Source organism: Drosophila busckii, chromosome X, assembly GCF_011750605.1.
Source record: "Drosophila busckii strain San Diego stock center, stock number 13000-0081.31 chromosome X, ASM1175060v1, whole genome shotgun sequence".
Classification (NCBI taxonomy): Eukaryota; Metazoa; Arthropoda; class Insecta; order Diptera; family Drosophilidae; genus Drosophila; species Drosophila busckii.
Window position 1 is genome coordinate 2746546 of NC_046608.1, and position 144179 is coordinate 2890724.

At 39.4% G+C, this 144179-nt stretch overlaps 4 protein-coding genes across 8 annotated transcripts; 2 read left to right on the plus strand and 2 right to left on the minus strand.

Moving 5' to 3' along the window:
* The first annotated feature begins 580 nt into the window (after window positions 1-580).
* LOC108605158 (septin-5) lies at window positions 581-8569 on the plus strand. Of its 3 annotated transcripts, XM_017994739.1 has the most exons (5): window positions 581-640; window positions 1259-1532; window positions 6661-7120; window positions 7191-7593; window positions 7655-8569. In XM_017994739.1, exons 2-5 carry the CDS (start codon window positions 1331-1333, stop codon window positions 7913-7915), a joined length of 1326 nt encoding a protein of 441 aa, XP_017850228.1. In that variant the 5' UTR covers window positions 581-640; window positions 1259-1330; the 3' UTR covers window positions 7916-8569. The 3 variants fall into 3 exon arrangements, with proteins under 3 accessions (XP_017850228.1, XP_017850226.1, XP_017850229.1); XM_017994737.1 differs by lacking the exon at window positions 581-640 and having other exon boundaries at window positions 758-1532; XM_017994740.1 differs by lacking the exons at window positions 581-640; window positions 1259-1532 and adding an exon at window positions 6387-6490 and having other exon boundaries at window positions 7655-8568.
* A 3807-nt stretch (window positions 8570-12376) lies between these two features.
* Window positions 12377-22377, minus strand: LOC108605179 (integral membrane protein DGCR2/IDD). Of its 3 annotated transcripts, none has more exons than XM_017994766.1 (6): window positions 22323-22377; window positions 21880-21928; window positions 20420-20886; window positions 13147-13295; window positions 13002-13082; window positions 12377-12942 (listed from the first exon to the last, which is right to left on the minus strand). In XM_017994766.1, exons 3-6 carry the CDS (start codon window positions 20751-20753, stop codon window positions 12817-12819), a joined length of 690 nt encoding a protein of 229 aa, XP_017850255.1. In that variant the 5' UTR covers window positions 20754-20886; window positions 21880-21928; window positions 22323-22377; the 3' UTR covers window positions 12377-12816. The 3 variants fall into 3 exon arrangements, with proteins under 3 accessions (XP_017850255.1, XP_017850256.1, XP_017850257.1); XM_017994767.1 differs by having other exon boundaries at window positions 22309-22372; XM_017994768.1 differs by lacking the exons at window positions 20420-20886; window positions 21880-21928; window positions 22323-22377 and adding an exon at window positions 13365-13394.
* Window positions 22378-26653: 4276 nt separating this feature from the next.
* LOC108605132 (Pde9) lies at window positions 26654-71979 on the minus strand. The gene is made up of 8 exons (XM_017994698.2): window positions 69342-71979; window positions 44688-45013; window positions 39466-39617; window positions 39296-39403; window positions 30688-30814; window positions 30327-30622; window positions 29885-30272; window positions 26654-29824 (listed from the first exon to the last, which is right to left on the minus strand). The coding sequence occupies exons 1-8, from the start codon at window positions 71428-71430 to the stop codon at window positions 28538-28540; spliced, it is 4773 nt and encodes a 1590-aa protein (XP_017850187.1). The 5' UTR covers window positions 71431-71979; the 3' UTR covers window positions 26654-28537.
* A 49176-nt stretch (window positions 71980-121155) lies between these two features.
* On the plus strand, window positions 121156-122634 carry LOC108605113 (protein krasavietz-like). Its single transcript, XM_017994676.1, has one exon. It carries the CDS (start codon window positions 121156-121158, stop codon window positions 122632-122634), a length of 1479 nt encoding a protein of 492 aa, XP_017850165.1.
* Window positions 122635-144179: the final 21545 nt, after the last annotated feature.

A 144179-nucleotide genomic window follows, 5' to 3' on the forward strand; every position in this document is an offset into this window, starting at 1 on the left:
ATATAAATTAACCTAAATAACCGCATACATAATGAAAATATAAACTCCAAAATTACTTTTTTAAAACAACTGAGTTTTTTAGCAAAATCAACATAAACTTAAGTACGTAATAAATTCATAAACTTGTAAAACAATTATAAAAAAATCAAATATATTGCAGCTGTGTGTAAATTGATAATTATTAAATCAATTAAGGGCGAATAATATTTAGTTTTTTGAGCAAAAAAGAAATTGTAAGCTGTATAACTTGATGGAACTGCAAATAAAATAATGAATATAAACTTGCTATCAGTTTAAATTTGAATTTGAATTCAAAATACAGAGAGAGCGCAACATTTAGACGTACGTTAACGCAAAAAAGAGATTCAGATGCATGATTGTACTAAACATTATAATGGATGACAGTTGCTTATTTGAATGTGTTGAGAGTCCAATTAGATTGATAAATGGAAAACAATCGATAGTGGGCACCTTTGCCAAGCTATCGATGGCATATACGATATGGCATGCGATAGTGCCATCGATAGCTTTTCACTTCTAGTTAGAATGCATTCATGAATTTCACGTTAGAAACATAAGACGAACGCGGGAACATTTGCAAATCGAACGAATCAAAATTGCAAGCGGATAAACGTAATAAGTGCGCTTGCTCAATTTATTTATTTAGATAACAAAGTGTGCGCGTACGTTTTTGTGTGCTGGTTCTAATTTAATCTAATCAGATTTATTTATTTATTTTGTGTTGTTTTGGATCTTTTTTTTATTGTGTGTGAGTGTATTAGTGTGTTTTGGTGCTCAAGCCTGTGCTCATTTACTATAGTATTCGTGTAGGTCAAGGTGAAGCCGAAACAGCTGCCGAGATGCACCGTTAGTTTGTTTTGTGCGCTCACTTTAAATTCACACAAACATGCATATGTATTTTTGAATGTGCATGCAAGCGTATGTATGTGTGTGTGTGCGTGCTTGCATATTTGAAACCTTAAAAGTCAATACAGATGCAATATTCATTCTTTCTGTCTCTCCTATTGTTATTACTAATCCCAGCTATTAAACGGTAAAACACACACGCACATGTAAGTACATACATAAATATATGTATGTATACATATGTATGTATGGGAGCTTGCATTTATCTTGTCGTTGATAAGCAGCTAAATCAACAATATACGCTTAATTATCTCAAGTAATAAAAGCGCAAGCGATTTGCGTGAAACAAAATAGCAAATACAAAGTTCATTAACTATATTGTTTGCAACAGTTAGACAAAACGGCGTTTCTACAGCAACGTCGCCTCTTCAGCGGCGGCGGCGGCGGCGTCGGCGTCGGCTCCATGAAACAACAGCCGCCGCCGTTACCGCAGACGCAGCCGCCAACGCTGACGCAGGCAACCAGCGCAGGAGCAACCGCTGAGAGCAGCAGCAGCAGCAATATGGTAGCCCATGCCATATGCAGTCTAAACAGCAACAACAACAACAGCAGCAGCAGCAGCAGTGTGGAGACACCGAAATGTCGTCCACCGTTATATCCGAAACGTAAGTAGAAACGCATGCGTAGATAAAGATTTAGAATAGTAATAAGACGAGTGGCCATATGATCGCTCTGTGTATTAGTAAGCTGTTATTTTTGGAAATTACACACATACACACACATGTACATGCATTGGCTTGCGCTTGGAATCAGCTGGGGGAATGCCAAAACCACCATAGGACGTACTCGAGGGAATATTGATTGATAATATATATACATATATATATGTATATATAAATAAATGTGTGTATTTTCAAGCTGACTAATACCAATCGAAATCGGTTTGCTGATGTTAATACTGAGCTAAGTTATTGCTAACTGAGATTTAATTGGGACGTTACTTATGACATTTGTACTAATCGTTGATCATATGTATAAATATTGAGGAGTTTGATTGATGAATCAGTAAACTACCTAATATAGTGAATAACAGTTATTTGGCAAATGTGAGAAAAGTAAACAATTATTTGACTCTATGAAAAATATTAAAGATTGCAATAATATATAAATCGCATAGAAAGGTAGAATAGTTATAATGCTAACATATTTGAAAATTTTTGCAACTCTGAAGCTGAAAATTAATTGCTTAAACTAAATGGCATATAATTAAATTAAGCGCTAAGCTAAGTACGCGCTTTTCGAAGTTTCAAAGTACTAGGGTTAGGGTACGCCTTGTTGAGAGACGAAGTTAACTGTTTGTTTTGTTATTTGCTGCTTTCTTTTGCTTTTGCAGCATGTTCTCGTTTTGGCGCAAACAGCAACAGCCACAGCACAACAGCCAAGAGAGCCAAAGCAATGTTTGCGGTCTAAGGCGCTGCGCTTTCGCTTTGGGCCCGTCTTTTGCTTTTGCTTGCGGTCTAACCATTTTAGGCGCCCCCTTTGGCCATTTCCAGTTTGTTAACTACAGATTCGAACATAGGCTATAGTTAGAGCCAAAGCAGCAGCGAGTGAGCGAGAGAGAAAGAGAGAGCCGGAGCATAGGGTTTGGTCAACGTGACCACAGCCTAACAGTAGTTGACATGTTTGCTGCCCTGCCCTGCCACAATGCATGGACAAGGGGCAGGGGGCAGTTGGAGTGGCAAGTAGGTCGCGTCGTTAGTTAGCTGAAGGTAAAGCCAACTTAAACTTATGTCAGTTGCTCAGTTGCTGTTGATAAGATAAATAACAATGTTTGCTATATAGAATATTATTCCGCGAATACTTATTTCAAGTAAATATTTATAAGCGATCAATTGTTAGTCTACAGCGTGTGCTGACGTCACAGCAAGCAGCAATAACAAAATAGTCATATTTATTAATGACTGCGCGTAGTTTTTAAGTTAAATGCTGCGCCCCTCCCCCGCTGTTGCCCAAACTACAATTTGTATGACATTAGTTCGTTCTGTTTGCATTGTTGCATAAATTGCGAATTATTGCTGCTTTTGTTGTTGTTGTTGTTGTTGCAGCAGCTGGCAAATGATTACACATGTTACACGTATTGTTTGCTATTGTTTTGCATTTGCATTGGCAAGAAACAGGGGCGCATTAAATGCCGTAGGGGGCGTATAAGTAACGAGAGAGAGAGAGAGAGAGAGAGCGAGAGAAAAAGCAATTAGAGCGTAAATCAGCGCCTAACGAATTTGCCAAGCAAGTCAAGTGACAAATGCTGAATGAAAACGAAATACTAAGAACCGAGCGAGAAGTATAAAACAATTGAAAATTAAGAAACACATTTTAATTTGTTAAGCTCTGAAATTTTGCGCAGTAAGACTACAGTGAACTCTCGCAGCTTAGAATTGCTTATTTTTTATAAACAATGTTGTACGCAATTTTATTATAAAAATGACTATTAGATTATATATATGTGATTTATATTTATATTTTGTGATTTCTGTTTGAAAATGTTAGTCAAAACTATTGATGTGCTTTTTAGAAATTTCGACACTCTTTCTACTTGGGCTCGGTTCTGTTTCGAAATGTCAATGTAAAGTTTTCGAAAATGTTTCAAGTGCGCACTTGAAAGGGCAAAACACACGCCAGACAATTTGAAAATTCAAAGACAATCGAATGTTGAAATGTTGAATAGGAATCAAATGGAACTTTAAGTAGTGTGTGTGTGTGAGGCAAGAATGCGTGGCAAGCATGAATTCCGCACGAATTTCTTCACAGGCGCGCATTGCACAAGGAGCTGTCGCTGTCTAAGGAACACACAGTGGCATGTTGCATGCCGCATGTGGCATGAGAGGTACTCTGTAGGTTACTTCAAACGTGCATCAATTGTTTTTTTTTTTTTTCTTTTCAACCAAGTGCCATTGGAATTTCAACGTGCCCAGCTCTCGTGCTTTCTTTCTCTCTCACATAATGTTGAGGCTCTCTATTTATGGAACAGTCGAGTGGCAGCCCTCTGCTGCTGCTGCTGCTGCTGTTGCATGCCACCAGCCCAGCCTCGTTGCCTGTGTCAGCCTTTTGTTTGTTTACTCAACGCCTTTGAGTCTCTGCGCTGTCCGCTGTGTGGCAAGTAAGCCGAAGCCGTTGCCGTTGCCGTTGCCGTTGCACGTTCAATGCGCTGAGCACTTTATGCCCATTGAGTGCAGACTCTGCTACTGTGACAAGAGCTCTGCCGACTCAGACGGCTGGAGCTGGAGCTGGAGCGGGAGAGCAGCTCGAATTGAACTTAATTGCATGAAATCGAGCCACGAGACATGAGAATTGAGCACTAAGCATTTGAACTGCTCGCGCGCTGAGATTTCATTTAAACTGAACTAACCCCCGACCCCGCTCTCTCTCTCTCTTTGTCGTTAATATTTTTGTTGTTTTCAATTTCGTAGCTCTGTGCTAAGTGTAGCGTCAAATGTTGTGGCTGTCATTTCATAATTCCAGATGAACGTTTCGACGTTGAGTTTGGTCAGACAGTCGCTTAGATTCGATTTAGTTAGCAAGCATTTTATTATTAAGCAGCTTTCAACTAATTTGAAATTTGTATACATATGTAGATTTTAATTTAATTAATTTTAGTTGCAAGTTTTATACATTTTTAAGCAAAGCTGCTGCTTATGCCGCTGCCAACTCCGAACTCCAAAGCTAAATACTTGTCATAGTGCAAGCTAAAGTTATGTCTGCCCCACATTTGATAGCACATCGAAGTTAGGCGCATGGGGCAAGGCGGCGGGGGGAGCAGCGTTAATGCTCAAGTGGTTGACACTCGTGAACTCTCGGCTCTAACAGCAAATGTAACGCAGCTATTAAGCGTTGAGAATGTGTGCCCCACACTTGCCCCTTTAGCCACCACTCGCCCTTGCCACAACACTCGCCTGCACGTCTGCTGCATGTCAATGTCTAGGCAATGAACTCTGCCACACATAATCGTGCTGACTTCACACTTCAACTGCATATACATAAATATATATATATATATATATATACATATATGTAGGGAGTACGCCCCCACATAAAGCGACAGATCGAAGCGAACACTGAAGCTTATAATGCCGAATTAGTGCAGCAAAGATTTGAAGCACTTGAAGTGTGTTGAATGAATCAATGAATGAATGAATGTTTACATTGCTGGGCACTTGTTTATTTGTTTACTTTTACGAGCGAGCGAGCGAGCACGAGCATGAGAGTGAAAGAGAAGCAGAGTTTTATGTTTAAGTTGCAGTTTCAAATGTAAACATTTTGCATTTGGCAGAATGCAACATTGAGAAATGTTGAGTAATTGAATTTTTATACAGTCGATAATTATCGATAAGCACATTTTGGCAGCTTTTAAGGGCTGTCAATTTCAGCTGCTCTCTCTCCACTCTTCGCTCTCAACACGCACGCGTGCCAGAGTTTATTTTATATTTGGCTAAAGTGCAGTAGAGTATTTTGAAAGGGGGTGGGCAATTTACGTACTGGGCGTGTGTCTAAACTCGATTAAATGCTTTAGTACGTAACATTGCACATTGCCTAGCGGGATACTGTTATGAATGCACATGGGCGTAGTCACACATGTAATTTAAAGGGGTTAGAACTTGTAATTGTTAATAAATTAATAAGTGTGCAACTTTTTGTTGTTACAAATTTTGATTTTTTTAACACCCCCGCACTAGCTACGCCCATGTGCATGCCAAACAACCCCCCTTATGAACCATATTGGTGCACAAGAGCCCACAAGGGTGGGTGTGGGCAAGCTTTGAGCGTTGCCGGTAATTTGAAACTTCCGCAGGTGGCAAAAACAAAATCAAAATGCAACTGCAAGAAATAAACAAAGTTTCGGCAATAATATGAGAAATTAACAATTGAGTGAATTTAAGATAATATAAAGTATATTGAAAGTCTGCTTTAGGAGCAGAGATTTAAGCAACTAGGATAAGTAACAAGCAAACTCAAGCTCAAGCGCAAATCCCAAAGGAATAGTTAAGATTGTCTGGCAACGCCTTTTGTTGCTTTTTTGCTTGCAACCCCCTATGCCAAGTTGGATTTATAAGCAGATATGCCAACCCCTCATTACCACCCACGCCTCTGTTTTGGCTTTGACGCAGGCGCAAAGAGACAAAGAGAGTGCGAGAGAGCGAGGGAGTGTTAGCGGATGTGTTGTGTTTATCCTGCCAAGAGAGCGAGAGAGCGACTCTGTGCGTTGCCCATAAATGTTGCATGGACTGCCGTCTGTCTGTCTGTCTGTCGCTGTGTGTGTGTCTGTGTGTGTGTGTTTAGTTTTACAGTTTTTGTTGACCGTTCCGGACCGGGCCTGGAGTCGAGTCGCGCGCTGGTGCTTGCAACGAAACCTAAAGTGTTCAATTAACTCGGGGATACACTCATTCTTTTTATATAAACAAATCGATATAAACAAATGCCAGTCAGTGCGTAGCTGCAACACAAAGCGACAGAAATTTGAATAACTTTGGCCTACATAAAACACAGTTGGCAGTTGGCAGTTGGCAGTTGCCAGTCTCGACGGCTTTGTCTGTATACACACGAGAAAGCAAAGAAATCTCAGCCATGTGTAAGTTAAGAGGCTGAGGCTGAGGCTGGGGCTGGGGCTGGGCTCAGCTCCAAGTGGCTTGTTTGTTGCCACTTGAGCTTAAGCATAATATTGTTTGACGCTAACGATGAGATGATAAATGTGCGCATATGTGTCACATGGCTAATTGTTTTTTTACTTTTGCATTGCAGCAAAGACGCCCTCGTTCGACAAGGATCGTGACTATATTGGGTTTGCCACGCTGCCGGAGCAAGTGCATCGGAAGTCGGTGAAGCGTGGCTTTGAGTTCACGCTGATGGTGGTGGGTGAATCGGGACTGGGCAAGTCGACGCTCATCAATAGCTTGTTTCTGGGCGATCTCTACAAGAATCGCCAGATGCCCAATGTGGAGGAGCGCATCGAGAAGACGACGCGCGTCGAAAAGAAGACGATGGACATTGAGGAGCGTGGCGTGCGTCTGCGCTTAACTGTTGTGGACACGCCGGGCTTCGGTGATGCCATCAACTGTGAGGACAGCTGGCGTGTCTGCACTCAATACATTGATGAGCAGTTTCGTCAATACTTCACCGACGAGAGCGGACTGAATCGACGCAATATACAGGACAATCGAGTGCATTGCTGCTTGTACTTTGTGCCGCCTTGGGGACACAGGTGAGCGCCAGCTAACCAAAATATTAAGATTCCAAATTCATTACTCTGTTTTCATTTCATTTGTTTGCAGTCTGCGTCAGATGGACTTGGATTTGATTCGACGCTTGCACCGCAAGGTGAACATTGTGCTGGTTATTGGCAAGGCGGATTGTTTGAACAAAACGGAGGTGCGCAAACTGAAGGAGCGCATTCTGCAGGATCTGGAGGACAATCATATACAGCTGTATCAGTTTCCCGAATGCGATTCCGACGAGGACGACGACTTCAAGCAGCAGGATCGCGAACTCAAAGCCTCCATACCCTTTGCGGTTGTTGGCAGCAATACCATACTCGAGGTGGCCGGCAAGAAGGTGCGTGGCCGTCAATATCCTTGGGGTGTTGTCAACGTTGAGGATGCCGAGCACAGTGATTTCATTAAGTTGCGCACATTCTTGATATCCACGCACATGCAGGATCTGAAGGACACCACGCAGGTATGAATTACACACCCACATCCGTTGCACTTTACTCATTGCGTTTCTCTCTTTCACACAGGATGTGCACTACGAGAACTTTCGGGCGCAGTGCATCTCACAGATTTCGCAGCATGCGCTGCGTGAGCGCGGCAAGTTGAAGCGGGACTCGATTAGCTCGACGAACGGATTCGATGCGGCCATATCGGAAACGGATCGATTGCTATTGCAAAAGGATGAGGAAATTCGACGCATGCAGGACATGCTCACACAAATGCAGGAGAAGCTCAAGCAGACGCATCTTATGGAAATGAAGAAGAACGACAGCGTCATCGATGTCTGAAGCTGCTCTCGCTTTCTCTCTCTCTCTCTCTCTCTCTCTGTCTATCTCTATCTCTGTCTGTGGAGCGCTGTTCGCCTCTGTCGCGTGTTCAATTTTCCAAACATACAAAATTTAGAGACACACACACACCAGTAACCAAAAACATAAAAGTTCTTATGTTCTTAAGCTAGCACAGTTAGCAGTTAAATTCAAATTTGTTATTTGAACAAAGTAAATTGAAAATTTAACGTGTAATCGAACAACGAGCGTTAGCGCGTTAGCAATTTAGCGAATAATTCAATATACAATACATAAGTATAAGCACAATTCCGTTGTTGGAACTATTTGAAAAAATACCAAAGTCAACTTGAAGTTTTAAAAACGCATTTCATACATTGCAAGGACAAGCTTAACTTTAATTAATACAGCCAACAAAATACTAAATGAATAGAGGCAAACTGACAATTCAATTAAAACAATAGTGTAATTAAATATTTATGCACATTTAATCTATATTTTGTAACTATTTCCCTTTTTTTTCTATATATATAAACATATAACCAGCAGCTAGAGCACAAATTGTTTGTGTAGTCCCAATTTGTTGAAAGCATTGTTAATGAATTTATTTTAAATTATTAGTTAAACGATCTTTAAATCCGCATATTACTTAAATTTAAATACAAAACAAAACAACTTTACAAATTATAGTGGAAAAATTATACACACGAAAATGATATTGATAAACAAAAAACCCAACTATTTAAATAAACTTAATTATGAAAATTTACCAATAAAATTTCAAAATTGTCAGTTCTTTGTTTGAGACTTGAGCATTGTGCAGGACTTTTCATACACGATATCAAGCTGGATTCTGGAGCCATCTGGACTAAGGACTAGAACTACAGCTATCAGCGGCAATATCAATAATAAATAGTTCGGCTTGAAGCAATGCTAAAGCAATTGTTTTTATTTAATTATATGTATGTGCTTTTGATAATTTATAATGGCTTAACTTAAAAGTCCTTTGATCGAGCAACACATCCTTTGTTGTTGTATATAATAAATGTTTATTTCGAGTCTCATGACTCTATCTTTTCCAAATTGGTCTTAAGCTCAACACAAATCAACAGCTTTGGTCATATCTTTACCAAAAATTATCCGATTCTTAAACGATTTACGGTTTCATGCTCGTATTGATGCTGAAAACAAAGTTGCAGCATTAGATTTTGGGTATTGCCACTTTTAGAGCAAGCTTAAGGATTTAATGAAAGCTTGTTTCAAATTAAAATTTTTTAACGACTAAATCAAAGTATAAAGCTCTTACATCTCGATGTCATTTCGATGTTTTAGAGCTTTTAAAAGCTTACACTTTAATTCATAACTGCGCTAAATAATTTTTAATGCATTTTTGTTGTTACACTTATTTGAATTGTGGTTGCTAGAGCTTCATCAAATGTTTTAAAACAGTTAAATCAAATGTTTTTAGCTCAGTTATAGCTATAGTTTAGCTTCTTTAAACTTAAAATTAAACAAACAAAGCGCCGTTTGTCTTGATGCAATCACCAAAGTTTATCTCACGCAAATGTGGCAAGGACTGCGGTAATTGCAGTTGCCCTTTCCCAATTTGAATCTCATTGGAATCCGTACAGCATTTGGCCTTCTCTTAAGGTTTGTTGAAAAATAATGCATTTCAGCAATTAGATATTGCTTTTTTATTAATATAATCATTCAAAAAATCTATGCAGCTAATGGGTATTTCTCTATATATTCAATCTGTTCTGTTTTTTCGACACTGGTTGATTGTGTTATCATTTAAGTTTAGCACACAGAGCTGCGGAGTAAGTTAGAGGGGGTCGGCCAGCGCTCAACTCTTTTGTGATATATTAAAGTGTGTTTCATGAAAATTTCCTACAGCATCTGGAATACTTCTGATATAGCCATAGCAGCCACATTCGCTAGGCGATTGGTGTGTCCACCGCTTTGGCATTGGCATGCAGATCCAGCATGGCCTTAGATCCTGCAGCGAATAGCAAACGGCATAACAAATGAAGACTTCGATTTTCCAAATTTGTATGCAGTTTAATTAAAATGCTTCTCTGAAATCGAACACCATTTGGCTGTGTTGTTTCATATATTCATATCATTTAAATCTCACAAGCATTAAATATATTATAAAATAGTATAAAACATTATATTCGTCATACTTACCATCGGCATCGCCAGCAGTTCTACCCAATTCATATTGCTTACATTTAAAATGAATTTAGTTTTTGTTAATTGTAATTATTTGAGTTTTATTATTATTTTGCTGAGTTATATAGAGCTCAACAATGTTTGAAATAAAACATTGATAACATCAGTTTGAATTTGGTTTGCAACACAAAAAATGAAAACATGACTGGTTTTAAGCTATTGTGAAAATATTTTTTATTTTGTTAAAATTCTCAGTTACTTTGAATATTTTTGAAATATGCATTACATGATCTTGAAATCCTCTCGTTAAATAATTAATAACTATATAATAGTTTCAATGCGGGAGATCTGTGAATTTATTAGTAGGGAATTGTTTGAATAATATTTAAAATTGGTTTTGGTTTCTTTATCATTGTGTTAATCTCGTCATTGGAGTTGGAGTTATAGCCTAAAACAAAAAGTATATAGTTAATACAACGTTAGACATTGCACATTGTTGCTTCAGAGCTTCTTTAATATTGAGAGCAAGTAGTACTTGATGATCATGCCGCAGCTTTGAGTTGCCCATGGCATCAATTTGAATACATTTCAATATATTTAATTTACATTTGTTATACCAGAGAGCTAACGTATGTGGCTTATATAAAAGGTTATAGAGGTTCTTAGTGGCAAAGCGTAAGTAGAGGGGCTTTAGATTGATTTAGATTTATACGTACATATGTCTAAATTATGGCGCTATCTAATTGTAAGATCGAAACATTAATAAATAACTCTTACGCTTAACACTGTGTAAATGAGCGTTGGCATGAGTTTTGTTTTCTTGATTGGTTGGTTGGGGGTTGGGGGGTTTTTGGTTTTGTAAACTCATTCTTAAAGCCAATTTGCTGTTAGGTAGGTATGTGTGAGTCTCTATTGAAATTTTATTTAGTTTTGCTATTAAAATTTGTTGTCTCAGATCAGAGCTTAAAAATACATTTTGTAGATGAGTTGAGGTTGCTAGTATGTATGTAAATATGAATACATCTATGTATATATATAAAGGTTTTGCATATTGGTCAGATATATTTTGTGGCATTTGAATTGTACAACATTCAGTTAATGTCATTTGTTTATTGCCTCTTGCAGCAAGTGTTATATACTTTAAGTACTTAAACCCTCTCTTATTGGTTATGCATTGAATGAGTGAAGGATATCTCAAGTCTTCAGAAATTTATCATTCATGCATTTCAAACATTCGCTTGATTCAATTGTTGCTAAACAAAGCTTCTACTCTTTGTTATCTGTTTTTTCATTTCTTTTTTTTTGTTATTTACAGTATTTTGTATTTAAGCAAACAAAAAATTTCACAGCCGTACTCTTTTGTATAATATAATCTTTGATGCTTTTCATTGAATTAAATTTAAGTATTATTTTAATTATTATTATTAGCTTGCTTTAGTTGCTGCTGCTGCTGCTGCTGCTGTTGCTAGTAGACTTGATTAGGCTTGTATATTAATATATTTAGATTTATTTATTATTGACGTTGCTGGTCCTGCAATATGCTTAAGTGGAAAAAGAGAGACGGATAGCGCTGTTACAGTTCCTTAGACTAATTTATATATGTTGTTCTTTGTTTCTCAAGGTTTATGCGGATTATTATAATAAAAATAAAATTCAAATACAATAAGTTTGTTGCTTAAATACATATTTGTCACTAGTTTGCTGAATTTTAATAAAATTGATTTTCGAACTTGTTATTGCTATTGGATTTAGTCTAGAGAGACGAGAACTGATGCGGCCTACTACGAAACATTCAGCTTAGAGTTTTGATTATGTACTTGACAGGCAAATAAAACAAAAACAAACTTACTTAAGACTACCGTTATGTATATACATAACATATCATAAATTATGCAAGTACATGATATGGGCTTTGATTTAAAATCGAGTGATAGCCATGTGTGTGTGTGTGTTTGTTTGTTTGTGTTTGTGTCTGTGTGTTGCCTACAATAAAATTAGCACCAATGCATAATAAATACATATACACATGTATCTAGTAAGTATAACTGTACTGCATGTGTGTGTGTGTGTGTGTGTGTGTTTATGATATGTGTACTTTACAGTTTTTTGTTGTTGCAATTTAAAGTTTTTGACATAAATTATTTTAATGTGTGGCAAATAGACTAAACACTAATTAACAAATTCTTGCTTAATTTTCATAAAACGAAGAGCTTAACAGGCTAAACTCCTAGTATGCATGCACGCTATATATATATATATATATATATATATAGTACATATATATCTAGTACTTAGTCTAGTTTGTGAGAATTGTTTGTTTTTTTTTTTTGGTGTTTGTCGATCCGCTTGATGAGCGTGATTTGGTTTTTAGTTGTTATGATCACATTTAATTAATCTTAAGTTCGGCTGCTATTATAGTATATATTGTTTCAATCATTATTGTACCTACATAAGACTAGGGACATGGGACATACACATCATACACATATATAAGTTTGAAAACCTACGTTTTTCATAAAAATCTCTTTTATATCTTTTGCATACATCTCTAGGTGTAGTATATATATAAATTGTTCTTAGTTGTTATTACATTGCAATAAGTATGCACTAGGTTGGATTTGGGACTTGGGGCAGGTAACAAAAACGAAACATTCCCATTAAATAATCAAGTTTTGCCTCTAGTTTAAACCTAGACTGACATAATGTCGCGCTAGCTATTTAGCTTCAAGTTATAAGTTGAGAAAACTATTGCCCAGGTAGCTCAGCATTATGGTGGAGACGGCCAACGGTGTCAGCTGGACATGTGAGGCGGTGCTGTTGCCAGCCAAGATCTCGGCTCGTTTGCGCATCCGTTCCTGCAAGCAAAAGCAAAATCGATTAAAGCCACATGCCGAGCAGCGCTCGATGCACTTACCTGGTAGAGCTTATCTTCGCCGGGCGGATCCAGGCACTCGAACTCGCAGCAACGTTCGCCCACTCGGAAGTTTTTGCAAAACTGAAAATCGAATATCGAAATCAATCTGTTCTGTATGAGTTCTATATATGCTGCTATAGCTTACATAGGGCGGATCACAGTAGATGGCCTTGCACCAAAGCGGCTCGGAGTGATAGCAAACGCACAGACTACAGACGCCGGGTCCGGGCACATAGAGCATGCCGTGGTTCACCTTGTTGCCCTGAAAGTCCACGCAGTCTTCCTCCAAGGCAGCTACGATTCAATTAAGAGTTAGAGTTAGTAAATAAATAATAATAACTAATAGTTCTGACTTAAGCATACGCATGTGTTAATAAGAATACTTCAAGTTAAACTGTTTTTGTATTATTTGCTGCTTATAAGCTAAACTTTTAGTTTTGTTTTGACACCTGTAAATAATAAACATAAGACTACTATCCGTACATAGCTCAACTAATTTAATATAAAACTACTGTTAAACATTATGCCCCGTAGCTATAGCTGAAATAATTTGGCTCCGATTACAATTTTATATTGTCTTCGCAGCAATTATAAATAAATAAATAAAAATAAAGTTTTGTTTGATTATCGATTATCAGTTGATATTTAAATCAATAAATTTCTATAAATACCAAAAAGGAAGAGTATTTCTCAACTTTTTTATGCTTAGAAGATTTCTTTTGGAAATTCCCTTAGAACTTTATCAATATGCTTCAACGTTTTGTTGAACCAGCTCAACCATCAAAGACTTGATTGCTTTTTTTTTTATTAAATTCAACTAATGGATAATTTTAAATGCTTTATCTTTTAAATGAACACTTTTATTTGGTTAATTCATAATTAATTTACAATTGTCAACGCAAGTAGTTAGTTAGTTAGTTAGCTTAGTTAAATATGCAGTCACTCTGAACTAATTGTAAGCTTACTAAATTCATATTTTGTATTTTATTGATAACAAGGCAAGTGAATTGCTAGACACTTAACATTTAATACATTAATAGTTTTTCCTATTTAAGTGCAGCCTGCTCCAAGTAACTGCAGCTACTCTCATATATTTATCTGTGCTGAAGTTGGATCGACTGCTGCCAGTGCTCAGCAGCTCTGCCATGCTCTACAGACTTATGGCTAAATATTTATGACACTTTATTTATTATTCTACTGTTTTTGTCTTTAGAGCAGCTGCGCTAACTCTTAGTGCAGACGTGTTGGGCTGGCTGCCGTCCAAGCACGTGGACGCCTTTTATTGCCAAGGTCAAGTGGCTTCAACTATGTTATGCAGTCCCGTCGAGCTTCCAAATGAGGCAGCTGGGCGGCTCAATCGCGATAGCTGCAGCAGCTGGAGGCTTAACTTGCAGCTTAACAACTTTAACTAAATGTGAATGCAATTAAAATGCACTTGGCAAACTTTTTATTTATATGACAGCTTTTGCATTTATATATTTGCTTGGGCGCTCGATAATATAAATCGATGCAGAGAATTTAAGCAAGTTTAAGCATTACTAATTTGCTATAGACAAAATATGTGCAAATCAGAGAAATGAATTAACGGGAATAATTAATTCATAATACGCAGCCAAAACGTTTTAGAATCAATCTATGAAGTATAAAAAATTATTTGCCCATAATAAAAATGTCTAGCGTTAAAAATAAGTTTAAGCAGTTGAGACTAAATAAAAACGAGTGCTTAACAAATAAAAAACAAAACAAATATAAAAACAGCATTTTTGGTCAGTGTGTTGGCGTTTACACAATACGCCGCTAGAGCGCGCTTTTGCTGGCAATAGCTATGAAAACTGATGTACAAAATATAAAATTGACTCAGCAGCTGAGCATTTTATTTGGGCAGAGACAAAGAGAACAAGAGGTGAAATTATATTTTAATTAAATACGAATCGTAGAAAGTTTCGAAAAGTTGAATTTTCGACTTACAAGGTATGTTTAAAGTCGAATTCGAGATTCGAAGTTCGAATGCGAATATAAATGCGCCATGCTTTTAATATTGTGTGTGCTGTGGGGCCTGGGCTTGGGCTTGGAGCTTGACTGCAACATGACTTTATTTGACAGTTAGATGTGTATGCAGCTTGTTGGGATGACATGTTGCATGCCACTGGCAGTGGCAGGTTCGTTGCGAAAAGCTTTGCAGCGAGCTTTTGGCTTGGTGTGCGCCTGACGTTGTGACGTAGGCAAGTGTCGAGTGTCGAGCCTCAAGGCAGCGTAAAGCGTAAAGTGCAATTTTTATAGTGTTTTATTTTTGATTTTGTTTTGTATTCGCAGCTGCGGTGTGTGTCTGTGTGTGTGTGTGGCAGCAACATGGCTCAAAGTTGTAAGCAACTTCCGGACGACTGAACGCGTCTGGGGCGACGAAAAATTGCCGCAAACTATTTGATTTTTCGCCTTTTATTGTTGCCGTCTCGCTCGCACAGTGGCGCCCTTTGTGCAGCGGACTGAAAGGCAAACACAATTGGCACACAGGCCGACCATTTTCCAAAAGGGGCTGGAGGGGGGTTGAAGGGGACTGGCTGAGGCTGAAGTCGATGGCAATGGCGACATTTGGTCGGCTGCTGCATTCACATTGCAGTTGTTTGTGCGTTCGCTATTTGTGCCCTCCGCTTGCCCCTCTCTGACTCTCTCTCTCTCTCTCTTTCTCTATGTGTGTGTCTGTTGGCTGCTTGTTTGCCTGCCTTCGTTTGCTGCTGTCGCCTTTCGCTTTTGAGATCGCTGAATAATTAAAAACCAACTTTTTGCGCCAGCTGTCGACCAAACAATTTAGCTGGGCCCTGGGTCAAAGTTGGGCCAACGTGGCGTATACGTCACGCTTTCACTTTCACTCGCCCGCTCGCTCGCCAGTCCAGCCACATTCACATTGCTGCCGCTTCTGTTGCTGCATTTCATGGCCCTTTCTTTCATTCTTTCTATGCTTTTATAGCTGCCACAGCGGCATTTTACAATTATGCTTATTACTTTTTAATGCCGCCACCTGCACTTGGCCCGAGCTCGGATTCAGCTACAGTCGCAGCTCAGATTCAGATTCAGTTTCAGATACTGCGAGTGCGGTCGTTTCTATGTGTGGGCTCACTTATAAATAGCTTTTGTTGTGACATTTAGCTGGTGACCTCTGCCAAGCTGCCGCACCTACTACACCCAAGATAAATTCATATACGTATGTGTATCTATGATGGTCAGCATATGAAAATCCCATGTGCTATTTTCAGCAGAAAATCAATTCCGAAGCGCAGCTGCTGCCTCACACACACACACACACACACACTTAAAATAAGTCAACTAAATTCGCCAGCGCCAAAACTAAAAATACACAACTCTCGAGTGAGTGGGAATTGCATTTAAATTTGCAGCATTTTCAACTCAAACGAAAACTTTTATCTCGCAGTCTCATTTACACTTCACAAACTGTAGCATACATTTTGGGGCGCAACTTTGGCCAACAGTCCTCTCCATATGTTGTTCAATCAAAACTTGTCTGCAATATGCTAAACTTGTCTTTAATTTTATTGCGAAAACTTATTCCAAAGCGCCAGCAAGCAACTTGAACTGCCATGCAGCTCACTTCAAACTCTTTAGTCTTGAATTCTGTATGAATTTGAATTCTCAATGCACTTTGAATATTTTAAGCATACGATACAGTAAGCATTGCAGATGAGCGACCTCGAGTGAAGCAAGCAATGCGTAGTGCTATTGTAGCAACTTTTTGTTGCTGCCTCAAGAAATTAACAAATTGACAGACAGCGTGACAATTGGAAACAAAATTGGGCCTAGAAAGTTGCAAAAACTTGTGACCTAATTAATACTTTTAGATTTGAAAAAAAATCAAAAATTTAGACTACTTCTTTATATTTACTATATTTATTATATCGTTTTAAAGTTACATCAAATTCATTTTCATCAAATTAATGAATTTTTATGGCTGGGAACACATTCAAAAATTCTCAATTCTGTTGGGAGCACAAACTGAATGAATACGAAATTGAATATGTGGGGCTAAGGGTGTTAATTTGTTGAACGGGGCAACGTTATGTGCGTCAAGTGGGTTTCACTTCAGGTCTCGATATCAGTTGCAACTTTAATTTGAGCAGCAATCAAAATGATTGCTGGCCAACTGAAATATGCCAGGGCAGGGTTCATAAGTGGTAACAATTGTGGTGCACACGCGCGCCCCAGTGGGTGGGGTCGGTTCGCAGTCATCAACTTTTTCCCACTAAGTATTCGCTATATATACATGCGTGTGCATCTGTGTTTCTTGGTAATCATCGAGCGTCACTAATGAGATTTTGCTTGTGGTGCGGTGCGTGGTGCGCGTGCATTGTATTTGCAAAAGAAAATGCTGTCAATGGCCAAAGGCGATGGCAACGGCAAAGGCAACGGCAACGGCAACGACATAAGGAAATGTACTTGTTGTCTTTGTCGCCATTGAATTGTTAACGGAAGCAAAGATTATAAAACCATTTTGAATGTTTGTGTGCAATGCAATTAGTGGCATGTGAACGCCCACACACACACACACACACGCGCATACATAAATGTAACGCAAATAGCAAAGCACTTGAGTTTTTCCACTTGGCCAGACGCCTGCTTCGCCTTGGGGTGGGTGGTTGGTCCGTAGTGTAAGCGTGGCAAGTGTTGTGATTATAATTTGAGGCACAAGTGCTTGATGTTGACAATTATGCGCTATCGATAGCAGAGTTATCGATCAAGTGTTCGAGTGCCACAATTAGGCAGCGCTTTAAATTCTAGTTCAGTAATTGTTGCCAAATATCAAGATTATTATGTGAAATGCAGACTTACTTACCTACAGTTATCGTTTATAAATTGAGTACATATTTCTCTATTAGATTCGTGCTGTTTGTCTATCAGCTAAAGCTATAGCTTAGCAATTAGCATTGTAATCTGAATTATCGTTCATATTTCATCAGTCTTTTAGAATTATCATGCATTTATTATCGTTGAAATTATATGAGCAATCGTTTATCATAAATCGCTAACTAGCATATTTTTTACAATTCTAGTGTCAGCAACAAGAGTCTCGATGTCGATAACTGCCGCCGCTGACTATCGATATAGTTATCTCAATCGCTTGTGCAACTTATCGCTTGTGATTTGCGTATTTGCCGACCTTGACTGCTTGACTACTACTCAAGCTATTATTTAATTTCAATAACTAACTGCCCGCTGGCCTATTGTGTTTAAAGGAGCAGCCTTGGCCAGTCCTTAGGCCATATCCTGCCCTATGTCTTGGCCATTGTGTATGCACACGCACACACACACTCGACAACACTTTTATAGCATTGACACATGCACTCGCCTGCATTTTGCATTTTGCATGCCTTGCTCTGCTCATGATGTGAAAAGTATTTGATTGCCCGTCTGTCAGCGCAATTATCGCAATTTAGAACATGTATACTATATAGCTAAAGCGTATGTGTGTGTGTGGCCACTTGCCTGTGTAATTAGCAGGCCCTATTTATCGATCCGAAATGATTCGACGTTGTCGTTATCGTATCAGCCCAGTTAGGGCTAAGACGGGGACTGTTTATGTAAGCCGCAGCTAAGCGTTGGGTTGGCCAACTAATTAGTAAGTCATCAGTAAGTAACTTGGCAAGAGGCGACAGACAACATGTTGACGGTGATCTGTTGACTATAACTCAATTTCATAGCCGTGTGTGCGTAACTGGGCAATTAAACTTCGTGGGCTACAAAGCAAACTTCACTCACACCCAGCACTTTGCCCAGTTATGAAAGAAGGACCTGAACCTGAGCTGAGCATCGTGCCGCAAATAGTTTTGCACAAACTTTTGTGCGTTGCAACGAATTTCGCATACGCTGCTAAAACTTTATGCAAATATGCTGAGCACTTAGCTCGAGTGCCCCAAAATGAAAGTTTGCCCATCAACTTGGTTGACGTTGGCGATGGCGGCGACATGGCAACCGAACTAGGCACGAAAAAAAAACAAAAAGCAATAATAATAATAATAACCAAGCAGCGCAGCACACAGCCCCAAGTTGAGACTTTGCATGTGCAAAGTCAAGGCTAGTCTATTATTGTGCCTTGCGCCTTGCCCTGACCCTACACATCACACACCACGCCCCCCCAGCCGCCTCTTGCACACTTCTCTGTGTCTGTGTGTGTGTGTGTGTGTGCAGCCTTGTGCATAATTCCTGCCCAATTGTTTTTCGGGCATTATTTATTGTTTGAAATCGACAGTGAAGCAGCAGCCAGAGAGGCCAAGTGCCCAAGTTGCATTGAGTACAAAATGCGCTTAGACTGCTTTATTGAAAGTTTCGATTACAAAGCCTCAAAGGCAAACCTCTGGAGTGTTTTCTCACATTATATACACTTTGAATACAATACATAATGCTAAGCTATGCTAAGCAGAGTTTAATGCTGATGAAAGAAGACCCAGCCAGCATTAAAGGACCAACTTTAGATACGCTTTAATAATTCGTTCATAGGAATTCTGCAGAAAAAAGCATTTTTTATCAATAGATTGACTTATACTGATTCTCTTAATGTTAAAACAAAGCATTGCTAGCTTGAGCTTTTAAGCATTCCACCTTAATGACCAACTTTCTATACACTTTTAAGCTAAGCAAACTCAGTTTTCATTAATTTAGACTTACGAATATATTATTTATTTACTAAAAGTAAATCTTAAGTATTGCTTATTTAAGCTCTTAAGCGTTTTATCTGAATGACCAACTTTCTATACGCTTTAATGCTTTTATGCTAAGCGAACTCAGTTCTGCTGAAAATTTCATTAATTTAGACGTACGCATATTGACTTTGATTTATTTACTAAACGTAAATTGAATTAAATAACAAAGTATTGCTATTTTAAGCGTTTCATGTCAATGACCAACTTTCTATACGTTTTAATGCTTCAATAGTTTAATTGTGGTGAAAATTCTTTTGCGTACTAATAATTCAATAACAAAGCATAAGCTCTTAAGCTGCTTTTTATGTGTGCCCTACTTTAGATATGCTTTAATGCTTTTCAATGAGATACAATGAGATAATTAAATGCACATGGAAATTGCTTTCAAGCCTCTTAGCCAAGCTAGTGTCAATTACAAAGCATTGCCTGTCCTAAGCTCGTTATCGCAATGTCCGCAACTTCATATTCATAGCCAATGCAAATATAATTTAATACCAAGGCAAATTTCATTTAAAATGTTGACTAAGATTTATCTCTTGTAGTATTAAATTCAATGGAATAACGTAATTCAGTTACGTAAGCACACAGCTTAAGCTGCTGCATGTGTGTGTGTGTGAATCTAGTATAAGTTGCTTATGCAGGGGCAAGACGCAGGCTTTAACTAGGCTCTATGCTAATCAAGTGTCAAGCAACTGTCGTGCTACTAATTACCTGTGTAGCAGCAGAGGCAGCTGAGCAGGCAGAGTCCGAGCAGCAGCCAGGACATGCCACATGCCACTGCTGGCAACGAGGCGTGCAGTGGCGCGCGACTCCGACTCATCCGCATTGTTGTCCACTGTCGCCATAACATGCAGTTTTCATTGATTGTTGCTGTTGCTATTGCAGTTGTTGTTGTTGCTGCTGCTGCTGCTGCTGCTGTCGCTGGCAATGTTGTTGTTGTTGCTGCTGTTTTGATTGCTGTTGCTGCTGCTGCTGTTGAGGGGCGCCACGTTGCTGCTCCTTCTGCTCCGACTGCAGTTGGCCGCCCAGCTAAGCGCTTTGTCATTGTCAGGCGTTGATTTTGAACTTGGCAAATGCACTACGCGCGCCTTCACTTGCTCCTCCTCCTCTCTAGCAGCTGTTGGTGTGTGTGTGTGTGTGTCTATTGCATTCGCTGCCTGGGCTGCTGGTTGCTGGCTCTGCAAAGATAAACATAAAATTGTAGCCAAAGCTGAAGCTGATTGGCATGAGGGCAGCATGTCAGCTGGCAAGCGAACTCAGCATACACTGAGCGAAAAGCAAGTAAATCAAATGCTTAGTTGCAACTCATCAGCATGCAGTTCATTTCTCAGCAAAAATCATTCACGCTTTACTATTCTATCTTTGTTTTGAACTAAAATTAGCTGCGCTCTTTCAACATTAAACAATTTTTATTGTAATTCGATCGAGACCACAGTCGCTCAATTTCACTTTAAATTGCTGTTTTCGTTTTCGTTTTCGTTTGCAATTTGGCTGCAGTGTGTCGACAGTTAGTTATTGTCAAACGTTTGGCAGCCTCTCTTCATTCGCTTTACGCTTCATCTCGCTTCGCTCGCTCTCGCTAACTCGCACTCTTCTTTTTACTATTGCTTTTGCACTGCGTGCCAATGTGGCTCGAAAGGAAGCAGATCAGCTGTTTTCGTTTGTTTGTCTGGCAGCGGCAGCGACAGCGGCGTCGACGTCGACCTCGCATGTTTACAACATTTTCTGCAGTGGCCCAGTGCCCAGTTAGAAAGAGATAGCGCGCAACCTAAAGAGAAAGCAGCGAAAAGCGGGCACGGGCACTGCAATTGCTAGTCGAGGGTGTTGCTAAGAAATTATTTTGTCGCCGCTGCTCTTTGAGGTTTTCGCTTTTGTTATTCTTTTGGCGCTTGCGGATGCTGTACATAGTATAAACAAGCATACATTTAAATGTGAATTTGATGTCTTCAATTTGAATGTTATAAATAATTCGTTTGGCTTGATTGCGACGAAGTTTTACAGCGCGCTTTATGGATTTTCTTTGCTACTCAAACTCACACTCACACATACGCACACTCACACTCGCACACTCAGGCACGCTTTACGCGCATTGATTTTCTCTTATTTGTGTTTCACTTTTTTCTTGAGTTTTTTTTTTTGTTTCAGGACATTTCAAGGCCCTTTTTACTTACATCTCACGTAAATGTTTAACTTTGACACCGAATATTTTGCACGCGAACACTATAAATAACAAAAACACAAAAAAAAAACTATGAAAAAACAACAACAACCACTACTACTACGACTGTCTGTTTGTATGTATGTGTGTGTGTGTGTGTGTGCAAAAGCAAAACAAAACGCACAAAATACAAATTTCGGCTTCACTTTCTTTCAACACACACACACACATACATATGTACGTTGAGAGCACGTTGCCGACAAGGTGACGAGAGTAGTAGTGCGAGTTGTCAAAATATTAAACCACACAGCCAGAAGCAAACACACAAGAAAAGAAAAGTAATACGCTTAGTTTATGCACAAGACAACAATGCTAAGAAATTGTAATAAATAATTGAATTGCGCTGCTGCTTTTAACCGTTAGCTTTGCGCCCACAACAAACCGTATTATGCTCACAGTGCACTGCTGTTTCAAATCGTTCACGTTCAGCGTCGGCCAGCGACTGCGACTCGACTGCTGCGTAGCGTTTGAAAAAGTTAACTGAATTGTCGGCCTGTGCTGCTAGCGTCGACGCCAGCGCCAGTCGCCGCAGCAATAGCACGAACCGAACCAGTGCTGAGCGCGTGCGAATGAACGAACACGAGAAAAGCGAGCAGGAGTAATATATTCGCTCAATTGATGCACAGCACAGCATTTGTTTGTTATTTGTTTTGGAATGCAAATGTTTGTCATGAATGTTTGTGAGTTAATCGCTTTCAAGCTTTATATTTGTTTAAGCTTGAATGTTAATACAAATGATTGCTTACTTATAGTTTTGAGCGTGTCACGTGCGCATCTTCGAGCACGACATGTTCGAAGGCAGACAAAAGGAACATGCTGCAGTCGTTAAACGTAAACAGACTGCGAAAGCTTGGCAGGCGAAATGTGTAAAAGCTTTTGGCTTGCCCAAGCAAAAGCTTTTGTTTGATGAATGAGCTATAAGGAAACCGCATTGCAGTGGCAAAGAGCTTAAAAGAATAAAGCTAAAATTGAAATTGTTAGCAATTTGGTTTGAAGCGTAAATTAGTAAGCTTTTAGCTTTAGCCAAGATTATTTAGTCAATGCACCGCAAATTCAAATTCAAATGTCCGCCCGTTAATAAAACTACAAAATGCACGATGCATTTTAGTTTGGAAATTATTTTATTCAATATATTTCATAGTTCAATATTTCTGCTCAGCATGTTTTTAAACAGTTTACACAAAAGTACATGTGAGTATGTGTATGTGTGTATGTATGTATGTGAGTAACGGTATTTAGTAGAGTGTAGAGCATTTTACTTTGCCACACGTTGCACAATACGCGTTACTCACACGCATGTCCGCCGTTTTGGTATTTGGACATGGCTTAATGTTAAATACAATTGTTTTTAGTTTTTCATTTGAATAGGTATCCATTTAAATGCATTTCAGAAAAGAGTTGTATTTGTATTTGTAGTAATTTTGTTTTGTTTTTTTGCTTGGTTGGGGGAGTTCTTTGAAGTTAATACATACATATGTATATAATGGTAATTCATTTGGTATACAGCTTGTTAACAAATAGCAGCTCTAACTGTATGAAGTTTTTTGTTTAATTTATTGTAGATTAACATGAATATTTTGAAGTTTTCTTTTGTTTTTTTTTTTTTTTTGTGTTTTTATTAACTTTATTCACACTTAGAATGTTCGCGTTGCTTTTGGTTTTGTTTTAACATATTTAGTTAAGAGTTGTCCACTTCAAAGCGTGTCAAGCTAGTTGGACTTGCTCTTGTGAGGGAGTAAGCCTGGACGTCTAAACGCCTGGGAGGGGGTGAGGAATTGCTGTAAATAGTTTCAACTCTTCTGGCTGCACTTCTGCGCTTCTACGAATTTGCTTAAACTGGAAAATAGTTGATTACATGCATTTTTTGCTGCTAATGAAGATTATGTATTCACCACATGGGCCACACACGCATGTGCTTTAGTTATTTGTTTTCAAATATTTTGTTTTTCTTTTGTATATTATATCCAGCATGTGCTTTAACGGTTCATTTAGTTACCAGTCTCGCTAGTATCTGCCATTTTGATTTCACATAATTGATGCCTTTTCTAACATTTCCATATACATACATTTAAATATATATTCATAGAATTGTATTATTTGTGTGTGTGGTGTTTTTTTTAAATTTTTGTTTGTTGTTTGCCAACAATTTGCTTATGTTCTTAACAATGATAACTAGGCGCATTTGCATACATTTATTTATAAATATACACATTATATATATATATATATTTATATATATCTGGTATCTGTAGAAATTTATTACATTGACATAAAAATTGAAAATATGTATACATGTAGAGCTCCTAAGCCTATGCCCTTTCAGAAAAAGCATAATCATAGATATATGTATGTATATCTATAGTTGTCTATATATAGTATGTATATATATATAGTTGTAACTTGTATTTTTTCTTAGTGGTGCTTCTGAAATTCGTAATCCATTGAAGTTAGCGATTTATTTCAAAGCGCATCTCTGTGTCTGTCGTCGGGTTAGTTAGTGTGAGTGTGTCCTTGTCTTCTAACTTTGTTGAGAAGGAGCATTCGAGCTTCGGCCTGCCGAAGATGCTGTCGCTGTTTCGCTATACATAACGTATATTTAAAAATTTTCACTTCCACATTGTATATAGGTATTGGTATATTATAATATTGTAGTCTTTGTTTTGGTTTTTGAATTAAAGGCGTTTGTTTGTTGTTTCGCTTTTTAACAGGAGGGTCTCTAGTTCAGTAGAATATATATAGAGTAGTGTACCTACATATGCATGATAAATAAGCCCCAATCGCGCCTAAGGGTATGCAACATTTGCCCACTTGCCACTTGCCACGCAATGAAAAGCTTTATGCTATAGCTGCGCTACTTGCTGATGGAATAAAGCGACCCACCTGCACTACTACTGTGGTCCATTGTCGGTGGTTGTATCGAGAGACGCCCATGAAGTTTAGCTACATATGTATTTGTTTGTTCGTATGTGAGATGGTCTTGGAAACCTTTAAATAGTCGTCTGTGTGTGTGTGTGTGTAGTAAAGCTGCCTTTAAGCCAAAAACACCCAACTATCTATACAATTGTTCGCATCTATGTAGTGTAGTGTAATGTAGTGTCGAGTAGTCTAGTGTAGTGTAGTGTGCGGTGCTTTAGTTTGTCGACAGGTAGTTGTGGTTGGAGTTACATTTATAAACTATTATTTGCCTCAATTATGTTTGCTGTTCAAGGAGTTTAGTTTTTGTTTAGTTTGTTTGGTCCAAATTGCATAGGTATGTGTGTTTTTTTTTCTTTTCTTTTCTTTTTTTGTTTGCTTGTTGCCAACAATAAACAATTTTCATTAGTCAGCTCAGCAGTTCCTAAAAAATTGTCTTTGTGTGTAGGTTAGGGGGGGGCTTGGGGGTTGAGGGTAGAGAAGCGTGTTGCATTTTAATTGACTGGCAAAAAACTTTCACTAATTCACTTTAGTTGTACATCGATAAGCTTTAAATTTGTTGTAAGTCTTGCTTACGTTTTGTCATTTAGTAGTGGACACTAAGCTAATTTAATTAAAATTATTATGTATATAGATATATGTATATTTGTTTAAACATTCTTTGAATCTTATACACATGTAAAACATCTAGATCTTTTGTTCTTGTTAATAATTGGTTTAGTTTACATTAAGTTAACATAGTTTTCATTTTTAATTTGTTTTGTTTTTTTTTGTTTTGTTAAATTTGTATTTGGAAAGGTTTTTGTAAATTCAAGTATTTAGTCTTTATGTTTTTCATCAAACAAGGGAAGGTTGTTTTAAACAATCGAAATATGTGTGTGTGTGTGTGTGTGTGTGGGTTTGTGTACGTGTGTGTGTGTATGAGCGCTTTCACCAATACAGGCTTAGCATGTCGCAAGTAAGGCAACAACTGAAATATTTATATTTGTATCTTGTATCCTATAATTAGCTAATGAGAACGTTGGATTCAAATACATTTAATGTTAATGTTAATGTTAATGTTAATGTTAATGTTAATGTTAATGTTAATGTTAATGTTAATGCTTGTGTGTCTTGCTTTAAGTTGCATACATACATACATCTAATACGCTTGACATGCTATAGCCATGTACTAAATAGTTTATAATATGCAATTAGCACACACTTGTTGTTTTAGAGCTTTAGAGTCTAACTACAACGAAAAATGAACAAAGAAAAATCTGCAACTCGGCAGGGTTTAAATTGTTATTGTTTGCATTGTTTGTGTGAACGTTGAAAATGTCAACAGGGCTATATGAAGGATATTCAAAAAAAAAAAAAAAAAAAAGTATGGGTATACGCATAGAGTTTTGTTTTTTTTTTGTTTTTTAGCAATTATGTTTATCAATTACATTTATCAATTACATCAATTTTACATTTAGGCATATTTATGTGTGTAGATTTTATATTTGAGTTTAGACACTGAATTAACATTCAAAACTTGTTTCACATACAGTTGAATAAATTGCTGATAAATCTTAGCTTTGCTAGCAAAAATATTTCTAAAAATTTGTAGCACACAGACGCACACACACGCACGCACGCACACCAACACACAAGTGTTTGCAACTTAAACGTTTAGCTGACTGCGCCTTAACGTATGCTAGCCCCCAACTCTTCAACTTTCGCTGTGTGTGTGTGCGTGCGCGCGTGTGTGTGTGTGTGTTAGTGCAGTGTTCATATAGTATATACACATATAGCATAATTACATTGAGTCATTTACATATTTAATTCACGTGGTAAATGTGTTTGAGCTTTGCTTTGCCCATTTCAATTAACATTTGCATTTAGAAATATAACGCATACGCCCCCTTGACCTCTTGGCCAGCGCCCAGCTGCAGCAGTTGCTTAAGTCATGTGCAGTTTGCAAACAACAACAACAGCAATATACACAGGTTGCTGTTGTCATTGTGGGCGTGGTGTGGGCGTACTTTGGGAGCGTTGCTACCAATTGCGCCAAAAAGTATGCACTGCTTTTTTAGTAAAGCTGCAATTTCACAATAAAAAAAAAACAATTTTGAGCTGAGTTTTGGTTTTCGTTTTGGTTTTTGTTTTTTTTTTTTTTTTTTTTTTTTTTTGTATATTTCATCTGTCATTGTGCAACAGCCGCAGCGACGGCCACGGCCACGGCCACAGCCAGAACAGCAGCAGCTGCTGCTGCTTGCAGTTCGATTAATGCGTGCGCCACACTCGCGGCCATTTAATTGTGTGCCACAAGCATTCAGCCACACACACACACACACACACACACACACACACACACACACACACACACACAATGGCTTTCAATAACGTGCATCAGGCGAATGCCTGCAATAAACCAATATGCCCATGTGGCAAGTCCCTCGCCAACCAACACACACCGAAAAAAATGGAAAATGAAAAAAAGCAATAGCTTTGCTACAAGCAAATGGAATTAGGTGGACATGGCTGCACACGTGTGTGTGTGTGTGTGTGTGCGTCTGTGTCTGTGTCTGTGTGTGTGGCACGCAACAGCAATTGGCTGCGCTGTGATTGCAATAGCAATTGCAATTGCAATTTGAAATGGTGACTGCGCGCTGTGGATGCTTCGATTGCCGACGGAGCAGAGCGAACGAGCGATGCGCGTATGCAAAATGCAAAAATTTGTTTTGCGTAATTAAACGCAAGAGCGTAGACCATGCCACATACGCATCACTTGCCACGGCTACGGCCACGGCCACGATGAGTGCGGCATGTTGCCATTGCCAACGGGCGTGGATTCGATGGATGAGCGCGTTGGGTGGGGTGGAGTGGGGGGGTGTTTCGCGGGTTTGCATGCTTGACTTGGGCTAATGCCATAATGAGCGTGCCATGTTCATGTTCATGTCCAGGTTGGCTGCTGTTGCTGCTGCTGCTGTTGCTGCTGTTGCCTTGTGGTCGTCGGTTGAGAGCTGGGAGCGATGCCAAGCATGAGATGATGCATGGCGACATTCATTTCTGGCTAATCAGTGTCGCTAATTAGTAATTGCAGTTGTTGCTGCTGCCACATGCCACATGTGGCATAAACACGCAACGCAGCAGCAGCCGCAAACTGTGCTATCAAAAAATGCAACAACTGCAATTATTTATGCAACATGTACGTCTGTCCGTCAGTCCGTCCGTTCGTCGGTTCGGTCGTAATTTAATTTAATAGACAACAAAAAAAAAAAAGTATTAGATTATTAGCTTAAGTGAATATCCAAAAAAAAAAAAGAGTAAAGAACTTAATTGAAATTGTAACAGAAACTGAAATTGGCGTCGTCCGCTTAGACATTCTCCGGCTCGGGCAACTTGCGCTCGCAGCAGTTGCAGACGAGCGCATTGAGCCTATGGCCGATGGCCGACCAGACCGTCATCGATATGGAGGAGACCTCGCAGCTGCTGCTGTCCTGCTGCAGCGCGTCCGTCTCGCTGGCTCCGTCCAAGTCGCAGCCATCGTCGGCGGCGCACTCGCCAACGCCAACGCCGCGAACGCCAGCAGCAGCACCATGATGATGATGATGATGATGATGATGTTGATGATCATCAACGATTAGCTCGCTGGCCAAAAAGGCCGACACCTGATTGCAGAGCGAGTTGTTGGTGTTGGTGTTGTTGCTGGTATCGCTGCTCCCCTGTTGTCAAATCTTTGGCACCGCCTCCGACGACGAGACACTGGCCAGGCCCAGTTCGCAGCTGACGCTCGGCGCCAGACGGGCGCGCTCCTCCTGCAGCATGGCGGTAGTCACACCGCTCATGCCAATGCCGGCGGCCTCGGCCACGCGTATGCGTATCCCGCTGAGATCTGCGACGCCGCCGCCGCCGCCGCCGACGCTGGCGCCGTTGCCACCGCCAGTGCTGCTGTTGCTGTAGCTATCGTGGTTGCTGTGCTGGGTGTGGCTGCGGCTGCTCGAGTCGCCGCTGGAGTAGCGCGTGGCGGCATGGCGAGCGCATGGCACATCCAAGCTGTAGGCGCGATGACGCGACACCGACTGGCCGCCGCCCGATGCGGATCCGGACTGCATGTTATTCGATATGGTGCAGCAAGGAGCCGTCGCCGCCGACGCCCCCACTGGCTGCGCCTGCGCCAAAGCCTGAGCGCTGGTCTCAGCTTGGCCAGCCTGGCCGCCATTGTTGTTGCCACCGCGTTGACTGCACGGGCTGCTGCGTGTGCTGCCGAAGCGTTTGTTGTTCTTGTCAAAGCTGAAGCTGAAGTAGTCGGAGAATTGACGCAAGCGCGACTTCCAGCCGCCGCCACCGCTGCCGCTGGCAACATTTGCTGCTGCTGCTGCCGCCGCTGCGACGCTTACTGTGCCTGCGCTGCTGCGAGCGCTGCCATTGCTTGCGGGCTGCGACATTTGTGACTGCAGCTGGGTGAGCGTCAGCGTGGGCGACACATTGCCATTGGTGGTGGCAGCAACGACAACTTGCGGCTGCTGCTGCTGCTGCTGCTGAAGCATCAGTTGCGCCACTGGATGAGCAGCCAGCTGCATTGGCTGCTGCTGTATAACGGTAAAGCTGGCGCTGTTCGAATTCGAGTTCGAGTTGCTGTTGCTTGTGTTCATATTGTGATCCTCGTGCTGACGCGAGCCGCCGGCGCCGGCGCCATGTCCATGGCCACGCCCATAGAAGACATTCGAGTCGGAGATGACCTGGGGCAGGCCGTCGGACAGGCGGCGATTGTTGCTGCTGTACTGATCGAGACTGACGGCGCGATTGCTGCCAAAGTGACAGCGATTGGGATGACCATGTCCATGGATGTTGCCATACGAGTTGCGTATGCGCTGACCGCCGCCGCTGCTGCACAGCTCGCCAATCATTGAGGGGCGCTTCTCGCGCGACGATTTGCGCGAGTTCGAGTGCGAGGACTTGCTGCGATTGCTGCAGCCCTCGGTGTCCACCTTGAACTTGGATGTCTTCTCGGCCACCTGCAAGGCAAACAGAGCAAAGTAACGATGCAGCTATGTGAGGCGTGTGAGTCCACTTACGTCCACTTCGGTGGCGGTTTCGGAGTCACCGCTCTCGCTGCCCTCGGGCAGATCATGCAGCTCCGCGGCCATGCCACTCGGCTCGTCCATGGAGGTGCGCGAGGCGCTCTTCTGCGTTGGTGCGCTGCGTCGCGACTTGACGCTAATGCCGGAGCCGGAGCGCGGCATTTGCGGCGAGCCACCACCAGCAGCACCAGCGCCGCCAGAGCCACCAGAGCCACCAGCCGAGCAACTGGCGCCACCGCCACCCGCAGCAGCAGCAGCCGAAGTCGATTGCATCGATGTGCCAATGAGCGCAGCATTGGAGTCCATGTTGCCGCTGTTGCTATCCGATGTAGCCGAGTCCGCTACGGATTTGCGTGTCTTGGTTTGCGCATCATTCAGCCGCCTGTAAGCCCAAGCAGAGTCATCAGTGTTCTGTTCCTCTTCTTGCTATGCTTACCTGTAGTACTCGAGTGCTATGCGCACTGGAATGATGATCAGCTCGGTCAGCTCGGGCACCAGCTCGCCGAGCGCCTCGAAGAGCGGCAAGAGCACCAGACCTATGAAACGCACCTGCGATCCCGGCTTGCTGACCTTGTCCGGATCCATGAACGGAGTCACCGGCAATCCCTCGGACTTCTCGGCGGCGCTCTGCGCAAAAAACTCTTGCAATAGACGATCCAGCCACGGCTCGGCCACATCCATGGGTCGTGCCTCGTTCGATATGTCCGCCACCTTGATGAGTATCATGCAGAGCTGTAAGAGAGTAAGAGAGTCAGCAGTTGCCCCACCTCCACACTTGAGTGAGTCCCCCCACTTACCAAATTGATGTGGGCTCGATTGTTGTAATCGAACACGGGCGTGATCTCAATAAATTGGGTAAGTATCTCATTGTGACGCGCCATGTCGGTGGCCAGGATGCAGCGTATGATTCCCTCGCGTATGGTGCTGCAATTGGCGAGAGAGCGAGAGCGACTCGTTAGTTGGTTACTTAAGTAAGCTCTGAACTGTTATGTAGTTTTCTTTTACAACTAGTCGCTCCTTATTCGTGCACTAGACGTTGCTACTCGCTACTTGTGGCGTAGTCACTCGCTACTTTTATTCTCTATCTATAATCGTTACACATTATTTGAATTAAAAGTTGTGGTTCACTTTACTTTGTTCGCTATTTGTTAGTCGTTAATTTTCTATTCATCCTTGTTGGTTACTTAAGTAAGCTCTGAACTGTTATGTAGTTTTCTTTTACAACTAGTCGCTCCTTATTCGTGCACTAGACGTTGCTACTCGCTACTTGTGGCGTAGTCACTCGCTACTTTTATTCTCTATCTATAATCGTTACACATTATTTGAATTAAAAGTTGTGGTTCACTTTACTTTGTTCGCTATTTGTTAGTCGTTAATTTTCTATTCATCCTTGTTGGTTACTTAAGTAAGCTCTGAACTGTTATGTAGTTTTCTTTTACAACTAGTCGCTCCTTATTCGTGCACTAGACGTTGCTACTCGCTACTTGTGGCGTAGTCACTCGCTACTTTTATTCTCTATCTATAATCGTTACACATTATTTGAATTAAAAGTTGTGGTTCACTTTACTTTGTTCGCTATTTGTTAGTCGTTAATTTTCTATTCATCCTTGTTACATTTCGATTTGAAGTAAGCTTCTCGTTGCTCTCGAGATAATTGGAGCACACTTTTTGCCATTTTTTACTCGTTACTCTCAGCTACATATTCAATTGTTTAGTACTTGTCACTTGCTATTCATTAAACGCTTGTATTAGTTACTTTGCCTTGCAGCTGAGTTGCCACTCGTTACTGTACATATATTGCTTAAGTTACTCGCTAGTCGGCCATGTATTGATCGCTATTCGGTTACTTATTGCTTTTATTTTTAGCATTTACTCAATATTTGAATTAAATAATAATTTTTTCTCGTCACTCGCTACTCTCGTAGCTACTCGTTACTCTCACTCAGTTCCATATATTATTGTTTTCTAGCACATTGGGCTCCACACTTTTTAAAGAAGTTTAGTTTAAGTAGACAGCTTAAGCTGCCGCAGCAGCATGCGGAACTTTCGATGTTCAATAGTTTTGAGCACATGGCGTATACGTCACGTTTAGTGTTTTATTTACCGTTGGTTGTCTGACTAGAGACGCTCGCAAACTGCAAACTGCAAACAGCAAAAAGTGCAAATATTTTGTTTGACATGCACGAAAAGCGCAAGACACGAAAAAAAGAAGAAGAACGGCGAGCGCAGTAAAACTAAAAATAATAGAGAGCCAGCGAAATAGAAGAAGCAGCAGCGGGCGGAGGGGGTGGTGGGGGCGTGGCAGCAGCTCGCACTAAGCGTTATGCACTTGGCAAATGGTGGCGCGTAAATATCAAATTGCATTTTCAGCTTATTTATTTTTTGTTTTTGCAAAAGGTTGAGGAAAATTGTGAAAAGTCGCGCCATATACGCGCGAGAAAATTGAATTTTTCGTGTCAAATAGCATTGACGACGTGGCAGACAACAAGTCAAAGTCTGGCAAGCGATACACAGACAGCCAGCCACGCAGCCAGGCAGCCATCCAGCCAGGATATATAGAAGGATAGAAACACTAGTGCGTGGTGGGTGGTCTTGGGGGTGAGTCTTGAGGCATTGCATTGGAAATTCAACACCTGCCTCGTTTACACTGCAAATAGAGCGCAGAACGTTTTATGCACTCAACTTGGCGGCGCCGTCAGCCTCAGCGCCAATCCCTTTAGTACAAATCACTGGGGAGCAGCTAGTCACTTAACTGGTTACCGCTCAACAGTCATAAATTCTAATCAGTAATCAAATTCAGCAACAGCTGCTACTTAATTAAAATAATAATCTGCAGCTTGACGAGATTAGCAAAAGAAAAACACCAAATCGATTTTTTAATGCTTCAGTTGAACTAATGCCCCAACTTTCGTTCTCTTATATATCAGCGCTTAAGTTTCTTGTTTCATAAAAGTCTTGCAAATATTTCAAGCTTTGATTTATATAAATAAATGCATTGGCTAAACAGTTAAAGTTAAAACTTGTTGCTAACTTGGTACGAAGAAAGAAAATTGCAAACTCTTAAGGCTTCAGTAATTTGAAGAAAATCGTTAACACTTTTTAAATACATATAAGCGGATGAATTAATATAAAATAATAAACAATTTATGCTGCCAATCAATGCCGCAGGTTTAAGCTATAAATCTGCAATATCTGGAATTTTGCATTGATATCAACTCAGCAATTGCTATGCGACGTGCTGCAGGGATGCGCTTTGCTTTTGTGTTATCCTGTCAGACACACAAAGACATGTTTGTTGTGATTTTGCAGTGATTTTGTTGCGATAATTACGCACAATATGAGACAAGACTGAAGACTGAAGGTTAACAACAGCGTAGCAATGCAATTTGCTGGCAAAACGCTGCCAAATATCATGTTGCGCTTATTGTAATCAAATCCTTTGCCTGTTCCAGCTGCAGCTGCAGCTTCATCCTTAGCGTCTTGGCTGCATTTCAGTGAAATTCTGCTTTGTTTGGCTGAGCTAAATCAGCTTAATTGAAATGCTTCTGCTTTTGCTTTTGTGAGGCGACGCACAAAGGCTCTAGCAAAAATAATTGCACACAAATTCTTGTTCGGCCTTAACTTAAGTTGAGAGGCTGTTGCCATTGTAAACTATTTGCTTAAATCATTTTACGAATTAACTGCAAATAGATGCTACGGATTACAAACTACAACTTACTTTGTGCTGTGGATTGCAACTTAATTAATGCCCAAATGGCCGTAGAGAGACAAAAGGTAGGCACATTGCCTTAGGCACAGATTTGCATGAATTGAAACACAGCTACATATGCTACACACACATATATATATATATATATATATGTGTGTGTGTGTGTGTGTAAAAATCATTTTCCAATTAGCCAGCTGCGAGCTGAAAAGAAATTTCATTTGGCCACGCATGAGAAACCCAAGCAAATACCAGTGACTGCTTTGATGATTTGATGACCAAACCAGTACCAAGGACCAGTAGCCAGTGGACAATGGTAAACAATTTGGTTGACACACTCAATTCTCAAAAATGTCAATTTTTTTAATGGGCGTCATTTGAATGCGAATTCGACTTCAACTTTATGCTGCACCACTGAACATTTTTAACAGCAGTGAGCAATGTTAAGTTAGCAGCAATAACAGCTGCGAAATTAAGAACATCAATATATTGATAAGAAATTGCTGCTATGCATTTAACTCGAAGCATAAAGTTGGAATTTGTGTTTTACATACATATATATAAATAGTTCTGAATCTGTAAGATCTATGAAAACTTCTTTAAAGTAGTTTATATATTTGTTATTAAATATTAATTTCTGCTTAAATAATCTGATTTCTGATTAAAATAATAATAAAGACAAGCTTTATGTGCCTCAAATTATATTTATATTTTCCAACATATTATTTGAATAAATCTACAAATTGTTTGTTTACAAATTTTTTGTTACTGTTTTTAGTTTTCTCTGCCCACTGTTAGGGCATTGGGCATTAACGAGATTCGAACAAGTTGATTGAGCATTGATACCCGAAATAATAATTACAACTCTCTGTAATCTTTCAAAGCTTCAAAGGCTCAAAGCTGCAGGCAACTCTTGTTCATTGTTCATATTTCACTGCAATTGGCTCAAAAGTGAAGCAAGCAAATGCCAACTGTTGCAATGAGTTTTGTGTGGCATTGAGGCACGTGCGGCACGCGCGCGGCACCGACGTTGCCATGCCAGTGATAAATCACTTGGCAGAGGCTGCTGCTGCTGCTGCTGCTGCCAAACTATTATGGTAACTAATTATGGCCCAAAAAATAATTATATCAGATTTTGTTGCTAATCTCTGCCCACGCCTCCGCTGCTTGATGTGGGCATGGCCAGCAGCTGATGTAGCGCGCCGCGTCGTTTTCTAATTAGACAGCTGGCTTTAAAATTTCAGTCGCACATCTCGCCTCACATTTCGCTACCTTGTTTATATTTCATTAGTTTTGTTTCTTTTTGGGTGCTGCTTAATTTGTTTACTTTGATTGAAAGTTTGGGCGTTGCTAAGCTGTAGCTGATGCGAGTTGTTTGGCATTAACTAAAATAAATACTAAGACTGATTAACTGTTCAACAAGTCGTCGTCGGAAATTAAATTGCCAAACAGTTAAAGGCTCTGAGGCTCTCAGGCTCTGTAATATAGTTGAATGCTTGTGGCAATTTGATATGCTCGCTTGTTGCGTGTAGCTAATTTTGGTTTAACATGGCGTATGCGTGATGATTAATTGATTACACTTGGACTCACACTCTCGCTCGCTCGTTCGCTCACTCGATCTGGCTCTAATGACAAATTGCTGCTGTTGTTGTTGTTGTTGTTGTTGCCTAATGCCTCATTAAAGTTGAAGCTGCCCTCGCTGCCGTCGTCGTCGGTTCGCTTCACTATCAGCAGCATGCAAAGCTAATCAGCAGTTTGGCATTGCGTAAACATCAATGCCAGCTGCTTTGCTTGATAAGCCAAGCACAGATTCGAGTACAGACAATTTCCAGTGAATCTAGTCGCACTTTTTTTGCTCAGCATGTCACACATTGCGTACTGGCTGCTGCTGTTGCTGCCGCCGCTGCTGCTGTTGCAGGCAGTTGGCTGCAACGACGACGCCTTGGATGCCAGCAAAGCGCCTTGCGACAATTTCCACGAGCACGCCTGCGGCAATTGGCATGCGGCTCACAGTTTGCGCGCCTTGGGCGCTCACGATATGCGCAGCAAGTTGAGCGCGCTGAGCAGGCAGCAGTTGGTGCAACATTTCGAGGCAGGCGGCAACGAGCCGGCGACGCAGCTTTCGAGCTTCTATAGCAGCTGCCTGGGCGGTCGCCAGTCGCTGCCCAGCTACATGCGCGCGCTACAGCAGCGCCACGCCCACTGGCCGCTGTTGAGCGCGAATGCAACGACAACGAGCGGCGCGAACTTCGATTGGGCTGCGGCGCAGGCAGCGCTGCGTCAATTCGGCGCCAACGGACTCTGGCGACTGCTGGTGCAGCCCAATTGGCAGGCGGCAGAGCAGCGCATCTTCTATCTGCTGGCGCCCAGCTTCGAGCAGCTGGGACTGGGCGAGATGAGCGAGTTTCTGCACGAGCGTTACTTGAAGTATTTGCTGCTGGAGCTGAAGCTGCGCGTGCGACGCGCTGCTGCGCTGGCCGCGCAGCTGGTGCAATTCGAGCAGCGGCTGCGTGCGCTGCAGTCGCAGTCGCAGTCGCTGGTGCTGCATGCACCGCAGCAGCTGCAGCAGTTGGCCGCACAGCTGCCGCAGCTGCAGCTGCTGCGCTACTTTGAGCTGCTGCTGGGCGCGCGCTACACGCCGCAGCTGCTGGTGGTGGCCGACATCAAGTACTTGGAACAGCTGCAGCAACTTTTCGCCGCACAGCAAGTGGACGAGCTGATTGGCTCCAGCTGGCTGCTGCTGCAGCTGCCGACGCACTTTGAGCTGCTGCGGCATGAGGAGAGCACGTTGGCGGAGCAGCGCGTGCAGTGCCTGCGTCTGCTGCAGCAGCTGCTGCCACAGCCGCTGGCCGCGTTGCATCTGCGTCTGCTGCACGGCAGCGCTGCAGCTGGCGCGCAGTTCATGCAACGCACGCAGCAGCGTCTCCAGACGCTCTTCGACTCACTCAAGCTGCAGTTCGAGCGGCTGTTGAATGCCACGCAGATATTCAAACAAGATGCGGACACGCAGCTGCTGGCGCTGGAGAAGCTGCGCGCAATGCGTTTGCTGCTGCCGCCAGCGCTGCCAACTGAGCTGCCCACAGTAAAAGCTGCTGCTGCTGCTGGGCTTGGATATGATGAGCAGTTGCTGCAGCTGTCGCAGTCGCAGGCGCAGCAGCAGTTCGGCCTGGCCTTGGACTGTCTGCAGCTGCCGTGCGAGGCGCCGCCGGATCATGCGCTCGGACCGCTGGACGTCAATGTCTACTACAGGCTGAAGCAGAACGCGATTGAGCTGCCGCTGGGTCTGCTGCGCGCGCCGCTGCTGGACGCGGAGTCGCAAAATCAGACACTGCGCCTGCTCGCTGGACTGGGCTACATGCTCGCCCATGAGCTGCTGCATGGCTTCGACTACGATGGCATCAACTACGATGCCAAGGGGCGCATCATGGACGCGTCGTGGCCTCCGCGCGCCATCATACGCTTTGGCCTGCGTGCCAATTGCTATTTGGGCGAGCGCTACAGCAACGCAACGCTGACGATCAATGAGAATATTGCGGACAGCGAGGGTTTGCGTTTGGCCTTTGACACTTATCAGCAGCAGCAGCAGCTGCTGGGGAGCGGCAGCGGCGCAGCTTTGGCCACGCGTGAGTTCTTTGTGGCATTTGCGCAAAATTGGTGCGGACAGCAGCCGGCTGGAGCTTCTGGCCAGCACGCCTCGCATAAGGAGCGCGTCAACAATGTGCTGGGCAACTTTCCGGAGTTTGCCGAAGCGTTCGAATGCAAACCGGGCAGTCTGATGCATCCGTCGCAGCAGTGCCGCATTTGGTGAAGCTCTCGAGCTGAAGGCTCAAGCTTAATCGCAATCGTAATCAAAAGTGTGTAGCAATAGCAATAAATTAAATTAAAGCATTCAATTAAATTCGCATTTAACATACGAAAGCTATGCCCTAGCGCTTTAACATGTGTTATGTTAATTTTTCTGTTATCGCTAACATGTTACGTGCTATGTTAAGTCTGTTGAAATGTTAGGCTGTTATTGATAATGAAAAATAATTATAATACATATGTTTTTACAATTTGCTTAGCTAAAGTGTTATCGATTGCAACTTTAGTAGTAATTAAGCAAATGAATTGAAGCAGCATGTTAGGCTCTTAAAGCTGTTATCGATAGTTATCCAACATAAAAACAAATTAATAAAACTTGCTATTTGCTTGCTCTAGCGTAACCGATCACTTCATCTATAACTGCTATAATATTAATTGCGAGCACAATATAAATAAAATTTACAAACTGCTAGATCACTTTTTGTTTTTGCTGGCTGCAAGTTATAACTTGGCTAACTACTAAGTACTATGCAAATTGTTGTTGTTAGAAGAGTAAAACAATTCAAAAGTAAAAACTTGCAAAGGAAAAGGAAAGCGCGTCATGATGCTCTCAGTTAAATATAATAATAGTACCACTGACAATGACTGCGACCACACACACACACACACACACACACACACAAGCAAACAAACACACACACACACACACTTGCATATGCGCATATTTACAAACGAACTGAGAATATTGTGGAAAAGTTGCTAGCTGCAAATATTGTTGGCTGGCTGGCTGGTTGGCCTGGCTGGAGCTGCATTGCATTTATGAGCATATTGTGCATATGGCATGTTCTGCTAAGTTTTGCCATTAAAAACTCCCAAAAGTATGCAGCAAACTTGGCAGCAAAACGACGTGAAGGCGCCCAACGTAGCAACGTAGGTCCAAAGGCGGCAGCGCTGTGCTGTCTGCTGCTGCTCTAAAGATGATGAGCATCAGCATAATGATAATGTCAGCTATTATACTATATAGCATAGTATATATGTATGTATGTACGTATGCATGCTAGCTGAGCTCTTGGCTCTTGGCCTTGGGGGCTGCAGGCAACTTTAGTTCAGTTCAGTTCAGGGTAGAAAATCAAGCACTTCGCACACTAAATTAATATTTTCATAAATAGCATTGTAATGATTGCTAAGCAACTTTATTAGTTTTGAATTGCGTACTGCGCGCTCTGTATTCTGAATAGGACTTTAGCTTGGAAATTGCGCACAATTATTATGATGCCATTTCATATTTCTTTGTCTGTTTGCTGTGTAAGACGCTCACATACATTTCCAATTGCAATTGCAATTGCAAGCAGCAAAATTGGCAACGAGGCAAGCCAAGGCAAAGGCAAGGCAAACATACGGACCTCAATTTGTTGGAATTAAATCTGTTTTGGTCGTTTGTTCTTTTTGTTTGTCCAACTGCCGCCCCCTTTTATACGCTCATGACTTTGGCCCGTTAACTGAACTCAACTGAACTGACACTGAAACTGAACAACTTTAGTAGCAGCAAGCAAAGAGTCCTCGACTAAATTGCATGCTGCTGCTGCTGCTGCTGCTGCAACAAGGACGCAGGACAACGACGACAACGTTTGTTAGGGTTGCAGTTCTTTTTTTTTTTGTTTTTCTTGGTTTTAATACTGCAATCGATATATTCAAGGGTTTCTAGCTGTGTGTGTGCAGCTATCTGAAGCTGTTAGCTGCTAATTAGCACTGCAATGGGGCAGCGTTTAATGCAACATCATTTCGTACGTGCCGCGCATAAAATAGAGCCAGCAAACTTGCCACATACACGAGCAGCACACGTGACCCAAATAGAAGCAACAACAACAACCAGAACAACAACAATGACTACTCACTTGAATGTTTCGCGGCCAAAGTTCTTAAATATATTGCACTCCGGATGCTCCAATAGGCGGAATGCAATCGAGCAATGATGATTCTCCAACGGCGAGATGTCATTGTAACTGAAATATATAAGCAAAAACAAATAAGTTAGCTGAAAATCTGTCTTTGTTTATATACTTACCGCAGGGCTAGCTCGGTGCGTGCGTTAATCTGATAGATATTATTGTAGCCAGGATGATCAAGATCATGACAGATGCAGGACACCAAGAGGATCAGACACTCTAGATCACCCAGACGGTGTAGTAAATTCGCTTGACGTGTAATTGCGTACATCTGGAAATGGAAAGGATCAGATACGAATCGAGTTAGTGCGTTTATCGACAGGCTGGCGTCTTAGCATAAACTGTTAAACATATCGCTAGCTGCGACTTTACATAAACTGTAAGGCTAACATGAACATCAGTTTACATAAGCTACGTCTTTACATAAACTGCTGGCATAACATAACATGAGCTTATTGCTCCTAGTGTGTTAACATAAACTATTTATCTAACATAAGCTGTCAAGCTAACATATGCATAACATGCACAAATCGCTGCTTGTGTGCTAACATAAACTGTTAAGATAGCAGCAACTGAAGGGACAACATACGCTGTTAAGATAACAAGCAAATCGATCAAAGCGTATGTATATCGCATTTCGCTGCTAGCGTCTTAACATAAACTGTTAACTTAACAGACATGCTATTGAGCATACATTTGCATTACATTTGATATTGAAGTATCTCTCTACATTATAAAGGATATAAAATTTCAAGTACAGCTTGCATTTGTTATCTTCAGATCTTTCTTTAAGAAAAATGAGCGAACTCTTTGCTGCAACTCAAAGTTGATTGCAATCAGTGTTCAGAGCTTAGCTCTCTCTCTCTCTCTCTCTCTCACTTTCTCTATCTATTTCTTTTGCTCAGCTGTGCTTTGGCCTCACCCTTGGTTTGACTAAGATAGTCTCTCAATTTGGCTAATTAAATAAAGTGTCTAACGCTCTGTGTGTGGTGGCGGGTGTGGTGGACTGCTAAATATCTTAAAGAATGCCATTGGCAATGTGGCAGCCAAGCACTTTTAATGTTGCAAGCTATTAAGCCAAATCACATTTGATGCCAGCAACGCTTAACCTAAGTAGCAAGCACCAGCAGCAGCAGCAGCTGTTGGTTGCTTCGCTTGGTTGCAAGCTTAAGCTGGAAGGTAAAGTTGAAGACAACTTAATTTGTCTGCTGCAAACGAACGAACGGGCTGCAAACTGAAACCTTTGCAATTACCAGGCAACCCAAGTAGTATCCAGGAACGTTGACTGACTCCCGTTGTCGCGCAGCAGCAAATGAAAATGACTTGGCCGCGGCGGCGGAGACTCTTGAGGAATTTCAACATCGCGCGCGGCGTTCAATTTAAGCTTTTTGAAATACAAAAGCAGCGTAAAGTTTGCTTTGCGCTTTGCTGCGCGCACCAAAGTTGCACAAAAGCGCGGACATTACGGCAGCAGGGGGCATGCCACAGTGCTACTATGGGTGTGAAACTTGAGGGGGGGGCGAGGGAAGCTTGTTAAAGTTGCAGCTGCACAACTTTGGCTGTTTGAGTTTACTTTGGCATTAAGCTAGTGCTAGCGTTGGCCAAAGAGGCGGCGCAGTATGTGGCATGTGGTCTGTGGCATGGTGCATGTGGCATGCTGTTGTTGCTTGTATGTATGTATGTGGGCCGTGAAAGTGGCAGTGCGCTATAAATTTATGCAAATGCAAATGTTGTTTGCATTTCGAAATTCGCAAGTTTATCTAAATTCATTGTCAACAAACAGACGACGACGACGACAACGACGAACGCAATTCCCCAAACCCACACACTCATAGACAGACACACACACACACACACACACACACACACAGACACTGTGGGTGGCAAAACTTTTTGCAGTGTCAACACTCTAAGGAAATCAACTGCAACTGGCAAAGCTGCTGGCAAAACTGCACTTTGGTAATGAAAACGCTGAAACGAGTTGCCGTCGCTCATTTTCAACGCTAAACATTTTGTCAAAACTATCAGTGAGCCTACACTGAGAGGCAGGCTAAGGCTTAGGCTGCAATCAGTTGCGTTGGGCTGTCAGTTCAATAATTCACAATCAATTTTTTCGTCAGTCAGTTGCTTTTTTTTTAGCTTTTACGTTGTTTTGTTTTGGAGGTTGAAAGGCAATAGCGAAAGCCGCTTAGTGCCTGTTGGACTACTGCATACTGTAATGTTGTATACACACACACACACACACACATACGCATAGAGTGTGATTGCGCTAGAGGAAATTACTTGGGCTATACATACATGAATACATCGACTGCCAATGCAAATGGTCGCCCATTGAATTTTAAAATACACACACACACACGTGCATATGTGTGTGTGTGTGTGTGTGTGTGTATTTAGCCATTTTGCCGCTTAGAGCGAGACAGCATTGCTGCCAGCTGCTGCTTGCCCCAGCGTCAAATATGAATCCCAAGTTTATGTTGCTGGCTCTGGCTCTCAACTCGGCTCACGGCTCTGCCAGCCTCTATTTTAATACAATTAAAATAAGTTAATTATGGCTCATCGTGTCAGAGACTGAAGCGTTACATATACTTGCTTGCCTCGCTGTGTGGCATAACTGAACTGTATGTAAATGCATTTTACCCCAAGCGTTCTACTTAACATATTTGCCCCCCTCCCATCTCCGCAGGCCTCGTCGTCGTCGTCGTCGTTGCATATGCAACAAAATTTCCTTTGCCTTTCACACGCACCAATTGCTTTTGCTTTCCTTATTATAACGCTTTAGTCTCTCCCTCTCTCTCTCTCTCTTTCTCTCTCTCTGCTCAACTATCACGCCCAGTAACGAGGCCAGCTGCTTCACGCCCACAGTAAGTTCTCGCTTTTGTTGCCAAGTTTAAATGATTTTGAAAAGTACTTCTCTACTTGTTTGCCACCCCCTACCACCCACCCACTGTTCAGACAAAAGACAAAAGACATGCCCATGAAGATTGCTTGATAGTGTGACGCACTTTTGAAACTTAAGTGAGTGTGTGTGTGTGTGTGTTGACTTGAAAAACTCTTTAAATGTCACTTATGTTTTGCATATAGTCGAGCGCGCTAGGCCGATGAAATTCTCTCGATAGCATGAAGCAGAACGATAATTTTTAATAATTAATATTTGCTATGCAGGGAATACGATTTATGCAAAATTATTCATTTAACGAAACATAAAAAATGAATGCGGCTTTTAAATTCGCATATGACGTTAAGGTATTTAACTTTAATTTGCAACATGATTAACGATTCGTTAACAATCGAGAAATCAATTTAGTGCTTTTTATCTATTTCAGATGAGCTTTGCACATTTAAGGAAAATAAGATAGAAACATCAAATTATAAATTATATATTTAAGCAACAGTCAGTAATTTTTGAGTGCATAACAAATTTCAAATTATGAATTTCAAATTCATTGCATATCGATAACATATCTGCATAGATTTCATTGCTGTTCGAATCCTAATTACTAATTGGCTACTAATTGGCAGGGGACTCAAATTCTTGGAATTTATCGACTGAAAACAGTTTCAACGAATTCAATTGAGAAGGCAGGTACTAATGGTGCTAATGAGCTAATCGATTTCGATTCAACTGCATTCTTGGCGCAAATTTATAGAGTTACGTTGACATTTCAACTGCTACAAAATTCAGTTGGTAAAATGTTCATTTAAATTTGCAATAGACTCGCTGTCGGCAATGACCAAACAAGAGACAATATGCCAACTAGCAAAGAATTAATATTTCATATAAATACAAAGGCACAATAGAGAGGCAAGCAAGAGCAGCAAACAAGTAACAGATAGAGCAAAAATATATATACAAGAGACATAGTAAAGCATCAACAACAACAACAACAAGTTTCATTTGCCAAAAATGTAGGTTAAAAACTGGGCTTGGGCTTGCTACATTTGCCACTTGAGCATCTTAAGTGGGTCGATGCGGCTGTTGCTGGTTTAAGTTGCGACGCTTTTGGTCTTGGCACGCTCTCTTTGCCCACTGTACTCATTCATACATACATACGAGCATGTTTGTGTGTGTGTGTGTGCATAGAGTATAAATTTTCTTGGTGCAATTTGCAGTCTCACGCTGCATGAAGGAGGCTTTTTGACTGTTACTCTTACTTGTTGTACTTTATTTTTATGCTTTTGTGTACAAGGGGATGTTATAGCTTAGTCATTGTAGCTGTTCATGCATTAGGCATGAAGTATTTATGGCATAGAGCTGGAGCTAGGGGCCTTCGGTTATGGAGTTTCTTTAAAATTAACCAAGTTAATCGGTTTTTCGGTAAAGCTTTAATACTCAACAAAGTGATAATGTCTAAATCATTCAAATAATTGTTTCCTGTTCAGGCTTGAAGCATGAGATTGTGAAATTCCGTTTAGCTCGTCAATTGAAATGCTAACAAACTTTCGGGTAATTATTTAGCTTATGCCGCGGCTAAAAGCGCTTAAAGTAACTATTGAAAAGAAATGAATGAACATAATAGAATTTTATAAGTAATAAAGATACAAGCGATTACTAATGCTACTATCGATATAAGTGATGCCTTTTAGATATGTTTGATTATGCTGGCATTATAAAGCGATATTATCGATAAATGTAATTGATAGTATCGAATTTAAAGTTACAATTGAATCGAAATGAATGAATGGAATCTAATAACTTATATGGATTCTGACGATTAATACTGCTAATAATTAATAAATTGCGAATTGATGCCTATTAGAGTCTGCTTCGATTATTCTAGCAGCATTAATATCGATACCATCGATAAAAGCACAATCAGCAATAACATCGAATAGCGCATTTTCAATTCGTTATGCCTTCGTTTTTTCGCCTGCTTTGTTTTCCTATGTTAGTGGCACAGGACAGACCGTTGCTATTTTTTGTTGTCGTTATTGCTGCTTTGCTATATAAGAAAAAAAGGAAAAAGCAAAGTGAACAAAAAGTGTTGTGCGCTTTCTTCGGGCCACGCTGTGTGTGTGCGTGTCGTCTTGGTAGTTAAAAATAGGCACACACACACACACTTAGACACACGCATAGGTGAGAGGCCTGCGCTTATATATATTTTTTTATATGTTGCATACAACTGGACACAGCCTATGGTGCAACAGAATATCGATTGCAGCACCCAGACAGCGACAGCGACAGCAACAGCGACAACAGACGTGCTTTATTTCTGGCTGCCACAGATCTAAATATACATATAAGCCAACTATAAGTTTTAATATGTTGCAATTAAGGCTAAAGAGCCAGAGTTTGAGCCATTGCTGTTTGTTTGTTTGTTTGTTTGTTTGCACTCACCATTTGGGCCACACAGAAGCAGTGGCGAAAATTGTGAAATGGCACCTCATTGTAGTGTTTGTAGACCTCATAGAGCCACTCGCGGAGCGTTTCGACGGGAATGCTAAACTTCTCAATGAATCCGAGCTCGAGGAACATGGTCTGCATTAGGTGGATGACATCGGCGTCGCCCCACTCGTACGAATCGAAGGCGGGCAGACGCAGCGCCGACTTGACCTCATCTGAAAAGTTGGTATCACAAATTTCCAGGAAACGACGCTTCACCTCCTGATGCTTTGGTAAACTGCTTTTGCGATGTGGCGGCCCCAAAGGTCGATTGGAGAGGCCTGCAACAGAAACAAACAAATAAAGTAAATCAAACAATGAATCTTTCTGAGAGAGAGATACAATCAAAATGCAAATGCCGTTACAGTTATGTTTAGTGCGACGGCAACGCCATTATTATGACACAAAAAAAAAAAAAAAAAGAGAAAGAAGAGAAGCAAGTGGCGGTGACGGTGGCGCTGGCGGTGGCAATAAATAAATCAGCAAATTGAAACAGGAAATACAGCTGGGAAGTCGTATGGTAGCCATGGCAATTTGGATTATTGCAAATGAAGAGCCATAAACAAGCAGCAGAGGACATGACAGACAGGACAGACAGACAGCTAGACAGAGATATCAATAGCAATAGCGAGTGGCATACACCTTTGACTGACTAGCGAATGAGAGAGCAAGCGAGCTACTGTGTAAGTCCAAATCAAAGTCCGAGTGCAAAATGAAACAGGGAACGAGACTGAAGCTGGCGGAAATACACTGGCCGGGCCAAGCTGGGCAGCCGTCTCGATTTGGATGCCATGGGCGGGAAATTAAATTTTCAATCGGCCACACGCTTCACTGCTCCCAAAATAAAACTACAGCAGCAGCGAAAGGTGAAAAAACAGCACGTTGCAGCAACAAATTGGGCACAGGTGTGTGTAAGAGAGAGAGAGAGAGAGAGAGAGAGTTGGAGAGAGAGAGAGAGCGCAAATGACTGACGATCTGTAGCCGCGAGCTATGAATTGACTGCGTATTCCAAATTGCCAGCCAGGGCCAGCATAGATTTTCCAAAAAAAAAACCCACCAAAAACCGAAGATGAAGCCTTGCCCCAAAATAACAAACACACACACATTTGCTATGTGTGTGTGTGTGTAGACGTAACTTTGTTGCAAGCTTTTGAGAATTTCATAAATTGTTAGCTGAAATTTTGTTAGCGGTCTTTCATTATTCGATTTTCATGCCAGTAGCCTGCACTTTTATCATTGCAGAGGAAAAGTTCTCTGCTGTGATTAGCCAGTTGGGCATAGATTTCTGCGAATTCTAGTAAAGTTTGCAGCTCAGAAAATTCCACAGAATGAGCTGCTGTTACCCAAGCCCCTAACCCTCAAGGTGCTGCCCAGGCACTAATGGAATCCAATGCTAGCTATGGACATGAGCGCGTGGGCAGCATAAACCGATTAATTGCTGTCACAGTTGCAACACAGCAGCTGCAGCTGCAACTTGTGCTATGCAAGTTTCCACTTTCGTCTTTTTTCCACCCACACACCTTGCAGTTAAGACAAATTGATTCTGCTAATGTCAAAGCCACAGCTTTGAGGCAAACATTTTTCCAGCTAATTTTTGTGCAATCTGCAGTTACCCAACAAGTGAAACAAGCTTAATTAATAACTAGCGTAACACAAAAGTTGATTCAATGTTATGCTCGCCACATAATCAAAATATTAAATTACTCTCTGCTGCGCACATAAATTCAATTAGCTGCATAACTTATTATCATTTTTAATTATATTTTTTTGTAAATTGAGACAACAGTGGCACAGCGGGACGACGAGTCGGGCAGACATTTGATTTAGTCAGTCACGTTGAAATTATTGCGCTCATTTAGCAAAGCGAGTGACCCTTGAATTAGCGGTGAGGTACCTTTTTGATATTCAAATGGAAAGTTACTCATAGCGCGCTTTATTTCCTAATTACGGTTTTGGTAGTAGTTTGGACTAAGTACTAAACTTCAATGTGGCTGCAATTTATGCCAAATGGAATATTTTTTTGAAAAGTATTTATATATTTATACAATATATTTATATTTATATTTATATTTATACAATATTTTAAGCATAAATGTGTCGCGCTCACTATTGAGTTAACTTAATAAGCCCAACAGCGAACTACACGCACTTCAATTAGCTTTTCATTACTGACAGCTCCCAAGTCTCCTCTGAACAGTGTGAACTTCTCTTCACTTTTATGCTCACACATTCACTCACTTGACTTGCTACTCATTTGATTACAAACTATATAAGCTCATCTATTTAGACCAATCAGTTCGACTATATGCACTCTGCTGGTTAAGCGGCTTTATTTTGTATTAATCTGTTTCAAAAGTTTGGCTGGCAAGCGTTATGCATAGTAATCCTCTTGACTTTTGTTTAAGCCTTAGCCACAACAAGCGCACTTGACGTTCTGACATTTTTCACACACACACACACACACATACATGACATCAGCAGTGTGTGTTGCGGCTTAATTTGTTTTTTCTAAACCAAAGTGTGTGTGCAAATCAGAAATCAAAATATTATATAGATGTTATTTGGATAAAAAAAGCTTAGTGAGCATTCGAAATGAATTTAATGTCACATGCATGTGCTTGGGGCTGCATTGTTGCTGGCCAGTTGCAGAGTCAAGCTGTGAGCTGTGAGCTGTGAGCTGTGAGCTGTTTGTTGGTAAATTACACCTCCAAGCATTGGTGAGCAATAAAGATTCATTAAATGAATTGAGCTGAGCTTGCTGCTTGCATCAAAGCCAAACAGCAATTAGTTTGCATGTCATTTGCACAATTTACCAAACATCTCAAACATGCCAGAGAGAGAGATAGAGAGAGAGAGTTCTGAGGTTTTGAATATTGTGGCATTTCGTATGTCATAAAGCTTTGACAATGGAGAAGCAGCAGCAGCAGCTCACCGAACAATGGCAAATGGCAATAGCAATAGCTGAATAACTGAATCAACCATCGACCATGGCCATGGCCACAACTATGCATAGAGAGCTTATATACAATATATACATAATAGATGTACACATGTGTGTGTGTGTGTCATTAATGGAAATTTGATTAAAACTGCTGTCGTTGAAGCACAAAGAAATTAAAATGCTGACAGCCGTTAAAGCAGCTGCCTGTGTCATATATCGCGACTCACACACACGTACACACACACACACATGATGCCTCATGGTCACGCCTCTTAGCCACATCTGTGAGTGTGTGTGTGTGTGTGTGCGCCATTTCTGCTGCAAGCCAAACACTTTGCGGTACCGTAGCGGTTATAATTAATTTACTGCCACTTACGATTTTTAATTAAGCGCAGTTACTTTTACCAGTTGCAGCTCTGCTGTGCTGCGCATTCTTTTGCCACACGACCAACCAAGCAACCAACCAAGCAACCAACCACTCAACCAGTTTTAGTTACTTCTTTTTTCTTGCTATGCTGCGCTTTGGTTTGATATACGAGCATTTCTATTTAAACCGCATGTGTGTGTGTGTGTGTGTGTGTGTGTGTGTGTGTTAAGTCATTTGAAGGTCAGTTCTGATTTGCAAACAAAAGCAACTGCACACAGCTGCATGACAGCGACTTAAGCTGTTATCGCTGCGCTTATCGATTTATCGTCTATCACTGCTAGCGCTGACACGAAGCAGCGTCAACTTGCTTTTAAGCACATTGTTTGCCTTAATGTATGTAAAATTGCATTACACCCCCCCACTCCCCACTCCCCACTCCCCACTCCCTTTTCACGACTCTTATGCTGTCAGCTCACGGCATTGATGCGTGACAATTTGATCGATGAATTTCGCAATCATGTTTGCTGCTTTTTCTTTTTGCCTCTGCTTATTGCAGCAGCATCAGCAGCAGCTGCAAAATATTAACTGTCAATTATGTGGCGCTTTGGCAATGCCATTTGTTGCATGCTGCGCTGCGCTCTCTGTGTGTGTGTGCGTGTGCGTGTGTGTGTGTGTGGCATGAAATATTGCATATGCCACACGCATTGACAGCCAACCAATTGCCTTCTGTGCTAGCGACGAGGCGCAAGCTGCTTTATTTGCACAGCCACAATTTGACAGCAATTAGTTGAAATGCCGAGCTCACTTGAGGCCACTTTTACAAAAGCCACAAAGCACACACACACACACACACAGAGCGAGAGAGAGCGACAGAGATACAAAAACACCTACGCATAAAATTGTTGCCAATTGATTAGCAGGCAAACTAATTGCGGCAACCAAAGCAAAGTTTGCAAGGGCCATGCAGATACGGACAGACGGACACACGGACAGACAGACAGACAGACAGACAGACAGACAGACAGTTGGGTTGACAGTTTGCTGCTGCGGCTGCCAAAAATTGCATGCGTTCCAGCAAAAAAGCAAAATGAGAAGCGAAAGCTCCAGCTCGTACCAAAATTGGTTGCCATGCATTGCGTATACGCCATGTCGACTTGTCGGCCTTGCATGCAACACTGCGTTGGTAATTTTGCTGCTGCTCCTGCTACACTGTGCGGCACCTGCCGTTTGGCATATCGCATAACGTGGCATTAAATAGAAGAGCGTGCGTTTTATATGCTAAACACTTGTGTTTCAAATTCAATTGACAAATTGTTGTCTAAATTTCAGACTCGTGTGTGTGTGTGTCTATCAAATTGGCAAGTAAGTTAACAAACGATAATAAGCGCAATAGAGCAACTAAGTTAGTAAAGGCCTAAGTGAGGTTAAAGGCCTAACTAAATAAAATAACTTTAACCTTAGCAGTGCTAATAACGATTTACTTTAAAATATTGCAGACTAGCGACTCTCTAGAGACTTTTCTGTTTATGCGCGTCTGGGACTGGCTGTTTTCTCTCAGTGTATAAGCAGTGCATTCGATCATTAATCAGCTCTGACTACTCAAACGACCACAAGTTGCAGCCTCTGTGTGTTGTCAACTCAAAACTCAAAACCCCAAAAAGCAACAACAAAAGGCGCACTCACATTGACATATTGCCAACCCACCAGCAGTGGGTGGTGGGTGGTGTTAGAGATTTTGAAATAGTGTCTGCCATTGGGCACATTGGGACATTCCAGTTGATTGCTGTGCTGCTGCTGCTGCTGCTTTAGCTTTAACTGCTGAGGCGCAAAAAGTCAAAGTCAAAGGCGAGCGGGGCGCCTCTCAAGCTTGTACGACATGCATATTAAATATGTATGTGTGTCATGTTAGATGACAAAAATGGCAACAATAATGCGTTAAATAATTAATTACAATCAATTAATTAATTAGACACCAAAGCAACGGGGGTCATTAAGTCAAACAGCCGCCAGCAACAGGCCTAAAGGGAGAACAACAACAACAACAACAACAAGTTGAACAAGCAGCTTGTTGTATACTTGTATGTAATGTGGGCTATAATCAACAACAGTTTAGTTGGCTGGCTGGCCCTTTTTTTGCTGCTTCCTCTTGTTTGTGGTTTTGCTTTTTAACGTCCCTTTTGGACACTCATATTTTATTTTATTGCATATTGTTAGGCGCTAAACTTTCTACAACTTCTCTGCTGTTGCTGCTGCTGCTCCTTCTGCTTCTTCATTTTCTTCTTCTTCTTCAACACACACTTGCATAATTAATGACGTTGACAGCGTCAACCCCCGCAACTGCTTGGCCTTTGGCTTTTGCACTTGCATTGATTTATGAACCTATCGCAATACTTAACCAAACCAACCTCCTTTCGAGCCACGACGCTTCAGCCATTCATTCAAATTTCATGGCTGTTATGCTTGTTGTTTTTCTTTTTATTGTTGTTGTTGCTGTTGCTGTTGCTGCTGGTTTTTGTGGTTTAATTTGTTTTTGTTTGTGCGCGCTCTGCCCTGACCACAAGCTAATTGTATTATTTATGAGCCGAAGCCTTTGAATCTAAAGAATCTGCGTTGAGCGCCCATTTTGGGGCAAAAATAAACGCTTCAAATTCAATCGACTACTTTATTGATTTGTTGCAATTTCATCTTGAAGCCATTACTCAACAGTTTATGCCAAAAGCATTACACAAATTTCAGCAAAGTTATTAATAAGCTTGTGAATATGCAAGCAGCTTGAATGCAGCAATAATAGCAACTAAATTACTTTCTCCCATGTAAACAATATTGTTGAATTGTTTCATAACCTAAGTGAGTGGGCAGGCTAAGCTTAAAGTCAATATTTTTAAGCTAGCTGTGCAACAAACTGATTGAACAAACTTAAATTGGGTTAAAACTGCAACTGGTAATTATTATATATTACTGTAGTTTGTACGATAATATTAATTTTTTATCAAACGTGTCATTTCAAATTAAAAGTAATTAAATGATTATCTTTATGCTTAACAAAATTGTCACTGTCACTGCAAATGGCGTCCATTGGCCGTTGCAATTAATCAAATGTTTGTGCGAGTGCCAAAAAGTGTAGCGCACTTTTTTGCGCTGCTGTTAAATTTAACATTCGACTGTTGCTGTTAAGCAGATTTTGTGGGTTGGGGGGCAGGCAAATGCCTTTGATGTTGCTGCTGAAGATAAATCTGACACACTTTTTAAGCTGGAAAAAGTAATAAAATATGCAATGCAAACTGAATGAGTTAATACCGAGAAATTATTTTAATGCGGCAGCTTTACGCTCTTTTTGTTCTTAATCGCATCAATGGAGCAAACAGCAATGCAAAAGCATTTATTATATTTATTTTATGCGTTCTTTAGAAATGGCAATGCACAATCAGCTTACAACGCTTATTGCAAGCTAAGCTTATTATTTGTTTTAAGCGCTGCTAAAGTTCACATGAATTTTTAGCTTATTACTTTGAAGTTTTTTGACAGCTTTGCGCTGCAGTTTCAATTTCAAATTCAATTGCATGTGTGGCTGAAATTTCTTATTTGTTTTGCCATATAACGAACATCAACTTTGACAGCAATTATGGGGCCATTATGTTATTGCTTTATCGAAGGCTGTCTTAAAGCGCAGCCAATCAAGTTGGGTAATTACAAATAAACAAGGCGGGCGGCGGCATTAGCTTTGCACGATATACATTTCAGCTAAATATCAAATTCAACAACTTGACGGCTGTTTGTATTTGTATGTGTGTGTGTGTGTGTGTGTGTGTGTGTGTAGCATGTGGCGCTGACAACTCTTTGTTAGGACTTGGCTTGTTTATCAATTAACCTGCCGCAAGCGTTTAATTGACAGCTATTGACTTCTAATTAATATTTTTTGTTATTTATGTTGCTGTTGCTTTAACTCGTTTGTTCTGTTGTTGTTGTGGTCTGATCCCTTTTGTCAGCTTAATAAATGCGAATTTATTTATTTACGCGCACTTATTTGGTTTGTGTGATTAATAAAAGGCTAATAACGCAATTCGCAGCAATTGCAATTCCGCATTGCGCATACGCCATGTGCGCTTGCATATTGAGCTGACTCTGGCTGGCTGTAAATTAATTACTGCATTCCTCACTTGTTATGCATTCATTTGTTTGCTATAACTGTAATTGTTACAGCCATTGTTATTATTATTATTATTGCTGCCGTTACATCGCTCGAGCCCCACAAACTCATTTCAGCTGCGGTCGGTCTCTGCGCCGTGCTGCGTCCTACGGGTTGAGCTGGTTGCTTGTTTGGCTGGCAGAGCCACAAAAACGCTTGTGGTCAATGCAAATAAAGTAAAAGTAAAAACACAGCTATCCCTCAGGTGCTCACACACACACACACACGCAACACAACCAACACACCCACACACGTGCAGCTAAAAAATTTGCATATTGATGGCCAGCAGCAAACACAACAACAATTGTTGGGTAGTAGCTTTGAAGGTAAATAAAATCACAAGCTCGCTACACTTAATTGAAAACTGTCTTAGCAAAGCTCTGCGCACAGTGTTGAGTTAAAAATAGCTAAAATTATTAATCCTGTAAGAAAACAAAAAATCATTAAGGGCTGCAAGTTATTAATTAATAAATTAAATTAGTTAGCAGCTCATATATTCTATAACTTTTTTAGTACTTAAAAATTTATTTATCGTCTTTTTCTGTGTTCAGCGGTATTATTATTATTATGCTGGCACTGCTTGTTCACTCACCTACGTGGGGTCTCACTTCTTAGCTTACCTGCCTGCCAGCCAGCCACCCGCGCATTGATCAGAGCGCAAGAATTGAAGCTGAGAGCGCAAGCGCTTCTCAAAGAGCGTGAGCGACAGCCATGGTCACGGCCATGAGTGTTTCGGGTACTTAGCTTCAGTCGCTCGCTAGCGACCAGCACAAACTAAGTAACCCAAGAGCGCAGTCCGCTCTTATATACCTTGTATTATTGTATCATGGCCACGGCCACGACTTTGCTAGCGAGAGCAGCGCTGCTTTCGTTTGGCTGCGCTCGATCGCTCTGCGCTGCGGCTGAACGAGAGCGTCTCTATTTTTGTTGCTGAGCGAGCGCTCGCACGTTGGGGGCTGAGCGCTGTCTTGACTGCGGCTAGACACTGAGCATGGGAGGAAGACTGCCATGCAGCTGATTTAAACGTAAATATGTTCTTAGCATTGAAGCTACATGTCATGCTTGTATTGAATATTGTTTTTAAATTGAAATTATATCTTTATTGGGCGCAACCAACTTTTATATACACTTTGACTAGAACATCGCAGCAAACACACGCATCAGTCAAGCATTTTTATCATTTTTTTTTCCAGATTTATAGATAATATCGTGTTTTTTTCGATTTGCGGGAGAAGTGGGGAGGAAATAAAAAAAAATAAAATAAAAGCGTTCCGGTTCGGATATAGGAGCACCTATATACCAAATGCGGTTGCTCTAGCTCTTATAGTTGCTGAGAAACAGTTGCTCAAACATTTAGACGGGCATGGCTATATCGACTCAGTTTGTCTTGCTGATCAAAAATATATATACTTTGTGGGGTCTGCCATGCCTCCTTCTCCCAGTTCATGATACCCTTTTCCATTTTTTAAAAAAATGTCAAGTGTATAAAAAATACAATATGATTAATATGGCATTTATGCATTTAACTGAATGATTCAAGACAATTTCGAGTGAGCGTATTTGAATGGCAAATAATGCGCTGACTTTCTTGCATTGGATTATGAATTATTTTCTCTTTATAGCAGCTCTGCTCTCAATTCAGAGTAGAATTAATACGCTTAGCACTATCAAATGAATAAAGGTTATGTAAAAAAAACGCTTTTAAAATATTTATTTCATTACTAAAAATATGCTAGATTTCATTCTGGCTTTGTCGCGTTGTAGTTTTAGCCTTAAACAAGCTAAGCTGACAACACTGTTCTTGGGGCTTAGCTTAGAGCAATGCACAATAGGCGCAGTGGACCTTTTCTGCCTATCCCTGCCCCTTCTCCTCCGCCCCTTGTCACAGTTCAACTTATACGCTTGTGCTTTTATTTTCGTTCTTAAGTAATTAAAACAACTTGATTCTCTTTTTTAAATTCATGCTCGCACACACTTCAATAATTAATTTAAATGCAACAAAGTTAAAAAATTTGTTTACTTGATATATGTGGCGCATCAACAGCGCAATTCACATCGTAAATTAAATTAAAAACCGTTAAGTTTGCTTTTTATTTCGCTTCGTTTTATTTCTTTTTTTTTTTTTCAATCTTTATCTTTGATTTGATTTTGCTCTCTGGAATATTTTTTAGCCAATGACTTTCAAGATACGCGTATGAGTGTATGTATGTGTGTGTGTGTGCTTATTTTTTATTTAGCCTAATACATTGCAAATGCCAGTCATTATTCACACACACACACACGCACACACGCACACACGCAGCCTGAACTAAAAGCTGCTCTCGGCCTGGAGACGCCGACGGTCAGGTTCATGATAAAGTGTATTATAACTGATTAAATTTGCACGGTAGCACCACGTAGCATACATACACACATATGTGTGTATCTGTGTTTGTTTCTGTGTGTGTGTGCTTTATTCATTTTGCCAGATTAAACGCTTTGTGTTGATTAAATGAGTTTAGAGAGTTTTTGCAGTCAGCCAACTTCGGTTTAGTTTGCCACTTTAACACTCACACACACACACATACACACATACACACATGCATAAGCATACGCAATGTGTGCCACGACAGTGTTGCCCACTGCTCATCACAATAAATAGTAGCAACTAACAAAAAGTAGCAGATCATTTGTAATTAAATAGCAATTAAACTAATAAGTTAAAAAAAGTTTACAGCTCAAATCAAACTCAAGTAATAAGCTTTAATTTATGAAAAAATTAAGTATAGCAATAATGAGTAATTACTTAGCAGACAAACGTATTTTTGAAAACAAATAAGTAGCAGCAAAAATGAAACAATTAAAAATTAATTAAGTTTATGAAGAAAAAAAACCAAAGCTTTTGCTTAAAATTAAAATTAAATGCTATATTTTGAAGAAGAATTAATTTTTAAATTAAATGCAATATTAATGTAAGCAAACATTTTTTATTTACTATATTTGAAATAAAAATTGAATTGCAATCTTTTGCACTTATCTATTTTTTTTTTTTTTGATAAATTTCAAATTAGTTGCACCAAATGGATTTACAAATCAAAGATCGCGCTTGTCTTGTTGCAATTGCAATTAATCTAATGAAAACGTGGAGTTTAACTTATAAACAAAATGTCAATGTCAGCGTTTCATTTGATTTTCCACTCAATTCAATACAAAGCCCAAAATGTGTGAATTAACAGCAGAGTTGGATTGGTTGACATATTCCAAATTAAATTAAACAGCTGCAGACAAATGAAGTTTGCAGTGCACACACACACACACACACACACACACACACACACATGGGTAATTGGGTTTGTTGCTGCAACTCAATTTGCGTCAAGACCTAACGAGAACTTTAATTTTATTTATTTGATTTTCGAGTGCAACTTAATTTGAAAATTTTGCGCTTGAGCTGCCCAAAGTCACTAGAAATCCCATTAAAATGCAAATTATTCATATTAACGCGCCAGATATAAATACAAAAAAAGAAAATATGGCACACATTTTGCTTTTTATTTTGCAGTAAACAAGTTCAGCATATTAAAGACAAATTGTGAACGTGAAATGCGATTAAGAAATGAAGAAAAAAAGGCGAAGGTAATGCAGATAAACATTTTTTATGCATGTGCGTGGCCCTGAAAAACGAGCGGCCCAGTGGGCGTGAGCGTGAGCGTGAGCGTGGGTGTGGGCGTGGGTGTGGGCGTGGCATGGGCTTGGTTAAAGGTACGCACTTTAATTGATTCAACTGTCAATAAATGAATTATGCGCAGGGACTCTGTGCTGAGGGCTGGATGTCAAAAATTTTGACAGCTGTCAAAAATGTGTTGCACGAGCGAAAGAGAAAGAGCAGCGAGAGAGAGAGAGAGAGAGAGCAAGAGTGGGAAACAATTGTTGCGGCATCTCAAGAGATGAGTGTGTATGAAAATTGCGCAACATGCGGAAAATGTAAAAAGCAAAAGAAAAAAAATTAACACTTGCGCATAAATTTTGTAGGCGAGTGTTAATGGAAGAGGTTAAAGCAAGCGCGCGCTCTCTCTCTCGCTCTCTCTCTCTCTCTCTCTCTCTCTCTCTCTCACTCTTTGCTCTGTCTCATCAAAGTCAATTTCCTTGTTGATTTTTGCTTATTTGCGCATCTAAATGGATTTTTATCGCAATGTTTTGCAATGTCCTTCCGGCAGCGATCAATACAACAACAGGCATATGCCACAAATTGTGGCAGACACACACACATGCATATATGTATATATATTTATATCTTGGGCTTGGGCATAGGAATTTCTTGCAACAAATTTGCAAAAAAAATTTGCGGTAATTTGTGTGCTTATGTGTGTGTGTGTGTGTCCTGACAGGACAAAAGCGGCTGCGGCGGCGGCGGCTACGCATACCCAACTGATTGGTAAATCCTGCGTGTCAGCAGTTAACTGAAAGCCAAAACAGTTAATGAAAACAAGCCAAAGCCGTCGGAGCGGACGCCGATGCCGATGCCGTTGCCGTTGCCGTTGCCAAAGGCTGTCCTGCCACGCATTAACATGACAGCCTAACAGGATATATCCTGCTACAAGGATAGCTGCATAAACCGCCATAAACAGCCAGCCAGCCAGCGAGCCCAACCAAATGCAATTAGAGTCGCTCGCCAGTGCGTCAGGCAGAGCAAAATAAATTAAAGAACTGTGCGCAAATTTTTAAGTAGATTTATGTGCTGCAAGAAGAAGCAGCGAAAGCGAGAGTGAGAGAGAGAGAGAAAACAAGTTGCTTATATTTTATACAATTTTTTTAAAGCAGTTTTTCAAATAAAGTTAAGCTACAAGCAATAAAATTTATGCCAGTCAACACTTTCAACAGAGGCCTAGCTAAAGCCCCTTTATATGCATGTGTGTGTGTGTGTGTCTGCTGCTGGCATATTCCTCAGCCTGGTTGGCAGCATTGTCAATTTAATGGGTTTAAATTATTTGCCTATGCAAACATTTCTTTTGAAGGGAGAACTCTATGCTAAGTGAGCTGGAGCTGAAGCTGGAGCTGGGGGAGCGACTGACTGAATTGGCAACGTATTGGCATTGGCTTTGGGCTTTGGGCTTTGGAGTGTGTCAAGTGGTTAAAGTGTTCACCCCCAAAAAAGGTGCACACCTATATAAGGCGCAAGGGGCGTGGCAAGCACACTAAATTAAAATGCTCCAAAATGGCAGCAAGCAAAACGCCCACAACACTGACACTGACTGACTGACAGGCAGCTAAATAAAGTGCACAAGCTCCAACACACACACACACACACATTACGTATACGTAACATTTTTTTTGCTCTCTTCTTTTTGCTGCCGCTGCTGCCTTGTCACGCCTGCTTACTAGTTGAGCTAAAAACTGTGCTGCTGCACAAGTTTATATTAAATTAAACACGCTCAAAAGTAAGCAACACTTTGCACGTGGCGATGTCGATGTCCATGTCGATGTCATTGTCATTGAAAGTGAAACTCATGCCAGCGAGTTTTGAATTCCGAAGCAGCGAAATATGAATTCAAAATGAAATACACAACTGCACGAGAGCAACAAAAGTTTCTTAATGCTTTTGACAAACAATTTTGTCATGGATGATAAACCCTTTTTGACAGAAGCGACAGCGAGCGAGTATGTCCAACTAGAAAGCACACTTTGCAGACCTTAAGTCTCAATTGCATTTATGATTGGATTTTGATAAGATAAAGATGGAAACTAATCGGAGGCATGTAAGTTGTATTCTAAGCAAGGCACTGCAATCCGAAAATCCCAATTGAGTTTAGCTCAAAATAAGAATAATAAGATATTGAAGTTAAAAAGAATTCATAATTTAATAAATTCAAATAAAGCAATTGACGTCAATTGAACTTTCAAGTTTAAAAAGCTAGACAACAAATTTCAAGATTACTTCAAATTCTCTTTTGAGAATCTCTTTGATATATACTATATGGCATATATAGCTTTGGTTGATCTCAGCTCTCTAATCAAAGTGTTGATTAACTTGAACCAGCATTAGCCAACACTGAGCGATCTAGTACAGCTAAACTGCATTCAATTCATTTAAAACAATAGAATTGTATTAAAATAATGCAAAGTGTATGCATAAGTTGGTTACAAAAAAATGTCACATAATTTACAAAAATTTATTAGTAAAAGTAAAAGTTTGATGCCTAAAGCGATAAAAAATTGTAGAGATTTTATTGTTAATCGATAAAAAATTGTAGAGATTTTATTGTTAACTGGCTGGTTTTAAATATTGGCGTGTGCTTGTTCGCTTGTGTGCAAGGCAATTAATGAAAGAGGTGAGCAGAGCTCAGCAGACAGCGCATCGCCTCTGCCTGATGCTGGGTGTCGAGATCTTGAAAGCACACGCTTGGGGAATTGGCTATTGAACTTTATACCTTGATAATTTGCTGGTAAACATGCTGATGGCCAGAAGCGCTGAGCGCTGAGCGGTTTAGCAGCAAAAGACAGAGAGAGAGAGAGAGGGAGAGAGTGAGAGCAAAAGCAATTTGCAGCAACCTTTTTATATATTGGTTGGTTGGTTGGTTGGCTGAGCTGAGCTGAGCTGAGCTGAGCTGCGTTTGCTTTTGGGGCATTTGGACAGCTGTGCGCATTTGGGACATAACCTCACGTTCTTTATGTGCATGGGGCGTATTTGGCGAGCGCTTTTAATTAATATACTCAAGTGATTTCATTGGCTGCCAAGCACACAGCCAGACAGACAGTCGGACAGTTGGACAGTTGGACAGTTGGACAGTTGGACAGTTGGACAGTTGGACAGACTGGGTGTCAACTTGTCGCTGGGACCGACAAATTCGAAATTTTAAAATGAGTAGAATAAGCCGCTAACAACAACAATCTGCAATGATGCGGGATGGGCCCAGAGACAGTTGGCGCTGGCTTTAGTTTGGAACATAATACACATACTAATATATATGTTTATATGTTGTATGTGTGTGGCAACGAATAAAAATGTTGGCATGAATTTTTCATTTTTAATTATTTGCAACCAACCAGCAGCAGCAGCAGCAGCAGCAGATGGGCACAACAAAAGCTATTGCTGCATTTTAAAGCGTTCATCGGAACGAATCCGGCCCCCTGCCAGTCCACACGAGTCTTCTCTTTTTTCATTTTGGCAGTTCACTGGAATTTTAACAAATATTTTTCAGGATATGCCGTCCAACGTTGAATGCTGATTCATTACAGTCGTCAGTGCTGCCAAATTTGCTGAATCACAAATATATATTTTTATAGCTTAAAAATCTAAAAATAGCTATTCGATTTACTCATATTTTTCAATCAATAATTTGCATCTGCGTCATGCTACATTTTTTTTATTAAGCTAAGTAAGTAATAATGTTAAGCTTCAATTCATAACTTGCCATTTGGTGTAGATAGCGACGAAAATTTACACAGAGCTACGAATCGAGCTCTGTGTACAGAGTTCCAACTAACTAACCAACCCGCAATTCCCAACGAGAATAAAAATCTCGTTGGGCAGCACTATATGTTGCAAAAGTGTAAAATATTTCTGGCAAATAAATCGGTTAGAGCGGATAACCGTTTGAAATGCAATGCTGCACATTTTTTATTTTTGCAATCAGTTAAGTATAAAATTACATAAATGCGAAAATTGCGTGCGTTTGAATAAAACGAAATAAATTTTAATGATACGCTGGGTGGCCAGACAGTGGTTCGAAACCATATTGTTTCGCAGCCAAATAAAACAAACAAATGTTTTCAAAGCAAAAGTATTAGCGAGCATGCAAATAAATTTGCTACTTTTATAAAAGTTATCGAAAGCATTTGCAGCATTTGTATATTTGCTTTTTTTCAAACATTTAATGTTAGCTTTAACCACTGTGCATTGCAAATTTTGATACTTGTTTATACATAATAAAATAATACAAATTCCAAACTGCAGTGCTTCAGTTAAGTTCGGTTAATGTTAAGTTAACAGTTTTTTTAGCCGCAGCTGAAGACGCCATTTGTCTTAACATCAGTTCTTAATGTTAAGCAGCATTATTAAAATGTAAAGCGCACAGCTTGAATTAAACTGAATATTTTAAGTGCTTAATGAAATGTTAAAAGTCAAATAATAAAATATTTGAGGGCTTAAGCAAATAATTGTGGTCGGCATTTAATTAAATAAATAAAAAGGAAATAGCTACGCTTAATAAATTTGCCTAACCTACGACTCTACATCGAATCGACATTAAATAAATGAATAACAGTATCAATGTTTAATACGTGCATCTAATGCTTGTCTGATTGACTTAAGCTCTTATAATAGCTTGGCATAGATTCTGATTCAGATTCAGCAGTTGATATTGATATTGCAATAGACACACGACTAAAGTTGTGCATTAGCTTTGCGTAATTAACTGCTGTCAAAATAGTAGTTAAATGACACACACACATACACACATACACACGCGACAATTGTCACTCAAAGCGTTGGCTTTAATGTTAGCGCATTACATTGGCGTAAAGTAAACAACACGTATAAATTACAATAGCAATAGCAATAATAATAATATTAACAAATTGCTGTCTGGCGTAGCAACATATGGGATATAAATATATATTTCCATGTGTGAGTGCGTGTGTGACACGTGCCCCAGCGACGCACTTTGGCCATGACAGACAACAACACACAGAGTGAAGTAAAAATAGCAAAAGCACATAAAAATATTTACAGAGAATTCGTAACTAGCTTAAAGCCCACAAGCTGAATCTAGCACGAGAACGAAGCAAGCGAGCAAGCGAGCGAGCGAGCGAGTGTGGCTAACTTTATGAATTTCCATTAGTTAGTGCCAATTATTTCATTTTGCCCAGTAACTAACTGCCGGGTAACCAAATATGCTTTTGCTTGCTGTTCAAACTTGATTATGGCGAATCACTAATTGCAGTACACAGAACACAGAGAACAAAACACAGCACACAGCACACAGCATATAGCGTAGGCTTATAGTAGTGGTATTGAAGCAATATTAAGTATACGCAGTGGGGGCGGCTAATGGGCTGAGCGGCAGGCAGGCAGCTCTGAGCTCTGAGTTTTGTAGGCGGGGGCATATTGTGTTTCAAAGTTATAAAAATATGCTCATAGAGCGGCTGTTTCAAATAAAAATCACAACAGCGCACTCACTCACACTTGACGTTTCAATGTTGTGGCTCTTCTTGCTCTCGCTCTTGACGTTGTTGCTCCCACTCTGCATTCAAATTGTGGCAGCAGCCACACAGCCTGGCAGGTGTAGACTTTCACTGTTACACACACACATACACACATATATATGCTTTGCATGTAGGTATTTATTTATGAATAGCACTACAGACAGGCGCCTTAATTGAGTGGAATGTCTGCTGCACACACAAGAATTATTATAATTATTTTTCTTTCTATATTTGCTTTTCTCTCTCTCTCTCTCTCTCTCTCTCTCTGCTGCGCTGCTGTTTTTTCTTTTTTGCAGCATATGCCACACTGCACTGTGAATAGCGCACATTTCAATTTGCAAGGCAAGCAACACACACACACAGACACACTCAGTTTGCCACAGTTACTTATCAGCACATATATGTGTGCGTGCGTGTGTGTGTGTGTGTGTGTGGAATGCTCTTTCTTTCTTTTTTGTTGTCTTTGCTTTCATTACGGGCACTCAATGGCTGTAAAACTTTTTGATCGGGCGACAGCGGCAGTTGCGGCAGCTTGTCTATTGATTTAGTGAAGCGGCCAAAAAAATTTCAACTTTTGCTAAAATATAATGTGCTGCGCTTCAGTAGGCTCTAAGGCCTGCTAACGGTGCATAATTTAAAGCCAAGGCCGCCGCACAGTGACGCGCTCTAAATGCAAATCAAATATTTACATAAAAATACAAATTTGTCAACTCGGCCTAAAAACAAAACTAAATTCATTTCAAATTTTTCGAACAAGTATTTAGCATTATTGTTAAATTTATTTACTTAAAGTAACTCTCAATATGCTAACTCTGTAGATCTCAAAAGATATAAAACTTCACTTGCTAGAGTTTTGCATAGAGTTTTTAAGTTGCTTGATTAATCGCACTTTGATATATTAAAACTCAGTTAGCAAAAATTTGAGCACGCTATCTCGATATATTCATATTTATGTTCGTTCAGTCTATCGATTCAAGCTTTTAACATAAAATGTAAAGAGCGTTAACATAGTCCGTTAAAATAACATATGTTAGCTTGACTTCGAAAATAGCAGAACGTATAAGTGTGAGCTGCTGCTATTTATATCAAACTTATACTTAAATTTAAACTTTATATTTTAAAACTTTTGTTTACTAATAAACTCAACTCTTTCGATTAACTTTACAACTATAAAATTATGAAAATAAAGCAACTAAACTCTAAACTCTCATTTAGAGTAAATAAACAAGTAAGACAGACTTAGAACGAGGCGTATGCACTTAACATTTCAGACAATTTTTGATTAGAAATGAAAAGAATTTGCAAATTCTGTGTTGACTTTTTTGCATTTTTCATAGCCCATTGTGGGCGGCCTGTGAGATACATTTGCAAATAGCTTTAACTTTTATTGCAGGCAGTCGAAGTTTTGCTCAAATAATTCATATTAAATGACTGTTTATCAACAGCAAAGGTTACACATACACAGAGACAGAGAAAGAGTGAGAGAGAGAGAGAGACAGTTGCTTGTTAACTTTGTAGCTGTTGGGCCTGGCAACGCTTTCATTTTTTATTTTTTGTAGCTGTTGCAAATGGCAAAAGTGCGAGTGTAAAACGTAAATGTGTCAAATGTTGTTTGGCAACACGCACACACACATACACACAGTGCTGTGTGCTCTCTCTCTCTCATAATTTACAGTTGCTTTTATGCTTTGCCTCTGTGCCTTGTTTGATTGTTGTTGCAACATTTTATGGCTCATTAAAAATTGTTGCAGCCGCTTGTGGTTTATGCGGCATTTAAAAACATTTGTGTTTCAGCAAATTCTGAGCAGCGAAACTCCTTGACATCCTTTCGCTGCCTTCAGCCTTCAGAGAAGCTTCAAACTATGCCGGCCACTATAAGCTATTTATAGCTGATTTTATCTAGTCGGTCGGTGGTCGGTCATGCGGCTTTAAGCCAAAATAAAAAAAAAACATTTGCCAGCTGCCCCAAAGTTGGTGCGTTTTGTTGCACGGACATTGTCAAGTCAATAAAGCGCGTCAACAGCCAAACAGTTTGCAACCAAATGCCGCATAACTTGCATTTCGACTGCCCCTACCCCCCAACCAAAAACCGCATATCACTGCCAACAATGGCAGCAGCAGCAGCAGCAATACCATCAACAATAACAACATTAACAATGCAACAGACTCAACTCAACTGGCAGTGGCTGTCAATGCAGAATTTGCTTTTCACGATTCTCATTTGGCCACACACTCACACACAAACAGAATTGGCAGGACATGCAAATAATTAATTGAATAATTGGCTGAGTCACTAAAATTGAGTTTGACAGCACTTATTCTTTTCTATTTTTATATTATTAACAAAAACAAAAAGTGCAAGCTGATAAAAAATAGAAACTAAAATAAAATTCAATCAAAAATTGTTTCCACTTAGGGCAAGCGAATTAAGAACTTCGTCAGCAGTCAAACGTTTTGTTAAATTTCAAGCTTAGGCAGCAAGTTGGGAAAAACTAATAATTGTTGCTGCTTGTTTTTTAAAAGTTAAAGTTATACTATGGAAACAAAACATATGCTGAGCTTGAATGCTGTGCCTGCTGTAGTTTCATTAATTGTGCGGGCAAAGTTTAAGTGAAACTGACCTAGCTGAGCAAGTTTAGTGTCTTAAGCTCGTAAAGCTGCTGAAATCTTGGTGCTCAAACAGACGCGCTCTAAATAGAAATCGGTAGTGTGGTCAGCTGTTATTCAAGCGAGTGTCATCCAGCATGTGCCATGTTATCTGATTGCTGATTGATCTGAATTTCCTGCGAATTTATTAATAAATTCACTTTTGTTATAACAAAAGCGTACAGTGTAAATTAACAATTGTTGACTGACACACTCTCAGCATTGGACTTCGAGCTAGAGCTAGTTAGAAATCTAGTTTCTAGTGAAAGGAAATGCTCTTTGTTAATTGAATTCATTTTGCTGGAATTTCTCACTCAGCTTTGCTCTGCTGCTGTCTCTGATAGGCAAATTGCAGTAGAAAAATTTTCATTAAACTGCAAAAATGTTTTGTGTAATAGTAGAAAAAGTTACTTTCGGAATTGGTAACTTGCTTTTTGTTTTGCCTGTGTGTGTGGCATTAAAAGTCATTTAGCATACATGCAACACATACAAAGCGCTTTTGGCAACAAGTTGCAGCATATTTTTTGCATTCACACACCTACACACACACACACATGTGTAGTGTGACTCTTGTGTGTGATATTGTTTGTAACTTGTTGGCTGTCTGAGCATAAAATTGGTTTTGCATTTTAATTTGCGCATAAGTGGCCTGTGTCAGCCGCAAAAATTTGACAAGCGCTTTACTCTAATTAATGTGCAAATGGCCAGGCCGAGGAGCCTTCAGAGCTCGAGTGAAAGAGAGTGAGAGCGAACTGCAACAATTTCAATTAGATTGCCAGCCAGCCAGCCAGACCGACCCCAAGCCCAAGCCTCAGTCCGAGCAACGAGGGCTCAAGTGGCTTTAGCTGTAGCTTTTTGCTGCATGGTTTAGTCTTGCAGCTTAAGTCGAGAGCCCATTGTTTGCACACCACAGCCAGGAGCGGAGGCAGCGTTGCGTGCTCTTCATGTTATTTGTTGTCAAAGTAAATATTTATTTTACAGTGGCATATTAAAAGCGCAGTGGGCAGCAATACTCAACTTAATTTTATATTGCACACTTTTGTGCGCAGGTGATATGAAATATGCGTAAGTGCATTTGCATGTGAGGGCAGCGGCAGACCCATGCCTTAAAAGCTATAAATAGTTGCATGTGTAGCTGGACTCGCCGCACGCTTGTTGATGCGCCTTTTGCAGCTGCCGCTGACAGAAAACACCCACACATATATATCAAAAACGCTGCATTGATAGTGCAACGTGTACGCAGAGCTCACGGCTATTTATAAAACGCTCATAGCCATAGCAACGGGCAACGGGCAACGCGCAGCGCATTTACGCAAAAAGTCAGCGATAAATGTATTTATATTATTTGAATAGTCGTACGTACGGCCGCAGGTATGTACACAAGTGTAAGTGTACACAAGTAACAAGAAGGACGCAACTGCGATAAGAGCAGATTAATTCAGTTACGCTGTGAAAAGTTGTATTTAAAATTAAATTGCGTGCTGCAAGTCCCGGATTATTACAAAAGAGCAAATTATAACTTTTCTTCACAGCTCTGCTGAATGTTATTGTTAAGCTCTAGTAGTAACAAAGTTAACAACAAGTGTTAAGCTCACTCACATCGCTAGATCTGCAGTTAAGCGTTGAGTTGCAAAGCTCACTTATGTTAATAGCAGACAGTAATTGTTTATGTTAAGCGCATTAACAGCGATAGGCAGTCGCTATGCGCAGCTCGCTACGCAAAGCAACAGCGATAGATCTACAGTCTGTCATAGCAGTCAGCAATTGTCTATGTTAAGCACTGCCTGCTAAGCTAACACTAACAGCCATAGGCAGTCGCTATGCTTAGCTAACAGCGCTAGATCAGCACTGGATAATGTTAAGCACTGGCTGTTAAGCTAACATTTCTGTATCGCCACACTGATCTGTTATGTTTCGCATATAACAGCTGCTGTTAAATGCACTGCAAGCTGTTAAGTTTTGAACTCAACTTTGTTTGCCTACCTAAGCATAAGTGTATACTAAATGCAATACAAATACAAACACACACAAAGTTTACTTTTTGTTGTCTCCCATTTTGTTTATCTTGCAGTCGATGAGAGTCGTTCGTTTTGATTTGCCCAACACTTTATCACTTAATGTTATTTTGTGTGTGTGTGTGTGCAATTCTGTTTTATATTTCTCTCTCTCTGTCTCTGTCTGTCTCGCTTGAGTGTACAACGTCTTGTTAAGTGAAACAATTGAATTGTTAACTGAACAATAAAGTATTTTATTATTATTAGATTTTTTTGCTGCTCGCTGCTCCGCTAAAAGCGCAAGCAGCGAGAACCCAAGCAAGCGATCCCTTCGCTCCGCTCTGCTGCGAGTAACCGCTTTAGCTGTCTGTTGGACTTAAGTGCCTTGCGGTGTGCCAATATGACTTGACTGCTGGTTATGCCTGGAAGTTGCAGGCTTGCGGCTGTCTCGAGTAGATTCCAAACATATTTCTTGCCTCTTGTTATTTGTCATTCGTATTATGTGTGTGGGGTTCTTATTTTTCTCTCCTCTTTTTTTTTTTGTTTTTTTGTTGTTGTGTCCGCTTTTACTTTTTGCCAGCGTGTTGAAATTTTTGTTATACTTTCTCATTTTTTATTTTCTTTTGATTGTTGTTGTGGCGGGCTGGCTGCTGTTGCAAGTATTGTCAAGCCATTTAGGCTCTTGAGTTTATGGCCATTTTGAGTTTCGTGGCTAAGACTTGGCTGCTGTTGTTAGTCGCATTGTTCTTGTTTGTAGTTGTTGCTGCTGCTGCTGTTGTTGTTGTGCAGGCAATTTATGTTTTGTGGCCTTTGCCACAGGCGTGCGCGCGGTTTCTGATTTACGAGCTTAGACGCCACACGCCACGCCACGCCAGACACACAATCTAGGATCAAAAACTGGAAGTAAGCTGGCAATTAACTTTTAACTTTTAACAATGCCGATTGACGAGCTGAGCTCGTATCAAACTCAAAACGCATATCTCTAACTAGATTTTCTAATTACCAGCAACTTTGTTTGTATTTGATTGAAACTGACGCGTAATCAACTGAAGAGATAAAAAGCGACAATAAAAATTATCAGAGAGAGAGAGAGAGAAAAATTGCAGTTGAGTGGCACATGTCAGTGAGAAAATTGTTGAGCAGCGTCTAGCGGCGTGTGCGCTCAATTGAACGGAAGGCAATCAACAGGCGTTGAAAAGTAGGCAACACTTTTTTCATTCTTGCTCTCTCTGTCTCTGTCTCTAGACAAATCAATGTGGCATCGAATGGCCGCACAAGCGACGCATCGAATGCCAATTTAATTGAAATGTTAAAAATGCGACAATGTGTAAAAATGCCAGGACACACACACACAGAGGCGTGGGGCGTTGGCGCATAGTCAAGGACAAGGGCAAAACGAGTAGAGCAAGCAGCAAAGAAGAAGAAAAAGCTAACAAAAAGGTGGCAAACGTCGCGCCAATACAAAGGCAACTTTTTAATGCCATTCAACAAAGTTGTTATCATTGTTGTTGTTGTCCTCGGCACACACACACACACATAGAGAGAGAAAGAGAGAGAGAGAGAGAGAACACATAAAAGGCGTAAGCCGTTAAAGCAGCAAACGCCCAGCCCTAACTGGACTTTGGGGCAGTCACGTTTAAGCAGCGTAGTCATGGCTTTAGCTAGATAGTCTTCCAAAGAGCCAGAGAGGGAGAGATAGAGTGAGAGTGGGTGGTTCGCCCAGCTTTTGATTAGCTGCCTCTGCTTGTTGCTTGCCCCACACACACACACAAAATATTTGTAGCAAGTGTTGCGGCTGGTCTGCCTTCAACTCAAAAGTTTCAGTTGACAAACATTTTCTATTCTATTTATTTGCTGCATATTTTGTGTAGTTTTGTTGGCTAAGCAAACAAAGCTCAACAAAATCAAATAAAATCTAAATAAATTTTACAACTGTGCACAAAGTGCACAAACTATTTCCGAAATTTAAACTTATCTTTAAACCAACCCAAGCAAGTGGTGGGCCAAGCAATTGTCCTGTCCTGTCCTGTCCTGTCCTGTCCTGTTCGGCTTGCTCCTGTGGACGAGGTCAGCTGATGCAGCGAACCGAACAAAAAGCGTTTATAGTATATGCAAGCCAGTGAAGCTGCCGAGCAATTGTGAAAATGATTTCACACATTTTACATAAAATGTTTGCATTTGTTGCCGCGCGTTGGCTTCGCCTCTGCTTACGGATCATTTGAGGCATTAACGCCACGTGCACTTAGCCTGCGCTGTTGCCTTTAGCATTTACACACTCGTAGGCATAAGTATTTAGACGAGCAAGTGAGCATTATAGGCAAATTGCACAGCAAAAATGTTTTATATAAAAATAAAAATATGGGAATTTTTAATGATGCTATCATACACATTTTCATAAAGGCCACCCTAATATATTTTATATATACATAATGTATGATTTTTAATGAAATATTTTGAGTGAGTTCAAACTATAGATTATTATTCAAGAGCTTATTATTCATTTTATTCATAAGAAATTTGCTATAATTAGAAAAAAAAAACTGTACTCGGCTAGCATTTGTACGATTATTTTTACCTTATTTATCGATTTATCGAAATTACTAAAATAAACTTTAGACTGAATGAAAAATTTAGCATTGAAAAATTATTCTAAAGCTTTAACAATAAAAATTAAGTAGCTAACCAAAGTGTGGTTTGAAATTAATATCAAATTAACATTAATTAATCATTTGTTTATTAACAAGCTAAGCTATTATTGAAACTAACTCGAAAATATTGTTAGAGAAATGTCGCGGCTTACCCAAGCAGTTAGTTATGACTAGAGCTGTAAAAATATCGATGGTACTATCGATAATATCGATGGTGGCACCCTGGTCAGTACCATCGATTGTTTTCAGACTATATCGAGTAGCTGAATATCAAAATTGAATGGAATCCCTTAGGAATATTGGAAGGTAATATAAAAAAATCGTAAGCTATCGATGGCGCCACTATCGATGGTTTTACAGCTTTAGTTATGACTATTTGAATCAGGTAAGCGACCATATATAAGACTTCCCAAAATGATAGACAGGCTCAAGGCATTTCCGCTATGATAAAAATGTTTCGGGCTGAACAAACTTAGGCGCATAGTTGGGTATATTTTAATACCCTTTAGAATTTAAATTTCGATAAAAAGTGACATACGATAGTTTGGTTGTCGATACGTCGATATATTGTTGCTTGTCGATTTACTTTTAGCAATTAGTGTGAATATTTTAAATAGTTAAATTGAAATGTATGCTCTACTTACATAGCCAATTCATACGCTCTGTGTACTCAACCTTGCGCTTGAGATCCTTGACGAGGGCTCGGAAATCATCGTCGTTGAAGTGACACTGAATGATCGTGTTGTTGAGCTGTAAGATGCTGTACTCGTTGTTGCCATTGCCATTGGAGGCCGCAGCAGCAATTGAAGTGATTGCCTCGCGTGCTCCATTGAGTGCTGCTGCTGCTGCTCCGCCGCCGCCGCCGCCGTTGGAGTTGCTTTCAAGATCAGTGGCGCTGGCGCGCAGCTGCAGATTGAGCCCAGCCACGCCGCCAGCATCGGAGCTGAGGCTTAGATTGAGACTGGCGGTGGCATCGCCGTCGACATTGCTGCATGACTTGCTTAAAATGATGGTGGCGCGATTGGCAATCGAATTGGCGGCAAGCAGATGCTCGCCGGCGCCGCCGCAGCTGCCGCGATGCAACTTGTTGGCGCAGTTGTTGTTCTTGAGCGTGATGTGCAGCTGCTGATTGGCTGCCTGAACGGCTGAGCAATCGCTGGCGCGACGACGTCGCGGAGTGTCCGGATCTTGAGCTGGCTGCAGCAGAAAGGCGCGGCTGCTGCTGCTGCTGGGCGCATCGACAGCAATGGTTGCTGTTGCTGTCGTTGTGGTTGTGGCAACAGTTGTTGTCTCCACCATGTTGTTCGAATGGGATGCCGACATAGTTAGGCTGTGGGTACTTGCGCTGCGGCTGCTGCCGTTTTCTTCTTCTTGTATGTTGTTGTTGTTATTGTTGTTGCTGCCACTGCCCCTGCCGTTGTTGTTGTTGTTCAAATTATCGCTGCGTGCTGCCAGCTGTTGGCGTATGACTGTGAGCTTACTGCTATTTTGCTCCTGATCCTGATCCTCGTAGAACTGTATCAGCAGCTCCTCCAATAGCGCAATGGGCGTGGCAGCTATAGCCAATGAATCGCTGCTTGAGCTTAAGCCGGAGCCAGAGCCGGAGCCAGATGCTTCGGCCGATGCAATTGCTGAAACGCTTGCCGAGCTATTCGACGACTTGTTGCGTCGCACAATGGTTGCTGCTGTGTTAGTAGTGGTTGCTGTTGTTGTTGCTGCTGTTGCTGTTGTGATGGCAATTAGCAATTCCAATTCCTCCTCCTGCACCTGCTGCTGCTCCTCGTCGTCGGAGTCAACGTTGAGCAATAAAACTTGCCGATGCTGCTGCTGCTGATCGATGGGCTGCTCCACACAACTGGCAATGCCAAGATTGCTGCCGCAGCTCTGACTGCGTGTGACTGTTGTTGTTAGTGTTGTCGTCGTTAGTGTTGCTGCCGCGCCCACAGCAACCGCCGCTGCGGCCAGCAGCAAAGCACGCTCGCGCTCACGGCCCGGATCGAAGATCGAATGCTTTAGCAATATCTCTTGCAGCTGCCGTCGCTGCCGTCGCGCACTGTACGGATTGTGTAAATGAAAGTCGCCGTAGTATTTGGCCAGGCAGCGCACTCTCGATGCAATGTAGCCAATGGTGCGAAGCAGACGCACATCGGCGTTTAAAGCGCTAAGCCGCTGAGCCTGTTGCTGCTGCTGCTCGTTTGGTTGCTGGTGGAACGCTGCTGCATTTCCGCAGCTGTTGCTGCGACTGATACTAGTTGGGTGGACGTTGGCGCTGCCGCTGGCAATGCAATCAATATCAAAGTTGGCGTCGGTGTAGATGTCGTCGTCGCTGCTGTTGCTGCTGTTGCGTGTGCTGCTGTTGCTAAAGGTGTTGGCGTGAGCACTGGGTAGTGCTTTGGGTGTGACTTGTGTGGCTGTTGCTGCTGCTGTTGGTGTTGTTACTGTGTTGCTGCTGCCAGCGGCTGCTGCTGTTATAACTGTTGTCGTTGTTGTTGTTGTCTCGGCGACGCCAATATCCGCCGTCGCAGCTGCTGCTGATGCTGTCGTCGTTATCGTTGTTGTTGTAATTATTGTCAACGCCTGCAGCAATTCCTCGTCGCTCGGTGTTGCTGCCGCCAACAACTTTTCCGCAGCTGCCTCCACTGCTGCCGCCTCTGCTGCTGTCAATGCTGCTGCTGCTGCGGCTGCTGCACTGCCTCGTCGAGTACTGCTGTTGCAGCCGCTGTCCTGGTACATTTATAGGCAACCGATAGCGATCCTTGCTGGTGGGTGTTGTTATTGTAGCGTTTCGTTCGCTGGCGTTCGATAGAAGCTGCCGCTGCTGCTGCCGCTAAATTAGTTTTGCTATTGCGAGCTGCGCATTGCTCTGCCTCAGTTATTTTATTTGATATTTATTTTTGCTGTTATTATTGTTGTTGTTGTTGTTGTTGCCGGCGCCTTTTTATGGTCACTGCTTTTTCGCTGCTGCAATTTGTTGTTAATGTCAATGGCTGACAGGAGAGGACACGGACACCGACACGGACAAGGGACAGGACAGTCACACGACAGCTGAAAATTATGCAAATTGATGCTGCTGCTGCTGCTGCTATCTACACCGTATCCTGTGACCTCGTCGCGACTGTAGACGCAATGCCGCGTTACACTCTCTGCTGACACGCCACGTTGCCTTTTAAATCAATTCAGTGGAAAAGTTGCCGCCACTTGCGAGACTCTCATGCTCTCACTCTCACTTTCACTGCTTGCTCTCTCTCTCTCTCTCTCTCTCTCGCTTGCTTGCTTCTCCACCTGCTACTGTTGTTGTTGTTTTTATTGCTGTTGTCTTCAGTGACTTGTTTTACATTTTATTTTATTTGAATTTGCATTTTTCCAACTGTGTGTGCGTGTGTGTGTGTGTGAGTGGGCGGCACGTCACTTCCGTTTCCGTTCTCAAACAATCGTTCGTCGTCACCGTCGCCGCTGCTGCAGTCGCAGTCGCGGTTGCTCCAACAACTGCCTGTTGCTTAGCTGCAATGATAGAAAATTTGCAATTGCAATTGATTAGAAACTATTTCTACAACTCGTATTTCCGTTTAATTAATTTGCCAATTGTGTCAACAGCAAGAGAAAAATCAAAGCCAGCTGCGATTGAATTTCAGCTAAATGGACGATTAAATTAATGAATCGACGCAATCGAAACAATGCAAAACCTTCCGAACCGCTCCGCCCACATATATTTATGTAATAATTTTCGCAACACTTATGCTTGCAGCTCTTAATGCAGTTTACTCTGCTGCTGTTGTTGCTGCTGCTGCTGCTGTTATTGTTGCTCTTGAAAGGAAATCGAGGACATGTTACAATTCCATGTGAGGGTCCAGATAACAGAAACAAAAGGCGCTGCCGCTGACTGGCCAAAGAGGCAAAGACCCAAAGAGGCAGAGAGAGGCAAAAGCAACGACACAACAATTGCACAAAAGCGACGCGAACGGTCGCAGCAACAACAGCAACAACAGCAGCAGCAGCACACAATAACAACAACTGTTGTCGACGTTGACAATGACAGCAAATGTCAAACAGTTACTTTCCCGTGGTTCGTGGCTTTAGTCTGTTAAGTGCATTGTATATATGTGAGTGTGTGTGTGTCTGTATGTGTATTGCTTGAGTGTTTTGTATACATGTGTGTGGGTGTGTGTTTGCGTGTGTGGTCAGCTGCTGTCGGTCCAACTGTCATTCAGTCTGTCATCTTTGCCAAGCAGCTCGTGTGTGTGCAACAAGACAAAGCGGCCCCAATGAATGCAACGAGCAGCTGCTGCTGCTGCTGTTGCTTGCTGCCCTCATCTGCCAAAGAATGCACAGCACGCTACACGAGATGAGATTATGGTTCGAGTCATAGTAAACTTAACACATAGATGCAACGAATTTTCGACGTCAAAGTCGGCTATTAAATACCCTCATCTTGTTGACAAAATCTGCAATCAGCTGTCAACCGATAATGGCTGTGATCGCTGTGATACCGACCTGCCGCCACAAAAAACCAGTAGCTTAACATTCTGTTAACCAAACAGAATCTGCTCGATGGCCTGTCACTCGACTGCTGCGATCTGCGCTTATTAGCCTGCCGCCACAATTAAACGTTTCAGCAGCAGCATAACATGCTGTTAGCAATATTAACATAAACTGTTAAAGCTGCTATACGATCTACAAATACATATTTGCTTCGCTTTTAACTGCAGCGTAACATGCTGTTGACTATTTCTGTTTTTTAGAGCATCTCCTCTGCTCGATTGTTGCTATTAAGCCTGACATTTGATCTGCGTCGTCGGTGCCATTTCTTTGGCACTTTGTTAGTCTGGGCTGGGCATGCTTGAGGGAATCTGTAAGAAATCAAAATGTTGCACATTCTCTACGCATTGCGTGCAGTTAACAGAGAACGACACTTGGACACTTTCCAAGGCATTGGCATTGGCATGCGAGGCATTCTGGCACCCAACCCAGACAGGATAAGCAGCAAATGGGTGCTAAATACAGGACTTAAGCTATCAATTGCTGTGGCAAAACGAGCGTGTGTGGGTCGTTATAAACGTATTGATGATGGTTTTGCTTGTGGTGCCGGTGGCGGTGGCAACTTGTTTCATTTAATTATGGGCTATTTGATAAAAGCCGAGCACAGCAAATGTGATCAAACGCAAACAGAGGGATAGCTATCTACCTATCGTTGTTGCCGTTGCCTTCAATATGAAGCCGCAGGTGTCGCAGTTACCGTTGCTGTCATATCGGGGCTCACAAAACACAAACGCAAACAAAAAAACAAAATAACCGCCGAGGACGCAACTGTGGCTACGATGTTGCCTGAAACAGCGCAACAAAACGAAATAAAAAAAATGTCAAAGTGTATAAAAAAAATAAATAAGTACATACGACCAACGCTCAGCCGCTGCCAAAGCTAAAACTGGCCTCTTAAAGCTTCGGCTGGCACCAAAAACGAATGTGGCCAACTGTTGAATAGCAACAACAACAACAACAAAAACCATTTTTGGCTGCTTGCCAAGTTCGCTCGCTTGCGCTCTCTTTTTTATTTCTTTTTGGTTTTTTTGCCTTTTGCATTTGTAATTTTTGTAATTTTTTTTTGTTGCTCTTTGTGTATTTACAGCACAACGTGTAACACACAGAAGCAACCGAAGCAGCAGCAAATGAAATAAAATGTTTTTAATAAGCTTCCGTTTTGGCACTTTTTCTTACTTTTGGCTTACTTTGCCGCTTGCTGCTTTACGCGCGCGCCAGATTTAAGGCCGTCAAGTGTAAGTTTCCGACAAAAATTTAAGCTGCCAATCAATAAACTTGGCCTGTGTATATAATGGCACATATTAATAAAAGCTTAACTTATATAGCATTTGCCCACGTTGATTGAGTCTGAAGAATCGCAAGTTAATTGAATTGCTGCAGCCAAAGCAGCCAAAGCAGCTGAAGCAGCCAAAGCAGTTTAAAGCTGCTGAAAGTATTAAATTTAAATTTGTATACGCGCTGCTGCTGGATTAGCAACAAATGCTAGTTATGCATATTTTATGCAACTGAATGCGTGAACTCAATCAGTTAATGCGATTATGACGAACAGACGAACACATGGCGTATGCTTAATTGCCAATGGGCGTGACATGCAGGTGCTTAAATTGCGGCCTTCGCTTAAACCGTAAGCCATATAAATAACACAGAGACTGGGAAGCGAAAGTAAACAAAACAAAAATAAAGTACTACAATCTTAATTAATTATTGAGTTTGAGATTTTCACAACTTTTGAAGACGCATAATTATGCACTAATTGCTAACAGTGTATATAAGGAATAAAAACAAAAACCAAATGCAATAACAAGAACAATAATAATAACAATAGCATACATTGCGGCGACGGCGGCAGTGGCAGCGACGTCGACACACATTTTGTGGTTGATATGAATATCGATTCGAGGCGCTTAACTGTGCCAGCCAAACACACACACACACACATACACACACACACACAGATGCAGGCATAGATCTCGATGTGTGTGTGTGTGTGTAAACTAGAACTTTGTATAAATTTATGTGCACAACAATGTTTATGTTGTTGAATAAACGAACAGTTTTGCATATGCGGCGAGTAACTCTCAAATGTTTGAGTGTGTGTGTGTAATAGCAGGATGCAACATGAAAATGGCGTGCGGTTGCCAACGTTTTATTTGCGCTGGCAAATGTGTGTGTATGTCGTTGTTGTTGTTGTTGTTCTGCTTGAGTATGCGCCGCATTGTGCATTTGGCTCAAAATAGAAAATATACCAGACACTCACGCACTCACTTGCATATGCATTAGATTGCAAAATATGCGAAATTGTGTGAGGCAGCCAGCCAAGTTGGTCAGGTCAACACACTCTTAAGTCCCAATCTGTTGGCAATTAAACACACATTCCAAGTCAATTGCCTACCAAACATTACTTAAAGCTTCAAGAGCGTGAGCAGCTCTGTCTCTGTCTCTGAAATTTGTACATAACCAACTGCTGATATGAGTTCAGTTATAATTCAAGCCATAGGCAGCATCGATGAAAGAGTCAAACGCTGAGAAGCGCCCTGACGCTCCAAACGAGGCTCTCGCTCTCATGTTTGTGCGCTCATCTCATTGTGCAATGACCACAAAAGCAGCAACCAGTGGGGGGTTCCATTTGACATGTGTGTGTGCTGCTCCTGGCTATAAAAAGAGCAGCGAACACCACCAGCAGCGACTGTCACTGGTGCCGCTTTGATGCCTGCAACGAGTCTGTTTAAGACTCGCTTATCAATGAATTTCAGTTGAGCAGCAGCAGCAGCAAAGGGCTGCCAAAGTAGTTTACGGCTCTCGATTGCGTGCCAAAGTTCAAGCGCGTATGTTGTGTATTTGTAGCTATAACAGAGTCAGCCAATGTTAAGTGTTAACAGCTGTGTGACAGTCACAAATATCAGCATTGAATCAGTCAATGTTAACTTAACAGCTGTTAAATTCAGCTAGCAGCCTAAAAGAAATATCAAGTATACGCCAAGTGATTTCAAATTACATAAGCTTAATGTCTCTGTCGTCAGTATTATTAATGTATATTTAGTTCTAACGTTATTCTAAGCTATTGAAGCAAAAGCAGTAGAGCGAGCTCAATAAGCAATAACTTTTGCAATATGATATAAAAAATTCATGAATATAACAATTCAAATTGAACTTAGCAAGTTTGGTAATCAAAAAAGCAAGCTCTATAAAAGCAAAATATGGTTTTCTAAATTACTGCAAGTTTTCGAGTTATAAGCGAAAAATAAAAATATATTGTAGTCAGCCTCTTTTAGACTTTATACAAATAAAAATACAGCAAAATTTTATTTATGTTAAGCTTAACGCTCTGTTAACTGCTGTTGCTATCGATATTGTGCATGGACTATCGATCACATTAATTAAATTACTGTCAGTTATTTTTGAATGAATTACTGTGTAAACTTTGTTTAAGTATTAATTTAAGTAGGCACAACAACTGTAAACAAATATATATATATATAACTATGCATATAGATATATATATACATATATATAACTATATTTAGTTAGTACATCACACCGGACGAGCGGAGCAAGAGTTTTCTTTGTTTAATTTGATAGCGAGAGCACAGGATGATCTTTGAATTGCTGCAAGTTGATGGCATTGACTTTCTAGCCACACTTGGCCTGGCCTATGTGCTGCACTTTGGCGGCATTGTCTGGCATCCGTTAGGCAGCCATCAGCCGGATTTAAGCTCCGGCCTGTTCATATGCGGCGCACTGCTGTTGATTGTGCAGCCCTCGGCATTGGGCATTGATTGCAAGCTGTGCAATCATCAATGGCAATGGCAATGGCAATGGCAATGGCAATGGCAATGGCGTTGGCGCTGGCCATGGCAATGGCAATGGTGTTGGCAATGGCGTCAGGCGCTGCTCGATTCGGTGAAGATGACTGTGCTGCTGCTGTTGGTGCAACATGTGGCGCTCTGCCTGCTGTGGGACAACTGCGGATGGCTATTCAATTCGCTCTTCTTTAGCTGGGCGTGCAATGTGCGTGTCTTGCTGGCGCTCGCGTTGCTCTGCTATGCGCTCGACCAGTGGCTGTTGCACCTCAAGCTGCCACCACATACGCCAATCTGCCCCATGCGCTATAAGCAGCAGCAGCGGCAGCAGGGACTCAAGCTGGCAACACTCGAGTTGCAAGCAGAGCTAAGCTAATGCCTGATCCGATTTGAGACAGAATAAAATGATCAAACTTTAATAAATCAATTGCTTGGCTGTTGTCCTTATCGGATGCTGGCACGATAAAGTTGTTAACCCGACAAGCTGATGTGCAATTGTGTTGCTGCCACAAACACGTGCAACACACACACACACACACACACACACACAAACACACACACACATGTATGTGCTGGGGTGTTCAATCAAACTAAGCGCAAACAATTCGAGGAGCGGAGCGGGAGTAAAAAAGGCAAAGCCAACGAACCGCACAAAAATAAACACAAACGAGCGGACAGGACACACAGGATGTGAGCACACAGGACACAGGAGATGGCAAACGGACGCCGCACAGAGCGAACTTACTTAAGCAAGTGATTTTCAGATTTTCCGCCGCCACATGCCGCATGCAGCACACACATGTGTCGGCCCATCTCTAACTGTGTGTGTGTGTGTGCGTGTGCTTTTAATTTCTATTTCATGTCAATAATGCGCGGCTGATGATGCCATTGATTGCGGACTATCTCTCTCTCTCTCTCTCTCTCTCTCTAACTTGCTCGCTTTCTGCAGCGGACAGCACACAGCATGTCTTGGCTTAGACGGTTACCTTTGTTTGCCTTTTGGCACCTGTCTCAAACAGCTTTGTGTGCGTGTGTGTGTGTGTGTGGAGCGCTTGGACCTGTGGGTGGAGCAAGGTCAGCAGCAGCAGGTAACGCATCATTCATCATTCATGCTAGTTGTAAATAATGTTACCCACAAGAATTCTTTGCGCTTATTAAGGTGATAAATCAAAAGTGCTCGCTGCACTGCCTCGGATGCTTATACACTTTAAAACTTATGCGAACTATAAAAAAGGGTATGCTAGAATAGTGTCAACTGTATGTAACAAGCAGCAGCAGGCGTGTCATAGCCCATAAAGCAGCAACTGCGTAAATTGCACCATGTGCGTCTGTATGAGCAGCAGTATCTCAGCGACTATAAGAGCTGGAGTAAGCTAATTTTTTATGGTGTGAGCCTCTAAGCACGCAGCACATCGAGTTTATATTTGAAATTTGAATTTCCTACCCACTCAGTTGTAAATTGAAAAAAAAAAAGCACATGACACAAACGACAGCAAACTTATAGTAAGCAGTGTAGTTCAGTGCTAATCAAAGTGTATCAACAAGTTGCTCACAGCCCGCTTTAAGCACTTGCTTGTTATCTTTAACTTTATCTCAACAGCTTGAGAGCTTGAGCATTGTCGCAGCCACTGTCAGCGGCAGAGCGAGCTAGCAAGCTTTGCACCATTTTACCTTTCAGTGTGTGTTTGCACTTGTCAAACACAGCAAGAGAAAGAGAGAGCGAGAGTGAGACTGAGAGTGAGAGAGAGTCTGAGAGAGACATTTGTAGTTGCCATTTGGCATGCAGCGCATTAGTTTTAGTTTCAGTTGGCTCTTTGTCGCTTTCCTTTTTTTTTTTTTTTTTGGTTTGTGACCCTCATGTGGCTTTGCTATGGAAATTACGAGCTTTTGGTACGAGCACAAAGAAAAAAAAAGAAAACTAAACTAAAGAAAAACAATCCCAAAGAATCTATAAATAGCTTTGCCTAATAAGCAGCAGACACACACACACACACACACTAAGCTCCATGCATGCTGAGCTTTGTGTATTTTTCTGCTGCTAATTAACACCTACAACAACAAGAACAACAACAAGCAGAACATCAACAAGAGTTGCTCCTGTAGCTTTGCGTGCAATTAGCAGCAATGTTAGCATTTCTGTTTTTGTAGCTATGACAGGTGTCCAGTGTCCAATGTTGCCTCAGTCTGTTGTTTGTGCAACATATTAGAGCGAAAGGAAAAAGCCAAAAAAAAAAAAAAAAGAACAAGCACCCGAAGTCAGTGTTGTCAAACGCATTACTAGACTAGCGGCTAATTAGCGCGTTTAAGCTCTCAAAAGAGCAAAAGAGCCAACTGAGCAATATGCGCTAATTTGAGCTGAGGCTGCGGCTGCGGCTGCGGCCTTTGGGGCTTGCAACACTGATTATCTAAAAAAGGCTAAGCCTGCATAAATGCATATTAGAGTTTTCTTTTAAAAGATTAATTGGACTTCACTTTGACATAACGAACTCAAAGGCATTGCCGCTAAGCCTTAATCAAAGAGTTCCATTGAAAACTGCGTAGGTGGTATTTACATAGAATTATTGCAATTAATAAGCAGCTTAACTAAAGCTGTTGATTCTCATACTGACAGCTGCAGCTAGCCATTATGGCATTAGCTGAAATTGAATTAAATGCCTGTTGCCTTGGATTCAAACTGCAGTCAATGCTTGGAATACAAATTGCTTAGCTGTCATTGCAATAGCGAGAGCCAATTAACTAGATCATTCTTTGGAATTAACTAATCTTAACAGGCCACTGGCCACTGCAGTTGCTTAAGTTTATCTTTTGTTTGCTACAGCAGCCTGAGCAAGGATTAGACTTTGCATCGACTGAAATTCAATTCCTTCGATTTTAAACTGCATTAAATTCTAAGAACTTGCTTAGCAATTGACAGCCAATTAACTAGATCATAGCATTCTTTGAAAGTTACTAATTTCGTTTCTTAATCCGCTGCAGCTGCTGTACCTGGCCCCTTGTTAAATTAAGTACTTATTGTTAATCTTGATTTAATTGAGTGGGCTTTATTGATTTGAAAGTGCTGTGCGCTAAGTCTGGGGGGTGGGGCTGTGGTTCTGTGGCTGGGCTTTTAATAAATTAAACTAAATCGTCAATGAAACTTTCAATTAAATGAAACGAGAATTAATCATGAAGACAAAGAGACAGGTGGGTGTATAACATAGATGACAGCTGAGACCTGCACAAATAGGCATTAGTTATAAGCACACACACACACACACACACACACATAGATACATAAATGGCTGGCACATGGTCAACGTGTCAACGTGCAAAACAAATGATGATAGCTTTGAGTCCAATGAAATGTCCACAAGATAAACAACTAAACAAAAACAGAGCCAGCCCCACTTCCCCCCACCAGCATGAAATAAAATAGTACAAATACATATATATACATATATATAACTGAAATGTATACGTTTGTGCCAGCTGTTTGATCAAGAAAATTGTTCAACACGCACATGAGAGAAAATAAATATAAAATTTACCAGAGCTACGAATAGTTGCTATGAAAAATTTGGTAGCTGCAGCTAAAATTCAATTATAATAATTATGACAAATAGTTGGCAGCGTTTTTAGCCTTGTGGAGCTTTTACTGCAAATCAAATCAACGTTGATTTTTAATCTGCATTTAGCCATTCATCAATCAGTCAGTCAGTTTGCCCATCACTCAGTTCAGTTCAGCGCGGCCAAATGTATTTGAACAACATGCCCGCTCGGCCGGATGTTTGAATGCCGTAACCGCTGTGCAAACAGTTGGCCTAATCAAAAGTCACAAATACTATATAACCCACGCATAGTACGCATGTGTATGCGTGCGTCTGTGTGTGTGTGTGCGTGTGTATGAAGGGCAAGTGCAAAGGGTTTTGCAGCTTCTTGGCCAAAAAGCCAGCCAAGTAAACAAAACGCAAACTATTTGTTTGACAGACGCTCACTCACTCTCTCTCTCACTCACTCACTCACTCACTCACTCGTCTCTTTCGCTCGCTGTATGCGTGTGTTTTAGGCACACAGAACCAGTTAGCATTTGGCATTCTGGCCAGGCTAGAAGGTCGACTATGCGCTGCCTCCGTTGGCTGCGTCAGCCAATTTGACAGTTACCAGTTACAGCTTTATTACACCCACACAGACAGAGCGACAGACAGACAGACACACTGACATATGTAAATGCTCACAAATTGCATGTGTATGTGTGTGTGTGTGTGCAGACAACATGGTTTATTGTTTAGTTTACTTTCAACTCTTGCTTGTCTGTCATTTTTATTTTGCAACATTTTATTTCGCAGCGAATTCGGTTAACGACTTTGTTTTTAAGCCAAGCTAATTTACAGCTAACACACACATATGCGCACATTTATGAGTTTAAAGCCAGTAGCGAAATATTTTCAACACTTTCCCAGCTCTTGTTGTTTACATTTTTATTATCAAAATGTGATTTGCACTCATTTTAAATATAAATAAATAATAAATAATTGATTTCCTGCATTTGTTTGGCTAGTGAAGTAAATAATTGATAAGCAGTGTTGGAAAACGCTTGTGGCCTACTCTGTTGTACGTCTTTTTCGATTTTATTTAACAACCTGAATACTAAAACATGCAAATATTAGCGACTACTCGCGTTTGAAAAATACTGAACTGAATTTTGTATGCAAGACTCTTAGCCGAAAGTCAAATGTGCTTACTACCAAATTCACAATATTGAATTTCATATACATAACAAAAGCATATAATTATCGAAAAAAATCAATTTTCAATCGTAGTGCGCGCTCTACTCCAAATTAGTAGTTTATTTTACTTTATTTACTTGACATGCGAGTAAATTAATAAATCGCTAACAAGCTTTGCGCTACCTTGACATTGTGACATTTTACAACACTGCACGCTGCACGCTGTTTAGTTTAACTTGCTGCTGATCGCCGCCTATAAATAATGCTTAAAGGTCAGTTTGTCTTAAGGCCACAGCCGCTAACATAGACAAGGATATAGAGCGACAGTCGTGGACTTGAACAAAGGACACTCCGTTGTGAACGCAGGACGCGCAGGACTCTGTGATGCAGTTGACATTTAATGGTCTAATGAAATGTCGTTGAGTTATCGCAGCTGTTTACCTGCTGCTCGGCCAAAGTCACTCACAATGCCATGTCCAAGCCAAACAATTAATGGCTGTCCATGGCTATTTGTATATACGACTGTTGATGCTAGTCTGTGTGTGTGTATGTGTGTGTGTTGCACACACCACACATGTCATGCATATTGCAGAAGAAACGCCCAGCACAGGCCAAACTGACAACAGCCAGATGCACTCACAGCCACAGAAAGATGCGAATAAACACACACATAGATACACACACATACATACATACGCACAGGCAATCGCATGCCAGATAGCCATCCATAGCAAGTTCTGTGTGTGTGTGTGTGTGTGTGTGTGGCACTTGCAGTTGATATGAGAATTGTTAAGGGTCTGTGTTCGGTTTTTGGGTACGGGTACGGATCCAGGTCCGTTGCTTATGCAAAATGGAACGTGCAAGCGATTGAGACGCTCTCGAAGCAAGCGACGAGGGAATACCTCAGACAATCGAGTGCAGTCAAGCGTAACGCCGAATCATCGCCATTCAGCCATCAAATTTGAGTTTCCAAAACGATTCCAAGCTTGTTGCAAGTTGAATTTATTGCAATTGATGTGCACAGTCTTTATTGAAATTCGTATAGAAATTATTAAATGCTCATTTGATTCATCAATTAATGCTGATTTGAAGATTTTCAGTCTTAAAACTTTGAAAGAGTTTTTGCGATTTAAAATAGTTGCCGCCATTTTGTCTGCTGATTGATTTGGGATTGGGTTGAATGTGATTTGAAATTCTGCAATATTTATTAATTTATTTATTAATTAAAATCAATCTTAGATATATTTTGTTAATTAAAACAATTAATTTGTTTACTATTAATGTTTGCACTACTAACAATTCCTTTAATAAGATATAACTACTAAAATTAATATATAAAAATTATGTGTAAGCTTTGCCAATACTAAGCCCAAGTCTTTAGGCGTACAACCAATAGGGCGTATGAGTAATAAAAAAATAATATTTAATATCTATTAAGTGAAGCAGTGAACAATGCTTTTATTAATATAGAGCCAATGCCAATGCTGTTGAAATATCAAAGGATAACGAAGAAGCAGAAGAGAAAGGCAAGTGATGAATTGCAGCTTAAATGTTTTATGAATAAATCAAGTTCAGAGATAAAAAAATTGCTGCTATATTCAATCAAAAGCAAAAAAAAAAAAAAAAAATGACACAACTCAATATGCAGAATATAAATATCACTTACAAAATATGTGTGAGCATAAAATAGGGTCGAAGTGCCATTCAGATTCACAAGCCGGAATTTCAAATAAATTCACAAAATGTCAGGACGAACGTTTGGGGGGGAGGGCGAGGGAGAGAGTAAGAGCTTGAATGAGAATAACTTATCACATTTGCCAGATATTTGTAGAGATTCATAAAATAAAAGCCAATTAAATATTTCAAACTTAGTGTGTCTGTCTCTCTCGCTCTCTCTCGCTGTCTCTGTCTCTGTGTGGCGCTTAAGGCGACAGCTCTATGGCAACAACAACAACAAAACGCAAAGCGTCACTTTTTACAGCATACTGCAAAGTTGAGGAAACAAATTTACATAACTGATTAAAAAGTTTTTACTTTCATTGCCTCAATTTGCTATTTTTAGCAAACGCTCAGCCCAAGCCCATAGCCCTTTAGCTAAGAGCGTGGGAGCGAGAGCGAGAGAGAGAGAGAGAGTGAGCGCAAGGTGTGAACACAAAACTTTGAACTTTTTCGCCAACTACTTTTGAAATTTGCATCGGAACTGCTGCGAGACAAAGCCAGTAATAGAGAGAGAGAGAGAGAGAGAGATGGCTGAATATGAATTCAATTATCAATTCAAGTTTTTTATTGCGCCCAGAGTAAAGTTATCGATTAGCAATCAGGCGTTTAACTAGTTTGCATTGCAATTGTCATAAATGTCACGTGCCGAGCCGAGCGCCTGCAACTAACTTTAAGCAGCTACATCAATCCAATTTAAACCAAACAGCAATATATAAAATATGCAACTCAAGCATCAGCAGCATCATCAGCAGCATCATCATCAACGTCAGCGCCATCCTTCAAAGCCAAATCCGTGTACAAATCCTTGCTAAAAATGCATTGTCTGCTGCTCTTGCTATTTAGTGGAAATAAGCGCACCTGAAGGTCTCTCCCTCGCCCTCTCGCTCTTGGGAGCAAACACTGAACGTTTAGTTCACAGCGCTGAGCTAATACTTAAAGTCAGCAAATATAACTCTCGAGTCGAAGGCTAAGGCGCTTAATCGATGTTTGCCATGCTGTTCTACCTATTAATGAATTTATATCGCACACATAAGCAGCTGCATAAATTTCGTGTAAAATAATCTTAAATGTTAAACAAGCGTTTTAGCGCTGTCTAGTGTGATAAATCGGCAACGGGATATAAAGCCATACTACGAGCTACAGTCATTGACAGCCCCAGATGCCGCCACATGCTGCTGCTGCTGCTGCTGCTGCAAGTCTATGGCTCAATCTTTGTTGTCGCAACGGCAACGGCAACTGCGATATAAAAAAAAACGGAAAAAGCAAGCCAAGCATAACAAAAAGCAAAAGCGACAAGCTGCAGCCATAAAATGACAGCAGCAGCAGCAGCGCTAGTGTTGCTAACACTTGTAAGCTGCAGCGACAGCAAAGCATCAATAGCAACGACAACAACAACAACAACAATAAGTTGAAGCTGTAGCTGCAGCTTGCCGGCTGCTTCACTGTTGGTGCACAAATGTAATTGAATTTTCTGTTGACGCACTGCAGCGTCGAAGTCTCAGCTCGGAGTGTGTGTCGAGTCGGGCGAGAAAACAAAAATGTTTCACATATAAACAAAAGCGAATTAAAGCCAATGTTAAACATTTAATTATGAAGCAAAGCGCTTTTTCGTGTTCCTTCAGTTACTTCATAGTCATGAGTCTGGACTCAGACTGAGGCGTGTGCCTAGCAAGCAGCAATAACTGATAGACTGACTGAGTGACACTATGGGCAATGCGCTGTGAAAAGTGAGCGAGTTTAATTAACAGCACATTAACATGCTATGTTAGCTAACAGAGCTGTTATGTTTGATAACTATTTGATTGGTTTTAAGCTTTGAGTAACTTATGAGTATATCAAAAGCTTAAAACATTAAACTAACTATTAAATTTAATTATCAAAGTAGAATTATTTGAGCTTATGTGCCTATTAAACATATAAATAATAATGATAAATGTTTTTTCAAGCATCCACTAGTGAAGCTCAAAATGTAATTAACATTAACATGCTATGTTAGCTTAACAGCTGCTAAGTTTCAAGCTGTTCACTAGCTTTGACAGTTGTTAATTTACATAATTAATTATTAAAAATTATTTCATTTTTAAAGTAGTTAATTTTTTAATTATTTTTGTATTAATTTATAATTTTAAATATCGATCAATTTTGCATATTACTTAAAAGTTAGCTTCATCACTTAATTGTTTAGTAATTGTTTTAGAATTGCATTTTTTAATTGAGTTATAACACAGAATCAGCTCAGTTAACCCATAGTACACATACACACACACACACACACACACACATACATGCAAAGCAGCTTCTGCCAAATTGAGCAATGCGCTTAATACGCTTACATGGAAAATCAATTCGCCAAGCTGCAGCAGCGAGCAGCAGGCTACAAAACAATGTAAAACTATAACTACAACAACAACAACAACAACAACAACAACAACAAGAGCAAGTTGAAAAACAAAAGAAAAGCGGTAGCCTAGCTAGAGCTTAAGGACGACAGACTACAGTACTGTATGCGACTAAGCGAATGTCCTTTATTCAATTTAGTTGCATATCGATAACTAAAATGCTAAAAATAATTTTTATAAGCAAGAAGTATTTTCAACTCTTGCTGCTTTGCTACTTCTTTAAATAAAAGTATCGATTATATCGATAGACAATATTATACAATGACTGTTCACGCCTTGATCAAATCTTCGCTTGACTCTTCGTCTCCCTCGCTTTTTTACGAACAGAGCATCATTCCGTTATGCTACGTTATCGTCAGGGCTACCACACACACAGACACACACATCAGTATTTAAAATCAAAGCCCATGCGCTTGACGTAACCGCTAAGCTCTGTAAGCTGGACGCTGCTGCGGATTGCGTAAGCGCTCAATAGCGACGTGGCCAAAAAGCCAGTTGAGTTGCTCGTTGAGGCGAACAAGTAAAGATCTGAAAATCAAGCAAACGCCATATAGCTGGAAGTGGGATTGTGACTTGGGGGCTAAAATCGCAACTCCCGAACAGGCAAACACATAAAGACGTAGTCGCTGTCCATTCGTCCGTCCGTCCAATAAGCGTGAAGTAGTCGATTGAACACAGCGGGTGGCGTTTGGCTTGAGTTTCAACTCGCTCGCTCTCTTGGCTGAGCACACGCTGAGCAGCAGGGAGAGCCACTTGGTCTTAAATGAGCCGCAAAATGGTGTCCGGCGGATATAAAAAAAAAAGTGCGAGCACAGCACGACGAGCTGTCTGCCCTCAAAGGCTGAAGCGACATCAAGTTGCAACATCAGCTCGCGTTTGAATACCCCCCGCGCTAGTTAAGCCCATTGCAGGGTATTAAATAATTGCAATTGACAGCCAAAGCCAAAGCCAAAGCCAAAGCCAAAGCTTCCTTGCCGTGCGCTAGCCTCAATTGTTTTTAATGAAAATTTAATTTCAACGACTGCTGCTGGGCGCGCCGCCTTATAAATTAAATCACAATTTCAATTTAAGAACCAAAATGCATCAACATTATTATTATTATTTTTGTTGTTGTTGAAACAAAAGAAAGCTTCGCCATTGAAAATGTGCACATGGGCGTGGTTAGACTTTGTTTCAGGGGGTGCCGTTTCGAATTAATTAAAAGAAACCTTCGTTTTGAAACTTGTTGGGGTCAAAAGGTTAGATGCGCCGCCCTTAGTTGCAATAATGATTTGGGTTTATAACTTGCATTGTGCAAACCTTAAAAACCAGAAAAACAATTAGAAACAAAAAGTGACATAAGGACATTAACATTAGCTAATTCATTTATTTTCAACAATATGAGCACATTTTATTTTGTTTGCTCTCAATAATATTTTATATTTTTAATATATTTATATCAATGTCAATAAGACATTTGTTAAGTGTAGTTCATCAATAATTTAGGTGCGGGGTTAGCTGACACGCCCCCGTTGTTACGCCCATGGCCCAAGTGTATCTGAATCATTGTTTGACAGCCTCTCTCTCTCTCTCTCTCTCTCTTTTGCTCTGTTTTTTTTGCATATTGTAATATCAAGGCAATGAAAAATGAAACAAAATACTTGAACGGTCCATCCAGGCCACAGTTGCGGTTACATTTGGTGGGTGCGGGTGGTGCTGTGGCCCTTGGCGACGTGTGTCCTTTGTGTGTGCATATGTGTATGTGTTTGTGTGTGCGTGAGGCACTTGAGAAAGGTCAGTTTTAGTGCCATGGGAAATTGTTATCCTTATTACATGCTTAAGCGCTGTCTCTGTCTGTGTGTGTGTGTGTTAACCAACACTCAAGTCAAAGTTCAGGATGCAAAAGTAAATTTTATAGCATAGAATTTCATTTTTATTTTTATATGTCGAACATATCATTTGCACGTAATAAGCTTAAAGAGAGACACATAGAGTTAGAGCGAGAGAGAGAGAGCGTAACTTTGATTGCAATTCAATCATTTCATTTACATTAGTTGCTGTTCAAGCAAATTCGAAACGAGTGTAGAGTAAATTTGAATTTTGCTGCTTCAATTGATGAGCAAACAAACGCTGTGGACACAAAATTGGAATCTTCTTGATTACACTCACTCAAAGCAATGCACACACACACACACACACACACAACAAATATGCAATATAAAGTTAATAATAATCCCAATAGTTCATTAATTGAGCAGCAAGCGCTGAATCAGCTTTAGATTTTTCATTAAAATATGCAATGAGCAGCAAATGTTAAAAGATTTTAATAAAATCAGTTATGCTGCTGCTTTAGCTGTGAATTTTATTAATATTTGTGCAACTGCAAATTGCTTACAGTCAATAAAAGCGCAAGCAAATAAAATAAGCAAATACGAGTTGCTTATGGCTTATTGTGCTTTGCTTTGTGCTCTGGCCTAGGGTTTCATTTTTTTTCTATTAGTTTTTGCCAATGAAATTCTCAGGATTTTATAATAACAAGCAATATATTATAGTATATATGCTACCTGGAAATCACTGTATACACATGCATATGTGTATGTGTGTGTGTGTATGGCCAGCAAAGGTTTCAAGCTCAAAGGACCATGTAAAAAGAAAGGTCTTGAGCAAAAAGTGAACAAAAAGACACGCACATACACAAGTATGTATTGTTTGAGCTTGTGTGTGTGTGTGTATTTTTGACTTTTTGTACATGTCCGTTTGAATTAATATTACAATGTCCTTAAGGTTTATTTGGCTTGATATTCCTTTTTATCTTCATATTTTGTTGGCCTGTCGTTTCTTTTGTAGCAGCCCCAACCACCCAACCCCACACCCATTCAGACTGTTTAAAACGGCTTTTTGCTCTACTTTGCTAATACTGTTGCTGATTTGGATTTCGACTTCATTTTCGCTTTTGGCTGTTTGCTATTTATGCTGTACACACATACAAAGTATATATATGTGTGTGTGTGTGTGTTTGATATGCAGCTATTGTTGTTGTTGTTGTAGCTGTTGTGCATATTAAAAATTCATACAAAATATAAAACGAAAATCCTCAAGACAATCATAAACACGAAACCCACACACACACACAGCTAAGTCCTGATAAAGGGTTTTTTGTTTTATGCATACACTTTTTCCATAAATAGATAAGTCCGTCTCGCTCTAACGCATACGCTGTGCGCCAAAGCGGCGTTTGCCAAATAAATATAAAACATGAAATCAGCTTCCAAATCCAGTCACGTGTGCATTTCTGCTCTTTATTTCGCATGTGTCTTTTAATATTTATATATTGTCTCTCATGTGATTTTGGCATACAGCAAAGTTCATTACAAACAAACAAACAAACAAACAAACATCAAAATCAAGTTTTCAATTTTTAACTGCGCGCCACTAAGTATGCAATGATTTGGTAACGTCTGCACTTAAAGTTTGAGTTTGAGTTTGAGTCTGAGTCTAAGTCAAAGTTTAGTTGCTTTGCTTTTGCTTTTGCTTTAAAGCAAATTTGCTGCTCGCAAGCAGATTTGTCACATTTGTCTGCCCTGACGTAATGTGTGTGTGTCGCCCAAGCCGCCACGCAGGCAGCTCATAAAAATTCTGAAAACAATAAATGTCAATTTCGGTACACACAACTAATACATAGGGGGCTGAGGGTGGGGTGGTGAGTGCGGTCTCGTTGGCTGGGTTAGGAAGTGAACTGAATGCTGCCTTGACTGTCACTCGCTGTTGTAAACGTTTCTGTTGCTGTTGTTGTTGCTGTTGCCGCTGTCAGTGCCAGTGGCAAACATCGTTCGGTTCAACGCCGCAGGCAGCACAACATAGAGTTATAAAGCAAAGCAAAACAGCGCAAAAAAAATAAAAAGGAAACATGGGCCAGGGCCCAGCCCAAGTGGCTGCTGCTGCTGCTGCTGCTGTGTGGCAAGTAGCATGTAGCAAGTACCAAACGCCACGCCAAGTGGCAAATGGCACTTTTCTTTTGCTTAAAACGTTTTCAGCCAGCGGCACAAACTCGTCTTTAATCTCAATTTAAGCAGCTTGGCTGCTAAAAAACTTTCGCTCATCTCATTTGCATATTAATGCAACAATTGATTGGCCAGCTCCAAACTTTAGCAAATTAAGCGAGTGTCTCTGGCTCGAGTTTCAGTGTGAGAACTATAATGTGATTAGCTTGCACTCAATACAAGTGCATAACACACACACACACACACACATGCAAGGCTAAGCTGTCGATTTGATTTGTTGCTCAAGTTGCATGCCCTAAGCCCAACAATTAGGCTGCCAACCCAAGCTGCATTAACCCAAAGCTCCATGCACTGCAATTGTGTGTGACAAGCAGCTCGCTTAGTTTCGATTCATGTGTGGCAAAGCTGCAAACTTGCAGCCACCAACTGTAAGGGGCAACATTGCTTAAATTATAGTTTAGAAAAATTAATTAAGTGTAAGAAAGTTTCTATGCTAATCTACAAAAATTTGCTGATTCTGTTGAATTTTATTCTATGCTAAATATTTGAAATATAAATTAAAAATGGTCAGCGCAGCTTATAATTGTATAAATACAAGATTGATAACTAGCGTAAGAATCTAACCTAGTTTACTATTAGTAGTAGTAGCAAGTAGATTAAAAAAAAATAATTAAAAATATTGCTAAGCAATTGATACGTTATCGATACATAGTATAGACGACAATTTCATTGTGAAACTTAATTTAATGTCTTATAAAACTTTTTTTAGTAATTCAGCTCTATTTATTTAGTGCAGTTAGCTTGATTACTAAATAATTAAAACGTTATCGATATTATCGATTATTTTCATTTCATTAAAATGCATTTGAATGCGCAGCAACAATTCGTTGGTGAAACTTAATTTAATAAATGTCTTATAAAACTATTTTGAGTCATTCAGCTTTATTTAGTTCTTAGCTGCAATTAGCTTTATTGCTAAATAATTAAAACGTTATCGATATTATCGATTAATTTCATTTCATTAAAATGCATTTAAACGAGCAGCAAAGACAACAATTCGTTGGTGAAACTTAATTTAATAAACTATTTTGAGTAATTCAACTAGATCTAGTTATGCACTTCTGTTAGCTTTAGTGCTTACTCGCTTATTAAGCAGCAGTATTAACAGCTGTTTACTTAACAGTCAAGAACTGTTAAATTGATGGCCATACACATTGGCAATTAAATGAAGTTAATTGAACAACTTTCGATAAATGGCTTGTCGGCCCCGCTAGCCTGACACTTTTGGCAATTAGCTCACAGCTCTCTCAGCTACACATGCTGCTGCCTACCCCCGCCCCAGTCCCTGCCCCTGCCCCATTCCCATTAAGCCCAACACTTTTGGCATTGCGAATGGAACATTTAGATAATGTGGCTTGGCATGCAGCAGCAGTTGCATTCATAATAAAGCTGCATGCAAATTATCACAATGGGCCATGAAAAATTACACACACACACACACACACACACAGACGAGTGCATGTGGCTAGCTGTGACATAAATGAATTTATGTGAAACAATTACAGCAATTATCAGTGGCATAGCTGGAGCCTGGAAAGTTGTTGGCAATTCATTAACTTAATTTACACGATAAATAAATAAGGCATAAATATATTAATTAAGGCAGCGGCGCATAGCACACAATAGTACAGCAAACAAATGAATCGAAAATACGCAAAAATTTGCATTTATGAAATCAATAAATTGATTTAATTTAAAGCGCGGACATGCCTCGTTAATTATTTACTTACGGCTGAGTGGAGTTGTTCAGTGACTGAGTGGAGTGGAGTGGAGTGAAGTGCGTGCCTGATTGTTTAAATTGCGCTTTGCAATTGCATGGAAAGGGTTAGAAGCACATTAAGTATACGCCGCATGTGACAGACAGACAGACAGAGAAACAGACAAGACAATCAGCTTACAAAACACTTGTCGAGCCAATCAAATAGTCAGCGGTTGTCAATTAAACTTCGTTATGTTCCACAAGCTCTAGATATGTATGCTCCGGTTCGTCCACGCACAGTTCAGTTCAGCATAGTAAAATGCCATAGCCCCAGCCACACAGGCTATTGTCAGTCGCTCTGTCTGTCTGTGTGCCTGTCTCTGGGACACGCAAATTGACGGCAAACAGCAAAAGTTATTTAGCATTAGGCAGTGCGCACAGCTGCCAAGTGAAAATAAGTGCGTTAGCAAGTGTTTTGACAGCTCAAACAACTATAAACTTCTAAGCAGCGCCCAAACACAGTTTTCATTTTCATAAAGCAAACTTTAATCTAAGCTCCAAACGTCTTCATTTTGTAGTAAAACATAACACAACAGCTGTAAGCTTAACATCAACTGTTAACTTAACATTCTTTTATCGATCGTAAGTGCTGAACTTGCGATGTAAATTTTTAGCTGCAACTTTCTTTCTTGTAATAAATATAATTTGCCCTCAAATGTCTATAAAATTATATGCTGCCATTTAAAGTTTATAAATAATATTAAATTAAAGTGTTAAAGTTAACAGAATTAATTTAACATTGTATAAGAAAGCAGCTTAACAGTTAAAGAATTTAGCATTTCTATGAATTTAATACAAGTTTTTTGATTCAATAAGTTCTTTAGTTGCGGAATCAAATCTCTAAGTCATATTTAATATTTTAAAACGGCTGACAATTTTCTTAGATTGTTGCTTAAGTTGATTTTGTGAATAAAGATTAATTTTTGCTCAAGCTCGAAACATTTATTAAAAAAAAAACTATATCAAAAGTGTATTGGATAGTTTGGCTGCTTGAGTTTTAAACATTTCACATTGGCTATGATTACGAAAGTTTAAAGTTTTGTCTATTTGTCGCTCTCTGCCCATTCCACTCCCTATAATGTGCAATATTAAATGTTTAACGCAAATGAAAAGCTAAAGTCAGCTGGGCTGCAGTTCAATGAACGCTGCTCGGTTACAAAGAAATGTTGCCGTTGTCGTTGTTTTGTTTTGTTTTGTGTGTTGTGTTTTTGGCAGAAGATTCACATTCTTTGTGGTGCGCAGTGGGGGGGGCTGGGGGGTTCGTTGGGGCTGACGACTGAGCTATATATTATCGTTAACGACAAATACCAACTGTTAAATTGCAGTAAATGACTCAAAATGACGAGCAGCACGATAACGTAAGTGAAAAACAGAAAGAGAATAGCAATGAAAATGGGAAGTGGGAAGTGTAAAGGGAAATGGGAAATGGTGGCACAAGTACAAGAGGAATAAATAAATTTGTCTACAAGTTTCGTGTAGATATTCATTAGGCAAAGACGGCAATGGCCAAAATGAAACGAAATCAAATCAAATAAATGAAACGCGACTCACACACATAGACACACACACACACACATATACAGCGGCAGTTGAGCTGAGACTACCTGTTGCGGTGCGGCGCAAAGCAATCGAAGTGGGCTAAATAAATTTATAACATCTACGGCCGCTCACGCGACCCGAAGCAAAGGCAAAGGCGAAAAAGGACTTTCGACAAAAGTTTAGCACAGCACACGCATCATCCTGCCTCTGCCTGCGTGTAATCCTCACCTCAAAGCGTCAGCGTCAGCTTGCGGCATTTGCGCTTTTCGTATGCGTGTTACAAAAATAAAAGTGGAACGAAGCGGGGCGAGGCGAGAGTGAGGGGCAAACACTTAGCCGTGTGTATGACACCACACATTGCTCTGAAAACTGGGCGTGTATTTGTCATAGCTACTCATTATGACGCGGTTGTTACGTACGCTATTATTATTATTATTATTATTATTATTGCCAGTGCTGAGCCTGGCAACAATTTGAGCTTAAAGTCATAGCTATAGCCAAAATAAAAGGCTGAATTTGTTCGTTTTTGGTCGATTTTGCAGCAGCGCATTCATTTAAAGCTAAATTTTTAGCCGAAAGCCCCAGTAGCTAAGGCTGCTTCCCCTGAAGCTTAAGTTTAAACTTTAAACCTACAGTTATATAAATAAAATAAATAAAGCTAAATTTATTTCAAACTTTTTATTTCGATGACGAATTCGATTAAATTCGATTAAATAAAAAACGTTAATTGATTTTAAGCTAAATTTATTTCGAGTTTACAGCTCTTATTTAATTATTTTTGTATTATCTTCAGCGCTGAAAATGAATTTGAATTTATTGCAAAAACGATTAAAGACATATTTTCGACATTCACTGTTCGAATTTTCGAATTTATGTGATCTTGAGATCCAAGTCTAAACTAATCGAATGCTTTTCGTATTTTCACAGACTACAACTTAAGCATGGAAAGCTAATTTGGCAACACTGTTTATGTTTCTTATTTAATTTTTATTTTTGCTATAAATGCGTTTCTTGTTACTTTGACGCGCAGGTCCTTGAACTTCACACCAGGCTTTGTCACGGCAGCACGCTGCCATCCCCTTCCCCCTTGTCTGTGTGTGTGTGTGCGAAACTATAATTGAGCCCGGGAGACGAGCTTTGGCATGAACTGATTTGCAGTCGAGCAGCTGCTGGAAGCGCTTTTAAATTTTGAAAGGAGCAAGTGGCAGTCATGCTTAACGCATCGAAGTCAACATCCGCTGCTCTTTGTCATGGTCTATTTCCAACACTTAAAGGCTTAAAGAGGGCGAGACGCCCACGCAAAGCTTCACTCAAAAACTTCAAATTCGCGACAATGACATCAAAAATTGATGCGCCCATGACCTTTTGGCCAAAGCCAAACAACTTGTGGGCCAACTTTATTGCCAAAGCACAAAGTATTGGGCGTCAATATTCGCTTCTCTGTTAGCCAGAGAACAAAAGCCGTTCAAATCGGCCCGAGCGTTCAAGTTCGAGTATTAAATGTGCGCATAATTGGCTTGTTGCATATTTTATCACTTAATTGCCTGCCATTGTAAGTACACAAGTCTCTCAGTCTGTCTGTCTGTCTGTCTGTCTGTCTGTCAGTTTGTCTGTCTGCCTGCGTGTGTGAGTTTGAGTTTGAAGCAGACAAGCAATTCAAACAATTTATGAGGCGGGCGGGGGAGCAGCCCAGCCCAACGCATTATGTAGTTCGCTCGGCTTTAGTTATGTTTTTTTTTTTCTGCCGTACACAAAGTAATCAACAAATTGCTCGGACTATAATTTAAAGGCAAACACAAAGCAATCGATTGGCTGGCTGGCTGGTTGGCACATTAATGTTTTAGTAGCTGGCAAAAAGGGTCTTTGGCGTAAAAGTGTAAAATGCAATTTCATCGAATTAATCGCTGGCAAATTAAAAAGCCATTTAAATTCAATTTCATAGAGCAGTGCGCCAGTTGTTTCTATTGCAATTAGAGTGTGTGTAGCCCGTTGCTGGCCCCATAATAAATCTTAATAAAAGCCAAGGACACGCTGTAAGGACAACGCATAAATCTTAAAATCGAGCATTATTTAAGCAGCAGCTACAGCTACAGCAGAGGCATGCCACATGGCCGACCGGCCGTCCGTCCGTCCGTTGTAGCAAAGACACAAAAGGCACAGGAATTAGCTCAAAATTGCAAACTTAAGCCAAATGGCAAAAGTTGAAGACAACGCAGCACAAAAAAAAAAAAACAAGGAGAGGCGCAAAACGAAACGAACGAAGATAGGGCAAAACGCAAAAATAACAAAAACTGTGTGCAGGAGTCGAGCGCAAAATCGAAAGGATTTCAAGAGAAGGACACCCAGAGAAAGTGGCTCGATACTCCTGCCGTGTACATAATACATGGTGAGCGAACAGGTAAAATGTAGGTAGGCAAGCAAAAAAAAAAAAACAAAAACTTGGCATAAAAAACGGAAACAAGTCAATTTGCATTGCGGCTTAAACGAGTGCAGAAGCAGCAAAAAAAAAAAAAAAAGAGTAGCCAAGGCAGAAAAAAATGGCCGCTTTGGATATGCCAACTATGGAAACTATATATAGCTATGCATATATGTATATGTCTGTGTGTGTGTCTAAAAGCCAAATAACACAACGCAGGCATTAGAAACTCTAACAAAGTAAGCACCAGTAACAGCAGCAAAAAACAAAAATCCTTCAACTTTACTCCACTTTTCCCCCAAAAAAAAAAAAAAAAGAAAAAGCAAATGAAAAGTGAAAAGTGACAGAGCAGCAGACACTAAGCTGCAAAATCTGTGATATTTCATCAATCCACAGACTTGCAGTTGGCAATTAAAGCATCAAGCTATGGCTAACATGCCGATTTTGACTTTCGCCTGCTGCCAGAAATTGCTAATTAGGCTTAAAGCACGCAGATCTTAGGTACTAAATTATAAATAATTTAACAGCGTTAAGATCAATAACAAATATAGGGAAAGAAAGAGCTGGCAGATCTGGCTCTGTTAATTTCATACGCCTAACATAACGCTAACTTAACATACGGCACTTAATATAACATTCTAGCTAGAGCTTAACATAACATTGTAGCTTAAGCAGATTGAGCTAGAGTCTGTAATGCTACTTAACATAACATTGTAGCTTAAACAGCTTGAGCTAGAGCTGTAAGCGATCTCCATCAAGCGAAAATTTATCGAAATTCTCTATCAATTGTTCGAAATCTTTGTTTTATTGTAAGCTATGCAGCTTTTGCTCAATTCGACACAATTCTTTGGAAATTTGTATACGCTGCTTTTATTAAATTTGTGCCAAAGTGTGAATGAAATATTAATGAACGATATAGTTAACTTAGTAATATTTTAAACGAGCATGAATTATATTTCAATAATTGGTATCACTGTAAAAAATTATGTAAATTATTCCATTTAATGAGACCTAAGCTAGCAACAGCTTATTGTTAATTTCATTTGAAATTAAAATTACTCGAAGCTGTAAATAAAGATTTACTTAAGTTCAGATTGCAGACTTCATATTTTCTTTAGCTGTTTATAAAGTCGAATTAGTCTGTTCTCTGCTTACCTTAACATGTAAATTATTCCATTTGATATTTATACCTAACTTAGCAACAGCTTATTGATCTATTGTTAATATAAAATTCGAGTAGCTGTGAATAAAGATTTGCTTAAGTTCTGCTTAATCACGCTTAAACTTGCTTGCTGAATGGTTTTCTAATTGTTTATAAAAGTCGAATTAGTCTGTTCTCTGCTTACTTTGGCTTTTAACATAAGCGCTTAACTTAACATAACAGCTTGAGACGCTCCTAACTTAACATAGACAGCTCAGTGCCAGAACAAACTGTTGACTAACTTAACAGCAATTCGAGTGAGCGAGACTTAAGCTTTAACTAATCTTTTGTTTGCACTAAAAAACAAAAGCACAGCTATGCATTAAAATGGATATGGGAGCAGAAATATAAATGTATCTGTATCTGTAGCTGTGTATTTATCGGATGGGCGTAGAAAGTGTGTGTCAACCAAATGCAATTATAGGCCTTTCATTTGCATATGTACGTGTGTGTGTGTGTGTGTGTACAAACACTTGCATGCATAAATACCGTTATATAGTGTGCATTGGCCTGAGTGCGCTTTAAATAGCATTACCAAATGCCATTTTGTTGTGAACTATCATGCACGGCGGATATATGACGCCAATGTGTGTAACACAACAAGTGTGTGTGTGTGTGTGTGTGTGTGTGCGTAGCTTATGGCTATAGCAAATAGTTAAAAGCCTGGGAAAGTGCATGCTGTAGCCGTCTATTGTGTATTTGTTATTAATTCATATGTGTTCGTGTGTTTGTATTGTGCATATCAACGGTAATTGAGCGAAACACACACACACACACACACACAAATGCAGAAAATAAAATAAAATTATGGTAAAAAAGCAGAGAGAGTGCAAATTAATATGCAGAAATCCAATTTGTTGGCAAACACAAAAATGCACTCGTGTAAACAGATTGTATTTTAAATTGTATTATTTATTATAATTGTTATTACGTGTGAGCTTTGTCATAATGCAATGCATAATCCAATTGACATTTCATAGCTATGCGCACTGAATTGATTATAAAGCGTTTGCGTTTGCGTTTGCGTTTGCATCGGTAGCCCTAAGGATATCGAAGCGCATTCCCATTGTGCTCAATTGCACAAATAATTGTAATTATTTTTGAAGCGCAGCAATTAAGTTTAAGCATTTGGTTAATTCAATTGACACACATGTGTCTAGACACACGTAGGCTTGATTAAGTTGTCGTCACGACAAGGAAGCAACAAATGCTTAATGGGTGGTAACCAATCCGTGGCGCAAATTTCATTAGCTCTGTGCGTAATACGGTGCAAGGAGAAAAAAAAAAGGAAAAAGAAAACGTAAAATGCTAACGTAAACAGACGTAAATAAATAATGAACATTGATTGTTTATTTGCCCAAGATGAAGAACGGCAAAGGGAGCGACAAGCAAAGGACTCCCACAAGGAAGCGCACACATAATAATTATCCAAGGCTAACACACACACACATAGGCATAACCTATGTGTGTGTGTGTGTGTGTGTAGGCGAATGCCGTGCAAATCCGTCTACGAGGTTAATTGATGTTGTTGGTCAAAGTGCTTGGCCAGGCTAACACACCCATAGCTGTGAATGTGTGTGTGTGTGTGTGTATTTGTTTTATCATGTGCGGTAATGTTTCAATGTTAATTGGAGGGTAGCTGAGCCTGTTGCAAGCTAAGTGCAATGAAGTGGCAAGTTGTGTGGCACGCTCACGCTCTCAATATCAACTCAGTTGAAGTTCAAGCTCTCAATCATTAAAATGTTCAATTAATAGGCCTGTAAGCAAATCAAATGCAAATGCAACTGCAACTGCAGCCTCACATTACGCTTATAATTATCAATGAAAATATGCTTTTATGTTTATGTTTGCAGTTTCACGCGCACTCGCATTGCAATTTATTAATTATACGCCTAGTCAGTCGCAAATTAAATTCCACGCATATTAGTTTGCATCCAATTAAAAGCAATTATAGGCTATTTGCGAAAATAATGCATTCAAATTGAAATCACACACACACACACAGACATTCGCATACATTTTTAAATGCTTTTGCTTTCAGTACAATTGAATGCTTTATCGACTTATCGATAGCAAGTATATCGAATGCAAGCAGAACAAAACTCAAGTAAGCCTTTAGAAAAAAAAAAAACAGTTGAGTACCTAAACAATTAATTTAGATAATGATACAAAATGGGGAAACCCATTGAATGCGCTGATTTTTGTTCTGTCCGTGTGTATGAACTCCAAGATCTCCAAAACTATAAAAGCTGCATAAATCAAATTTGGTATATAGAAAGTTCTATAATCGTAGCAGATGCTAACTAGGCGTCTGTATGAATTTCAAGATCTCCAAAACTAAAAAAGCTGCATAAATCAAATTTAGTATATGAATAGGTCTATACTCGAAGCAGATGTTAGCTAAGCTCCATAAAGTTAAAGGGAAACTTTACTTAATGTCATATTATGAGATATTTACGATATCTTTTCTATTTGCCACTTTCACTGATGTTTTCAAATAAACTTGGCTGAATTACGTAACATAAATAATTTTTATACAAGTCTTACCCAGCAGACCCAAAGCAGACAAACTTGCTCGCTCATTGACTGAGGGAGAGGCAGAGGCAGAGGCAGCAGGTAAATGAGAAGCTTAAGCTTACCTGTAAGTAAATAAGAATGTAAGTTAGCATAATAATCAACACAAATGAATTTGATTAAGTTTGTAGTATTTAACTGTGATTAGTACAGCAATTATGCACAAATGGCTCACAGGCAGGCGAGAGCCAGAGCCAGAGCCAGAGCCAGAGCCAAGTTAAGTCTGTTGCTTGTCAATGCTAAATCGCAAACACAAATATCAACAAGAGGCGAACACAGCAATAATTTGGATGCTCTCGAGCCACAAGTTATGAGCAAAATTCATATTTGTCTAAACTAAATAGACAGATAGAGATAAGGATAGATAGAGAGAGAGTGAGAGAGACAGAGAGTTAGTAGCTACAGCTGTCTTATCGATATGTGTGCTGGTGCTGGTTTATGGCTTTCGATTTGTTTGCTACATGACCAAGGTGCTTAATAATTTAGACAGAGCAGTGAGTCCTTGCCAAAGGCTTTCATGCAATGCTTTCTATACATATAAATTGTGTGTGTGTGTGTGTGTGTGCGTGAGTTTGGTGCATTCATTCAATGCGATTTTAATGCACCTACAGTCTGCAGCTGTGCATAAGAAATCAGCTGCAAGGCTCAAGACAAAATGTAAGCGCTGAGGGTGAGAGATCAAGTTGCAAGAGCAGCAGCAGCAACAGCAGCATTTGCGTAGCTAGTGGCACGCATAATGTCGACTACTCTTCAGTGTCTGCGGCATCTGATTATGTCTGCCATAAGCTGCACTCTCGCCGCTAAGACTGCGTACATACGAAAAATAAAAAAGTAATGTAAGTATTCTTTACATTTTCATATTGGATTTTAGCTCCAAGACAATGCCAGCCAGCCAGCCAGGCTAATGGACGTGTCTCTAACTCTAACCAACGCTCTGCTCTGTTTTATTCTCTTCTGCTCTGTTCTGCGTGTGGCCACGCCCACATTAGCCGTACGACGTGAATGTTGACAGCTGGCGAATGAAAATGCGGTTTCAACATTTCCATTTCCATGACGTTTACGTATATTATTTACAAAATGCTAAAAATGCAACATGGCTGCCATTCTCACAGCTAATGACATTTTAAATAAAAAGCACTCACACACACACACACACACACACACAGAGCTACACGTATTAGCGTAGTGGTGTCCATTTTTATTTAATTTCTGTTGCCCGTCGCTTCATCCTTTACGTCTTTTATGCTTTTTTACTCTTTGGCTTTCAATGTTATTAGCATAAAAAAATCATATACATATATTCTTCTCTTTGTCTCTTTTGAATCTCTGCGTTTAGATCTGTGCATAATGCACATAATTTTATTATTTATCTAATTTTATTATTAAAACTACTGCATGTTAGTTGAAAGCATTTTTGGCTTGAGCAGCGAGTGCCTTTGACAATTCTCATTTTCAACTAATTAAATTCTTGGTCATTCCAATTCAAGAGTAAAATACAATTAGTTGAGTAAGCGCTTTGTTTAGTTTATTAAGCCATAGCTCTTATTATAGCTCTAATTATTCATTTACAAAACTGTACAAAAAAATTATAATATAAAGTAATTTGGTAATTTGCAAAGTCATTTGTCAGCTTCATTTCGATTCAAAACAAAAGTAAGTAAGTCGTGCCTATTGTCAGCTTTGGAACCAAAGAGTCTATTGCATTAATTATTAAAATCAATTGTTTGCTAATTAAACGAAATCAGCGCCCATTATTACGCTTATGATTTTGCTTGTATAAAAACCAACAACAGAACAAACTTTTCGCCAGCTTGCATTTTTGATCTGAAGGCAGAGAAATAAATTAATGCGTTCCCCATTATTGTGTGCAGTCGAAAATTGTTTTTTATTATTGTTGTTATTTTGCTTGTGTGTGTGTGTGTAAACAATGCCGCCTTGGCAGTTAATTGGCGCATAACTTGGCCCCACATACATATAGTAGATGCATGGGTGGAGCAGGGGGAGGGCGGGGGCAGGCATATGACAAGCAGACATTCCTACATACCCCACACGCACGAGAAAAAAAAAAAGGAAAACAAACTGAACGCCTAATCTACAATTGACACACATACGCGCCAACAATGAGGGAAACTCTTTGTAATGGCCTCTCATATGTGTGTGTGTGTCCCTGTGTGTGTGTGTGTGTGTATGCCTCATACTCCATGTGGGCCCCACATACACCGCATACACTTGTCTCGAGCTCTTGCGCTCGCTTTCGCTCTCGGTTTCGGTCTCGGTCTCTGGTCTGGGTCTGGGTCTGGCCTGGTTTGGCACCCCATTGCCACCATATGGGGTGCATAACGGTAGGTGGCTCCAATCGACCCACCGAAGCAGCGAGCAGCTCTTTTCTCATTATTTATGCGCGACCTTGTTTTGCGCCATTTTTATTATTTTGCTAATTTCGCGCGCATTATAAAAAGAAACCAACACACACACACACACAGACACACACACACACACACTAACACATATCACCTCAAACACGGTAGTAAAAATAATTTTCGTATCTTAATGCGCAAGTTTCACGCAAGAGACACAGACAGTGAGTGAGTGAGCGAGAAAGAGAGAGGGAGGGAGGGAGAGAGAGTGATAACAGCATCATTAGTTGCCAGTCTATTTAACGTGGTAACTCATAGTCGTGCTTAGTGGCAGTCTCTTAACTTGGTTAAGTGCGCTTTTAACCTATTTTCCTATTTCAAGAAATTAATGTAAGCTTGGTTTACTCACACTGCATAGCGTTGAATGCCTCGTTGCTTAGTTAAGTTATTAATATTTGGTTTTTAACAATTTTTACGATCGTGTGTTGCTCTTTGGATTTGATTGACCCTACGCTGATTTATTTGTCGCGATTGTTAATCCGATATTTCCATCAACGATGCTTTGAACTCTTTTATCTGTACTACTCATACAGAAGTGTTTGCAACAAGAGAGTAGGCCTGAATAAGCGAAAGTCGTTATCCAACACTACTTCAGTCAAATTTATAAAAATCAAATCTAAAGCAGCTAAAATGTCTAATACAATGTGAAGTCAAAAACTCAAAAATCTTTTAAGCGAAAATCGATACATTTTCCAACACTAACACTTGAGATGCGTAAAAATCTTAGGCTATATAAAATACTGCGAACTAAAACGATGCAAAGTCGAAAAATCAAAATGACGACAACTTCAAGATTTCAAAAGAATCATTTTCCAACACTAACTTCTGATCAATTAAAATGTTGAGCTATATAAAATGCTTGAACAATGTAAAGTCGAAAAATCAAAATAATAGAATCTTTAAATTGAAAACAGCGTAAGCGAAATTTGTTTTCCAATTTGTCAAAATCTTCAACTGCACAAAGTACTGAGAGCTCAATTCTAAAACGATGTAAGATCTTCAAAGATTAAAGGAGCGCTCTCTAGTTGGCTTGGCGGCTACGAAACAAAAATCTAGCTCAGAGCTATGCGAAATAAATTCAAGTATTGTGGGAAACTTAATGTTTTTACACACCCTTGGGTGCGCTCAAATAAAATAATATAGTGTAGTGCAGCGTTTTAGTAGCAAATGGCAATAAACTTTGACACACACACACAGGCACACACACACACACACTTATGTATACATATATAGAGCAATGAGTAGTGGTGCTGGGGCTGGCGCTGGCGCTTTGATGATTGCTTTATCATTATTAATATCAATGCTATACCTAAATTCACGCTTGACAAGCAATGACGGCTGCTGCTTGAGAGCAAGGGGAGGGGGTGGGTGGGTGTATGGGTGGTTAGGAGGCGTAGCGCGTGCATTGAGACGATAAAAGTTTATGACAATGCGACGCCCACGCCCACATCTAGACTTCGAACGCCCACCTGTCAGCAATTGTTGTTCATATACTTACACATAGGCAACTGTATGTGTGTGTGTGTATGTTTGTTAACTAACTTTTAGAGCGCGCTACTTGCTGTTTAGGGTTCGACTGCTGAAGCGGCAGGGTGGGGGGTTGGGGTTGTTGTATTGAAGTTGCTGTCGTCGTCAGCAAACAAAACAAAACATGCAGCAAAGTTTTGATTGGCAGCTGCCTTTGTTTGTTGCACCAAACAGAGAGAGAGCGACCGGGAAATTTTTGGTAAAACTTTGAGGCCAAACCGCAACTTGGACAGGTGCAAAAGTCGGTGACACTGAGACACTCCCCAATCCCGTCCAGCCCAAAAAGCAGTCTCGCTCTCTCTCTCCCTCTCTCTCTCTTTCTCTCTCTCTCTCTCTCTCTCTCTTAAACGCCTCGAGGCACGTTAAATTCGAGGCCCAAGCATCTTTATTATGCGAACAGAGTAATGCCTACTGCTTTAGCCTTAGGAGTGTGATATGGCTACAGCTAAACGATAATGGCCGGAAAAGGACAAGAAAATTTCCATAATTTTACGAGACTTGACAGAGCCCAGAGCAAGGCAGACAAACAGACAGACGGCTGGATGGACGGACGTCGGGACAGAGACAAAACGACAGACAGGCAGTCAGGTAAGTGCTTGGAGCCTAGACCAGAGAGAGCCATTGACACAAGCATTTGTACACTCTGCCCGTTACGTTTTAATATGTAAGCATAAAAATTTATAGGTGCCAAGCTTAAAATGCAAAAAGCTTAAACAGCTGCCCACACCAACGCCCACTTGGCGACGACTCCAACTCCAACTCCCACTCCCAATTCGAATCTACAGCTGTCAGCATAAGTAACCCTTTTGGCTTTCCAAACTAATGCAGCGCCATCCAGTAGTAGTTGGAAAATGCTTTTAAAATTTACGAGCCAAGTTAATGAGGGAGCAACGGCACTAAGCTCATCCAAATTGCTGATTGAATCATAAACTAGCGCTTAGCGTGTGGCTCAGATCGATAATGCTACTAATTCAGCACAAATAGAATATTGTATTAAGCCCCCACCCACCACCCCAAATCCCAAGTCCACCCAATTGCAAGTTTAAATTTTCGATTAAGGCTAAATGCATTTCTTACTAGAGTTTCGAAAAAAAAAAACCGAAGAAATTATTTGACATATTTGGGCCATCAAATGCTTGTCGCACACTAATTGTGCATTAACACACACACAAACACACACACACAAACATAGACTCAAGTTACGTCTTGGCCGCGAGGTGTGCGCATTAAAGTTGGGCGCAAGCAACTTACGATACACTTTGACTCGTGGATTGCACTCAATGCACTGCTTGACTGTGGACTGCTTAGCCACAGAATATTTTTGGAATATATTCAAAGTTTTTCATACAAATTGATAGCGATCGATCGAGAACAACTGAATTTAAAACAAATCTGTTCAATTTTGTGGGCAAGTGTAGCAAATGCAGCTTTTTAAAATAAACTTCGTTAGCGTTGAGCATAGAAGTATCATGTTAAATTTAGTAACTCTAGCTCTCTTAGTCTCTGAGATCTTGTTGCTCATACAGACGGTCATAGTTTGTCTGGCTAATAATTTTTGCGCTTTAACCGTTACACAACTTCTGCTGCCCCATTTAAATTTGTTATAAAAAATGTGAAAGTGTTTGCAAAAAAATATATGTAGCATATTTCTAGGCAACGCAGCGCCTTTCAAGTTTGCGTTCATGCTCGTATGCATTTCATGTTCATGACACAAATGAAATTTTTATGCACATGTCTGTGTGTCCATGTACGTGTGTGTGTGTGTGTGTGTGTGTGGAAAATCATAACTTGAAATGCGTTAAAATGCATATAAAAAATTTATAGCCTACACTTACGCGCACATTAAATGACATGCCAGTCAAAGGCTTTGGCCAGCGCCACGCCCCCTGCCAAACGTGCTGCCTGATTGCGCCCCCAAACAGCGATGCGCGCGCTGCTTGTGACCCCAAAAGCGATATAATGATGATTTGTATTTTAATCCACGCACACACACAAACACACACACACACACCAATAGACTGGGGCAGCCAACTTTTTAGTTGCTTTGGGTAAAATCAGTTTACTGACCGCATGACAACAATAACAACAAAAAGAAGAAAAGTTTGTCACAGGTATATTCAATTTAACCCTCTACAGTCTCTGGTCTCTGGTCTCTGTTTTGGCATCGCGTGCTCGGCGCAGCAGTTGCAACAACAATGGCGAACAAAATCTACATATGTTCCATATATGTATGTGTGTGTGTGTGTTTGGTATGTGTGGTGTGCATAAAAAAAAAAATGCTGAAAAATACTAGAAGAGCTTTCGATAATTAAAACGCCATTTATTGCTTTCGACTGGGCTGTCAGCCGCAGACTAGCCATTAACCCATTTAATGCGTTTGCCCAACATTTTGCATACACTTTTGAGCCACAAACGACTTACAGAGTTTAACACTCTTAAAAATTCTATGCATTTGCTCAACAAGTTTTAATAATTTTGTTAAAAGCAAACGTTTTAATACAGTTAAATTTTTTTTTGACTGTATGAACGCTGCTATCTAAGCAACTAGCAAGAGCTATTAATAATTAATTTAATAAATAGTTCAACAAGCTTATTTTCTTTAGTAAGCAGCAGCACGTTTCACTACAGTTTGTTTTTTTCTGACTGTATGAACTCCACTAACTCAGCAACTACTACATATAAGAGCTAAAGGGCAGCAAACTTGGTGATTGCATATTGACGTTTTTTTAACATCATAACATAATGCCCGACTACACTAATTAGACTTAAGGTAGACATTTATGCCAATTTCAGATATAATGGTAATTTGTTAATCACAATGAAAATTCCAAGAACAGCATTGAGTACATTTCGATTTTACATCACTTGCAGACATGGAAACCCAAACAGCAGCCAATTTCTCAAAAGCATTTAAGAATTAATAGAAGCCAGCCAACTGCGGCCGTTAAATTTTCATAATTAAAAATCGAATGATTGGTCTTAATTTACTAACAGTTCGTATGAAAATATTAAACGCTTGCTGATTGCTTAACTAGTTAAAAATATTTTAATTGAGCTTTAAACTTAATGAAGTTTGAAATGTATACTCCAAATGCCAACAACGAATATCTACTTAAGAGTTAGCGAAGCATATAATGCAAGGACGAAGTATAAATATAACTGTATCCGGCTGGGACAAACGTATGAGTAATAATTTATGTTACCCACGGCGCACTACAAACGGCCCAGCTATTTTATTTCTTATACAAAAATTATGTAGTCTTAGTCCCGATACGAAATCGTATTAAACTGGGATTTAATTGGCTTTGCAGGCATTGATTTAATTAATCTACCCGCGTTAACTAACCGTCGGATTATGCTTGGCGTCATGTCTATGATTAAATTAGTGAATGGGTGAAATTTCGCTCTTCACATTTCGCGTGTCGAATTAATTTTAATTGATTGCTGCCCTTTGGCTTTTAAGCTACTAACTAACTAATTGTTACTGCAGTTCAATTAAACGAACTCAAACTCAAAAATAAAATTAAAGTCTAATTAAGAAATTCGTTGCGTTTGTGTCAATACTGTAATAAACTAATTTAAATCAAATATTCGTTTTAAAGCATTTTTTGTGTCGACTTTTCACATAGTTAAAATTTTATATTGCGAAGTTGCTAAATAATAAAAGCCAAGAGTATTTAAACGCACTTGGAAGCTCTTGAGCCAAGTTTGCAATTCAGAGCAACACGAGAAATGTTTTGAAACTAAAAGTCTTTAACCTTTAGTGTGTCCTCTTCAAAAAAAGCACACACACACACACACACACAAAAGTTTATGTGCGTTAATTTAAGAAAGACACAGTGGCAAATATATTTTCACACACACACACACTCATACAAACAGAGACATGCATGCGCTTGTTTCTAGTTCCACTTAGAATAGAAACTTGAGCATTTGCCGCAACACTTGACTTGAATTTCTTGTTCTTTAGCTTGTTTTATAGCTTTATATATATGTATATGTATATATAGTATACATATATAGAGCAGCACATGTATATGAGTGTGTTTTGCTTTTGTTAATTTCTGTTGTTTGCCGCTAACCCCAACAATGGCAAACAGGCTCACACACACACACACACACACACACTCAGCGAAAGATAAAGACAAGCAAACAAACAGACAAATGAACAGATGAATAGAAGGATAAGATGTTTGGCACACAGAACAACAATGAAAAGCAAAAAAAAAGGCAAAACAAATAAAATTTATGTATGTAGGCTGCACATGTGAGATTCTGAATCTTTGTGTGAGTGTGCAATATATTTATTTTTATTTTATTTATTGTGACTTGCCTGGCGTATACTTGATGCGGCTGCAGTTATGCTTGGGACTGTTTGTTATTGTTGATTTGGTTTGGTTTGCTTGTTGTTATGATTGAGTCTCTTTGGTTTAAATTGCGAGCTTGTTAAGCGCTGCTCTCAAAAAATAAATAATAATAATAATGCACATACGCACTGTTGTTTTTAGCACATACAAAAAATGTAAAAAGCAAAGCGGAACAAACGCGACGTTTTGGGCACACAACAAAATGTTTTTCTTTTTTTTTGAGCATTTATTTCATAAAGTTTGAATTTGTGATTTTTGTTTGTTTTTTTTTTTTTTTTTTTTGTTAATTTTTGTTGTCTTTTTGATTGGTCACGCTTTGTTTTGTTTGCCGACTCTCTCGCTATTGTGTGTGTTTGGTTTTGGAAACTACGCTGACACTTGCTGCAAATATTTCGTGCGTGTTTGGGCGCGCGTGTGTGTGTGTGTATGTACGCGTGTGAACCGTGGGTTGTATGAGAGCAAAAAGTGTGTGGAATAGTTTTTTAATCCGCACAAATCCGCTGATAAATTTGAACTGAATGAGTTCAAAAGTTAAAATGAGTTTGCATACCCAGAGCGCTACACTTCATTGGCGATATGCTCGCTGCTTGCGACTGACGAGCGTCGAAACGAGCGCCCAAGCGTCGAGTCGTGTGCGCCCCAAGCCGAGCCGAGCGGCGACGAGCCGCAGCCGACTGAAGCCGCCTGCATAGGCGAGGGTTGGCTGTTGCCAGGAAACAGCAACAAAAAGAGCGCAACCGAATGCGAGAGAAAACGAAATCGCCAAAGCGCCAACGAAAAGCTTTGCAAAGCTTCGCTTCACACACGGCGCAGTTTTTTAAATATTTTTCAATTTAACCGTTAGGCGCAAAAAAATAAAAAAGCAATATTGAAAAACTGCTAAAAACAAAAACAATTTGCACATAGCAATGAAAAGAAGAAAAAAAACAAAACGCAGCTTTCACTTTCAAAAACAATGCGCAAAATGTTTCAAAATTTTGGCCTTTTGAATTTTAAAATTACATGCAATTTTTTTATATTTTAGTTTTTGTCACACACACACACACACACACAGTGAAAAACACACACAAAGCGAGTGGCAACTTTAGCTTGAAAAAGTTTTTCAAATTCTGTTTAAAAATAGTTTTGTGTTGCTTTTGCTCTTGTTCTGGGGCGCACACCTTCAATACTGGACTGCAATGGAACTGAACTGAACTGAACAGAGCTGATGTGAAGCAACAACTGACTGAACGTTTCAGTTTTAAAAAACCCGAATGCAGCGATTGCTGCTGCTGCTGCTGCGGCTGCTTCACCAGCCATACAAAAGCGAGAGAGCGAGCTTCGCTTCAGTTGTGTGCAAGCTTTCAAGGCTGGCAAAACGACAGTCGGCGTAGCATATGTGGGCGGGGTGGGTACTGAAGTGAATTCAACAATTGTGGCGGCGGCGTTTTTACTCGTCCTCGAGCTTTCAAACACGCGCAGGCGCCGTCGCAGCGTCGTCAGGAAGGTTAAGGAGGAGCAAAGTTGAGATGAGACTGCTGCTGCTGCTTGCTGCTGCACACACCTGTGATTTAGGCGAGGACGAGTGCGAGGCCGAGTCCTCGCTGCCACACAGCTGATATTTACCTTACTCCCCAACCTGTCGCAGGCAGGCGGGTCCTTCCTAAAGCGAATTTATACTGGGGGAAAAAAATAAGAAAAGGCGAAACACTAGACACAACAGCAGCCATAATGGCCGCTTTATTCAGCAACGCACTTAGATATGATAGCCCAGGTTTATGCTAATGTTTGCCATTGCTTTAAGTAGACAGCTAGTCAGCCAGGCAGTCAGTCAAGCAGTCAAGCAGTCAACCATTCAACCATTCAGTCAGTCAGTGAGTAAGTAAGACATTCTCTTGCTCGTTTTGCAGTAAATGTCAACTTTATTTTTAAGCTCTCATTCGCTTGAAATACTTAGCCTGCAGTTCTTATTTATAACGGAGCACCCCAAAAACTAAATCAAAATAACCAACAAGCAAAACACTTGACACACACTTAAAGCTTCAATTTTATGCTTATATTATATTTATGGCTGAGCTGAGTGTTTAGTAACTGAAAACATTCTTAAATTTCAAACTCAAACTAATGAACCAATATCTGAATGCACTACAGACTTTTTCCTGCGAATTATGCGCACTCTATTGTGTTCGCTATAATTTCATATCAATTAACAAATTATGCACATTCCACTCACTGTTGCTTATTATAATTAAAAGCAAAAATTGTTTGCTTGGGGAACCAAACAAATTATTTGAAATCTGATTCTGCGTACAAAGTATTCAAACTCAGTAAATCAAATTCATAATAATTGTTACATTTTTGCTACTAATTAGTTAGTTTTGGTTTGAATGGAATGTGCAATGGAATCAACTTTAGTTGAAATATGACACTAAATGAAATTAAATAGGCCAAAACCTAAAGCGCATAAAAAGAATTTAAATTGCATTAAAAATTGCATAATAATTTGCATATATCATGGACAATCTGTTATTTAAATGTTATCTGCTATTAAAACTCTTGCAACAGTACAAAAAATATTTAGTAAATGCTTAATTATTAATTTAAACATGTAAACATTATGAAGTCTCTGATTTTATTACTAAGCGATTTCTTTTAACACTAAACCAGACCTGATGGGGTTAAGGGTTTTCCCCAAAGCTTGCAACGAATGTTGGGTCTGCTTAACACTTCCAATCTATAAAATTTAAAAAAAAAAAATGAATTTTTAAATACTATAATTTAAAATATTTTTGTAATCATTTTCTTTTATCACATTAAATAAATAAAATAGTTGACAAATTAAATAAATAATGTTAAGTCTAATGTGCTAATTGTTGTTTCCCAACACTGTAAAGTGTGTAGACGCTTCGCAACACTGCTCGGCTGTACATAAATCGCTTGTTAATGAGCCACATTATAGCTGAGCTAGCTTATTAACTGTAAAACTGAAAGCAAAGCGCACACAAAGCCAAAAAATTCTTGTCGCCAATAAACGGCAGCGGTCAAAGTTGAGCGTCGAATTGGGCAATTAAGGCCAAATCACATGCAAAAACAAATCAAATACGCCGGGGCCAGAGCCACATCAAATGCTGCTGCTGCTGCTGCTGCTTCTTCTTCTACAATTTGGGGGGTGGGGGCGCCAAGTGTTTGTTTTTGCATTGGATTTTAATAATCTTTGATGGCCCCATCGAGTGCTCAACACACATTAATGACAGATAACAGACACTGATAGTTAAAAAGGCAAACTGAACTGAACTGAACTGAATATTGATAATGAAATGAGTTTTTATAGATATTAATGCATGTCTTTTGATTGTGCCGCCGCCGCCTTGACCCTGAAGAACTAAACTAAGCCGTAAGCTAAGCGGACTTAACAAATTGGCAAACAAATTTATGGCTTGTAGTTTCCCAAACTCAACCATTGGGCCCATTGGGTGAGGATGGGGCTGGGGCCCTGGGCATATTTTGTTTAGAGTTTAGACACAGAGACAACTTGATGAATTTGCTGTGTGTCTTGGGCTGCGGATTCGAATGGAACTTGTAGTTAAAAGTCTATTAAATTTTATGCCTTCGCAGCAGCAGCAGCGTTTGGTCCTATTTCCTGCTCAAGCTGAAGCTGCTGCTGCTGCTGCTGCTTTGGCTGTTGTTACAGGCATTTCATTTGCAGACGCAACACAAAATAAACCTAATTACACTTTACTTTCACTTTTACTTTCACTTCGTGGGGCGTGGGGAGCAGAGCGTAGCAGCAGCTTGCGCTGTCTGTGTGTGTTGGCAACTTCAAAAGCTTTGGCCAATGCAAAGTTTTAGCCCAATACACAGTTGGCAATATAATTTTACTTTATGTACAAGCCAATAAACTAACTACAGTTACTTATACCTACATTAGAGTGAACCTTATTTTAAACGTAGTTTTATATGGTAAAAAAAAAAAAAAAAACATTTATACAGAAATTAATTTTAAGCACGATAAATGAAAAGCTTTGGGTTAAGTTGGGTGAGCGGTAATTTAAGCAGTTGGGGTAATTAGGATTGGGTAGCAGTTCGGGTTCACATTAAGGCAGAGAGAACTTTTCTTAATAATTTGCTACTTATTTTCATTCTTTATAAATTAACCACCAGATCAAATAAAATACAAAGTGCATGCTTAATTTTGCTCTATATTATTATTAGCTAGACATTTTAGGATAGAAACTCTAACAAGGAGACACCACGACGTTGGGGTCACCGATTTGATTGACACTGAAATTTGATATGTTATACCATGCGCCTATTTTAGTGAATGTAAAATATTATGAGCGGACGGCCAAGGATTCGTCCATTACAAAACGTCTTAAAGTTTTGCCACACGCGGTTAAAATAAATCACAAAGTTGAAAACGAAACATTTCAACAACTGCCGAAGTGGCCTAAACTTAATGGGGGTGACGTAAGGCAGTAATCTAAAGCGGGAGGGGGGGGGGGGGGGGGTCTCGGTGCTCGATTCTGTTCTCCCTTCATCCCCTTTTCTGCTCCACTCAATCTACCTGGCCGCGCAAGATGCCAATTTATTTTTAATCACTTTTATTCACGAAATGATATTGCATAAAAGAATAAACGAAAAATTTTTTTGCAATTGTAAATAAATGCAATTAGAAGGAAATCAGCAGGTTAGGCCCCAAATTCCAGCGTTATTGTTCTCTTTATTTTTATATCTCAAACAACATACAAAAAACGAAAGCGACTGTCAGGGAGGGGATTTGATTATTGCGCTCCATTAATTTACGGCGCTTCTCCTGACAACAAATTAAACAATAAAATGCGCAAAAGCCCAGCACCCCGGATCGTGCGTAATTATATCATATTATAAAAAGTAATCAAGCGAAAACAGGCTAAATAATTTGTTTCGGGGCCTCCGGGTGGTTTTTCAGAATATTGTTAACATTGAATGCATCAGTTGGCGCTATGCAAACATTTAACGACGAACAGAATGTATTATGTTTTTTTTTTTTTTTTTTTTCCCTCAACAATTGGAATTGAGTTGGTGGTTTTTCCTTCTCAACCAGAAAAAACTTGAATAGTACCCCTCCCCGCCCCTGCCCTCTTCTGCAGTAAATGCGCATTCCATATTCCACTGCGCCGCACTTGTGCACAATAATTGAATGAAACTGTTTTATTTTTTTATTTGACAAATATATCATTTCTGTGAACTTGATTCACTGAAATTATTATGTTATAAAAAAAACGAGAGAATTAAACAAAGATTTTAAAATATTAAAAATATAATCTTAAAAAAAAAAAAACAAATTAATGAAAAAAAAAAAGGGAAGCTTGCTTAAATGAACGGGGATCAATCCGAATCGGCCACGCGACTATCTCTTTTTGGGTATCGGGCATATAAGATATTCTCCCGCGCTCCCTAACTCATCTGGGCCACACAACAGATACAAGCAATTATAAATTAAGAACGATTGGTTGATTATACCTTAAAATATGGTAACTTCTTTGCTTTTAAGAAGGGAAAAAACGTTTAAAGAAGGGACGCTGAATCCTTAAGGGCCGTATGTCAGGCGCGTCAATATATAATTTTTAACGAATATATTAGTCCACAAATGGCCTACGGCTAAACATAATTCCAATTCAGCCAAATCGGTGACCCCAACGTCGTGGTGTCTCCTTGTAAGTCATCGTAGTTTTATATTAAGACTCTTACGCTTTTTATCTTGAGAGCTTAAAAACTTCAGAGACTCCCGTATTTTATATTATCTAACATTCGTTTAGATTTGACATCAATGTCACTAGAAATTTCCCAGTTACTTTTTTTCTATATATTTTAAGTAATACTTTAGCATAAGCATTTAAAAAATCGAAAGTGCATGTGTAGTCAAATGCTATATTTTAATTGTTATTATTTTTAAATAATTTCTTATTTTTTTTCTAATAATTTATCACTTTTTTACAAAAAACTACAATAAAATTTTATTGAATTATTAATCTATTAATTTTAATGCAACTAAAAATAAATAAAATAGCAGTAAATGGGTGTGTAATCAAATTCGAAAAATGAAATGTATTCGCAATCAATTGAGTGATTTTTCAAGTATAAGGGCCACCCTAACCTACACACACACACACACACACATACATGTATACATTAAAATATATGTTTGTCTGTTGCCAATTTGAGAGTCAATAAAAGCGCTTAGAAAGCCGTTATGTTAGTGGCAAGTGGCAAATCCGCTGCAGCGCACAGTGGACAACAACAACAACATAATGAATACTTTTTATATGCAAATTATTAACATAATGTGTGTGTGTGTTAAAGTGTTGTAAAGCGTTTTTCAAGCGCTTCTTTGTATGTGTGTGTGTGTGTGTGTGTGTGTGTGTTAATTTAAATAATAAATGGGCACGGTCGGGCGGTCGGGCGGTCGGGCGGTCGTTCGATCATCAGTGAGCTGCGCTCATAAGTAGGCAATAACTTTTGCTTTTGTTGTGGCAAGGCCTTTGTAGTCGACTCGAGCCGCTTTGTATGGCCGCCCAAGCAGCCGTAATGAGCGTGTCATTTAGCGTAATTTCAGTTGATTGTTATGGCATTACTACAATGATGAGAGGGAGCCGCTGAGAGCTCGAAGCAAATAACAAAATCTCATACAGCAGGCACAACAAATTGAGTTTATCTTGTGGCACAGCCAAAAAGTCCAAATACTCAGACACATGTATATTGGTTTATCTCAACGTTCTTCCATCCATCCGTCCGTCCGTCCGTCTGTCTGTTTGTCTGTCTGCATAAATTACAGTTAGTTGGCTTTTGTATTGCTCTCATCGCTTACCCTTTTGGCCAGCATTCAATTTTACAAGTGCTGGCAGCTTCTTCTTCCATGTTCTATGGCTTACCTGTAAATAGATAAACAAAACACACACACACACACATCAAATCAACAGATAGAGAGAGAGAGAGCGAAAGAGATAGCAAGACACAATTTGCAGCATATAAATTTCATATATTGAGAGCTTACATTTAACCTTTGTGTTTTAAGTCAATTTGTGGCAAATGCTAGAGGTCAACACTGAAGCTGAGAGGCTTCCAATATATTTATAGCCTATTACGAATTAACGCAAAACCAACTTCTTGCCTTGAACTTTGAAAACTGCTGCTAATTTGATGTGACAGCATGTGGGCGGCAAAACTATAAGTTGCCACTAAACGGATTACTCTGCCACTAAATGAGGCAGTCTAAGTAAAATTGATTTTATATTTGTCTGCACTGCAAGCAACAACAACAAATACTAACTAAATGAATAGAGTGAATTCTGAATAGTTATCAAGCGCATTCCCAACAACATTACATTTCCATGAATTCTACGCTTAGCAGCAGCAGCGTCGCAGCAGCAAAGAAATAAATACTTATGATAACCAGGGCACACTCAACAATTCCCAGTAACTATTTATGTGACGTTTTGTTATTGTGGCAGCAGCAGCAGCACTAAGTACTGCGGGCGCGGGCAGTAGTAGATAATTGACAAGCGACCCAAGCACACAACACACACAATAACAACTAAAGCTGGTTAAATGCAATTCATTGTAAACATTCGCTCTAATTGAATGCAGGTATTTGTTATTATTGCGCCTGCCGCGCAGCATTCAGTGAAAGAGCCATAAGACCTTTGTAAAAAAAAGAAATGAAATAAAATGAATTTCCACAAATTGAGATTGCATTCATATAAATAGCAGCTCCTTTTTATTCAGCCCACACATTTATGCAGTGCGTCTTAATTAGAGCAGCAAACTGCATGCAAAGTAGAGCAGCATCTATAGTTTAAACAAATTGGGCAGCTCTAGCATCGAACATATCAAGCAGAAAAACGAATTCATCGAGTTAAATTCAATGCTTATCAGATTGGATTAGTTGCATGCTTAACAAATTATTTTGCTGTTTTCTATGCTTTCCGTGTTAATTTAAATTTTATATCTAAAAACTTATCAGCCTGAAGGCCTTTATTGCTCTCGCTATACCAATTGTAGCATAGAATTAAATTCTAGGCTACAATTAAAATAAATAAATAAATATCTAAAAACAACAAAATTCCCTTTAGGGTTTCCCAATGCTTACAACAATTGTTAGCTCTGAGTTAAACGTGTGCTACATTAATATTAAATATTTGTCATAACTAATAAATTGATTTATTGACTTTGGACTATTTTTATTTAATAGTTGACTAAATATTTAAATTTAACTTAATGTTTAGTAAACGTATTTGATTGCTATTTTACTATTTTAATTATTGACTATGCTACAACTAAAAGATTATTTTTTTTTTCAGTGAATTTTTCTTTAATAATATTAAATACTTTTGTAGCCACTCACGCTTTTTTTTATTATTTGTTCTTCTGCGAAGCAATAAAAAATAATCGAAAAATGTAAATCAATGAGTTTTTTAATCTTAAATAATTACGACTACTATATAATAAATATATAATCGTAAATCATAGTGCCGGCCGAAAATAATCGTAGTTAATCAATTAGTTCAGCTTTTAATCTATTTATCAATTAGTATGATTGCTTATCATAAGAGCTATGATTAGGAACTCATGAAATAAAACAAATTTATGCTTTTTAATTAGCAAGCGAACTTAAATTGAATGCAGGGCAAAGTAAAAAGAGAAATTAAGCTAAGTTACTTAAGCAAAATTATATTAAACTATTTGTTCACACGATTGACGAACGAAAGTGAGCGCAGAGAGTTTGCAGTAAGTGCTACGCTGCGTATACGTAACCTCAAGTGCTGCTGGCTGAAGCATGTCAATGCCAGCAAACAGTTCACACTTGGTTAGACCACAGTCTTTATATATAGATATATATAAAGCAAGGATAAAAGTGAAGAGAGCACACACATGTGTCTGTGTGTGTGTGTGTGTGTGTACGTATTAGGCCAAGTGAATGGAAGCAAGTAATTTCGTTTAATTAAAACATGCCAATGCAAGAAGAACACAAAGCGCCGAAAGATCAAACACATTTCAAATGAGAGCTAGAGCTGGAGAGCTCGAGCTGGAGCGCTGGAGCGCTGGACGAAGGCGACAAAATGCACACTTAAATTTTATGGACGAGTTGCAACAAATGGAGCAATTGCGATGTCGCATGCCAGAAGCAGTTAAGTTATCCAAAACGGATTGGGTTGGGTACGGGTTCGGGTCGAGTTGCCAAACAGCGAAGTGAAGCAGCCATGATGATGACGCGGCTAAAGCATAAGAGAGAGAGGGAACGATAGCGACGGCTGGAGATGTTGATAACCCGTCGCGGCGCTGCGTTCTTCCGCCCACTTGATGCTCATTACAGTCAATTGAAGTTAATGCAGCAAGCAGCTGTTTAAGCTCGTTTCGTTTCGCTCGCACTTTTTTTCTTTGACTCGCTTTTTAAGCCGCGCGACGCGCGTCTTCTCTCACTCTCGCTCTCACTCTCGAGGCTCTCTCATTCTCACTCTGTCTGTGTTTTGTGCTGCGCGAAAGGTAAAAGAAACAAAAAGAAAATTTTCGCAGCCTGCCATTATGGCAATTTAATCGAGCGGAAATAAAGTGCTTTAACATCATAAACAAGATTTAATGTGACAAAAAAGCAAATCACAGACAACACCCCTGCCCATGCACCACCCCCCCACCCACTCGTCCCCTGCCCCGTTCATCAGCGAGGCCAACATAAATGTCAAACGACATTTGGGCCGAAGACAACAGCCGCCAAATCCTTTACCAAGCCCAAGCTGTCACACATAAGCAGCAGCAACTGCCGCCTGCAGGCACAACAAGTGGGCGTTGTCGTAGGGGGGGTGTGGCTGGCTTAGTAGGCATGAAAAATCGCGGTCTTGTTACAATCTTCAAGCGTTTCATTTGGATTATGAAACCGTTTACATGACAGCGGCGGTTGCAATTTGAACCTTCCTAATTTCCTGTGTGGTCTGCCCCAGAGATGAGCCAATCCCTATTCGGGCTGCGTGTGCCGCGTGTTTCTATTCAACAAAAAATACGGACAAGCTGTTTTTATTTCATAACAATTTAAAAAAAATAAATAAATTAAAAAGTAAGTGCGCAACCAATTATTATATTTTTTTTGACTAGGGCAAATATATTAGATTTTTTCAAATTGTAAACCTTTTTTTTTCTAATTTTTTTTTTCAAAAATATAAACAAATTGCTATGGAAACTGCATAACCAAATTAAGTTGCTCTAGCTCTTATACTCACTGAGTTATCGTTGCTCATACAGACGGAGGGACATTTTTTGGGCAGAACTCTGGTCCAAAATTTGAAAATTCGATCGGTCCAGCACTGAGCTGCGACTTAAATATTTATTTTAAGCCATCTCTAGTTCATACCACACCCCCACCTCACGCCCCTCAGCAACTGTGCGGTAAAGCACAATAGATTTTTTTTGCTGTTGCTTTTTTAAAACTAGTTGGCTTACACTTTTAGTTCTAGCCAGAGCAACAGCTTTTGGCCACAGAAACTATTTGAAGCTGCGTGCAAACAAAATGTTTGATATAAAATAAAAGTAGCAAAATTGATTGATATAAAGTTAAATTGTTCCAAGCTTTTAATTGCAATATAATATTGATATATCAAAATTAAGCTTGAAATAAATATGTTTTAAGTCTTAGAACAGATAACAGATTTGCAAACTTTTTTAGAACTTTGTTTAAAAGAATAATTAAATAATAATAAATTAAACATAAAAAACACGTAGAAGCTAAGCTAAGAATTTTATGCCGAAAAAATATATTAAAATATTATTAAATATTTAATAGTAATAAACTATTTATAAGCAGACAATTCTTATTAGACAGTTTGATCATTTAAATTGCAGCAGTCACTACCATTGACTTAAACTTACCGTAGAACAGAAGAACAAAAAAAAATATTATGGGCTAATCAATGGAACGCGCAGCTAGAAACTTGCGCAGCTCGTCAATTTGCTGGCTGGCTTGTCAATCAGTGCGTGCCAATCAATCAGTCGAATTAGCAGCAAGAAGCGAAAATGGAAACGCTTATCGCTATCGATAAATCAATCAAAGCTCGCATACGAATTGCTAAATCAATTAAAGTGCAAATAATTATGAATATCAACTACTGCGCGCTCACTCGATAGCCGCGTCAAATAAATCAATCAAGTTGTTGAGCTGCTGACGTTGAAGCGTGGAAACTGCGAGTTGCTGTAAGTGTTGCCAACAACCACGAGATACACTGGCTGGCCAGTGTTGTATAACGTAGGCAAGCAGCTTAAGCAAAGACCTCAACTTGACAGCCTCGCGCTCTAGTCATAGCGGCTCGTCATTGTCCCATTTGTCAGTCAAACTCAGTCAAGACCTGCTCACGATATTCTTTCAAGTGCACTGTGCACAGTGGGCGTAAATTACGATACAAATTTGTAATAAAATGAAAATTATATGTTAAATCGAATTTAATTTTATTAATTAATATATATTTATGATTATGATTGAATGCAAGCCTAAGTAATCGATAAACAAAACTGTTTTTTTTTTCTCTGTATGCAAAAATAATATAAAATTACTCATAATGTTGTGTTTAGTAAATAAATATAATAAATAAATTTATGAAATATAAAGACTCTAGCTGAATCTAACAAAATCGAGCAGAGCACTTTAAAAATTAATATCGGGAGTTCTTATGTGAAGGCTAAAAACTGAAAACTTATATGAATAAAAGATTGTTATGCTAAAGTGTAACTTACTTACAAATTTGCTTGTTTTTGAATTTTATAAAAAAAAGTGTATGGGGCCAAATTCAGATAAAATCAAAATTTTATATTGATACTCATAGCATAGGTTAGAAGTTTCTAGCTAGAATTTTAAGAAATTGCCCCAGGGTGCAGCATATAAAGTATGAGCTTAGCTTTCACTGCATGTGTGTGTGTGTGTGTGTGTGTGTTGTGTATTCATGTGTGCTATTTGTATTTGTATTGCTGACAGTGCCTAAGCGGCTATTTTATCATGTCTACTTTACAGCATTTATTCCACCCACACACACACACACACACACACACACACACATAGAGCTCGAGCTCAACACTATGTTATGAAAAATGACATACACAACAAGCATATGTCAGCGAGCTGCCTATGCTAACAAACATATATCAAAGCTCATCTGAAAAAGAGAGAAAGAGGAGAAAACTGAAATCAAGCGCTCAACTAAGATGATGAATACTTTTTTTTTTATACTTAGAGGGGGTTGCTGGTGGGGGGGAGGTTGAGTGCTAAGCTGGTTTGTTCATTAATTAGTAGACATGCTCAAAGGTTATGGTAATATTAGCAACATGACTTTTCACAAATACAAATGGGAGAGAGTCTCTGTGTGTGTGTGTGTGTGGTCTTCTTCTTCTCAGAATGTCGCAGCGAATTATCTGCTTTAAACATTTCTCAATGCTCATGGCCCGTGGCTCATGCCCTTGTGCATTTTGTTGCCTTAGCAGCTATGTAATAGATATAGCTCTGACTGATCTAAACGTGAGTTATGAAAATTGTAATTAGCAGAGATAATTAAAAAATATATAAGCATCTACTGCTGCCCATTGTGAGTGGATATATTTATTTGCTGCTGATACTTCGCGTAGCTCTAAGCTAACTAATTTAATTATAAGAGATTTATTTTCATTTGACTTATCAGCAGTTTGCCTGGTAATCAATCCAGCAGAGCAAGTATCTCTCTCGCTCTCTCTCTCTCTCTCTCTCTCTCTCTCTCTCTCTCTCTCTCTCTCTCTCTATCTCGCTCTATATGCAGCAAATAATTTCTATTGATTATAAACTGCTTGCGTACAAATTTGAAGCACTGTAAAATAATTAATTCATAAACAAAACTTTTTCTTCCAATTGTTTGTTTTTATGCATTTTATATTTTAATTTAAATAGCAAAATCTATTTTGCAATTCAATTCAATTTGATTGTGCAGTGTTTAGAATAAATAATTTAAATTTCATTAAACTATTAGTGTTAAAACAGTGTTGAAAATATTGAGCAGTAGCTTTGATTTTTTTGTTTTTGTTCACAGCTTTGTTTAAGTTGCCACAAGCGGCATTTGAATATAAATTTCTGTGTGTTTTAGTTGTGTCGGTTTTTAAACAGAATTTCAAATTGTAGCAGAAACAGCTAAAGCCAAAAAAAACAAAACAAAAGAAATACAAAGCTATAAACAACAAAATTTCTGGTAGACAATAAAAGTTGCAGCACCTCACACATAAGCAAAAGTCAATCAAAATTCTTATATGTGAATTACACACACACACGCATATAGAGACGGATAGACAGAGACAGAGCTTGCAAGCTGGCCAAATGTGAATAGCAAATTTGGCAAATTCACACACACACACACACACACGCACATATAGAAAGTAGTGAAAGCGAAGTAGAAGCCAAGAGACAATAGCGTGGTAATTAAGGCAAGGCAAGCTCCAATGGCAATGGCATCCAAGTGTTTATTGCCAGGCGGCGGCGGCGGCGGCGGCGTCGGGAACGCCGGGAGTCGCGTTAAGCGTTCAAAGGCACGTGACGCATTGAGCTACTGCAGCGAGCTGATTGAGGCGATGGACCGCAGCAAGGGCAGGCTGGAGCCCAGCTGGAAGGCATTGGATAGCATTGTGGGCAAGCCCGAATATGCGCGCTATGGTGAGCAGCTCTATGACGTCATTGTGACGGGCGGACTGCTCAAAGTAGCGGTAACTGGCAATAGCAAGGACAACAGCAACAGCAACAGCAACAAATCATCTACGAGTGGCAAGTCTAGCTCACCGGGTGGCTCAACCAATTACTGCGTATTTCGCGCCCAGGAGGAGCTCAATACGCTGCGTGTGTATGAGCAGCTTATGCTGCGTCTACGGCGTCGCCACAAGCATGTGGATGCGGCCTTTGAGCCGCACATGCAACGACTGCTGACGCTGATTGCAAATTTTGAGATTTCGGAGCGGCGGCGTCTGGCGCTGCTGCTCTCGCTCTTCTTCATCGACAATCAACTGAATCCGCGCTGTTTGCTTGCGCTCGGACAGCAGCCGCTGAACATTGAGGAGGGACTGGCGCTGGAGTTTATGCTGCTGGTGTGCGGCACATTGAAGCGCGAGCGTGGCGCCGACTTTATGCTGCAAGTGCTGAAGCGCAGCGGACTGAATGCAAAGATTAAGACGTTTATGCCGCCAATGCTGCGCAGCGATTTATATTTCCAGCAGGTGTATCAGGAGAGCGATCTGCAGGAGCTGATCAAGCTGCATGAAACGCACGCGGGCCAGGAGCTGCGCCATGCGCTGCAGGAGCGACTGCTCGACGACTTTACCGAGCATCTGCCCCAGGTCGCTGTCGTGCGTAATGTGCGCAAATTTCAGCGCAAGCATCACATGTCCAATCCCGAAATTATCGATATTGTCTGGCATACCATCACCAGCTGGAATCGCCCACGCGGCGGCACCAGCAGCAGCAGCAGCGCAGGCAACAGTCAACAGTCCACCTCCCATCCCTATGTGGAGCACACAATGCGCCAGCTGCAGACCTATGGACCGCTTCTGAATGCACTTTGCAGCACGGACAGCGCTCAGATTGCGCTGCTCAATATTTTGCAGGAATGGTGCTATGAGCATCAGTCGCTCTTCAAATTCTTCGAGCGACTCGTCGTCCATTTGTATAAGGCGGGCGTGCTTAGCGACGAGGCCATCATGCGCTGGCATGGCGTCGAGCATTCCAGCAAGGGCAAGCTCGCATTTCTCAGTCAGATGCAGCGGTTCATTCACTGGCTGAACAGCGGCAGCGACTCCCATTGCCGTCTCGACTACAGCAGCTACCTGGCCAATCAGAAGACCCAAAAGGCGCGCTCCTCGACTCAGACGCAGCTCTATAGCGATGTCATGCCCGTTCGCCCAGGCTGTGCCAAGTTTGCCAAGCACATGGCCAATTAACAACAAACGCTACCCCCACCCAACCCCCATTCAACTGAAACTGTTTCTGCTACAGTCCTTGAGAACTTGAAATCCACTAAAACCTTGTAGTTCAACTCCCCCCCCACAGCCTGGCTTTTGATATTTAAATTATTTGTGAACTTTACAAAATCAAATTACTTGTTAAATGTCAATAAACAAAGCAACATTTTTGGCAACAATTTGGCGTCTGCTTCACTAACATGGCTTAGACACTCGTTGACCTTTTAGCAGCAAAGTTTTCTTTTCAACAGCTGTTGACACATACCCGAGACCCCACCCCCACCCCAACCACTGTGTTGACCGAATGGATAAAAATCTTTCCCTGCGGCAGCGGCTGCCTGCAACTTAAATGGGCAACATAATTAAGTTAGTGGGCGGAAATTATTGAATTTTACATGAGTGCATTCTGGATTCAATTAAATGACCCAGCGGCACACAACAACACAAATTGAAATGAAAAAAGAAACAAAAAGCAACAACGCGACGAAAGAAAAGAAAAAGTGTAGCCTGGTTGGTTGGTTGGCTAGCTGGCTGGCTGGCTGGCTGGCTGGCTGGCTGAATTGGTATTAAAAACAAAGTAAAGCAAAGTAAACTTTGTACGGCGCTAAATTGAATGTCCGTGTGTCGATCATTGGTGCGGCAATCTTGTGGCATGCCGCACGTGCCTAAGCCAGAGACTCAGCCCGATGCTGCCTCAAGGAACTGCAAGCTGCAGCGACTATTGCCGCACGTTGCAAGTTCGCGCGCGCGGCCAGCGATAAATCCCAAGCACAAACAAGTTAAGCATAACAAATAAATTAGGCGGCAACAACTTTATGTATACCCTGTAAATTGCTCAATCTAATGCCCACACACCCCTCCCCCTGCCTACATAACTCCCAATGCCAGACACTGCCCAGTAGCTTAAGCTAAGCACTGCCAACTTCTATGCCATGCACCCAGTCGATATTGAAGCTCAGCCGTGAGCCAAGCGCCAGCGCCAACTACTGTGAATGACAAGTACGTGACTGAGACTGAATGTGTTTCGTTTATACGCACTCGTGTCGTCGTGTGGCGCGATACAAAAATCCACCAGTTTATTCAATTTGTATTAATGGCTTTGAACAGTTGGGGGTTTGGTCATTCAAGAAGCTTAAAGTATCAGCAGCAACTATTGCCAATAGCTTAACGTGAGTTCGATTCAAAAGATTCAAGCAGCAGCATATTGAGCAAACGTGTTCTCACTAAGCTATAAAAATGTATTTTAACTATTTATTCTAAAATTTAACTTGTACATTCAGAATTTTAGTTGCTTCTAACAAATAACTTTTCGTTCTTGACTGCCTCAAGTTATTCACAAGACTAAAATAAATAACTGAGCCGACATGAGTCGTAATCGAAGCCTGCACACGTGTTGCTTTTAGTATTAATGGCTAATTGACTAATTTGAAGTTTGCTATGCTGTTAGTCAAGACACTAAACTGCCAGCAAGCTAAGAAAATCGCAGCAAGCATCAAAATTGTGGCTTGAGCTCGCGCACTTAGAGCAGAACAGCGAGAACAAGAATGCACTTATAATAATCCTCTTAAAATATTTTTGTTATTCGGAGCCCAAAAGAAGAACCAAAAACCAAATACAAGAGAATAAATTGCAAACGTAAGGAGATTCCTTACCCTTGATCCAAGAATAACTGTGAACAGAGCAAGCATCGATGCAAAGTTTGCAAATTTCTTAGAACATCAATGCATTTTCGCAATGTTTGCATTAGAGTTGAAACGTGTTAAGGCTTCAATTATTATTCTGGGAAAATAGGTAATCTTATAATTAAGTTATTTGCATGCCAAGCTTTTGCCAAAAATTAAAAAGGCTTTAGTCGTTAAGTTGCAGTCTTAGGGTTAGTACAAACAGGAGGCTATATCAAGAATATGTATAAAATCTCAACGAATTAAACTATTAGCGCCTTCTGTTCATTTTTAATCAAAGAGTCAAATCAGGACTGCACTTTCTACTTTGCATTCCTTACTCTCCATTCTTCACTCTCAATTCTTTACTTTCCTCTCGTTACTCTGCATTATTTGGTTTGAAATTTCATCGCTCTCCATTCTATATTCTTGATTATCTACGCTATATTTTTATATGCTCTCTCTCTCTTAATGCTCAAACAATTCTGTACTCACTCTTCATTCTTTTCTTTCCATTCTTTCCTTTTCATTCTTTACTTGCCATTTTCCACTCTCCATTTCTTACTCAACAATCTTTTGCTCTTGACTATCTAAGATTCGTTCCTTACTCTCCACTCTCCGCTCTCTTGCTCCATTCAACAATCTTTATTCTTTTCTTTCCAGAGAGTAAACTCTTCATTCTTTACTCTAAATTCTTTGCTCTCTATTCCTCATCCTCCATTATGTACTCTACATACTTTACGCTTTATGCTTTACTTTTACCCTTCATTCTTTACTTGTAAGTCTCTTTACTCGCAATTCCTTAGCCTCCATTCAATACGTGGCAATCTCTATTCTCCTTCAATGCCTAATTATTTCATTAATGCAGCAATTCATCACGCTCAAGTGCATGTCCTTCACTTGTGGAGAGACTAAGCACTTATTCCAAGAAAATTATATTGTGCGCTGTAAACTGTAAGCCAGCAAGATCATAAGCTGTAACCTAGCTACAGGAACAACAGCAGCGGCGGCGGCAACCACAGAGACAACAACACCAACATGAGAGCTAAAGGCAGTGAGGAAAACAAGCAGAACGACCTCCAATTAGATATATTTCGCGTCACTCTATATATGTGTGTGTGTGTGTGTGTTTGTTTATGCTTGTGTGAAATTTAGCGCGCCATGCAACAGCAACATCAACATCAGCAACAGCAACAGCAACAAACACACTCACATACAAGGATATAGTAGAAGCAGCGATTTATGCCCGGCAGTCAGCAAGCAGCAGCAACTAGCAACAGTTTCACCTTTACGCCATATTTATGCTTAACACTGAACACACACACACATATGCTAACATTCACTCGCTCTCTCTCTGTCTCTTTTTCCATCTATCTATCTCGCTTTCCTGCTCTGGCACAACTTTTGCAGGCGCTGACGTTGCTTTTGACCTAGTAAAATGAAACAACGTTAAAGTCAAAGTGCAATGTTGTTGTTGTTATTGTTGCTGTTGTTGCCTTTGGTATTGCTGCTGCTGCTGCTGCTGCTGCTGGCTATAGCTACGACTCCCTGACTGTAACAAATGCAATCGCTAGCAGCACTCTTTGGAACAAGCAACACCAGCAACTATACAGTGGAACTATCAAATTTTCATGCTTGTCAATAAACATACATTGAATTTTTTGATTGTTGCAAAGCATACGAAAGCGACTTTAATCGAAATCGAAAGCACACGCCTAACTATATTTTCACAATAGCTATTTACTTATCGGTATAGGCACAGTTTATTTAAGATTTAAGCGTGAAATTCGTTAATCCAAATGTCAAAGGCGAATTTGTTGGATGAAGTTGTTTTAGTATGAAGAAAATTTCAATGCTGGCAGAGATGTTCATGTCAAGTTCAACAAATTTGACAATGGATAGAGAATTGGAGAGAATTTATTCTTTCTATGTTTCAGAGGAGGAAGAAAAATAAGAGACGAAGCTGCATCGCTTAAGACTAAACCGAAGCGTATTTTAGATTTACTTTTAGATTGATTTTGTGGCTTCTTTTTTTCACACACACATTTCCCATAGACTCTACACCACTGTGCAACTAGCTGAATGGCGGCAATTTGGTAAAGCTTGCTGGCTGGCTTGCTGGCTTGCCGGCGTCTGATGAAGTCAATTCGCGTGTTTGCGTGTGCCTAGCCTGGTACACAGGGCTGGGCCCGACTGGGCCGGTCACCCACCTGGGCACTAACTAACTAACTAGTTAAACACTAACAGCTGCTGCTGGCAAGCTGAAGCACATGCAAATTTTAAAAAATGCATTACATTTGAGTGTTGCCCCGTCTATAATATGCATACATTTGTACGCAAGGATATGGGCATAGGACGAAAGTGACAGCATTTAGACATGGAAATGAGTGCGCTACTGTCGCTGCTACGCTCTTAACTTTTACGAGTCCGAGTCCAATGAGTCAGTCAGTGACAGCAAAAAACAAAAACCAAATTTAAAGCAAGGACATATGGTGAATTATGCATGGGTCAGGCACCAACCACCACACCAAAGGGGCTACTAACTGCTCAAGGAGCTACCTGACAAACATGTGTGTGTGTGTGTGTGTGTGAGTGTGCAATGAGCTTTGAAATGTTTGTGCCACATATTAACCCATGTCAAAGCAACGACTAAAGTGACCGAAATGAACAAGAATTAAGATAAAGATAAAGACCAACTATATAGTAGAGAAAGGCATACCCTAACAATGTTAAGAAATTTTTTTGTAACTAAGTACGTTGTTGTTTAAATAAAGTAAGTCAAACACTAAACTAATACTATGCATATATTTATAAAGTAGTGTTGTTCACAATATAAGACCAAGCTATTACCAAAATGTAAGCAAATCGTGTGAAAATAAACACTTATCGATACTATCGATATATTGCAAGAAAAAGTGTAACCAAAATGAATAATAAAATTTTGATTAGGCCGTATTTAAACGGCTTATAAATAAACATGTGCTTATTTAAATTAAGAAAATCAAATACTTATCGATACTATCGATATGCTTGTTAAGCCAAAATAAAATAATAATATATATTTGAAATTCTGATACATCAAAATAATAATTAAATAAAAATATAACGAAAACGACAAAAATAAAAACAATCGATATACCCTTTTAGTCACATTTTGTATACCAAAGGGTATCAAATTAAAGACAAACACACATTTTTTTTGTCAGCCCAGCTCAGGCTATAGTACAATACCTACAAACGTTTTTTTTTTTTTCATATAAACACACACACACACAGAGAGATCTGCACACATGCATGCGCATATTGTTAGACTTTTTGCAACTGCGTAATTCTGTAAACATAGCACAGGTCGAAAATTACCAGAAAACCGCAACAAAGCGAAACCTTTGATAACATAACTCAATTAACGTGTTGTGTGTGTCTAAAAAATAAAAAAAAGGCTGCAGCAATAGCCCTGTTTCGATTTTCAACGGCTGTATTTCTATAAATCATATGAAATGCAAACTGATTCTTATTGCATTTTTAGCAGCTGCTCAATTTAGTTGCTACATGTTGAATAAGACGGTAGTTATTGATTTGAATATACATTTTACATTTTTAATGAAGCAAATTTATTACAAATTCTTAAAACTAACTCAACCATTCACAATCGAACGCTTTTTGAACATAATTGCAGTTTCTTTTGAATTCTAACGCTCGACTCACTTGCGTTTGGCATAGAATGAAACGACCAATCAGTTCAATCGTTAATTTATTTATTATGCTTCAGTTTTATTTATAATTTAATTTTGAATTGCAGTATGTATCTTGACTGAAATTTAAAATGCTGCTTGTAGGTTTTGGTGGCGTATACGTAATATTATTGTATTGCACTTTGGACAGCGCTGTAGACAAATGTCAAGGGAACAATCTCAGCTGCTTTGCTGTCCACGCCCCGAGGTAAACAAAATTCAAAGCATTGTATATATCCTATATCCCGGCTTGCGTTGGTTTACCGCATTGTTGGTTCGGCTGTTGCGTTATTGCGACGCCTGAGACAACAAACTGCTGCTGTTGCTGTTGCTGTTGCTGCCACGCCCCATGGCTTAAGAACACACGTACACAAACACAAAGAGCGAGAGAACTCAAACCTAGCTCCAGTTGCACGCAAATTTACAAACTTGTGGCACATAGATTCCGCATTCGCTATGTTGCACTTTATTTGCAAATAAAGCAAAGTAGGCAGGCGCGCGCTCGTATAAACATTTGCCAATTGGCGTGGCTGACAAACAGCGAAAGCTCGTGTAATAAACACTTGCCATCAAAGTAAAGGAGACAAACAACGAGAGAGAGAGAGAGAGAGAGCGCACACACAATAAAATATTTATAAACGGATCCCAAAATGCGGTCACCAACTTAAACAAAAGCAACAACAATAAACAAATGCCTGCCTGGGAGTAGCTAAAGCGACTTTCGCCGTTTCCTTGATACTCTCTCTGTCTCTCTCATACACATTAATTGCTTCATTATCAAACATGTCTCTCTAAGTTAAAGACGTATTAGTTCATTATAAGTGTCACATATTGAAATTGACAAGGCAATGAAGTAATTCCATAATTCGAATTAATTAAACTTAATTATTTATTTTGAAAAATTTTAATGCATCATATGTACTAATTATTTTTAATTAATTTTGTTTACCTTAGCAATTCCTTTATAAAAATTTGCAGTACTTGTAAAACTCTGATTTTTATATTCAGCAAAAACAAATAAAAATATATTTGTAACAATTATTTCTTATTTTATTTATTACTGTTTGTACTACTCAAAGAGTTATAATTTAGCATTCATGGAAATGTAAATCTAATAAATCCAAAATGATAAATGAGTGAATAAAAATTCAGAAACGTGTGATTTTTTTTATTCAAAGAGGGTGATCAATATTTATTTAAGCTTATCTTCAATTCAATACTTCATGCAAAATTACTTTTAACTGCTTTATATATATATCAATAGCTATATCTATATCATTATATCGTTGCCATTATATAGAGCATTACACTAAACATAAACATAATTATGATGAGACATTGTGAAAGCTGAAACGTGACTTTTTACAGCTTAAAACGACGACTGGCAGCAGCAGCATCAGCTGATTGACTGACTAAATAACTGATGGACTGACAGACTGCCTGTCAATTTTGTGAATTTTATAAATTTTGTTTGCTCCAGCAGCAGCAGCAGCAGCAGCAGGCGGCCCAAGTCAACAAGGAGGCTTTCATAAATACTTATACACATATATATATATATATATATATATATATATATATATATATTTATGTGTGTGTGTGTGTGTATCAATTGACAGCCTCAATTGGCTTCAATGGGTGTTTATTTATGACTTTTGCTGTTGTCGCTGATGTATTTGCATATTTTGTTAATTGAAATTGATTTTTGTGTAGCTGGCAGTGCAAAATCTGTTGCATACTTGGCGGCGTTTTGGGCAGTGCAAACAAATGGGCATTAACATTGAGAGCGCGAGAGTGGGAGAGAGAGAGAGAGAGCGACAGCAGTCACCTTGCGGTTTCGCCTCATAAAAATCAATTTCAATTTGGGAGCTAGCGAAAAATATAATGCAGCAAGTTGTTGGTACAGAGAGAAAGAGAGAGAGAGGGAGAGAGCGACTCAAACTAAAACTCCAGCTCAAGTTCAGATACAGCGACTGAGACTCGAAGTCAGATTCAGTTGCGTGGGTGGCGGGGCTGGTGGGTCAGCAGCAACTGCAGTGCAAACTTGAAGCTAACCGCAAACCCACCAACTTGTTGTTGCTACTGTTGCTGTTGCTGTTGCAGTTGTTGTTGCATGATGTGGAATAAGAGACGCGTTGCCTAGTAGAGGCAACAACCGACCACAAGAACCGCTCGCCCAGGCGCACTCAACGAACTGCGGCCTGACCTGCTTACTTAAGAGCGAGGCGCCCGCCCAAGCAATATGTCTGTGTGTGTTTGTGTGTGTGTGTGTGTGTGTGAGGACAATGTGGCAAACAGTTTGTGTTTTGGGTTTTGTGTTTGCGTGCAACATGCACACACCAATGAATAGTCCCAAGCTAGCGGCGACAAGTGGGCGAGCGGGCAACTGGGGCTAGTTGGAAACGCTTTTGTTATTGTTGTTGCTGTTGCTGTTGCTGTGACGTCAATGCATAAACACACACGCACCGCCATGTTGACAACAATGTTACAGACAGACAGACAGACAGTCGCACTGGGGAGCGAACGAAAGTGCAACAAATGCGAAAAGCAAGCGAAAAGTTTTTAACGCAATGCAAATGACAAGCGATTAATCCAGGAATTAAATACAAATTCCAACTGCAAATTGTCTGTTGCGCACACAAGAAACTTTAATAATTAATTTTCTATATAGTTGGAATCGAACTACGTAGAAGTCTGAGCACATTTTCAATATGATAATTTATTTATGATTTTCAAGTCAAGTTGATGCTAAGTTTTTTAACCAAATTTTTAATTTGTGTTAACTAGACAAGTTTTAAAACAACAGCATTAGTAAATATTAGCAAACTGTAGTAGTTAATATTATTGTAGTAAATTGTAGCATAAATTTAAAGAAAAAAAAACTTTGTATTTCAAAATGTATATTAATAGTTTTTTAATTTATTGCCAATTTGACCCCATACTGATGTGAAATAAATAAAAGCCTTTTTTACATAAAATATTAAATTATATTTACGCGCAATCGGTTGGGGTTAATATGTTGCTAAGCAATTTGTCCAATTGTTGTTCACCTATAGGAAATTGATTCACTCTAATATGCTTGCCTGGATGGTTCGGTATACATTTATTTATAGCTACTTAATGTTAGTCAAGTGCCCTACCTCAAATACCAAATACCAAATACAAATTTCCAGGAACATACAAAAATAGCTTTATTAAGCACATAAGACGTGCTTAAGCCCAATTGAAACTCTGACGCGCTTGCTGCGGCATCGCCCGCTCACTCGCATGTGGCAAGGTAATTAGTTAAATGTTGCATGATAAACATCATGAATAACCAAATGATTAACTTGTTATCGCTTAGCTGTCTAAACGCCCCGGTCGGGGCTTTGCACATATAATGCCCATTGATACGCCCATTGATCAAGGCGCTATCAGGGGCGCCTTACAGTTTGCATTTGAATATAGTAAATTTTCCTCCTTTCCCCTGCCACTTGGCGGCGCTTGGGTGCCCAATCTCAATCGCAATGACAGTGAGAGATGAGCGCCTAGCCCAAGTGCTGATAGCAATTATTGATAGTTGACTCTTTAATTAATAACAATCAAGCTTATACAGTTTAAATAACAGTCAAGTGCGGGGTGCTCTAAACTAATCGGAAACTTACCTTTTTGTTCAGAAAAATGCACTACTATATCCAGTAGCTGCTGCAATTAAAAGAGAAAAAAGAAAAATGTAAATCATAAAGCATTTGCTTATTGAAAAAAATTGAAAAACTTAAAAATATAAAGTCAAAAACTTAATAATTTCGGCGAAATTACTTAATTTAATTAATTAATTAATTTGTATACGTATCACTAAGTTGTGTGGCAGACCCATCAGGTTTATATATTCTTTATCAGCAAGCGAAATCGTAGGATTATCAGAAATATGTCAAATTATCAATATATCGATATTTTTTCGGAAAAAAATACAGCTCTGTGTGTTAACTTTTTGCTATTATTTAATTTACATCTACACGGTATTTAAAAAATATTTTGACAACCCTAACAAATTGATTTGATTTACCTCTATTCTGTTCGTCTTTCTCTCCGTCTGTATGAGCAGCATAATCTCAGAGACTACAAGAGCTAGAGACACCAAATTTAATATTTGTATAAATATACGCATTCAAATTGCTTTGCTTTGCTAAGCTTACAATATTTAATTGCTTTGTTGCAAATTTAAAATTTTCTAATGAGTAAACTGAATGAGAAATACTGTGTATTATTTTGCTTCAACTGGGCAAAGGACTTAAGAATAGTTCTATCTTAAAGCTTCTTTAGCCGCTGAGCTGGCTAGGCCTTGATCGATTACAGTCTAAATAAATGTATATACAAAAGCCCAAAAGATAAATTTTCAAATGGTCTTGCATATAGTTGATAGTCGAGAATCAAATTGTGTGTTGATTAATTGTAACAAGCAAAATTAAGTAGGTAAATAGTAAGTGAACAGCGTTATTATCGCACATTGATATGGTTAATAGGTTGATATCGGGGTAAACAACTGTAAATGTTAGTACTTATGGCGTTAGGCTCTATGTAGAGCAACATTTCAATGCTAAGCGCAACGTTAAACAGATATAAAACAATATAAAATATAAAATACAAAAGCAACAAAGTATAACACAGAGAATAGCAAAAAGAGAAACAAAAGGTAACAACAACAAAAGGCAGAACAAACGTTTGCTGTCGATGGCGGCGGCGTAATTAAAAACAATTTCTTATCAAATTCAATCGTTAATTACTTTCGGCCACAAAAAGTAACACACTGCACTCTTTGTTTGTGTACTATATAGTTTATATATCTCGATACATACATATGTATGTATGTGTGTGTGTGTGTGTGTGGCTGGCTGAATAATAATTTTAGCTATAAGCGTAGTACAGCTTACATGAGAACTAATACTGCATTAAATATAATTTATTTAAAGCCAACAACTTTAGGCACAGCTGATGACACTTTACTTGCATGTTTCGTACTTATTCAATTAATAAACATGACTACGCACTCTATATAATGTGTGTGTGTGTGTGTAGTGTAATCATATTGTAATTGAATTTAATTTTTACAACAAGTTTTCATTGAAATTGATATAAAGCGGCAAGAGTTGAGTTGAGCTCACAGCTTTGAAGGATAAGCTTTTAAAATGAATTCACTCAATTTGCTCTCTGATAAAGTTTGCACAGCACAATGACAATAACAAGCAACGGTTACACACACACACACACACATATGCATACATATATCAGTGCGTGGCTTTGTGTGTGCCACAAAATGGCAGCAGCTCGTTGCAGGCCGGAAATGAGCAGTGAAAACATGCAGCTCAATTTGGCAGACGCTTGGCCCCTTGCTAAAGCTTTTCACAAGTCAAGGCTCACATATCTGCATGTGTGTGCGTGTGTGTGTGTCTTTATTTATTTTTAATAAACTCTAGACAATCGGTTTGTTATGCTCTTTGTGCATTGTAGAAATTTAATCAACACTTTTCAGCATTTTGAAGCTTCACTTAACAACTTTAAAACATTTTCAATAGTTTTCCTCAACAATTTTCTCCATTGCAGCCAACATAAAGTTGTTTCATGTACATAAAAAGTTTTATTTATAAAATTGCATTTTCATTATGGCAGCCAATGTAGATAGAGTTATATTATCTATAGCTAGAGATGTCTTGCGTATCATTGAGATGCAATAAAAATACATCACTAGCGTGCGCAATGTGCATTAATATTACAATTGTTGCGCATAAAAAGTTAAACCATTGCACTATGGGTTTATTTCGTCAATTTCTGGCAATAATTGATATTACAAAATGCTTAAATCTTAATGAATATCATAGAAAACACACACAATTTATTTAATGGTATTAATTAATATTTTTTTATTTATTTTTTGTACTACGGATATGTGGAATGGAACGGAGATTTCCGGAAATGGGAAATATGTAGAGAGCCCTTCCAAATTTGCTTAACTATGTTTCTAAAAAATATAGAACTACTCTCTATTTGAAAATCACCCGAGGCTTAAAATGCTATTAGGTCTAGCGCTGACTGAATTAAGATACGAAATTATATCTGATAGTTTGTTATGACTTGCTATATGATATGGCGAAAATAAATAAATAAAATTTGTTGTTGCTGTTTTATTAGCATTATAATTACATATACATATTTATGGTCATTGATTTATTATTATTTAAATGCAATGTAATTTGAGAGCCACCCGCATTTTTGCAAGAAACCGTATGCGGGGGCCTAAAGCTCATATGTTTACAAATAATGTGCATAATGATAAACATTTCAATTGATGCCAGACAATTTAGCAAAAAAAAACTACAGTGCATTGGAAAGAGTTTAAGAGCATACTCTCTTGAAATTGAGCAGCTACCATTTACAGCTTCAAATAGAGTTCAAGAAGAGCCAAGCAAGGACAATCAGTAAAAGAAAATGTGCAAGCTGACGCGACTGTGAGCAGCGAGCAGAACTTGCCAAGCGAAAAGGAGACAGCAACACATGAAAACGTCAGGCGGCAATTTCTTAGCACACACACAATAAAAAAAAGGCACTTGTATTAACTGAATGCACTTAACATAACGGATTATTATAAGTGAAGCGAACGAACGACCGCGAAAGAGATTAAGACGAATGCGCAAAACCCCGAGAGCCTGCAATAACAGTTAGCCGGCGCGAACGCATTTACTCTGAGCCACATAATACACAATAACAATTTACACACGCACTATATTATTTATTAATTACATTAACAATTAACACACACTTTATTATATAATTTATGATTTACACTAACACTCACACACAATTTGCACAAAAGCAAACAAAATAAAAAGAAAATTCACAGCCATTGCGTGACTTGCGTGCGCGTTAAAATCAACGAACGATTATCAAACTATCGACATCATCAAACAGATGATATCCAGTTGGACCAACCATGCTCCTTTCTATTGATAGTTACGCGATAGTCACGTTCGTTCATTTTGGCGCTGACGAACATTAAAATTATGTTATGTTTATTTTTTGTGCAAATTGTTAATGAAAGATGCATACAAATGTGTTAGTGTTAATTATGCATAAGCATAATGTTAATTTAAAAGTTAATTCAGTTTAAATCCTAGGGCTTGTGCACGTGGTAATGTTAATGCTTAGAGCGCCAAATTTAAAATTTCTGAGCTGATCTTATTGATTTTATTTTCAAATTATATTGCCTTTTCGAGTGCGCTCCATCTGCTAATATTTGTCTCGCTTTGCCTTTAAATTGTTATACTAATTCCTTGTGCTTATATTCAACGAATTGTTGGCATGAGCATAGCCAGACATTAACTACAGAAGGCAGAATGAGAGACTTGCCATGCGCCCTGGGGCAATTGCTTACCTCTGTTTCGTCTGGCTAGAGTGGACTGTCTGTGATTAAATTTAACAGTTGTTTAAGCTGCTTTAAACTCTTCTACTCTTTCGTTTAAATGCGCCGACTTAACTACTTATATTGGCTTAAGTCTCTATAGTAATAAACAGTATATGTAAAGTATATATAAAGCTTGTAGATGGTGCTTGAATTATTGTTGTTACTTGAGACGGTCCTTTGGCAAGTTAATGTGTGTGAACAGATTTCAATGAATTCAAATGCAGATCAGGCTAGAATATTATTTGGAGTCTCGTGTCTTTGTTTGAAATCGCAGCGAAGTTACACATAAATGGTGCCAATTAATCTCTGCTGGCTAGAAATAAATTATTGGCACTACAATTCCGAACTTGCTCTATATGTCGTATACGTAACGAAGTAAATTCATTCATTCACAACATGATCAATACCCCAACAATTATTGGCGTTCGCTTCTGCATTACAAGTGTGTATCGAGCTTTATTTTTGGCTTTGGCTTTGGCTTTGGCTTTCAATTTCAGCTTTTGTTTCCTCTTTGCTTGGGGCACGCGTCTTTCACACCCCGCACATTGCGTTGCTCGGCTCCTAAGTAGCTCTGTTATAGTATCTAAAGCAATTTGCGAGTCATGTAGCGTCTCGTTTTGTGTTTTTTTTTGGCCATTGGCAAATTTGGTTTGCTTTTGTTGTTAGCTGGCAGCACACGCTTTGACAAATTGTCGAAGAATACAAATAATAGGTGTGAGACGCTGTTTGACTTTATTTGTATTTTTTTTTTTGAATTTTATTTATTTTAATGATCGCAATAAATTCAAAGCGTGGCGCATATTTGTGTGGGAAATGGCTTCTGGATCTCTCTCTCTCTCCCTCTAGCTGACAAGTCGTTTGAGTGCTAATTAATTAGTTCTAATTAGCTGATTTATATAGATTATACAATAGTTCAGAGCACAGGGTGTTAAATCTGGTTACGCATATATAATACATAATAAAATTTGTAAGGGGTATGCTGATGTGATTTTAAATTTTAAGCTGCAGAGCTGACTAGATTTGTCTTATTTTTATGCTAATGAGCTGCCACAATCATTAATCATCTCAAATTGTTTCACAAAATAAAAAGTTTAAATTTAGAAATGTAAAGCATTATAAGTCTATTTATAATATAATTAACGGTTAAATAAAATGCGGAAAGTTGCGCCCAGTAGACATTACGAGACATTACATAATGCAAGCAAAAATAATATAAATATAAAAAGATCTTGTATAATTTTGTTTTGCATACAAATCAACCCAACTTAATAGCTTCTAACCAAAAGATAAAACTAGAAGCACATCAAACATAATATTATTATCAATGTATTTATGCAACAGTTCTTCTAAGAAGAAGGCGGCGAATACCATAATTTTTATATAAACTCGATTTACTTGGGATATAGAGCAACCTGCATATAAAGTATTGATTGTTGTATCTTTTAAAAATGCTGGAATCTATGCGCTCATACAGACAGGCAGACTGAATCGACTCAGCTCGTCAGTCTGATCAAAAATATATAGAGTCTGCCATGCCTTCTTTCAAAACTCATTAGAGTAAGACCCGGGTCTTAACTACTTGCTGTTGCTTATGTTTACTTTAACTCAACTCTATGCCAAATATAAACTTGGCCTCAACTGCACGCCACATTCATTAAAGTATGTCAAATGTTTGATAAACAACAACATTTTGGCATTTACAAATTGTTTGCTGTTATCTACTTTGAATAGACCACTTGACAATGGGAAATGCGAATTGAAAAACTTAAGAACTATAGTATGTGTGCCAAAAACACAAAAAAAAAAAAATACATATCTCTAGCATAAATTCAAAGTAAGTTGGTTGTCATTTAAAGTTGTACGAAGCGTGACGCTGATAAAAATTTGGGATCCAACCACCCAAAGATGATAAAATGTGAGTAAAAATTGAATAAATTAAGTCACTTAATCAAAGGTGGATATATTAATAATATATTAAGAAATATTTATGCGCTTCTGTCTATGCTGCCAACTATTTCAGACTTGATTGTTATACGCCATTTTACAACATATATTATTTTGGTCAATATAATTAATAGTTTCAAATTAACATAGTCGAAATATAGCGATAGCGAAATAGCGTTAGTTTTTAAAGTTGCATGAATGGCAGGACTTGTAAGATTAATTAAGATGCAATTAAATTTGGAAATATTTTATTTTTTTGGAAAAAGTTGTATTAAAATTAAGGCACTAAAGATCGAATGGTATGCCCGCCTCCCCCCTCGCTGGCTGCGCCCATGAGTAAGACAATTGAATGTATAACTATTTGCACAAATATTTAATTTGTTTATGCTTTGCTAAACACTTGACGCCGCCGATTTGTGCGGAACTTAAATGCCAAAGCAGCTTAAGCTCAAGCCAAAAGCTAAAGCATGCCGTCTCACTCTAACAGAGACTGCAGACTGCTGCTGCTGCTGTTGCTCTTTGGCATTGGCTGCATAGCACGTGCAACTTGCACACGCTCTCTTTGCTTAAAGCTCTTTTATGGTCATTGCAAGACTCGTTTACACACACACACACAGATACACACACACCTTGCACATCTGGCAAAGCGTTGTGATCAAAGTCCAAAAGTTATTACAAAGTGCAAAAAGGTGCCCACGATAAATGATCGATGTAAATAATCAAAGATAATAGTATAAACAACTTTATGTTTAATACAATGTGTTGCTATATGGATTAGATTTGCCTAAAGGAAAGTTTTTAATCAGTCAAGCGTATTACGAATTGTGGTTTAATCAGATTCTAATCAGACACACTCTTTGGACTTGTCTTTGAACAACCTTTGAGCAGAAGCAGCAGCCTGACTGACTCATAGCGCCCAGCCCAGAGACTATTGAACTTATGCTCTTTGGCACTAGTGTAAGTGTAAGTAAGCGCGCTCTGCTTATAATGCGCATCTCTCTGCTGCCAGACATTTGTATTTTGAGCTGCTTGCCAAGCTCTTATCAAAGCTGGCGACAGTTTTTATTTATTCGTTGTGTTGTTCATATTGTTGTTGTTGTTTTTCATTACGTAGAGTTGATAGCGTCGAACAGCGATCGAGCTGCAATCAAAAGTCAAACCAACAGCCGCTTCGCTCTCTCTCTCTTTCGCTCTCTTTCGCCCACTCTCTTGCGCTAACGCCGCTCTTTAGCTTTTTGTATATCTAGGAGGCCAATGCGGTAACTGAACTTTTATTTAAATAGCATTAGCTAAGTACTTTTGTTAATACACACACACACACACACACACACACACACACACACACACATATTATAATCGAACGCAGGCGAACGCATTATGAAAATGCGCTGCTCGCCTTATCACTTCGACTTATTTCTTTCTTTACCCGCATATATCTATATGTACTTTGTACATAGTATATAATTTTTTTTTTCGAGTTTGTTGTTGATGCAGAGACACACAAAAATAGCAACAAACACGCAGCGGCATGCGAACCGGTTGTAAAAAAAAAAAAACATATACACATACATTTGTTTGTATATAAAATAAAAACGCGGTGGGCAAGGCAAGGGAAAATACCAAGTAGTAGTAAGCAACTTGAACTATGCGGCAACAGGTCTGCAGCGATCTTTGCTACAACAACAACAACAGCAAACAGAGAAGAAAAAAAAAGTGGTTTGCTCCAGTCCCCAACTTTGGCAATGTCCGTACACTGCCCCGCTTAAGGTCGTCTGTAGAACGGAACCCAAAGACAACGTACGATAGCAAGTGAGACGCACATAATCATCATCATCATCATCATCATCATCATCCAGAGGCAACGCAACGTCGTCATCATCGTCATCATTGATGACGCCGTCTAAGAATGTATCCAGGCATCCACCCAGCTTCAGCTTCAGCTTCAGTCTCCCGCTCCCAACTCCCCACACCTTCATTAGCATTATGTGCAAACAAGTTTCGTTTAGCTCTCGACGTTCTACATGCCAACGCATCTCGTATGCTGTCAAGATTGTTCACCAGCGGGGTAGAACGCAATCGAATCGAATCGGATCGAATCGGAGTCGGAGTCGGAGTCGGAGTCGAGAAGTCAAAGTCGGAATCGGAGCTTGAAAAGTTGCTGAAGATCAGGTTTCATTCAAAGATTAACCAAATGAGGAAGCAGCTGTATTCCTATAAATTTTTTTATTTTGCAACAATTGCCTGCGCTTTTGTTTGCATTTTAAACGTTTAAGTCTTTTTCATGTTTGGACTCTTTTTTTTTAGCAAAACCACACACAGCACAAACAATTGATTGTTATTAGTATTGCTAAGTATTATTTCAACAAATGTTTGTTTTGGTTTGTTTCAATTCTTTTTTGTTTCCTTTGTCTTGCACTCGTTTTTCTTTTCTTTTTATCTATTTGTTGCTGCGCCAGTAATATAAACAAGACATGAACTTTTATTTACTATTCCCATTCCCATTCCGATTCCCAAACAAATGCTGAATCATCAATTCATGGCAGCTATTTGAAGAATGTGCTCCAAATTGAAATCTAACCCAGTTTCTTATCCCAGAATAAACTGAAAATACCATAAATATAAAGATAACAAAATAAAATTAATACAGATTAAATTTAAAATTAACTGTTAGAACAATTTAATCGAATTCGCTAACCTATCCTCAAAACAAGCCATTACGACTCAAGTAAAAATAAAATAGCTAAAGTTCAATCGAATTCCCAGCCAATTCAAGTTATAAACTCAAAACAAACTATTCTGACTCAAGTAGAGTTCAATAATGTTAAATTTCGTAAATGTAAATACAACAGCTATTAAGTTCTAAGCTCACTTAACTTGAAAATTTTGTAAATGAAGCAAACACAATGAAATTCTAATTCTAACCTCACTTTAGTCGCAGCCAAGCTCAAAACGAATGATTGTCACACAGTTGGCAATTGTGGCAACTATAACTGCAGAATTATTGGAATATTTCACATCTGCAACTGCAAGTCGAACTAATTGCAATTCTCCGAAGCTCACTTTGTATTGCTGCTGACGTTACCTTAAAAACTAATTATTGACATGCCGCCCACCTAAGAGCCTTCATCACATTTGTCTTTTCTCAGTCGAAAACAGGCAATGGCAATGGCAATGCCACAAATCAATTGCGACAATTTCCCTTTCTGTGGTCTGAGAGACTATCCCGCCTATTGCATTAATTGCTATCTTCGGTTATAATTGTTTTTAATTTTTCAGCCAGCTAGCTGTTGACTTGGTAATTTTCTGCTGAAAACTTGGTAGTCGCCTGTCATCATATATGTGTGCATGTGTGTGTGTGTGTGTGTGTATGGGCACCATAATTTATGATTGGAAAAACTATACGGCGTTTCCTTCGATGCGTTCAGTTGCATTTTGCATATTCATAAGCTGGCAAAGTGCCGCGTTAGATACAAACACACACACACACATAGTTTAAATTGTTGCTGTTGTTTGTAATTTTAATAACACTTAACAAACGCCTTGGACTTGGCATGAAAATTGTTGATAAATTATGTATGTACGAGCATTTAATAGTCGCTCGTGCTTGCTGCTTTTGCTTTTGCTGTTGTTGTTGTTGTTGTTGTTGCCTTGACTTGACTATCTGGCGCCAAAGACATGAACGTCTATAACGTCTTCACTTGATAAACATACATAAGATTATTGTAAAATATTTTGTGTTATTTGTTGAGGCAAAACCAAACAAAAAGCAAAAACATATGTAAAGCAAATCATTTAAATATTGAAAATGAAAATGAAACTGCTGTGAGATATAAAGCAGAAACTTTATGCAAATCTTATTTACGCAGCTATAGAGTCTAGACAAGCTCTAAGCTTATTTTGTGAAATGCTTTTGTTTTGTTTTATGTTTCAATCATTTACATATAAGCATAAGCAGCGCAGTTAAATTTCAATTACTAGCACTAATCAATTGAAATTTTGTTTTCAATGATTGCCGTAAACTATTTCGTAATAAAAGTAAAGAAAAAATATTTAAATAAAACTTTTTTATTGAAAATATTTTTGATGAATCCAAAGTTTATTCGCGCTCAATAATAAAGTTGTTTGTATTTATTTTGTAGCAAATTAATAATGAATTAGCCCAATTAAGCAAAAGTAATTGAAAGTAATTATGAAACAAAATGTAAATTACATTTGAAAAGCTTATTTTTTATTTAATCAGCAACTAACTGAAAAAAAATATATATACTAATTAGTAATCATTACAAAGAATTAATAAACATATTTGAAATCAACATGTTTTATTGTTTTCATAAACTAGCAATCTAGTATTTTGTTGACTACATAAAATAATTAATATATTAAAATTGTTTATTATATGTATAGTATTTGTTTTGTTGACATTTTACGTTTAGCAAACAAAGACAAAGACTTGTTATTATGTTTAGTTATTCTACTCTCTATTAGCATATTTATATTTATTTTAAGCTTAATATTCGGCGACATATTTTGCTAGAATCTAGTTTAGTTTCAGCTCGCACGTTTGTCTAACTTGCTTAGTTTATCAACCTTTTTCTAATTGTTATGTTTATTTGTATAATTTAAACGAAATTTGCATAAATTGCTGTGACTTTTGGTCTGCATGCTGTTAAATCAGGCGCTGCCGTCTCTGTTCAATCAGCTGTCAAGGATTTAATTCAATATGCAATTGACAGACAGATGAACGGACGGACGGATAGACGGACAGCCCTTAGCCAGTTAGGAGCAGTTTTCATAATCACAAGTAATGCCATTTGGGGTATTCGCACGGCATAGAGAGACTTGTTGCCCCTATACTAGACTAACAGTCATACAAACGTGCGACTAGATATTGTATATATATATATATATATATATGTATTATATACTGTACATGTGTATAGTGTACTATTATCTAATGGCAGCGCAAACTGAAATCAGCTCAAGTTGTTGAACTGTGTGCCTTTAACTACAGGCGAAGGCCTCCCGGCTTCTCACTTATCGCCGCGTATCGTCAACTAGTGTGACATATGTTTGTATGTAAGAAAGTACACTGAGCGAAAACTATAGCTGTTAAGCAATTAAATTATTTTTGCAAATGATTGTTTGATTTGATTAGCTTTTTTAAGCTTATTCAATTTATTTAAAATAAGTGATAAATTGACAATACTGCAAAGAATTTATATATATTTATATTATTGTAAATAATAAACATTTCAAAGAATTTAAAATAATCTTAGCAAATATTTTTAATTAATAGTAATTCTCTTAAATTTCATTTGGCAATTGATTGTTATTATATTTTCGATATATTTGCATTTAAATTTATCAGTTACAAAAGTAATTAAAATATATTTCGCTACTCTTAAGCTTATTCAATTAATTAAAAATAAGTGAACAAAAATTGGAAATAATGAAGATAAGTGATACCAATTTTACCTAATCTAAATATTTTTAATTCCTACTATTGTTTAAGTTTTTTTTTTTAAATATTTGTAATTTAATAATACAGCAAAACCGAATTTAATCATTAGTCCTAAATGCTTGCAAATAAAAATATATAAAATAGTAATGCTTAACCTACACTTACTGCAACAAATAATAATATGAAACAATCTCTTCAGTTAAATATAAGAATTTTTAATTTCTGAAGTTTTTTTATCGTGAATTATTTAACTTTTTTTTTTTTGTGTAAGTAACTAATTCTTAAAAGAGTTTTGAGTACTTGCTACATTTATTTCTTGCAGTGCATGCCTATATACACACATGTGTGCATACGTGTGTATGTTTGTCAACACACAAATGTCTTAAAAGTGTCAAGCAATAATAATAACAGACATGTGATAATAACAGCAATAATAATAATAATAATAGCAACAATAGCTAACAGATCGCTTACAAATGCTATAACAATGTTAATCAATTACATAAACACTGTCAAGTTGTCAAGAATCTCTCAGCTAATTAACGTTTAACGCTAAGCCACAAAAAAACAGCGAAAAAAACACGTATTTTAATTAATTTATCTGTGTAATAAACAATTGCAGCCACGTTGATAAATAAACAAATAAATCAGAACAGAGAACAGAGAGAGCTGCAAACAAAAAAAACAAAAACGTTTGAACTAAAAACATTGCATAATCAGCATGAAAAATTTATCAAGTTCCATAGTTTAAATGCCATATTTGTTAAATGAATTCCGGTGACAAGCACTCAATAAGTTGGGTTAGCATTTTTGGAATGCCTCAGGCTATAACTAACTGGAAGAGTAGTGCTCTCCACCACCCAAATGGGTGGGACGTGGGTGGCCGGTGGCAAATGCGGAAACAGCACTTGACATTCCAAAAAGAAATTAAAATAAAAAACAAAAAGCAGCAAGTACAATAATAAAATGATGCAGCCTATTGTTTATTACTGTCTGTCTGTCTGTCTGACAGTCTGTCTGTCGCTTTGTTAGCTACTCTATGTATGTATGTATGTATGTAGTTTAATAATCAAAGTCATAATAACAAGTGGGTGTCATCGTTGTCGTCGTCATCTTTGCCAGCATGAATGAAATTTAAATGGCAGCAGCACTAAAGGCGCACAACCAAATGGGCACACACACGGGCATACACACACAGGTTTATATATGTGCTAGCAATCGAATCAAGAGACAAACTGGGTAATTGGTTCATTATATTGTAGAAGCCAACGACATCCGGTCGTTAATGTAAATTA

Coding starts and splice junctions, on each gene's coding strand:
- LOC108605158 (XM_017994739.1), top strand. CDS start 1,331: ATGAAACAACAGCCGCCGCCGTTACCGCAGACGCAGCCGCCAACGCTG. Junction 7,121..7,190: donor GTGCCGCCTTGGGGACACAG/GTGAGCGCCAGC, acceptor ATTTGTTTGCAG/TCTGCGTCAGATGGACTTGG. Junction 7,594..7,654: donor ATCTGAAGGACACCACGCAG/GTATGAATTACA, acceptor TCTTTCACACAG/GATGTGCACTACGAGAACTT.
- LOC108605179 (XM_017994766.1), bottom strand. CDS start 20,753: ATGACAAAGCGCTTAGCTGGGCGGCCAACTGCAGTCGGAGCAGAAGGA. Junction 13,083..13,146: donor TCTACTGTGATCCGCCCTAT/GTAAGCTATAGC, acceptor TTCGATTTTCAG/TTTTGCAAAAACTTCCGAGT. Junction 12,943..13,001: donor GCGAAGATAAGCTCTACCAG/GTAAGTGCATCG, acceptor TTTTGCTTGCAG/GAACGGATGCGCAAACGAGC.
- LOC108605132 (XM_017994698.2), bottom strand. CDS start 71,430: ATGTACCAGGACAGCGGCTGCAACAGCAGTACTCGACGAGGCAGTGCA. Junction 39,404..39,465: donor CGCACCGAGCTAGCCCTGCG/GTAAGTATATAA, acceptor TATATATTTCAG/TTACAATGACATCTCGCCGT. Junction 30,273..30,326: donor ATAGCACTCGAGTACTACAG/GTAAGCATAGCA, acceptor TTGGGCTTACAG/GCGGCTGAATGATGCGCAAA.
- LOC108605113 (XM_017994676.1), top strand. CDS start 121,156: ATGGCATCCAAGTGTTTATTGCCAGGCGGCGGCGGCGGCGGCGGCGTC.